Raw genomic sequence first — 144179 nt, forward strand, 5'->3', positions numbered from 1 at the left:
ACACATCTTTCCACCTAGATAAAACTAGATACAATTCATAATTAAACCACTTATTTTAAAAGTTTAAATTGAATTTTTTTTAAAAGAAAAGTTTGGTTAATGCCCATGGTGAGAAACCTTCCTTAAAGAGTCTAGAGATAAAAGAGCAGCAGTCCTGTGTTAGCTGTGTGTATGTGATTATGCGTTGTTAAATATAAAGCAGTGATTATGTGTTGTTGAATCTGGTGGATCATTGTGTTGTCAGGAAAACTGACACAGATCGTTTTCGGTCACTGGGATGTTGTGACGTGTTTGGCTCGATCTGAGTCCTACATTGGGGGAGACTGCTACATTGTCTCAGGATCTCGAGACGCCACACTGCTGCTTTGGTACTGGAGTGGACGCCACCACATCATTGGGGACAATCCTAACAACAGTCAGTACACACACAATCACATTCCAGATAACTTCATATTTAGCCACAGTGAGAGTGACACATTTCAGATTATTTTTATTATGTATTTTTGTTCTGTGTATATATATATATGTACCGTCATGAAAATGTTAAGGCACACAGGGTCAGTCTAAATGCCTTTTTGCATTTTTCCAAGTGAAAATACACTGGTCAGCCTTATTCTTGTTGAAGGAGCTGGTCACAATAATATGGCTGATCACTTTAGGTTGACACGTCCTCTACAGAGTACGCTCACTTGCCTTTGCTTTGCTTGTTTATTATATTCCCTAAGTCTGAATGTGTGCTTACCTCAGTGTTTTGTTGTAGGTGATTATCCAGCACCGCGAGCAGTGCTGACTGGTCATGACCATGAGGTGGTTTGTGTGTCTGTGTGTGCTGAGCTGGGACTGGTAATCAGCGGAGCCAAAGGTCAGTCAGGCACTAAGGAAAGAATTTTGTTCCATGTGTGAAAATAAGCTTTTAGTATATTTTCACACCATCCTTAGAAGTCAAACTGATCCATTAGTTTTCCTATATACAGCATTAACACTGATATAAAATGAGCAAGTTATTAATGTTTAATTAAGGTCCGAATTTACATGGTAGCACATTATGCTGACCTTCAACAAAATATTTTCAATCCATGTCTCTATAACATTCTCTCTTCAGTGATCATTGATATGAATTTTAGTTGTGAGCTACAATTTTATCTCCATCATGGTATTGCTAGATGTATTGTTCTATAATTTTTTTATTTGTTATATTTAATATAATTCTTAACTTATTTTCCTTTTCAATTGTTTTTTTTTGTGGGGTGCATATGGGGGCGGTGATTATTTAGAGCTCTATCTGTGCTGATGTATAAATTTGTTGAATACTGTAGAGGGGCCATGTTTGGTTCACACAATCACGGGGGACCTGCTAAGGGCTCTGGAGGGTCCGGAGAATTGTGTGAGGCCGAGGCTTATCTCTGTGTCCAGCGAGGGTCACTGTATCATCTATTATGAGAGGGGGTGCTTCTGCAATTTCAGCATCAATGGCAAACTGCTGGCTCAGATGGAGGTTAATGACTCCACTCGGGTAAGATCAAGCACTCAGAACACAAAGCAGAATCAATCAATAACACACAAACACAGACAAAGTGATGGCTGTAATAGTAAGTGGTAGATAAAAGCATTTCTGCATGCATGTTCCCCCCAGGCAATCCTTTTGAGCAGTGACGGACAGAACCTGGTGACTGGAGGAGATAACGGTGTGGTGGAGGTTTGGCAAGCTTGTGATTTTAAGCAACTCTACATCTACCCCGGATGTGACGCAGGCATTAGAGCCATGGACCTGTCTCACGACCAGAGGTTAGAAACATCAGTTCCTCAGACAATCGAAGCCCATACACATGATCAAGATGAAAGTTATTACATTATTAGAAGAAAAATGGTGTTCAGCAAAAAATACACTTCCTAGAATCATTATGTTGATGATGCCGTTTTCTAAAGGTAAACATTATAACATCAGTGAGCTGCCACAATATTAATAGCTACATATTTGTAAAATATCCATAACCCTAATCCTGTAACAATCGCTGTTTTTAACATTTGTCCAAATAACATATTTTTGGAATAGGAGTTTCATATAACGTATAAACACTAACATCTCTAGTCCATATACAAATCTGTAGCCATAAAAAGCTGTAAAAACAAGCTAATTTTGATGGGGGAAAAAAACATTAGGCTTTACTTCGCAGACATAAGCAGAACTAAATGTGTAAAAGTATCAGATTTAAATGTGGTTGAAAGTCTGCATTTATTAACATTTTTGGGAGTTATAATATATTCAGGCCACTCCTGATCACATCAAAGTCATGAGTTGTTTTCAAATGCCTGTATTTTAGTACCAATGTGAACTAACAAAGTAATGTAGATTAAAAAACAAGTGAACGAAGGACATTTGTTCAGGTTATTATAATGCATTCAGAACATCATTCTATAACCAGAAACTGTTCTGCCTACAATCTAAAAGAAATTACTTTATATACCAATTTGTGTTAGATTATAAAACTACCCCAATGTTGAACCCTTAGAGCTGATGGTGTTTGCATACAGTGATACATGTATCAAATGCTGGTCTTTTAATGAGTGCACAAACTTTAAAAATGTTCAGCTGGAAATAAAATGTTTAAAGCTACATTAAGCCCATCACTCTGACTGTCTTTGGTTATACTCATTAAAGAGACTTTCAAAAAATGTATTTATTTTAACTTGATGGTGTATATGTTCCTTTTTGTGGATTTTCAGTTTAATACATCATTTGAACACAGCAGCTGTCCTTCACATCATGTGAAATTTCATGATGAATGACCCAATAGAAATGCTCCATTACATGGAATCAAATTTTTAGAATTTGACATTCAGCCCAATGCAAAATCATTATTCACCCACAGATTATGCTAGATCCATGAAACTTATTTGTATCACAGCATATAAATCCTATAATCTAGAAAGTTTGTGGTAACAAATAATACCACAAAAAATGTTGTAAAATGGCATCAAATGTAAAAATTATGTAAAAATTACAGGACATACACACACACCCACATATCTATATAAACAGTATATTTTACTGATGTTCTGTTCCCTCTGAACCTGCAGAACTCTAATCACTGGAATGGCATCTGGGAGCATTGTGGCATTCAACATCGATTTCAACCGCTGGCACTATGAGCACCAGAACAGATACTGAGATGACACAGATTGAAAAAGGGTGAGGAATGAGGCCTAGCCAAGAGCCTGCTGATCACAGTTCAGCTGGGAGAATTCCTACTGATTTGTACTCCACTAGTCCATCAAGAGGTTTGTGGAAATGCAGAGCTTGACAAAGTTCTGGAATGGAACGCAGCGTCAGACCATGAGAAAACATGAACATATGACTTGTCTCTGTTGTAACCTAGATCCTTAGGATTGTTCTCTTTATTTGCCCCCCTCCCACATATGATGATTGGTCGCCTGAAGTCCTTTTGTTTGCAAACTGTGAACACAACATAAACATGACCACAAACCCATGAACACCAACACAGGCTGAAAAGAACGAGTCTAATACAGCAGTTACCCTCAACGACTCCTGTCAGATGAACAACTAAACATTGCAAATAAAAGAATGCTTTTCCTGTTTTAGTTTGGGAGGTTGGGTACCTGGGCTGAACGTAGGCTTTGTAAATATGAAGTTTGTTCTCGCTGCAGCCAGAGAGGTCCTTAGTATGGAGGGGAAAGCTTGCATCCCCGTATTTCGCCCATATGAAAGGTCCCATCATCTTAAATGAATTGACCTGGTGTGTAAAATAGCGTGTATTAAAAATGACATGACGATCCGTATGATGACAAAGAGGGTTATGTAAGATGAGTGCGGGCAGTACGCGTGGAGGTAACGTCCTATCAGAAAACGAGCTTCGTTTTCCTCTTTGTATATTAGGTAACCGTTTTGTCATATATGTACATAATGTGATGGCTAGGACAGTCAGGCATGTACGAGGGACATAAAAGGAGTAAAGAATAAACAAAAAAATTAAGAAAATGTAACCCTCTCACTCACACATTTGCTGATTATTTATGATTGAAAAAAAAATAATGTTAAAGTTTTTTGTAATGGCACTTTGCACCAATAACATGCCGTAATTTATTAGTGTAATGATTTTATTTTTTGGATCAACAGCCACATTTAGGCCCATTTTCCTCTCCATTGTATGAGTTGTGCATCGATGTTTGTTGTATTTGATCAATATTAAATTCATATGTGATGATTTTGTTGTACAACCACAACCACAGTAAGCAATATCATAACTTTGTAGCCAGGAGAGGGATATGAACCATTTAGCTTTTTGAGGAGGGGAAGTCTGGTTTATACGAGTATTAAGATATTTAGATTACATGATACACGTGAATATGAACAGTTTCTTCTTAGTTCTCCTCCTCCATCCTCCTCGAATACAAAAAAAGAAATAAAAATATTTTTGGATCTGCAATATGATACTACAATCTAAGGTATCCTTGTTTTATTGCAAAGATATAAATGACACGAGTCACAGTTACAAGAAAAAAATGACATGAAATATAAATTATGCAAAGAATTTGTTGATTTTTTTTTTTTTTGGCTGGTCATAGGCCATGGACATGCGTATGACTGAGACAGGTGCATAGTTCACATCTGTCTGATTAGGTGAGTGGTTAGTACTGTATATTTGATTTAATTTGTACATTTGCAAAATATTTTTGTTCTTTCATTTTGTGTGGTGGATTTAATCATTGCATATGTTTAATTTATTACTTTGTGTATTGTTTGTAGAGAGGAGAGGTACAGTTATTGGTGGTAAAGTCAAAGAAGGATTTTATTTAGCATAAAAATCTTAACTGATGAACTTTGGCCCCTCATCTGCTGTTTCATTTGCTGCAACTTGAATAAGCCAGAAAACTCACAGGAGGTGTCTCTTCAAATGTTTAAATATTAATTCATGCCAATATATAAAGATCAATAACTGTAAAATAAAAATGTTTTCCTTTTTGTCGTATTTACAATAAAACCTACCAAAACATCCTTTCCAGGTGTCTGATCCTTATTATTGTAGTGTATATTGGTTTTTTTAATCATACACCGTGATACCTATGTGAATATATATTTGAAATATATATTTATATATTGTGTTTATAGCGTTGACCTTATTCAAACTCTTAATTACTGATATTTGACTAATGATAGCAATTAAAGTTTATAATTGGCTTAAACAATTAAAACGTTACTAATTAGTTTGAGAATGAATAATAGTCAAGCGAAGTGAGTTCTTCAGGATTTTCAGGAATTTTAATGAACAAACTTTACACACTAATTTCAAATAATGAAAGTTTTATTAATAAGAGGAAAGATATTTAATTAGCATAGCATAACCTTGTAATCTCATGGCATCAATGCAGGGGAAACCGATTTGACTTTAAAGATAAGCTAGGCACTGTGATTTGTGAATAAAATGTTGCTAATTGATGTTCTATTACATATAAATTATAAAGGGACTTAATCGGGCATCAGCTCCTGGAAAATGTGAGAATTGAGCTAGCTTACTCGTTTGCCGTTTCACCGAGCCGTCGCGTCCTGCTGTTTTAACCTCTGTGTTCTGGGGTTGTTTCTCGTCGTTCCCACGTCGTGAAAAACAGGCCTGCTTGTGAAGGAGATTCCCTCCCGGTTGAGTTAGAAGCTCTCGGCCTCAGGCGGGGCGGCGTCGATCGAGAGTTCCCCTTTTCGGAGAATTGCAGGCGTGGCTGGCTTCTCACCGGAGTGGAGTGGCTCCTTCAGAGTGTTAGCTCGTCTCGTTGCTCAATTTTCCAGAAGTAATGCCCTCAGAAGTTGGCTTATAACGCTAATATATCCGCTATCAGCTAATCAAAAGGGGTGATATCTTATTCTGGCCATGAATAAGTTTCACATACTTTGATCACTCGTGAGATCACTTCGATGGGCGATAAACAAAAACACAATTAAAAGAAAAGAAGATATTCAAATCACTCGACGTATTCGTAAATTTCTTTCACACTACCTAACTCAAGACGTCTCCTGGGAGCTTAGTGAGGTTTCTTCAAAAGTCTTCGTTCGTCGGCGTAAAGAGGAGAAAGCGTCTCGCTTGGAGAGGTTTGGAGCTTGAAGAAATGGAACAAAGAGAACGCGTGCAGGCGTTCAGAGCGGAAGCGAAGTTAAGAGTCAGAGAGACAAAGAGTTGAGATGAGTTGAGCTTCCGATCTTCTGAGCTGAACCGCTGCACTTCGAACTTCTTTCTGAATTTCTTGAACTGTGTTGTTCTCTTCCTATCTGTGTGCCGAGCTGAACTTCTTTTCAAAGCCACCGCGGTCACGCCCTAATGGGAGGTGTCTTTTCTTTGATTGGGTGGCGAGTCCGAGGCTCACGTGATCGACTTCATGAGACAGGAAAGGGGGAGTTTGAATCAGAGATTCACACAGAAGGAATAGAAATTTCGCGTATTGAAATTTCTTATACATGTTGGTAATATACAATAATGAGCGCCCTGGATTATTAATATCAAACATTTACATAAGATTTCATCTTGGGTACGTTGTGTTTACGTCCCATTCACAATATCGTTTTTAGAAGTATTAATTCTAGTATTAATTCGTTTTTCTAATCAGAGACAGAAACTTCCTTTCATGATAAAAACAGTAATACACATCATTTCATTAGAAGGTGGACGTTCATCGTAGGACACAGAGAGTGACATTCATACATATTGCATAAACATACTTATTAAAATTTCATTAAGTCCATTATGCATTTAGACGGCCTTAGGCGAGACGTGATTTCGCAAACGTCCACCTGGGGTCGCTGTTGGTCCATGCCGTTGGTTCGGTGTGGATGAGTCAACGGGGGTTCAAACCGAGGTCACCCCTTCTAACTATCTGCTGATTCCCGTGGGAGATAACGAGAGACATTGAGATGCCACTTCGTCCTAAAACGGGATTATAACTCCCCCCTTTGTTTGAGGTTCCTGTTTCTTAGAAGCATCGTAAAATTTGTTATCTCTAAATTTCCGAAGAGAGGAAGGGGGCCGGGGGCCAGGTGTCGCTGGAAAGTGTCTCGCTCCGTCTTTGATGTATCTTATGTGCGTGCGTGTGTGTGGGGGGCTGCAGGGTCTTTGCACCCCCGCGGTTTGTGGAATGTTAATTCTGTCGCAGACACACACACACAATCCTGTGGATTGTTGGATTCGGGACCAGACGAAGGTCCTGGTCAGAATGAAAAAGTTTTAATTCAAAACTTTTCATTTCTTCATTTGACTTTTCATCTCGTTATCCGGTCCATACTCCACTACATTATGAAGTTTAGTTGGACAAATTTAAACAATGTTGGTTTAATTATTCAGTTTTAAACCACACAAACACTTGTATGCCACCATAAAGGATATAACTACATGTCTCACCATAAGTGTCACTGATATACATTTAAACCCCATTCACACCTACTGCACAACAAATACCATGCCAGTACTATGTAAGGGCAGAACATTGTAATACTCTACTGTACTGGAATACACCTTGTATATTCATATGTTCATATATGTAATAAATAAACCACATCTATAATAAAATGGCACAAATTTGACTAAATGTTGCTAGCTAAGGGATTAACTACATTTACTTCTCATAAGTTTGTGAACGTCTTTTCTTCTGATGTTTCTTTTTAAAGGATGGCATTGTTGTTTGAAGCCACATTTTTATTCATTTATTTAATTTTTGAATTGCTTCTTATAAGTCATGAAATCAAAGTGAGCGACACTTCCTATTAATGCGCCCTCACACTGCATATCATGTTCTCAAGTGAACAGAACTCCCCGAGTATGTGTCTGCAGCCCAATTAATGGACGTAGTAAGTAGGCGGGGTTACTGTATATCATTTCTTGCATCAGCCAATCATATAACAGCCTTGGGCTTAGTGAGTAACAGGCAGCCCTCAGTGGAGGGGGGTGTCAAGTATTGGATCGTTCTCAGCGCTGCAGTGACTCTGACATGGTTTTGTTGTGTATAAGTTGTGCTGGTACGAGTGGATCAGACACACCAGTGCTGTTGGAGTTTTTAAAGTCCTGAGTCTCACTACTGGACTGAGAAAAGTCCCCCAACCAAAAATATCCAGCCAACAGTGTCTTGTTTCCGATAATGAAGGACTAGTGCACGACCACTACAAACTTTGCAGAGAGGAATGAGGTGAGCTACCGTCTCTGACTTTACATCTACAAGGTAGGAGGTTCCAACACATTGGATATTATTCAAATATTTCTTGAAAATCTTATAAATATTGTGTGCGGAAACTCATTTCTGATCCTTCATCTAAAAAAAAAAAAATCATTGCGGCGTCCAGCAGCGCGCCCCTCCCTTCATTTAAGAGGACTGTCGCAAGCCAATTTGGACTGCACTTGCGCAGAACGCCATGCTAGTGTACACTTTGCTGATAGCTCCGATAGGCTCCTGATAGGCCCTGTTTGGTTGAACACGTCCCACATAGTTATTCGAATTGTATTGTTTACACAGAAGACTACGCAACACGGATATCATCAGTAAATAAACACGCGTTGCAGGTGTTCCAGCGGTTTAAAACTGTAAAGTACAGCGAGGAAAGGCTAACTCATGTTTATGTGTGACCACATAAGGTACTCATTCTTGAAGATAAAGCTCTTATTTGTTTTGGAAAACAGTCTCTGCACGGACCCTTGTCGCTACCCGATTTGAACGGCGCATACGCTGAACTTCACGCATAGCCGCAAAGACGACGTCGTATTCGGAAACGGTTGGGAAACACCTTTATTAGTTCTGTGAATGGAGAGTCACTCTCGAATGACCCTCTCGTAGCGTTGCCACTAACATCGTGCTACAGGAAATATATACAGGTAGTAGTAACATCAGCTGCGTACAGACAACAGTCGTTTTCTCCTCAAACACACTGTTCCACCTTTAAAGACGTGGACCGTCTGAATTTAAAGGAAACATAAACTGCCCAGATAGCAAGAAGTGAGCAGTAATGGCAAAGATCGTGGCCCACTAGCGGCTGCCGTCAGCGGTTCACTGGCGTTTTGCTCGTCGTTTTCTGGACGATCCACTAGTATTTAATCAGAGTTTCAGGAAAAAAGGACGCTTTTACAAACGATCCATCGGACCACTCAGATTACTGTCCCGTGTACAGGATATAACAAATTTGTAATCTCCTCAAACAGATTTTAAATTCAGAGACTTTTATTCTGGAAAACAATCTAATACAAATATTACCAACAACTATGAGAGATATAATAATGAGTATGCCTGATATAAAATGATTATGCTAAAAATGTTGACACTCCTGGATAAAAATTATTTATTAATCTTATTTCTAAAGGATAACAAAAGAACCTAATGAAGGAAAAAAAACGTAAATTGGACTATGAATGGCATTTTGTCTAAAATTCTGTTTAATCGCTAGTGGTTCGCCCAGAAAACTCTGTGCAAAACACTAGTGGACCTTCAACTTTGCCCTCAGTGGCCCAATAGTGGTCCACCATCTCCTTGGTATCAGGGAACCACCAGGGATACCATAGCAAACACCAGCAGTCACCTGGAAAACTCTCCCAACCGCCTAGAAATATATTAGAAATAAATAGAAATAGAAATAAATTACATATAATGACATGTGCCTGTAAAGGGAACATCGTTCTAAGCTCAGCATAGAGTGGTGTGTTTGAGCGGAAAAAAATGACATGTGGATAATAGTTCATTGAAAAAAAAATAATAACTAGAGCCGCTAGTGGCTATCTGCAGGCTCAAGCACTAACTGGCTTAATATGGCAGTCAAGACAACTCCTGTAGTATGAATTGACATTTGTGGCTATGGCAAAATTGTTAGACATTGAGCCAAGTAGGTATGTGCAGTGTCAGATTATTTGTAATAGGTGATTGTGTTTGTGACGTGTGTTCTACAGTCTCTGAGGTGTGTTGGTTTCTGTATGATGTCAGAGGGCCTTTGTGTGATGTATGAAATGTGTGAGCAGTTTTAAAATCGGACTTAGAGTGTGGCACCAGGTGTCTTCAATTTTACATTTACATTTATGCATTTGGCAGACGCTTTTATCCAAAGCGACTTACAAAAGAGGATCTAACATTCAAACTACAGCACAATTTATACAAAATACCTTACATTGAGTGCAATATGCCAGGAAGTAATAAGTGCATTAAAGAAAGACTTTCAGTGCAAAAGATACTCTCGGAAGAGTTGGGTTTTCAATGATTTCTTGAATGCGGAGAGGGTTTCTGTTGCTCTGATAGTGCTTGGAAGCTCGTTCCACCAGTGTGGTACCAGAGATGAGAATAGCCTCGACTGACCTGTACGGGGGGGTTGGCCGTGTTAGTTGGCGCTCCTTTGAGGAACGGAGAGGGCATTCTTTTTGAATCTTTTCACAATATTCTAATTTTCTGAGATACTGAATTTGGGGATTTCATTAGTTGTCAGTTATAATCATGAAATCGATAGAAACAAAACACCTGAAATATGTCTGTGTGTAATGAATGAGAATAATATACAAGTTTCACTTTTTGAATGGAATTACTGAAATAAATCAACTGTTTCATGATTATTCCAATTTTATGACCAGCCCCTGTATATATTATCTGGATGTCCCTTACTCTGCTTGAGTTTTAGCACAAATAGTTTTATACAGATGCACCCATGTAGACTGTTTGACATGTTGCAGTTAAAATTCAGCAACATTGGTCTTAAAAGTAGAAGTACCAACAATAGAAAGCACCAATAGTTGACCAAGTTTCATTTCTTTACAGCTTATTATTTTAGTCTGTGTACTTCATTTTATGGAGTACAATAAAATGTAATGCAGTGGAGTAAGTCTGTGCAGTGTCAGATTGTTTGTGATGCATGTCTGACAGTCTGTGAGGTGCATCAGTTTCTGTGTGATGTCTGTACTGTCAGAGGGTCTGTGTGTAATATTAGTAATGTGTAAGCTGTGCTCTTAAAATTGGACAGGATACTATAGAGTAGTTATATATAATTATAAAATATTTAAATGCAGGTGGGCATTTTCAGAGTGCAGCTCTTGCCTTTTAAAATGTCAGACATTTAAAGGGACACTGTACTCTGTGAGAAACAAGTGTAAACATCAGAAACTCAGTACATCAGAATAAAACAAACAATAACAAAGGGTATTTCCAGATTGGTGAGGGTAAATGGCCACTTGAAGAAGTATAGGAGACTTTATCATTTTTAATTATGATAAATATTCATATTCATATGATATGATGATTGACCTGTGCAGGTGAAAAGGATCTTAACCTCCATATAGCTCAACAAAATATTTAGTTTTGTAGTTCTATCTGGTGTTGAAAGAATTTACTACTGTCGCATAGTGTTGCTAAGCAGTTACAGTCTTTCATGTTAGAAATGCACATACAGAACTATTTAAGGGAGTACTACTCTATGGATATTTTCCTAACATGGACATATGTGGTATCAGCCGAATCCTAAAGACCTGAATAATTATCAATAAAATGTTGAACTTTCATCACTATGTGGCTTAACATAAAAACAGAGATCCAGCATGAATTCTACAAGTCACAAAAGTCTCAAACAACTGGCGATTGAGAAAATACAACATTTGCTATTACAAAGTTGTGAGGCCCTCTGCAGAGTATACAGAGAAGTAAACTGCATGTCGATACGCTTAATTTTTGCTTAATATACACTTAATATATCAATTTTTATATATAGCGCCCCTTAGTGGACATCATTAAGAACTTTTTTATGCACTTTGGAAGTGCCACCAAGGACATACCATTCAAATCCCATGATAACTGGACCTTGTTAAGGTTGTCAAACAGCTGCTGATATTTTATAGGCCGATGACGAATCGAATTGTCCTTAATTTTCCACTTATAGCCTTGCCCAGAGTAGCAGCATGCCAAACGGCGGTCTGATCTGCCTTGCGGACGCTGAGATATAATGAATATAAAATGAATATTGACTCCTCCTTTGACATGCTACCTCAGAATCATATCTGGAAGTAGAATATGAAATATGAAAATGTTTTAAATTGGTAAGTAAAACATACAATAAGCCGAAGAGGTTCATTTCCATATGGTGGCCATATTGAATCGAAATTTCAACCTTTTTTTTTTGATAATTATTAACCATCAGACTCCTGCGAACATTTTGCCAATGCTCACCAAGCTCAAGAGAATTGGACAAAAATCCCTGGACTAGTTTGCAAATGTAGGTTTTGCAAATTAGCGCAAAATTAAAGTGGGTGGAACAAAATTTTGACTAATTCGTTTTTGGTTTGTCAGGACACAAGGAATCAGGAAAAAAAAAATTGTCTCTACGCCTCATAGTTTAGGACCTAAACGTGTTTCGCTTTGCTATAGCGCCACCATTAGGCCAATCAGTGTCATTTTTATTGTCCTCCAAGATGCACACAAACTACATCTACCCTCCAAGTGGGGAGTCTGTATGACCTACGGTCAATGACTTTTACAGGAGAAAAATAATAATAAAAACTGTAACAAAAACAATAGATAATAAATAAGATGCATACGGTTTTAGATTATTGTACGAGTCCATGAGCCGTAACACGTTCCACGCGCTTGAGTTCAAACACTTTTGTGATCTTTAATTGCAGAGGTGGAGAGTAACGAATTACATGAACCCCTGCCCATATTTAAGGAACCACGTCAACAAGTGCAAGAAAGGCGACATCTTTATAATACAGCGTGAGAAAAGCAGTAATAAAAACCCAACATCAAACATGCGCATTTTGAGCATGTACAAGTATGTTAAATAATATTTATACAGTTGCATTGGTAGTTAAAAATAAATGTTCCTATTTTTGGTAAGAGGTTCAAACTACCACAAATACATCAGTGTTTGTTGGTTGGTATTGAACTGTTACCTCTATTGGCCTTTGTGTAACAACTCGACTTAATTTTATTTATCTCCCAAACTTTAGTATTGTGTGGGTGTGTATTAACATACTTCACTGAACCTAGTGCACATTTCTCTATTCTCTGTATTTAAAAGCACCTGCTGCCTGCTGCTATGACAATTTCCCTCAAGGGATTATTTATATGAATAGACGTAATTCATCTATTTAATAATCATGTTCATATCTTCAGGCCATTCCATGAGCAGTTTATTTAATTTGTAAAATTATTCAATTAATTAAAACCAACTGATTTGAAATTTATATCCCCTTAGATCCACCCCCCCCCCCAACACACACACTGTTAAAAAAGTAACTTTTACTCTAAGTAAATTTCAAATGCACTACTTTTTACTTAAGTACATTTTTATACCAGTAATTTTACTTGTACTTGAGTAAAATTTCATCAAAGTGATAGTTATTTGAGTAGAATATTATAGCAAAATATTTTAGAACCTCTGATTAATTGTATCCTGTGAAACTACATGCCCTCTTCTGAATAAACGGGCTCTTGCGCCGATTCAGGGTTTAAATACTAATCACAATCTGGTCCTGATGTGGCAGAGGACTGAGTATTTATTTCTGAAATCTGTACCATGACTTCAGCAATACACTGCATTCCTCAATTACACTGTGGTTGTGTCTGCCCCATTATATGTGCAGCAAATTATTTCTCATTATTATTTCTCAGAATTATTCAGAGATTATTCACGGAATTATTCTGACGTTATTTTCAGACTTTATTCTTGATATCTTTTTTTTTTCTTTTCAATGCCATGGCCCTAAAACTCAGTTGTAAATATACTCATTTACAGACTGGGGCATTATAAATTCATTAGAACTGTTTCGAGCACATAGGCAGACAGGAGAGCTAGTGAGGAAGCATCTTCCGAATTTTATAAAACTTTTCCTTTAAGTAATTATTGGCTCCACTCATTAAGTTGCCATGTATTCCCTGCATCTCAGCCACATAATTAAATAGAAGTAAATGAACGTTCCTGATAAACTACTTCAGTAAAGTTCAGATTGCAGCTCAAACAATTTTTAAATACTGATTAAATTCTCGAACGTCAGTAGCTATCATCAGAGGATCTTAAGTTTGAGTACTGTTCTTCTCTTTTTACGTCCAATATTGTGGTTTTAAAACAAAATGTCAAATTTGGTACAGATGTTGTCATTGACAAAACATAATGAAATTAAGCAAATAAATAACAATGGCTAAAATATAACTGAATGAAATGTACATTATTAATTCACAGCTATATTTGAGTGGAAGTGAAAGTACTTGAATAACTTCAATTTGAATAAGCCACAGAATATTTACTGACACAGTACTAGTCTTGTTTCATTGAGTTGGTTGACCATATATTCATAAGTTTCACTATTTTTGTTTAAGTTAAATGAATGTGACCATCAGTCCACAAAGTCCAGTTTTTGTGTCTCTAAAAATATATTAATTTAGTGTGACATATAAAACAACACACTTCCATTATTTTACAAGACTTTATTTGCTTCAGTGTGACACTCTGCCATACTCAGGCACACAAAATTGATTTCCATAACGCCAGGTAATATTTATTAATCATGGCGGATATTAGTGATGTAATTTGTGTAAATACAAGTGAAACTGGTCTAGCAATGTGTGTGGAAGTACACAAAACTTGGTTTGGTTCTGTTTTGGTATATGTTAAATGAGCAGAAGCAGTTGGGGTGAGTCCTTAAAGCTGTGTCACTCAGTTCAGGAGCAAATGCAGGCTATATATTTGCAGATAAAAATGTCCAATTTATATCTTCTCTGATCAGAGCCGAGATGGTTGCTCCTTTTGTGTCACTGTATATAGTACATAGCACTCATACAATCATCTTCCATTTTCCAACGTCCCAGAGGATTTAATCAATCAAACAAACAAAAAAAAAAATAGTTTGTGGTACTGTTCTAAATACATGTAAATACTGGAGTAAACGGTAATGTGATGGTTGTATTGCATTTTGAACAATTCTCTGTCTCACTGTGAGAGTACACATAGCATAGATGGATGTACTAAATCTGACCATAGGGCACCACCCAACATTTACCTGCAAATTTACGGTTACTGGTTTTATGGAACTAAAATCATAATGACCAGTAAAATCAGCCAATTTTAGGTAAATCTACTGGAGGATTGAGCATATATAATAGTGCTTTATTGCCATCAGTAACTGTAATTTCTTAACTGTAACAGTAATTTCTTAAACTCAAATAATAAGCAAAAGGTTTTTAAAAAGAATGCAGTGCTTTGTCTTTACTACATCTTATAGCATTTTATTCAAGTTTAAGCTTGGGATCCATTTTACACATTAATAAATAAACCATTACACCTTAATATTGGCTGATTTTATAGGTTACGTGATATATTGTTCTGGCATTTTTTTTTTATTGTCCCTGCTACAATTCTTTGAGGTTTCATCTCAATCCTGAATTTCAGTCTGAAACATTCTAATGTACAGTGAAATCTCTGTGCGTTGCATTATCATATGAATCTCTCAGAAACAACCCATGACACACTGTAATCTGCTGATATCTCAGAAAGCAGTTTTTCCCAGGAAAATGAAGAAATCTTTCCAACAATATCATTGCCTTTGTGCTTATGTTAAATACACTTACGTACAGCTAATCTCTGATGTATGCAATTGCTGTTCTCTAAGTTAAAGAAATATATTGTCAATATCAAAATAATTAAAATCATATTATTTACACTGATTACAAAAAAAAGAAAGAAAAAAAACGGTCCCCAATTTTGCGTGAGTTTGCTCTGTGCGCCAAATAGCACCTTCAGCTGCAGTTGAGTAGGAAGGAGAGCAAAGTGCTGAGAGGGGATTTTACCACATACAATGAGGGAACATTATTGCAAGGGGGATCACAGAGGTTTTCACGCTGCTGACACAAGAGGCTCTCGGTTGTGAGGACTACACGTTCAGATCCTATCCTCGGCACAAAAGGTAGAAGTGGGATGCAGTTGCTTCAAGCAAGCACTAATTGATAATGACTAGCTAATCAATAATCAACTAACTGCCAATTAGCTGCTCCATCCGCAAAACTGGACCCAGAGACAGATGAAAACAAAGTGGAGTAGCTATAGGAATGGTTCCATCAACTGAAACACTTAGTTTGAACATAAATAATACAAAATATTTATAAATAAATAGGAAAACTATTACAATGTAGTGAAATAATTCAAAGGATTCCCCCAGTCCTGACAAACATATGTTCATGTTTTGCAGGTGGGAGACGACACCCACAGCTTTGCCCTTCAATTACAGAACAGCTTCAGTCCTGTCCTTCCACTCTGCTGCATTCTGAATCCTCATAAACCCTTCTTTTTCTCCATCCGGGTCCCTTTCCCTCCAGCTCTAGAATGTGGGAGTTGGGGGAGGGGACAGTCTGAGCGGAGCGGGCAGAAAAGTCTTCAGACTCAGGCGTGGAGGTAGCTGGGGCTGGGGAGAGTGCGGGGCAGCAGCCTGGGCCAAGTAAGGAACAGTTGAAGATCAGAGCAGAGGCTGGGGGCCAGGAGCAGGGCAGGGAGGCTACAGGATGGCTGGGTAATCAGTGGTGCCATGCTCACATTCTGGTGGCGTCTTCATCAGAAAATCTGCCTCGCCTTATTAAAAGTGGTGGTCTGAAGAAAAGAAAGAGAGCACAGTATAAGACTTAATTTGAACGTGGTGAGATGTAACCATCTTATGAATTTATCAAAAATAATTGAAATATGTCAGTTATTTAAGCTAAATACAAAATGTTTGGTTTCTTTGGTATCAGCCTCAGTTCAAAACAGAAAAAGAACTTATGTGGCATATGTTTAGCTGTATGTATGTAAGTCATACCCCAACTATTAGTTTCACATACAAAACAAAAGTGGCTAATTTTTGTCACCAAACATCTCTTCACTGAAAGCACATTTGAAATAAACAGAACTGCCTCTTTAAATACCAGTTTAGCATACATACGACATTTCTGATGATGGACATTCAAAAAAATCAGTTAAGCTTTACTTTAGGCCACATTCAGCAGACAGAAAAAGGGAAGGAAATTTAGGCTTTGAAATTGGCACTAACTTCGCAGCACAAATACACAGCAACATCATGAAGTGTCATGATGTCTTTACAGACTTTGAAAAATGGAATGGAATAGAAAATTTAACAAATCAGCTACATTCATGCAACTAAAAAAAACATAACAACTGTGATTCAAATAATGACCTAACAGACGAGTTTTTACCTTATCCAGTACATGCCAGGATGCTGGTAAAAGTCCAATGACCCTGATCTCTGGATGCAGAAGTCTTGGTCGAGCTGAATGGAGAGAAACCCGTGTAACTCAATGGAAAGTCAACAAATGTTTGTCAACAGTTTAGGGGTTGGGTTTTATATCTCTGCCTTAATTTAGTTACGGTATATATTACTGTATGTATAATAGAGGAAAACCTACGTTAAAAACCCCCATCTAATCAGCTACTCAAAAGAATTTTAGTATTATTATTATTATTTTACACTCTGGTCAAGTATAATGTTGCCTTGAACACGCATGAAATGCTGTCAGACAAAAATGCTGCATCTCCAAAACAGAGGCAAAACAGAATGAAAATCATTTGTTAAATTAGAAAAGAAATAAATGAAAAAAGATTATATTTCAAGCAATTTCTAACTTTTAATTTCAGTCTGCTCAGCCTTCTGCAAAGTGTAAATAACAGCTGGTATTTTCAAACTATCAATACAAGATGTTGTTTGGCAGCAAAATTATTTTGCTGTTGTCCGGTTCTAATCCAACTAATCACCATTTGAGTCCAACTTTATTCAGACAGGTCTGACACAAAGTAGGGTTCACTGCACTAATGCAGCTAAATCTGTAAATCCATATGTCAGCTGGTACATCAGCCTGCTCTTTAACACTAAAGTTCACCAATCTAGAGTCTAAGTTAGGCATTTATCAAAGGCTGTATATCTTTCTATAGGATGCTAATTTTTTGTAACCCATGTTAGACAAACTGATCTGGCAGCAGATCACAGCTTACCGTGATGACATCCAGTCCAGGCGTGGTGCAGCTGGGCTTGGGGCCAGTGTTAAAGTGCTTCTTGATCTTTCCTGCCACGGACAGCTGGTGCTCATTCTCTGATAGGCCATCATTCTGCAGGCAGAGACAACGCAGCACGGAACACTTCAAAATCAGGTTCCATATTTAGAAAATGTTCTTCTGAAAATTTTATTTTTTGTCCTACTATTGCTCAGTTCTACATTATGTAATTAAAATATTCTAAAGAGTTTACTAGTTGACTAGTATAATTAATTTATGGTCCAACAAATCTGCAGGGCAGTTGGTTATGTAATCATTTTTTCTGTCCTCAAATTTTCCTGTCCTACAGAAATTTCAATTCAAGTCTATTCTTGAAGAGAATATATCCACGTGAATACTCACAGTGACCCAGGGGTGTTCCAGCACCTGCAGAGCTGTGTATCTCTGGTCCACTTCCACCTGCAGCATTGATGTGATCAGCTCCTGCAAGGGCACAAAAATAACAGAAAAAAAATTAGTGTTGACCCAAATGACTTGGAAACTGTTTGCTTGATGCTTCATTTGCACCTCCATTATCTTATAACCACTGTCCTCAAACAAAAATGCAAAATAGCAATATATGGCCCAATTGTTTTTCACCTCATCCATTTTTTTCTGAAATGAAGGGATTTAATAGGTAGTTTGTTCCCATTTGCTTTCGTAACAGTTGCAATTACTCTGATTTTAGACTAGATGTTGGAACAAGTCCATGTGTATCTAACATAAGCATAATTACTTGACATTGTTCTGCAGCACAAATGCCACCTTAACTTATCATTGTATCTCCAAGGAATGGAGTTCCACTGCACCACTGCCACTTATACAGTGCAGTTTAAGGTAGCTGAATTCACTATTTTAAGGAGCCTCTACATATATTTGTACAGATATTGTTTAATACCTGACTAACTAGATAATGCAGGTTTCAGACATGATCTAAAAATGTTTTATGTCAGTATTTGAGGTTTTGTTTTAATATATTGCCTATAAATAAGTGTATGAAAGCAAACGAGTGAACGACTTATTTCTTTATGACACATTTTCACTCACTTTGGCTGAATCTGACACGTTGTCCCAATAGGGTAGAGGGAATTCTAACTGGCCGAGCAGAATCTGGTCAAACAGGGCCTCTTGGTCCTCCGTGCTACTGTTAGAAATAATAAGTTACAATAAGAAAAGAAAAAACAAAGAAACAGTACAAAAATAATCAAATGAGCTAGGGTTCATAAAAGTAGTTCCTTCAGTAACCACATGGGGGCGCTGCTGGCCCAGTTCTCTTATATAAATAATGTATATAGCACTTCCTACACTGGCTAGCAGACTTCACATCATAATCCCAGTGTTTGCATAAGACGTGAAATAGTGTGGCCCCCCAAATCTACTGACACACTTCCTAATATGATCTAAAGATACCAGGAATACCTACTGTTCTGTTGCATAATGAATATTAAGTTTTAATTATATGCATAAATGAATGTGGATCTTTTCATATGAGCAGTACTTTGACTCCTGCTGCAAATCATTTCTGGGGTCCACAAGGCTGGCACCACCAGTGCAAATCTTTGTTTTGTATTTTTTTCTGATTTAATGAATTTCTTAGTATTTAGTATGTCCTTTCTATCAACCTGGAAATAAATCAGAGGGGCTAAGTAAAAGCTTCTGATGAGTGGATGGGGATAAAAAAAATAATTAAACAATGATATTTTCATACAAATACCGTAATATGATTTTACTGGGCTTCCAAAATTACAAAATTCTAAACCATTTGGTCATTTCCAGGTTTAATGGGAAATAAATAAGTGGGAATGTCAGTCATTTGTACCCACTATGTTAAATGGCTTGACTCAGTTTGGAAAAATGACATTGTGTATAAAATTTTGAAAAAAATTTGAACATTGCCTATAAACATACCCTCGGAATGGTGGGAAGCCACAGAGTAGGATGTATGTGATGACTCCAGCTGCCCAGATATCAACCTTAAGGCCATAACTAGAACAAGATAAAGAGTGAGGATTAGCCTTCATTACAATATGCGGTTCTTTCAGTAACTGAACACATAAAATATAAAAAACATGTTAAGTTTTGACTGAGGTTCCAATTTGAATGAGTTCTCACCCAGTCTCTGCAATGATTTCAGGTGCTACATATGTGGGTGTTCCACAGACAGTGTACAGTGGCCCATCCACCACTGTCGCCAAGCCAAAGTCTCCCAACTTTAGAGACTTGCTTCCATCCTGGTGCTCATATACCTTAGAGGATGAAGGACAAATCTGTAGTTTAGTGCACAGATCTTATGAGAACAAAAAAGACTATAGACTTACTTGCATAATATGTGCAATACAAGGCCTTCAGCACTCCATACCACTTTCCTAACGCTAAAACAGAACGATCTCCTACTGACACACACTTCCCACTCCTACTCTGGACAGCCTCCTCTATTCTGCTTCGTTACATAATATCTGAGGTAATGGATGGCATTTTTAAAGAGCCTCGTATCGAGTGTCGGAAGGTAGCTTTTGAAAAAGCATGCTTCGAGCGACACAAGTGATTATCTTCAGCTCACACAAGGGAAGAATGAGAGTGGGGAAAGCCTGCCTCTACAGAGTTCCACTGGCTCACTGCCATGCAGCAGTGCACTGAGGCACTGATATAGTTTGACTGGCAGAAAAAGGGAAGAGAAGCAGAAAAATATGGATGTGTGAAAACCCGTATGCCACGACTCCTCCAATATGCGGGACCAGTCAAAAGTTTGGATCTTTTGTTGCCATACAAACAAAAACTGAAGGACAGCTGCTGTGCTCAAATGATGTAGCAAATTAAAACTTGACAAAAATGGAGATGCATGTTTTTCATTGTACAGTGATGAGGAAAAATATATATTTATTTATTTTTCAAATGTTCCAATATACCTGATTTAAAGACCATTTTTATATACTTTGATATATTTAGATTTTATATACATATAATATTGAAATTTGAAATATTATTCTCACAGTGGAAGGGGCCTGGAGTATACAAAAGATCTAGATATAATACAAACTTTAGAAACAATTATACAATCATTTCAACATAATTCTAGGCTTAGGTAATAAAAGCCTGCTAAATATCTTGTCAGTCATGTTACTCATTAGAGCATAATGTGGTGGCGTAGAGGCGTTTTTGTGAATAATGTTCCATCATGAGCACACTTAAGTAATGGCTTCTCTCTTAATCATCTTGGGAGGCAGACTGGTGCTGAGGAGAGGGTACACACAGTTCACACACTGATGCTGTGTTACAGTGACGTGTGGCTGGAGAGATTTAGCCTCTGAGCTCGGTACAGTATGGCAACTGTCAGTGGATGAGTCATGTCTCACTTCCTCCTCTGAGAAAAGTGATATCACACATCCAAACAGGGCCAGAGAGAGGCAGGCTGGTAACAAGTGAGTCAAAGAGTCAGCTCACTCACTTACACTCTCTCTCTATCTCTTTCACTCTCTCTCTTTCCCTCTCCCTCCCTCCATCACTGTCTGTCTGTCTCCCTTTCCTTTCACTCAGCACCAGCCCACAAGCTCAGCAGGGAGGCACCTATGTGGAGACATGGCTGCTACTGAGCTATGAGGTGGTTTTCATGCTGTTATGAAATCACATAATGGATCATGCAATAGTATGTAGTTCATATCCTGATTAAGTACTGTAATCCTTTAATGGAATCAACACTGCCCACAAATGTGCGTGTATATAATTGTATTAAAATAATGATATATACACACACACACACATTTGCATAGACAAGCCAAAGGATGGAAGAGTGAGCTTAACCTATCATCCATAAAGGTCCAAAGAATGAATAAATGATGAAATGAAGGAACAAGTTTTGAGGAGAAATGAAGGTTCTTACCAAAAGATTCTCTGGCTTAATGTCTCTGTGGACGATGTTAAGGCTGTGTAGATATTTAATGGCATTGGCCAGGTTGTAGAGCATTCCACTGGCATCCCTCTCTGTGTATCTTGTTGCAGAGGTAATAGCATCAAAGAGATCGCCCCCCTGTGGACATAAGAGGCACACAAATGTAATATACGTAAACCTGTCCATGAACAGCTTATAGAGAACTGTAAACACATGTGCAAGAAAGTCATTAGTTTGTACTTCACATCAGCTTTCTAGAAATTGTGCTGATGATAAATCATGTGAGCAGAATATATACAGTGGCCTGGTTTGCCTGTTGTGTGGAAGGGTTCAAAATCCCCTCACTGAGGCAGCTAACTAGAGCAGCTGCTTAATATAGAGCTCAGCTGGTCCGAGTTAGCTACTGTATACATTCATCCAAGGAGCTCCAAGCTCACAGCTAAACTCTCCGGCAGCTATTAATGTTACAGGACATTATTTGGCATGAATTCAATCTGGCTTTCATTTTCTATCAGTGGTTCAATTACAAGAGCATGCTAACATAAGCCTTGCCAGGGGTATAATGAGAAAATAGCTGTGTTGCACACCTTGACTAGCTCCATGACCAGGTAGAGCTCACTGTATGTGTCCATCTCTTCAATCAGCAAGACAATGTTAGGGTGCTTCACTCTCCGCAGGATGGCCACCTCGTTCTGGATCATTTGCTCCTGGATGCGAATGCACAGAGAAGATAAGTTTTCTATCAATGCCTGATTTTGAAGAAGCCTTGAGATGCAATATAAATAATCCAAACTTTTTTATCGCAGAAACCTTATCTGTAAATAAATAATTAGCCTGCAAAAATCCCCAGTGTTCTACCCACCTTCCCTCTGCACTTGCCCTTGTTGATAATCTTGAGGGCATACGCTCGACCAGTGGAACGTTCCACACACTCATGCACTACTGCAAAGTTGCCATCACCGATCATGCGGCCCACCCTGTAGCGGTCTGAAATGGAGGCTGGAACTGAAGGTGCTGCACTCTCTTCCACCTGTTCAGCTTTATCAAAGAGAGAAAAATAACACTTATTTTTAAGTACCCTTCATGGCAGACGAAAGATGAGATTACAATATCAACAGCATCACATTGTGAAAAGAAATAATACTAAATAAAAGCAGTAATTTTCAGAAAGGACTCAAAAGGACTCTTTTGAAAGAACGTGAAGAATATTTGCAGGGTCAAAGCTTATTTTTTATTTTTATTTATTTATTTTTTATGACTTCAGCATAACCTAAAGGGTTTTTATCCTGCATAATATGCAAGCGGCTCATTCTTTGTGTAAGTAGAATACTGTTTACTGTAATCAGTCAGGTGTGGATGCAGGGTCATCCTGCTTCTTACCTTCACTAACAGGAACTTCACCTTCTTCCAGGCTGCACACCTTGGTGGAGGCCAGTGAGGCAGAAGAGCCATTCTGTTCTGAGCCCTGAGACAAACAGATCAGCCAAGTATTTACTCACAAATCACTTTGCTCACTGGTGACAGACATGGATACATGACGGGAGCGATGAAATGACGATTATGTCATGAACATCATTTTGGCATTTTAATCTCTGCGATTTACTGGCTCTCTTCTGAGGTTGGGGTGTCCTTAGTCAACCTATTGGCACTTATCTAATAAATGCCAGCTGGTCACCCTCACACCCACAGCACATCAGCTATTCTCCCCTTTAAATCCTAGATACATCACTAAGGCTAAGGCAAAACCCCTTGGCCTGCTCAGGGCTGGTTGCCATGACAGCAGTTAAGGGAGCGACGGAGAGTGTGAGAGAGGAAGGGCCAACTGAGTCGCAAACGGGCTTTTTCCTCTGTTTCGTCTGCTCGAGGCAGTGGGACCCTTTCAGGTCATCCTGAGAGTAATTAGAACTCGATGTTCTGCGCTGGATTCATCTGACCACTGAAAGAACCAAAGGGCTGGAATTAGACAGTACTCATGGATGGAAGTGACCTGGTTGAGACCTAAACGTACAAGTACACATGTAGAGAATGCTCAACTGAACATGTGAAACCGACACTGAGGCTAATGGCAAGGAAGAACTGCAAATCAAGACTGTTTTCAACTAAACCTTCTTCGTCTGCTATGTTTGTATATGCTCATTTGGGTGTGGCTTCACAATCATAGCTTGAGAATGGGGGGAAAAAAACAAGGAGTGAAATTACTGGATATATGTGGGTATGTGTGCAAATCCATGTCAGTCGCTCTTAATATTGCATTCACTTCCATTTCATTCACATCCAGAGCCGTAGTGATGGCAACAACTCTGTTGCTATGGAAACTGCTGTCCTCTCTATGTGTGCGGCGGAGCTAGTAATATTTTTCCTGTGTGAGACAAGGTGCAGCATAAGGCAAGACCATACAAAGCAATTTCCTGTTTCCTGCTCAAATGTGAAACAACCTCTCCGGTGTCCAAATACGATGATTTCCTGTGTGACCACAGTCCAATTGTAAGCCGGATCTAGGCATTATGAAAGAAGCCAGTGAAGTTATTCCAGAGTCATACTTCTGTTTGCTTACAGCAGGGTCAACAATACGGTTCTTATTGAACCTGTAATAATAAATCTGCAGCATTTCAAGCAGTGCTAAACAATACAGTTCATCAGAGAAAAAGGGAGTTCCCATATTAATTAGTTGGAGACAAGCTGTGCTTCTGCTGCTCCAGTACTCTCTCTCAAAATAACTTTAAGGATACAACAGTCGAAGGGGCAAAAGCTCTTAAGAATTTATTTATTATAAACAGGGGGAATCATGTCCCCCCCCCCCCATCTATAATCCAACTACTGCTTAGAGTCTACCTCACCAAAGTAAAATCCAGACTTGGCTTTTGCTTAGGACTTGACATTGTTGAAGTCAGTGCCTGATCCACTGATTAATTTCCAAATGATTGCCTGAACAAATAAGGCATCTGGCATCTCAAAATCTCTTTGAAACACTAATCTGTCTCTACATGATCCTTGTGTTAAGACCTAATAGTCTGCTTATAACGGTACTGTGGCACAAATCTGTTTTTGGTTAAGACAAAGACGAGCTAGCTACAATAACATTCTAATAAGTGGTTTCCCTTGGCACTCAGGGAGAAGAACGTGGAGAGCAGCACAAGCAGCATGAGCCCAACAGTGACCCAGATTAGTGTTCTGTAAGTAGAAAGAAAAAAAAAAAACTGGTCCAACTAAAAACAACCAAAGCACATATACAATGTGAATAAAGTGGAACAAAATAAATATACATACATTATATTTAATATATCCAACATGTCTAAATAAATACATTACACTTATTTTCACTAAAAAAAAAAGATTAAAAATATCAAATGACAGAATCTATTCAGGACTAAGAGAACTGAGATCCTGTTTTAGGTGTATGAATGCAAGATGTGGTAAAAGAGGACACAATGAAGATGTCTGCACTAACGTACAGACAAGAAGTGACTAGCATAAAACTTATAACAAAAAAGAAACAAAGTTAGATCAAATTCTAAAAGTCAAACACGAATAAAGGCGAGAGAAGGAGGAGAAAAAGAAGCCAATGCAGACTGCGATGAAAGTAAGGAGACATTTTAACTTGCATACATTCCATGCAGTGTGTTGTTGCTAATGGTAACTGACTCCCAAATCCATAAATACATACATGCAAATCTATTTACATATGACAGATGATACAGAATGATGACAAATATTCACATGTATTAAAAAAACTCACATACAAATGTTTGAAATGAAAATTGACAAATTTGAATTGTAAAATTCACATACTAAGAAACGAATGACAAGCAAACAGAACACATTCACAGACAGATGAACACAAATGTGAAAATGAGAAGAGCATGCAACTCAACAGACAGCATGATTTACAAAAGTGGCTATGGTTTGATTGATGGGATGATGTAAAGACCCCCTGAAGTCATCTTGCCATTCTATAGTTGGCATCATGCTTATATTAGGAACTTAAGGTGTGAGCTTGTATTTCAGCCATTGTTTTTTAATGCTGCTATAAGAAGTGCCATTTCGGAGAATGTCACAAACAGCTACTACACGTTAGACAAGTTTATATCCAATCACAACGTCAAATAGCACTCTCCCGTCTCTGTGGCATTCCCCATCTACCCCTACAGAAACTCCCATTCCAGGGCATGAATCAAACAACATCAGGTAGCATCATTTCTGTCAAGCTGTTTATGACAAGGCATCACTGCAAACTGAAACAGTACCTGACATTACAAACAGATCATGCACAATGAAGGTCTAACAAAATGTATCGCTCATATTAATGCACAAACATAGCTGCCCCATATTCCAAGTGAATAGAGCAGAGGGGTTTAGAGAGAAAGATATGAGGGAAGGTGCCCTAAGGATACAGAAGCTATAGAAACATACAGAAAAAGCATATAACCGTCTTAAGCTGTTGTTCTTGTGTAATCCTGAAAAGTATGTCATGCTATGTACATTGATGGAAGCAATGCCCAGCTTGGCTATATCTGCACTGGCGCTATAAGAGTGATCTCCCATGCATAAAAGATAATGGTGTGTTTAAAACATTCAGTGCTCAAGCTAAATTGAATGTTGGTTCAGAAAGCAGAAATAACACAACAGGCAAATTCACTAAACTAAACATTGGATATGCACAGAAAGGCAGTATATCTGCATTAATTATCTGTAAAGGAGAGGAAAATGTAAATAAATCCTATTAGATGCGGTGTGGAGAGTGATGAACACATTTTACAACAATCTCACAAATTAAACTAATTAAGGACTCTCTAAACAGCTATTAGAGGGGAAAAGAGACTATAAATCTCAGAGACTACAGCAATGTGTTCCTAATGCCAACCTTAGCAAGCTTAAGTCACTGTCTGACTCTAAATGAAGACAAAGAAGAAACCAGGAACATTCAGTGCCAGAGCCCCACTCTAAAATCACATTTATGTAAGAGTGCTTTCCGCCTTCCTTTTCCCCATTCACAGAAAAAAGGCAGATTTTTTTTTTGTTCAGAGCGTGACCCACTTATGTGGCAGATGGTTGTGAAGACATCATGATTCCTCCTTGCACAGAACTGATCATCAGTCTGCCCCAAATTCTCCTCCGGAGAGAGGCAGCAAGTGGTAAGAAGAGCAAAGCAATCCTCCCAGATCAAAGCAAAGCAAGATCATTCTGCTTCGAGCACTCTTTCAGCGATCACAGAAATGGCGGTGAAATGTGGGGAGAATATGAAACACTTCAGTGACAAACTGAAGGGGGGTAAACTCTGCAGTGTTTATATCATTGAGGGAACCCACTGATTGGCTAAGTTTGGCTCTTTTAGGATAATCTGATTTCTGGCTCATTTATACAGCAACAATAAAAGCACAACTTTTACATCCAAGATATTGTCACCGTCTCTTCCTTAACTTTCAATGGAAGTTCATTTAAGAGTATTTTCTTATTATTTAAGTAATTTTTGAGCATTTCTATTGGTTAATTCATCCTTAAAATTCCACACGATGTAAAGGACTGCTGTGGTGTTTAAATTATGTAGTTGATTAAAAATTGACAAAACAAAACAAAAAAACATAAGAGAGAGATACTTAATTTTCTTTGGACAGGGATGATATTCACCAAAATATTATAGCTATTTATAAAATATCTAAAATTAAGGTGCTAAAAAACCGAGTATCTTTTGATCTGTAAACGTTTACATATATCTTTCTTCAAGGGCAGTTCTTCTATTGAATCTTTCAAAAGAGAATATACCATTATCAAAGAACTGAAGGGGCATTTTGGACATTGTGTTGGACCAGCACCGCCCACACTTTTGTCTTATCATAAGCTTGCTGCAGCATGTGAAACTCATTCCAGGTCAGAGATGCCATCTATTCTGCCTGGAGCAGGCAGTCTCCAGTTAATCTATCCTAGTTCAATACCAGCACGCGACTCAACTGGCAAGCTTCATACCACCACCACACTCCACTACATAGCCAAGGCTGAACTGCCTGAGAGTAAAATTTGCTCTAGCCAGGCATGAGTTCCCAGTGGGAAATCTACACACAGTGATTACAGACTTTCAGCACTGCGGTTGTGGTAATGGAAGTAGAACAGAGAGGGAAATAATGGGAAAGGGAAAGAGCGAAAGAGAGAGAGAGAGTCAGTCAGTAAGGGGCAATCGGCTCACACCAATTAAAGAGTTGGTGAGAAGTCTTGTTTGTCCATAGACAAACCCTCCCGTTTTGCGCTCTGTTAGGAACAGCACGATAAGGAACAATTTGATGTGGTCACACACATCATTAGCCCTGCTCCCATAAATATATAAACACTCATAGCTTCTAAAACTAGAAAAGTGGCTAGCAGTATAACTCCTGCTGAGTTGCATGCTTGTTCATCAGCCTGTTTTAAAGCTTTAACACTAACAACACCATCATCATTAGAAAAATACTAAAGGCAGAGGTCATTCTCCATGGACAGATCTGTTGGGTTTTTGGCTCTGATGGCCAAACGAGCGAGAGAGAGCATGTGACAGCGTCCAAGACAGTGGCACCAATCCCACATGCTAGGGATTGTGGAACTGTTGTGGGTCTTCCTCATTGCTAGCTCCTCTCAGAATGAATGTGTGAGGGCTGGGGGAGGTTTATGCTGTGTTTTCAGTGCTTGCCTTGTCCTTTTCCTGGAGAATACAGAAGGAGTGTGTTACTGACGTATGGAATGAGGAAGCGGTCTCCAAAACAAGCACTGGAGAGATGAACATAAATAGGGGGTCTAGAACATCTAGCATAGAGCATGTATTGTGTGTTTTTTAGTACTGAAGATCTCTGGAAATGTAAATCACATTATAATTAACAATAATTTTTTTATGTGCATCGAGACATCATGCAACATTGCTCTTTTTGGGTGCTTGAAGATTTTAAATATTTATTTTGTCCTAGCAATGAAATGCAATACTATTGGTGCTTTTCCACTGCATGGGATCGGCTTGACTCAACTCACTTTTAGCTGGTCGCTTTTTCACGAGCACAAGCTACCCTGCAAAATGGAGCGGGTGACGTCATAAAAACACATGGGAACCTAACAGGATCAATGGACTTTAAAAATCACAACAAGGGGGTAAATTTTGGCGCTGTTTACTCATTGTGTGCTCTCCTGTTGTTTCTAGTTTTGTTTTTTGGATTGAACACGGCTCCGTGCCCCAGTTCTCACAGACCAGTTTGTCTTTCGCAGAAGATTTTTGTCAGCCACCAACCCAAGGAGGGTTTGAACCTCTTCAAAACACCTCAGCGTAATAAATATTACAACCTGCCGTTGAGAGTCGGTTAAAAACTAACATGTAAGCTGGTGTAACCTCAGAGATCATTCTAGCAGCTAGTGTGTGTTGGAGCTCTGCATTTTGTGGTGATTGACAGCACTCTGCAGGATTTACATGTCACGATTTAGGTTCGGTTGGAACCATAAGGGAGCAGGGGCTTTATAAAAATGTATAAATAAAATAAATTAAAAAAAAGCTAGTGAAAAAGCAAAAGAATCAAACTGAGCTGAGTCAAGTCGTGTAGGTTCCATGCAGTGGAAAAGCGCCATATGACATTCCTGTTTAACAGCTGAAGTCACTTTAAATATCTGTATTATGTAAAAGAGTACATTTTTCAAATAAATGTAAAAAACAAAACAAAAAATCTTAAAAATAAATATATCTTATAAGTATGTGCTTATATTTACAACTGTTAGACACTGCTGGTATTCTGGAAATATTAAAGTCTTTCACAATATTGGTAGCAGCTCTAGCTGCAAGAAGCTGCGGATTCTCAGCTTGATATGAGAACAAGGCCTAGGTGCACCTTCTTAGGCTGCTGACTGAGGTTAAGAACAAAAAGAAGCTGTGCAAACATGACAAAGGCTAACCTCAAGAGACAGACTAATCTTTATATATTCCCAGATGTCTGCTGATTCTGCACCATACTTGCGCAAGATTTTTTAGAAGTTTTATTTTTGTTATTTGTGCCTAATTTTTATTTTTTTTTTAACTGAAACATGACAGAAATATCCTTGACTCGGTTCAGTTATACAGTCCACTAGACATTCAATGCTGAACCTACCATGTTTTGCACTGCACATAGGGTGCACTACCTGTCCAAGTATATCAACAGAATTTCTACAGGGGTCTTACCTTGCGCTTCATAAGGCTCCCTGGACTGGGAGGAGAGGGGCTGGGTGACTTCATTGAGTGGGGCGTTGACAGCTGGCTGGCTGGAGTCCCATTGACTAGAAGAAAATGAGGAAAAACAGGTGGTTTACAACATAGCTCATGAAAGAAAATTAAAGGATGAACCTAAAGAAAAAACATTCAACATCCACTGTAATTTCATTAACAACATGCTATCTGTGCATGCAGTTATGTTTTCCACATCCATTGCAGTTTGCACTTCATAGCCTAGGACTAAGCCAATTGTCAGTGAAGATGGCTTCATATGTGCGAGGTGTAGGAAGAGTAGGAGGACAAGGAGGCGTCGCCCACACAGCTACAGTTTCTTCCCACACACACGCACAAATCCTAATCCAAATCTGTGCCTGCCATTCCCTATTGACATAAACAGGTCCTGGACTACACAGCAGTCTAAGAAAACACTCCCCCACTCTTCATACCACACACAGCCTACATGTTTGTTGAAGTAATACTCCACTCAAAAGCACCTCCAAATTTCAGCCTTCTATACAAAAAAAAAAAAAAAAAAAACACACTCAAGGCTCCTCTTGCCTAATACCTCATTCCTCCAATGCAATGTCTTAGGAGAGCTTGTTTGAGAAGGAAAATATAAATAATTGTAATGTAAAGAGAGACAACAAAGAAGTGTATCCGCCAAATTACCTTTACATTATTAAACTCATGATCAATAATACCAAACATGTTTGAAAACATCAAATTATGAATAGTTTCTAAACTGATCAAGGAGCTCAATAGTAATGTAGTGTGAACAAAAGGCAGAAAACTAAAGACAACAAAGGTGCTGTTTAAAGTGGCAGCAAACTGAACAGGAAATGTGTCGAGAAGACAACACTGAAATTTGACGTGAAAGACGAGTCAAACCTTAACCAGAAATCTAGCTACATAAGATCTCATTCATTTCTTCGCAGCCAAGAGTCAGTCACAGCCAGCAATTGGTTTCAAACGTCAATGATCTCAAATAAACACCGCAGACAATAATTCAGCGCTGAAAACTGTAGAGCTCGGAGTGAACTTAACGCTGAGAGAAAGTGTCCTTGTAATGGCTCATAAATGTTTCTCCGCCGAGGGGTCCTACCTTCGTATTGTAGCATGCTGAGGACACAGTGCTTATTCCGAGAGCGCTCAGAGAACTGGAGGCGAACTGACGCTCCAGCGACCGGAGAAGTGAATGAAAAGGACGGAGACGAGCGGAGAGGCGCGCGCGCGCGCCCGTGGGCGGCCGATAGGCTGACGGATCGCTGACGTAGCCAGTGACGCGCAACAGCGTGGTAGGAGGTGAGCGCGCCGGAGAAAAATAAACGTAGCAGGTAGTGACGGTATCGATTCAGTGCCTCGAACCGACTCTTTAGAACACTGAAACGACAAATTCAACGATTCATAAGCATTTAAGACCCCCTCCAGTGAACATCAAGTTTTTTTTTTTACTTTGTTAACAAGTGTGTTGTTGTTTATATGCTAGAAGGCGTATATTGGTGAAATAGGTAGTCAACGCCATGACCGAGTATAAGCTTTGAAACTGTGCCATAAAGACAGTTTGAAAACGGGCAGAATTAGAAAAACAGCGTTTCTTACATCATAAACGTAAGAAAAAAAATCCCCTCAACTTGCAGGGTTGGGGTAAGCTGGTCTAACAGCAGAGGGCTGAGTGTGGCAAGCCGTTTTAACATTAAATTGTGTGACTGGATTTACACTACATTCATTCATTATCTGTAACCGCTTCTCCAGTTCAGGGTCGCGGGGGTCCAGAGCCTACCTGGAATCATTGGGCGCAAGGCGGGAATACACCCCGGAGAGGGCAACACACACACACATTCACTCACACCTACGGACACTTTTGAGTCGCCAATCCACCTACCAACGTGTGTTTTTGGACTGTGGGAGGAAACTGGAGCACCCGGAGGAGAGAGAACGGGGAGAACACACCAAACTCCTCACAGACAGTCACCCGGAGCGGGAATCGAACCCACAACCTCCAGGCCCCTGGAGCTGCGTGACTGCGACACTACCTGCTGCGTGACACTACATTTTGACTAGGTGAAATAACAATTTGAGATACATTTAATTACCTTTTGACTAGTGTAAATGACGACATATTTACCACTGTTAAATGGAAGCTCCAATTCAAGATATCTGAAATTAATTATTGACTATTTTAAACTTACATTTCAGATATCTACAATTAAATTATGACTGGTCAAAAATAAATTCAAGATATCTTGCCTTTTGTTCTGACTAGTCATAATTCCCTCCTTATTAAAGATATCTTAAATATATTTTAAGATATCTATAACTAAATTGTAGATATCTGATATTAAATTCTAGATGTATTGAATGAAAGTAACGACTAGTCAAAAATAAGTTAAATATATCCAAAATTGTATTTTTGAGTAGTCTAAATTCCTTTTAAGATATCTTCAAATAAATTACAGATATCTTGAACTTATTCGCCTTTTGTATATCTGATATCTTAAATGATAATTCTGACTAGTTGCCAGGTCTGCATACTCAGTAAAGTCACTTGTGGGTTGCTTTTTTGAGCGTATTTCTAAAATATAGTTGCCTTTTTTTTGGGTTTGCTCAAAGATAACCACTTTTGGGTATTTTTGACTTAAGTTTAATTCTTTCAGTCTGTTTCCCTAAGTTGCATTTTTTCTGTATGTCCCCCAGTAAATGAATTAAACTTATGAAAATTTCACATTGATAGCGCATTGGCTGGTGTTATTATGATTAATTTTGATGTGTGTGGGGCAATGGCTTAGATTTGCTCTTGATATTGGTGGGGCCTATGAATGTACCCCCAGCCCCCCTCCCCATTTCTTTTTTTTGTTTTGTTTGTTTGTTTGTTTGTTTTTCCCTTTTCTCCGTGATAAAATGACAGATAATTGTAAGAGAAGTCACAATTGGCAGTTTGTTGTGCAGATAATTTCTAAACTATGTTATTCATAGCTACAGGTGCCTGCTGTTATTATGATGGACTCATTTCATTAGCGAACTTGACTTTAAGTGACTTACACACTTCTTTGAAGCTCCTTATGTCCACCTTTTTTGCCTCCATCCTCACTCGCTTTTGACACGTCACCTCCGTCCATGCTAATTCTACACCCTTTGTGTGGGGAAGGGTAGTAATAGTAATTACTAATATTTTTAAGCTACTTTACAGAAAAATAAGCCCAAATCAGTTAAAACAGTGGTTCTCAAACTGTGGTACATGAAGCAGAAAAAGGTGGTACGCCAAATTGTCTCTAAAAATGTACTACTTAATTAAGGAATTTATTCATAATTGAAAATCTAAAGTTTTCTTGTGCAGCAGACAGTGGACTACTGCATGCAATTACTTACTTTAAAATTCAATCAAATTCAAATTTGAGATATCTTAATAAAAAATCCGGATTCATGACTCATCAGAAGACGAATTTGTTGACATCATTAGAGATCTCTAAAAAGACATTTTGACTAATCAAAATATAATTGTTCATTCATTCATTCATTCATTCATTCATTCATTCATTATCTGTATCCTATTCAGGGTCACGGTGGGTCTGGAGCCTACCTGGAATCATTGGTGCAGGGTGTGAACACACTCTGCAGGGGGAACCAGTCCTTCACAGGGCGAAAATATAATTGTAAATATCTTAAATTATTGTTCTTACTTGCCAGCTTGTAAATGCAGACAAACTGTCATTCTGACTAGTATAAATGTAATTGTTACTAGACAAAACTCTGTTGTAGTTATCCAGTATTTAATTAAAGATAGTCAGAGGACAGCTATTTAATGTTAAAATGGCTTTCCATAGCTGAGTGCAGATGGGGAGTGAAGATCCATTCATACAGAATTTAAAGGGTAGAGCAATGTCTAAGCCACTTCTAAAGCGTTAGGGGATATTTATATAAGAAATAACTCCTCAAACTATAATTTTTGATAAACACATGCTTTTAGTGGTCTAATCAATGACTGCAGAGTGATTTTAAAGCCCACATTCACTCATTTTCATAACAATTTTCTAATCATTAGGCCTAATCCATAGCCTATGTTTTGTGATACATTTGTTATGAAAGGGGAAAATAAATTGGTTTTTAATGATTTATTTCTGCTGTTTTCTTCTGTTGGATTGTGCTGTGAGTGGACAGGGGCTTTAAACTCCCACATATACCATGGAATTTTATTGTGCATTTAGAACACATTAAAGCAAACAAAACTGAACTCTGGAAAATGGGAAATTATCTAGGCACTAGACGTCAAAACAGTTTCAACAAAATAAGTAAACCCTTAAGATGAGCTAAAGTTAAAATGAACAATGGCAACATGTCATATACAAGTACACAAGGTCTTCAGTGTGTTTTACACATGTATTTAATACTTACACATATGGTTTTAATTGTCAGCATCTAACAAATGCTAATCTATATATACCTATGAAGCCTAGTGTTTTAGTCACGACAAAAAGAACAGTCTAGTAAAGGTAGAGATCAGTTTAACAATAATTCCAAATATGAAAATAAAAAGAAGAATGTGAAAATCATTTTAAAGTTTATTGTACATTTATTATATAGGAGAGACACTAAGAAATAATATAGCAGTTTATAACTTATTTAGAAAAATATTAAATAATGCACAATGTAATCATATTAAATTGTATAAATGTCTCCAAATATTATTAAAATGTGGAATAAACATTGAGCTAAATGCTTCTGATATTCTGCTTATAGTTCAAGGTTTGTTTATAAAAGTGAAGAATACAATTCAATATTTCATGGTTACAAATTACAAAACCCAGCAAACAAGTGGAAATGTGTATTACTGTTAATGTTAAACTATTCAAAATGTGTTCATTAATTGTACACTAAACAAAAACAGCAATTACTTAGCTGTTGGCCAATCAGAGTTCGAATTTTATTTAAACTTTAGAGAAAGACCAGTTCTATTCCGCTTCACCCAGACTGGAGTAGTACATATCTAATAAGGCCTTTGAATAAATACAATATCCAATATCCACTGTAGCCTTGAAATGGACTAAGCAGGAAAGATGATGAGATGAAATGTGATGAGACAATACCATACACCAGACGACCATAAATCAGTCATGAATTCCTCAGCAATTATTCTTTGTCACGGCAAGTTTGTTTTGAGGTCTATTATTGAAGAATTTGCCACTGTGATTGGCTGAGAGGCATATCAATCATAATTTTGTAAGTTGTCAGTTGTGGAAGATTCAATTCTCCAATTTTAGATTTAAATTCTGAAATGTACAACTGTCTGTGAGGAGTTTGGGTGCTCCAGTTTCCTCCCACAGTCCAAAAACACACGTTGATAGGTGGATTGGCGACTCAAAAGTGTCCGTAGGTGTGAGTGAATGTGTGAGTGTGTGTGTGTTGCCCTGTGAAGGACTGGCGCTCCCTCCAGGGTGTATCCACTCCATGACCCTGAACTGGACAAGCGGTTACAGATAATGGATGGATGGAAATGTACAACCCAGAAAGAAACTGTGTGATTCAGTTAGATTTATGAGTTGGTTCAACAGATTTACTGAAAATGATTCATTCATGAGACATATTTTACTGATAGAAATAGATTGCACATGAGGAGGGAAGAATAAATTAAATGGCTATGATTCAAAAGTTGCACCAGTGATAAAACTGGATAATAAGGGAGAGAGGCATAATTTAAACTGAATTAAGAACAAAATTACTGTCAACACAGAAAAAATAAAAGCACAAAGTAGAAGTGTACATGAGGCAAAATATAAAAGGTTCCATGCTTGCATGTAATCAACAAATTAATCTCACATGGTGCCCTTCTGCCCATATAATGCACCTTACTAGACATGAAACTAGCTTCTACACCAAATATTGCTCTACAATTTCCATAATCATACTAATTTTATTTCTAAATGGCTTTTTATTAGATGTACAATGGACTATTGAGATGTAGCAGAAAAGAAACCAAGTGCAATTAAGCCATATGTTGCTTGTGAGTCACTTAGACACCAATGCATAACAACAAATGACAGAGAACACAGTGTTCCATGGTGCACTAGCACCACTGCCTCATGTGGTCAGAGCAGTGGGACCAACTTAGATTGATCTTTTTGTTTATTTTTTTTTTCTGCAATTGATTCTGCTTGTCAGATGTATTGAGCTTTGTCATGCTGAAAGCCATTGCAATCATCAATAATAGTGTGGAAGTATTGAACTTTAATATAGTTTTATGATGGCTTGCTGTTCATGGGTCAACAGAGCTAAAGTTTTACATGGGAAAGTATGTGTGTGTGCATGAGGGAACAGGAGACAAGGGGAGGGATGAAGCACACTCATGGACACCATCTGTGGAATCCCATTAATGTGATGTGAATGATGCATTCGCAGACAGACTTCACCATGTTATTTTGGATCACTGCTCTGGTAGTTCCTCAAAGCATCTTGTCATAAAAAAAGCCTATAACAGAGCTGAATATGGACACCCCCTGAAATGAGTTGCTGTGCCCCCCACACAACCTTAGCATGTTAGCCATCTGGAGCATGTTCCAGGGCAGCTCAAGCCATGTTTGGATACAAGACTATGTAACGCATGAAGTCTGGTGAGTAAATGTTAGAAACAGCACACTGCGCGATAGCCTGAGAAGGAAAGTTGTATCATTTGAGAAAGCAAATACAGAGACAGAAGCCAAAGATCAAGAGTATTTTAGGAATGCATAGCCTATGTATGCCTGCAAGGAGAACATTGATTGCTCTAAAGCTAAGAAAATACTCGTATTATTATAATTATTATAATATTTATCAAGCAAAAATATATTTAGACAAGAGAGAAAAAGTGAATGGTTCGATGGAAATATGTTGTGTAACCAGCCATACTGAGGTTGGAGTGTCTTGTGATAGATCTCATTCTCCCTTCCTCTCTCTCTTTCACCCTCTCTTCACTAGGTGCTGTTTACTGGACTGTCTATGGCTGTCCACCTATACTTCCGCCAATGAGAAAATGGCTGAAGGACAGAAACCCATACCGAAACAGTCCATCATGTTCCCTGCACACATGTTTCAACTGTGTCCTCACTTAACTCTACAGCTGGACAAATGGTTGCAGCAATCATAATCATCTGACTAAAGGTTTATTCACAGAAATGAAAGTTATAATGCAATGAAACTTTCACCTCTTGTCCAGTTTGTTTTTAAACACCCTAAGAATGGAAAATCCTTGGAGTATTGACTTTCTAATATTTCTATCAAGCCCTGCAAAAAAAAAAAAAAAAAAAAAAAAAACACACACACACACACACAGGTTCCTTCATTACATATAGGCAGATATTTACAACACAATACAAAAAATGTGTTGGCTTAAAAAACCTACTATTACAGTATGCCAGTTTTGGATGTGATATAAAAAAATCTATAAAATGTATTTCTACTATTTATGTGTGTATAAGGCCCCATTATTATATTTATGCCATAAAAAATAACTTTATGGTAAAGCCATGAATCAGGTCTATACTGAATTCTAGGGGAAACTAGTATCCTATGCATGTCAAATGGTATCTCACTAAGGGCAGCATTAATATGTATGCACTATACATGAAGGAAATATATAGAGGACATCTTGCTGTACTAAGCTGAGCTAATGCATAACGAATCCTGCAGAGAGAGTGAAAGATAGAGAGAGAGAGATAGAGAGAGCGATAGAGAGAGAAAGAGTTTCTGAGCCAGCTGCTCTGTGTCATGGTGGATATCACATTTAATGAAATTTCTATTTGGGAAGCATCTGTGTGACATGCACGACAGATTTTTGGAGGCGAGTGCATGGAAGAGGGGACACAGTGTTACCAGCTACAGTCTTGTATAAGCAATAATGCAGCACTGGCTTAGGAAACACCACTGCAAACAGACATGAAAACATTGTATCTAGTTTTAATTTAGTGTTGTGTAATTTTTATACAGTCTGATTTTGATATCTTGCGAGCATAACCAAAAGCACAAAGACGACTGGAAGTAAAATGATGGATCATTTGGTTTGGTTTAAAGCTGGCTGATGCCCTGTTTCCACTCAGATGTTTTAAAAGCTCTAAATAAATTCATATTGACTAACATTTTCACATCCTGCGGGTTAGGTTATGCTACAGAACAACACCCAGCCAAGAGTGGAGAGAAGTATCTAGGTCAGATGATGTACAAAACAAAGATGCAGGAAATGTAAGACATCAAAATGATTACAAGTGAACTCAAGCAGCAGTCTATAAAATAAGCTCTGTGGATATGTAAATGTAGCATGAAATGTATGCAGGATAGCCATGCATATACTGCTTGAAGGCCTGTGGTAGCCATTTGTCCGGATAGCTATGTAATAAACTGTGAGTTAGTAGGAGTGGATTATAATGAGTGAAGCAACTGAATCAGCCATGTGGCAGAGGCACTCTGTAATGACTTTCAGTGGGAGCTGGGGTGCGGGCCGTTCCGAGCAGAATAGGTTCTCTAATTAAATCCTTACTAAAGCAGTCTGGGTCAGGAAAAAGTTCGTTTGGCCATGTTGTAATTAGACTTTTGCACCAAGCTCTGCTGTTCAGTTTAATGAGAAATTGGACAGTGGTTCAAAGGGAGGAGGCCAGAGGATGTACTTCAGGAGGGTGGATTTCTGTCTCTTAGCAGTGGCATCACAGCCTACTGAGGTGCAATAACACCTGCTCCATCGGAAATCATCTCAGATGTCTTTACCGGCACCAAAGGTATCAATCATTTTCCTGTAACAACTTTGTAATGTCCAGTTTTCATAACCAAAAAGAGCCACAGAACAGACAATATCATGTACAACTCTGAATTTTTGTAAACACAGTTAAATTTGAAGATTTTTCAAGCTCCTTTATTTTTCTTGTCAACTACTGATCCATTTGTTGATGATATTTGAGTAAGTAAAAACTTTTCACCACTTCTACATCTTTAGTGGTCTACCGTCATCAAAACCTTTATACCCTCCATCTTTTCAGTCTGTTACTGAACTTAACTGATGCTGCAAAAACCATCTTGAAACCATGAGCTTTGGCAACCACAACAACATCAGCAGAATCATTAAGCGTTGTTTAATCATCATGTATTATGCATGATTTTGGGACTGAATATGGCCACGCATGATCAGTAAAGTTTTTTTTTGTTGTTGTTCCCTGTTGCTCTTCTGTCAGCCACCAAACCAAGGACCATTTGAACCTATTCAAAAGACCAAGGTGTAATTTTACAAGCTGCTTTTTTGAGATCAAAAGAGATGTGGTCTCTATTGTAGCTTATTGTAGTTTGTGTTGTATGTCTGCATTGCTTCATAATAGGCAAGTCTCTCTAGCCATTCAGCACTCCGCAAGGTTTACATATCACAGTTTAGTCCCTACTCAGCTCGCTTTGGACTATGAGTGAGCAGGCAATAAAAGAGTACCCAGGTATCAAGTTTACCTAATGGAAAAGCAAAAAAGCAGAGTAGGGTCAACTTGAATAGAGTAGGTACCATGCAATAGAAAAGCACCATAATTTTGCAATCTTGAATCCATAATCAATCATCCTCCTAAAATATATCTTCTTATAGTCCTGCTTTTTAAATTATAAATTCAGCATACAGGCTGAAATTAAAAAAATTAAATATGCTGATAGGATAAAGCAGGTTAATGTAGAAGTTGTGGGGTTGATTTTATTTTAAATGTAGTTAATGTATGTTTCCTTTTATTACAGAGAACCTTTCGCTTTTCTCCCCCTTATTTCTACTGAAATCCCCTTTGACTTATAACTGGATAACCTCACACACCTCACCTTAATTTATATATGACTTTGTGCAAAGGTACTAGTGACTGTTATCCAGCCAGCTATGCAAAACAATGTAGAAACTGTTATACCTGTGTAGAGTAACATTTCTTTTTTTTCTCTTAATTTGCTCTCTCCAAAACTTTTTTTTTTATCATCAGTAGTAGTGTTGGTGTGCACTGTCAGGCTGTGCTGAGCTGAACTGCACAGTGCAAAAACACTTCACTTGACTTTGTGCTCACAGATATGAGGTTCATGCAGCCAGACAGTGCGCATCCCCCACACCCACGCTAAAACTGTGTACCATGTTAATATTTTGAGATGATATGACGATATGAAAAATGTGGATACTGCCCATCCCTAGCCTGCAGTATATAATGAACAGCTTTTGTGGACTTTAAACTGTGAGAGAATTTATTTCATTTTCAAAACACTGACGTTATAGAAAAGCAGACAGCTCTTCCGACTTTGTTTAGACAGGAAGAGGAGAATTAGTCCTTAATCCAGTTTACCATTGGATCATCTAGCAACATAAGTAACAGGAGGGATTGCAAAGGTTTCACTCAGACAAAGAGACCACTCATGTCTGTCTGCAAACAAATGTGGCATTTATATAGATAATCAGATAAGGGGTGGGTTTTTATTTATTTTATTTTTTTTGTTTGTTTTTGTTTTTGTGTGTGGGCTGCTGGTTGCTCACCTTCATACATCAATCTGCTAAACTTAGCCTGGCTGCAGAAACATCACTGATGGGGTCGGTTATATAAACAGCCTCTTACAGTGTGGAGAGGTGCTGTTCTCTCTTTATCTCTCTCTCTCTCTCTCTCTCTCTCTCTCTCTTGCACACGCACACGCACACACTTCCTATCTAGCTCTCCTTCTCTTGAAAGCCTCATTGAAAAGATAAACCTAATATAAACCTCTGCGCAAATTAAATATTATATGTCCGACTGAGCAACTCTATTTTGGATCCAACTCATTTTAATCAGCCAATCTATCTGTGTCTCCATGCTTATGGCTTAATGACATTGTCCTAAATGAAAAGCCTCTTGCTGTCAACAACTGTCTACTCATGCTGGTATGCTTGAATGACAAGTCTTATTTAGGTCAGAACCTAAAAATCTTCAAAATAGTGTTCAACACATTCCATGACAGGGGTGAGAGAGAGAGAGAGAGAGAGAGAGAGAGAGAGAGAGAGAGAGAGAGAATCTCCATGTTGGAGCTCCTCCATATCGTCCCACATGTGATAGACTGAGGAAAACACAGAATTGCCAGGAGGGAAGACAGCAAGACATGAAGGTGTGAGCTGAGGAGGGTACAAGTCTCAGTAAATATGTCAAGGAATAAAAACAGATTTTAATATGCTGTTGATAACATATCAAGCTAGGACCCATAACTATCAACTATAATAGTGATTAAGTAAATATAAAGACTATTTTGATAATCAAGCAAAGGTTTTTATACTAAATGTTTATACTAAATTTATACTAAAGGTTTGTATAATAAATTAAGTGGACAGAAAGCAATGATGCAAAACAAAAGTCCTTTAAAAGATTCTAAAATCCATAACAATAACAACAATTATAACAACTGTAATATGTCAAGAAGCTGTTAAATGTTTAAAGAAACCTCACATAATGCAAAAGCTCTATACGTGCCTTAGGCTTTTTCTTATATCTTTATGTAACAGTTCTTTGCACACAGATGTCTTATTTGCATTAACGGTTCTTTAAATGTTTATATATGTGAAGAAATTTCCTTCTTTGGTAGAAGTGCCTAGTTCTAGACCTGGAAATTTAATTATACTTTAGCTGTAATATTCAGATGCACCTGAAAGTTTTTATGTCTTTCTATACTTGTATACTTATTACCTCAGGATCAACCGTGAAAATGACAGCAAGATTATAGAACTCCAGGACCAGATCTGGGTACCTCTGTTCTATGACAAAGAATTTTTTTTAATATTTATTTAATGAACTGTGATAGCTGTAAATCAAACTTATGAAAAGTCACCTATGTCAAATCTTGGAAGCTGAAAAACCTTGGTATCAAACAGGTCACTTTTTCAAAAGTACATATCAAATTAGTTATTCTGCGCCACCACACAATGCACTTAACATCAGGGAAATAGTCAATTTTCTGGCATAAACCTAAAGGACACATTCCTTCTCTCCTCCTTAGTGTGCTCAACATTAGCATTCTGCACAGTGTTAACTGTGCTTTGGGCAGAGCAAGGATGCCATTCATTCATGCAGGCTGTCTGGAGGAACAAAGCGTCCAATGAGACCCAGAGAGCTTCCAAGCCTGCCTGCCAAACAGGAAGCTGCGCCCATATAAGGACAGCGCTATTGTCTCCGAGGCATCAGCTTCCTTAGCCTGCGTCGCCATGGCAACGGCACCGAACTTCAACTGCCCGACTACAAACCTCTTCCCGCATAGCTTCAGCTGGCACAATTTACACCAATCATATCACAGTCGTCTCAGACAGCAGAAAGGAAAAAGAAGGGGAAAAAAAATCACCTGCCTCACTCCATGGGAGTGAAGATGAGACAAAATGGTTGCCTTTAATATCTATAAACAGGTATCAATACAAAATAACAACAACATCAACAATAACCATAATACAGGGCATTAATCAGGAACATTATAGTTTTTTTTTTTGGTAAACAGACCTGTACTTCTGGAAGCTATGCAGTACTGTTAGATACCAATTTATCCAAAACATTTGATATCTGTTGAGGGCTTACACACCAACATTAAATACAAACACACACGCACACAATATAAAGATAAACAAGGTCAATATTGCCAGACACTTCAATGCAGAAGTTATCAGGATCTGCAAGATTGAGTCACTGCCCCCACCCCTTTACTCTTTCTCTCAGTCTGAGTCACTATCCTCCCCCATAATATTTTCTCAATCTTCCCCATGCTTTTTCTGGTCTTTCTACCTCTTTCTTTACCCCCCCCCCCGCGCCCCCCCCCCCGGTGCTCTCTTCCTTCTTTTCTGCCTCCATCATCAGATGCCCCTCGTGAATAACAGACTCATAACCTGATGCAATCTCACTCAGACATGACCTGCACATGGCCCCGCAGCTGATGTATAATCTTATATACAGTGTTATCAGGCACATTCATTAGCTTTATACAGTTATTAATTAAAGTCATTAAGGTTATTATTATTAAAAAAACACACACACACACACAACAAGGATGTGAAGCACTGATTCCAGATGTCAGGTCACAGTAATATTGCTTTCACTGTAAAAATATTAAAAATGCGATGCTTTCTTTTAGCTGTGATGATTTGCCTTTAAAGGAACCCTAGGTAAGTTCTGGTATTTTTGTTCCTGGCTCCCCCTAAAGTTGCAAGGTGTAAGTCACTTTCACAGCACTGTCCTTAAATCATGGGGGCGGCAGGAGTGAGAGGGTGGTTTCCTACCCTTCTCCAAAAGCTACATAGTGCAGTTGCTGCAGTGCTAAGCCTGGAATCGAAACAGAGTCTCTATTCTCCCTAATACAGGTAAGTGAAGCATCACAATGATTTTGAAGCTGGAATTTTAAGGTAAAATAATACAGCAAACAATAATGTAGCTTTAACCAGTGACATGCTGATAATATTAATCTGTTTGTTGCTTGGATAATCTAATAACTGGACAATTAAGTCCTCAACTGTCTATGATTTGCGCTGAAAAAAAAAGACTTTTTCAATTTTATGATTATAGACATATGCTTCTTTCAGATTTTGTTCATCAGACGTACTCCTTCAGTGGGAACTGAAACATATTTTAGGCGTGGTGCAGCTCCTGTGCAGCACATGCTAGAAAAACATTTCCCGCACCTTTCTCACATGTGCTGACTACACCGTTAGCAGGATAAAGTCGGGGTAATATCTGTGACGAATGTTGCAGGTGGTCGCATTCATACATGTAGCTCCTCCAGAACATTTATGGATTACCAGGGGCGTAGCTCCAAATTCTGGGCCCTATCCCCAAGCAGTGCCCATGTGCCCCCGCCCCGGGGAAAAACCCCATTAATCTACAGGTTATTCTATATTTTACTGAAAATCCTTTGCTGCAGGGTGAAGGGCAAGAGCTTATAAGGGTTGTGGTTAGGGTTAGTCATCTGGAAGACTAAATTATCTTACATAAACAAATGTTATTCCAGATGGAAAAATTGTGAGTGCTGGGATTGGTTGTACCTGCAGATATTTTTCGAATAGAACATACTTTGTTGGTGACAAATATATTGTAAACAAGCATTTTTATACTGAATATATTGAGATTTTTTTTTGTAAATTGATGTGACATTGTAGCACAGTATCTGATCTGCCCCAGTAGATTAATGTTGAAAAAGTGTCAGACAAAGCTATTTCAATTACATTTTAGACTACACAGTCATATCATAATATTATGACCACAATATGTTTGTCCATTCTCTCAGCTTCACTGACCATACATCAGCACTTTGTTCTACAGTTACAGACTGCAGTCCATATGTTGCTCTGCATACATTTTTTGCCCCCTTTCATCCTGTTCTTCAATGGGCAGGTCCCTACCTGTTTTTGCTGCACAACATAATCAATCATTATTACAGAGTGTTGCTTTAATTTAATCTATGGTTTATTTATTATTTGTGGTATTTTTCTTGAAACAATATGATTAACAAAGTGAAACATACAACCCCGGGCTCTACACAGGTCACTGAATAACAGTGAAATGTTTCTGAATAATATTTTTAATTTCCTCCTTAAGCCATATCAATCCTCCACACAGAAACTACTTTCAGAAACTACTTTCACAATGTTAAGGCTTTTACTGAAATTAATTTTGTGGTAAATGCACCAATTATATAATAATAATAATAATCTCTCTCCGTGTCCATGTGGGTTTCCACCGGGTGCTCTGGTTTCCTCCCAAAGTCCAAAAACACACATTGGTAGGTGTATTGGCGACTCAAAAGTGTCTGTAGGTGTGAGTGTGTGAGTGAATGTGTGTGAGTGTGTGAGTGAATGTGTGGTATCGTGGTCATAATATTATGATATGACTGTGTAGTCTAAAATGTAATTCAAATAGCTTTGTCTGACACTGTTTCAACATCAATCTACTGGGGCAGATCAGGTACTGTGCTACAATGTGACATTCTACACAATTTTTTATGCTCCACTGACCACACAGGAGCACAAGAGTTCTACAGTTACAGAATGCAGTCTAACTCTTGCTCTGCATACATTGTTTGCCCCCTTTTATATTGTACTTCAGGACCAAAACAGAGAAGGTATTATTTGGCTGGTGGATCGTTCCCAGCTCTGAAGACACTGATGTTTTGGGGGTCTGTTAGTATATGTTGTGCTTGTCCAAGCAGATAAGACACAGCAGTGTTGCTGTATATAAGAATTCCGCTCTGTAGTGGTTGTGGGGGTCCTGACCATTGAAGAATAGATGTACTACAGTCTGTAATTGTAGAGCATCAAATGTTCCTGTATGGTCAATGAGGCTAGGAGGATGGACAGTGAGTGTAGAAATAAGGTGGAGGTCATAATGTTATGGCTGATTGGTTTATATTGGGAAGTAAAGCATAGCGACAAAGGAAATAAAGCAAGTGACACGAAAACAATGTAATAAAGGTTCTACTTTTCATTTAATGTTAAGGAATGCCATGTATGTAGAATTTATAGTTTTTAAACTAGAGGGGCTACCTTTTCATTTGTTTCCTCTAAGAAAAATATTAAAGTAAAAAAATATTACTACAGTCAAGTTATTCACATCATTAAAGCGTAAAATAAGGAGGAAATAGGGTGAGGGCTGATTGGTCCTTATCATTTGCAAACTTAATTAGCTAAAGAAATACATTAGGTGCCATAATTTAAAGAATATCCATTCTCCATGCTGCATGTGGTCACAGATTTTTAGAGTGATATCATAATGCAATTTTACAACCATTATCTTAATGAACCGTACCATCGTTAAGCCTCAGCCTGCATGAGGAAAGCATTTAACTCTGCTTCAGTTGATGAGAAGATGCACACATTAGTTGGCCTTTTGTTTATATTGATACTGAAAGGTAGAATAACCTTGCTCATGGTCCAATGACTGGCAGAATAAAATAAAGGGGGATCCAAATGTATTAATTTCAGTTTGGCATGGCAGTTCAGATCTGTTCCACAGCTCCTGTGACCAAAACTTTTAAATGCAGCATGAATATTGTTCTCTAATACAGTACCAGTCAAATGTTTGGACACACCCACTCAGGGAAAATTTCCTTTGTTTTGGGCCTTTATCCATATATTGTGAATGTATATTACCAGTCATAATTTTTGAAAAAAAAAATTATTATTAATAGCTCTATTGTAAATGGATATGGAAGACATTAAAACTATTAAGGAACATGTAGTACACAAAAAAACAGAATATGTTTTATACTTAGATTCCAGGGTGTGTTCCTGCCTTATGCCCAGTGATTCCGGGTAGGCTCCAGACCCACCACGACCCTGAACTTGATAAGCGGTTATAGACAACGAATTAATGAATGAATGAACAGCTTTGCACAATCAGCTTCATGACGTTGTCACCTGGAATGGCTTTCAGTGAACAGCTGTGGCCTCGTCAAGAGTTAAGGAACACTTAAGTAGTAAGTAAAACTGCTCGCCTTCTTAACGTGTTTGAGACAATAACTTGGGTTGTGCAAAGGTAGGTACTGTATATGCTCAATGAAAGCTTTTTTTTTTTTTGGAAGGCAAGACTTATATTTCAGATTGTAATTTTAAAGAAGGCTATTGGTTTGGCTAGTGTGTGTGTGTGTGTGTGTGTGTGTTTGTAAAAGAGAAACAGAGCGAAAATGAGCTAATGACACCACACCTCCTGCAGTGCTAAGAACTCTCTGATGGCATTTTCATGACTGGAATACATAAATATCTTCCAACTAGCTTCGACAAAAACAGCATCCTTTCCTTCCCAGATTCTGAAAACAGTATGCGGGTAGCATTTTGCATATATATGTGATATATGCCCTAATAATTTTCTACGAGTATTTAGCTATTTTTTCATGACCCCATTGTTAACACACATATATAATTTGTATAACCTCTAGAGTATAGCACTGCCAGTATAATACGATGCTCATGAGCAGCCACAAATAAGACTAAGACCACCATGCCCAATCCCTAGCATCAGGTTGTAAAGCAGTAAAATTGGATTCTACGGAGTCATATAGATCCATCCAAAACCTAGTGTTTAGTTGGAGTGCTGTTTGTAGTCCAGAACTAATGCTCGCCATGCCCAATTCAAAGCATCAACTAGAGGGGTATAAACCAACCAAACAATGGGTTATGGAGCAGGGAAACTGTTCTCCGGAGCGATGGAGTGACTTTCCTTTCTTTTCGATGACCTGTGTTTAGTTTTTCAAAGAAAGACATCTCCAAATTTCAGTCTTAGTTGTAGGTTGAACTTTCTGCTTTTCCCAATCGAAGTAATCCAAACCACATTAAGTTATGTAGTGTTTCACTGAGGTCTGCGCTCGGGAGTGCATTCAGTACATCCACAGTTTCTTCATTTGATTTGCAAAATTGTTTTATATTATTTTTGTCCTTTTCTCAGAAATAGTTTCTTAATAAATCCTTTCAGATCACAGTGGACAAACTAAAAATAATGTCAAATTTGAAGCAGGAGTTGATCTTGATTTTCTCCAGTATTTCAAAAATTATGGTTTATCTGAATGTAACAGTTTTGGTGGTCTACCAGATTTTTCCAAATTTTTTAGGTGTCCAAAAATTTAATATGCATTATATTATATTATATTATATTAAATTATTTTAACTCTTGTTTTACCTGTTCTGATGATTATCTCCTCTGAAACATCTCTTAAAAATACATAGTGGCAGATTTATATAAGATTTAATAGTGGGGAAGTTGTCTCTGACTTTGGCACAATTCAATCCATACATTTGAAAGAGGATCTCCTGATTTCCATGATTTAGGTTAATATTTCTTATTAAATTGTTTGGTTATGCAATTCCTTCATTTGATTAAATTTCCAGGGACTTCAGATTGGATGAAAGAGCAATTCAGTTGATAGATGTGATGTAATTACTACACATAGGCCATGGCAAACACACACACACACACACATATATATAAAAAAAAAATCTCATATTTACCTGATCCAGAGGGAGACTTGCTGCGCCTGGCCAGTGTCACACTCCTGGGAGATCCTCTGCTTAAAATATTTTTCCCATAGGATGACGATTTCATCAGCCTGCATTCTGTTACACAATTACAACAAGAACACAATAAAAAATAATCAACCAAACATAAAATTTTTTTGTTTGAATTTCTAGTAGATTTCAAGTTTAAATCTGTAGCCTTTAATACCTTACGCCAAGAATTATTGGTTTGCTACAGGGCCCTGCAATTATTGACAATCTATAAATATAAGCAAGTGAAAAAATATTTTTTATCAGTTATATTTTCCATATGAATGTGTGTAAATATGTATTGTTGGGATCATACAATGTGGCGGTGTATTAGGTTAAGTCTAACATAATAACTCATGACTAGAGCATTGAATTAGGAATCTATAGAGATGATCTTTATTCATTCATTCATTATCTGTAACTGCTTATCCAGTTCAGGGTCACAGTGAGAAGATCTTTAATATAATGTAATATACTGCACTGTTTATGTTAATGAGGTATTTTTGTCATGGCACATGTACAGCCTTTATTTTTTCTAAATAAATCCCTCACTTAAAATTGTTGGAGATTTACTTGATCCCTGAAGAGTCTGATCAAAAATACTTGCATCTCTGCCAAAGAGGAGAATCATTTGTAAATAACACTCCTAATCCTGCAGGAACTGAAAGTGAAGGATGAGTTTATTTGTAGTACATTAGATGCACAAAACTGTATATTTAGAAGTTGTTCATAATGTATTCATATACATTTTATACTTTTGTCTTCTTGGTTTGTTTATACCATCTGATTTATTTTTCCAATTTAGATTTTTTGCAGCAATCACATTGGGGAAGTAATGAATTCAGATGAGAACGCATTAAGTTTCTGACACCGTGTAAGACAGCAAATGTCACAGTCAATTAGGAGAGAAAGCTTGAAGGGCATGGAGTTACTCAACATCTCTCAGTAACTGCAAACACAAGCTTAACCCTTTTACTGTCCTAGTGTGAGGCAGCTACCATGTCTCAGAGTAGAGACCTAGTGTTTGACATATGTGCAGGATATACAGCACACACTTATTCCTGAAGAGTTTTACACTTTTCTTCCTTCATATACTAGAGTCACTAATATCAAGCACTTGATGAAGCTAAATGACTAAAACATTAACTTAGTTATTAAATATGGAAATGCACTAATTAAAAGAATTAGAAAATAATTAGAATACCCCTTCATTAGTATAGGCTGGAAAATCCTCCAAAAAAAGTGTATGCACTTAAAGGAATAATGGTGTTTAATGTAAAAAACTATAATTAATACTATTATTTATAATTAAAATAAGGGTGAAATTGTGAAGCTGCATCTCTCAGAGAGTGTCTATCTGATCTGTGTGTCAAATTTGGTAAATATCACATGTAAATATTTTATTGAAAAAAATATTATATTGAAAAATATTTTATTGGAAAAAAAGGCTCTTACTAAAACCTATTATCAAAGCACATGCTGAATCCAAGGCTAAGACCTTAGACACTGATAGCTTTGTATTTTTTTTTATTAACTTTGCCATAGTAAATAACAGGATAGCTGCCTTACTGAGACCTGAAGCCTGTGATTGTTGATACTAGGGTATTCCTTGGCTTGAAAATAATGTAAGCATTGTGGATAAATTAAGATAATCAAGTGATTTGGAAATAATTACCAAGGGGTATAGTATATTTCAGAAGAAAAAAGTGAAGCCAGGTGTTGACACCTAAAGGGTTTTAAAAAACTTAATTTTCTAAGATGGGCAGTCATGCATGGATGCAGGATGACTCAGAATTAATGCAGGTTTGGAAAGTCTCAATTCTTCCTATAAAGCACGAAGCCTTTTCACTTTATTAAACTGAAATCTGTCAGAAGTCTTTATTCAATTTTACCTAACTATCACTTCTGGTAATAACTCATTTTAATAAGTTGTGGATAAAGACCCTATACTACAGAGAACAATATTTAGCAGCAGAATACTTACAATATATGGAAAATTATATAAATTTATGACACCAACTTCTACATTCCAATCCAAACAATCAGATATGAGAGCTACAATATGATTTATATGAATCTGGGTAGGATCTGGATATAAATGAACATATTAATTATATACTGTAGATATATATGATATTCTGTCATAATTTAGTTTTTGTAGACTTTCATATTCATACTTATGTGAAAGTAATAATTTATACAAGTAAGTGTAAATAACATCTGTGGACTTCTGTTATTGTCACAGCAATATATATGCTTGGGGGAAACTGTGTTTAATTTAGGTCAACAAAAGACTTTTAGCCCAGATTTACAGTACTGTGTAAAAGTCACAGACCATCCATTCATTTAATTTCTCTGAATCCATATACAATATATTTATTAACTAAATGACAAAATATAATATCAAATCTACAGGTATTTAATTTGTCCAATGCTTAATTATTTGCACTCAACTACCACTTTAGCTTAAAACCAACCACTTATATCTGTTTTCCACACAAGAACTGTTCCCAGATGTGCCATATTTCACTTCAAAAGAAACTAGCATTCATACAAGCAACTACTAAATCACATCTGCTGTGTTGCAAATTTGACATGTGTTTCTAAAGTGTACTGTCAATTGTAATGTCAAAGTAAAATTTTTTTTATTTATAAAAAAAGTGGCTAAAACGTCTTGTCCATCCTTCCACTGTGAGGTAACAAATGATCTCCAGGGGGCAGAAAGGTTGTAAAAGAAACATTTTTCCCTAGAATGCCAAAACCAAAACAAACTTTTACTGAGAATACAAACTGATTTAAAAAAAAAAAAAAAAAAAAAAAAAAAAAGCATACCAGTGATTGTACTTCTTAATGAAGTTACACAGGTTCGGTGTGAAAATGAAAATTATGATTTTGTTCTATTGTCAGGAACGAGGGGCGGACTGACGGAGCGGGCGCACACGCTAAAGCACAGAAACTTGAAATTTACAAATAATAACAAAACAAAGAGACTTTAACAAAAAGACAAGAAACGGGGAGCCAGCAGGCTAAACGAGAAACGAGGAGCTAATCAGGGCAAACGGGACAGACAGACTAAAGAACGAAACGACAGAGGAAATGAAACGACAACGTGGAAACCAATAACGGAGAAACTTACAGAGACAGACAGACTTGATAACACGACTGACATGACAAATTACAAAGAACAAATGACCAACAAACAGGAAGTGCAGGAAGGGGACTTAAATACGAAACACAGACGAGACGCACCTGAGACAGATAACAAGGGGGCAGGGTAACAAATGACACAGACGAGGAGGCGGAACAAAGGCGGGACTAGAACATAAACAAACATAGCCATGTGCTAAATGGCCGGGGGAAAACGAGACGAGGGTGTGACAGATGACAAGAAGACCATCACAGAGCAGGTAGGATTTGGCTGGTGGATTATTCTCAGACGCTGACGTGGTGGTGGTGGTGGTTAGTGTGTGTTGTGCTAGGATGAGTGGATCAGACACAGCAGTGCTGCTTGAGCTTTTAAAGCACTCAATGTCACTGCTGGACTGAGAATAGTCCACCAACCTAAAATATCCAGCCAACAGCATCCTGTGGGTGGCATCCTGTGTTCACTGGAAGGACTAGAGGAAGAACAACACAAACTATGTAGCAACACATGAGATACTGTCTCTGACTTTACATCTACAAGGTGGTCCAAAGAGGTAGGTGTGTCTAACAAAGTGGATGGTGAGTGGAAACGGTGTTTAAAAACTCCAACAGCTGTGTCTGATCCACTTGTACCAGCACATGTACCATGTGTTTGTTCAGTCATTGATTCATCTTATGTAAAAAATTCATCCTGATAGGGTCCAATGGAAGTACTGGACACAAGACCCCTTGGACAGGGCATCAGAGCAATTTTGCACAGGTAATTCAACTACATTTGTTTTGGGCTGTGTAAGTAAATCGCAACAGCTTGAGGAAACACACACAGACAGACGGCGAACAGACCAACTTCTCTCAAACAAATTAAAAGGGTGAAATCTGATCTATACTCAGTGCTTTCCTTAAAATAAAGTCATTTTGCTTATATTGCACAGGTGAAACTGCTGTATACTGACAGTGCTTGGACAGATGCACAGTATGTCCATATAGCCACAAACCCAGCTGCCACTACACCACTGGCAGGGTGGTGCTTTGCTTCATTAAGGTAAATAATTTCAGAACTCCAGACTGTTCATCGAACAAAAAATACAATATAATCATGCTGTGAGCAGTTGCTGTTTGGCTAGTAATAAATAAGTTTCCTACAAGGAGATGATAGTCTTTGCAGGCTGCCTTTTTGGCTCCATCACTCTTGCCATCGGCATGCTTCATATGTTGCTCGCCTTTCTGAACATTAGAGCTCATCAGACGTGCATGTGGCCCTATGCTAATGCCTTTTTAATTAAGTTTCCCCTTATGATTGACTTTCTCCCTTTTTTCTTAACTCACCATGATAAAGCATCTAACAGGTATTAAAAGTGGCTGAAACAGCGTTGTGGCACGAGTCCGATTGGACGCCTGGATGAAACGCATGAGCAAACACAATACTCTCTCTTTATTTGATTAAGCGTGCAGGGCAAAGCATATTTTCAGCTGAAGAGGGCTGTGGAGGACTGGAGTTGAAGGCTAGTGGAGGACTTGAGGTAAAGAAAAGGTGAGGATGCGACAATGCACATTCATCCGATTCATGCACAGCTCTTCTAAAGCCTCTCCAACAATGACCCTGCTAGTACACTATCTGCTAGAGTGGAGAGACACTACAGAGACAGAGGAGCAAATCAACATTGAAGCTGTTAAGCTCAGAAAAAATGAGAAGCAATCCTGAAAAGACCTTTTGGGATGAAAAAAAGAGAGATATGGGAGAGGGCATAGCTAAAAGATTGGAAAAATTAATGAAAGTGGGAAAGACACAGGCACAAATCCATTCCTTCTTCTGAAAGTAACAAAACTGTGTGCTAAGTCAAATGGATTTTTAGTGTTAGGCTTATTGTTTGGATAGTTGGTTGGGTGTTTATGTTTTCTTTCTGTTTATTTTTATCTGTGAAAATCTTCTATTAGCCAAAAATCAGCCCAAAAAGTTTGATCTAAATCCAAATATTAATATTATAACAATATTATAACATTCATGAATTATCTAAGACAACTTTAGGTTAACATTGTAGTGAAGTAAATCAAATATGGTCAGTTTGACTTCAGGTTTACTTTAAGTTAAAATACCTACCTATAATTATAGTCTTTTGAGAAAAATTACAGATTTTTATTTTTCCCAAATGACAAAGAAATAATTTGAAACTGAAAAAAAAAACAGCCCATTTTGGTTACAGGATTATCTGCTTTCAAATCAAATCAAATCACATCAAATCAGGATTATTGTCACACGAGTTTAAATACACAAAAAACACAAAATATAAGAATAAAAATACATTATGTACACAGCATGACTTCACTGATCTGGAATGACTTTCAAGGTTGCCTTTTGCTCACTTTCTCACAGCTTCATTTGTTTTCAGTTAGGATACTGATACAAAGTCTGGTAGGTGGATTTTAGAAGGCATGGTACTAATTGGCTGCTGAGGTAAGGAGCGACAGCTCAAATGTCTTGTTCAGCTGATAAATTAACCTGATTTCTATCATAATTCATGATCAGATATTTTGATTTAGAAAATTATATCTGTATGAATTTATGCATTCATTTCATTAATGTAACTAACCTAAAATCTCTAAATTATACATCAGTGCTAATTACAGCTTAGGGCAGCACGGTGGCAGGGTTTGAGTCCTGAGACTGTGAGGATTTTGGTGTGTTTTCCTCATTCTTGTGTGGGTTTCCTCTGACAGTCCACAAACACGTTGGTAGGCTGTTCAAAATTGTCCAAAGTTGTGTATGTGTGACGATGCCCTTTGATGGACTGGTGCCCCATCGAGGTTGTGTTTATGCCTTGCCCCTAGCAATTACGGGTAGGCTCCGCACCCAACACAAACCTGAACCAGATATAGTGGTAACATGTAACTTGAAAAAAAATTATAAACGTGTTATGCATCCCATCGTATAAAGGTAATATTCTAAAATCAAAACAACAGTTCATGAATTAAAATAGGAGTCAGGCTGCTGCTGCTGTTAATGCTGTTTACTCTTACTGAAAGCAGTGTTCCTCTGTTGGCTGAACAAGCAGGGTATTTGTACAGTCAATACAAACCTCAGCAGACTATAAAGGCCAAACCATTCAAAATCTGCCTACTATATATTTGCGGCATGTCAAATTTGTGGAAGTAAACTAGGGAGGCAGAAAAATTAGAGAGAAAAATTGTAGCAGAGATTGAAAACAGTGTAACCTGTTACATGGTAATCTGTTAATGGTACGATGGTAAAATGGATAGTAGACCTGATAGTGGATAGTTGGACCTGAGCTTTGTTTCTCATTGGTTTGAAACTCAGAATGGAAAGCATCTTTTTGGGGCATTTTGAGAGAACAACACAAAAATGTACTTATCAAAAGGCCTCTAACTCCATACATACTTCCATAAACTGGGACAGCTGCTCGTCAGTATGTTCTCATCAGTGCACCAGGGAGAAAAAAACACACACACATACTCGGCTTGTGTGGGGTTCACTGAGGGACATGTGCCAGGACCACATGCATCCACTCATTTCCTGACCCATCAAAAAAGAACAGAGGCAAGCAGACTGGCAGCAGAATATTTTGAGCTGTTGCTGAGAGAAAGAAGCCTTAGCTTTGTGTCACACAGTAAATGTGGGTTGAGATGAAGGCTGCGTTAATGGACCTACACATGAACACAACACACTACTTGGAGTTGGCAACTAATTGGGCCAAGGGTTTCATTCTCTTGCTGAATGAGATGATGTGGGTGCAAAGGGCAGGAATGAGCCAAGGGAGCAAGAAAAAAAGGGGACAATGATATCAGACATGGGTAGAGGGAGGTTTTAACCCACACACGACCTATGCTGATAAGTCCTCAGTGTGCTTAAAAAGAAAGGAGGGGCTTCATTTGTCAGAAAGGGAACAGGGGAAAAAGGCTCAGGTGTGTTTAATTAACAGAGAATTTATTAACTTGGTATAAAAGTGACCACAAAAACATGCAGATGTCTCTCACCACTCTCATCCAGCAGGAAGTCATCCTGATAGCGGAACTTCTCTGGTCCACATGCTATGAAGATGTCTTCGTCACCAAAGAAATCTTGAAGGGAGGTGACCTATGTCAGGAAAAAGAATATGGTTGACATCTTATTCAAAGAGCAGTCTACACTGTTTTAACATCCAGACTAATATAAGGGTCTAAAGTCAGTGGCTCCCTAGAGGTGCAGAAACGCTTAAATCACGTTCTCTACTCGAGTCCTACCTCCCCATAACACTCTCCAGTGTGATTAGCTGTGCCTTTCCCTGCTGTCACGTGAGACTCTCTGGCTATGTTTGGTTGTTAGCAGCGCCAAAACTGGAAGGAAAATTTTCTAGTCATAAGAGAGGTTTACTGTGCAATTATCAGGTGCAAAAGTGAGTGAGGATGGCAGCAAAAAAGAAAAAGGTGGACATACAAGACTCTTTGAAAGATAGCTACTTAAGTCACTTAAAGTCAAGTTCGCTAATGCAATGAGTCCATGTTAATGGTAATGCTAGGCATTGGCACACGGCATATAGCAGGCTAAAACTGTCTGCAGCTATGAATAACATGGTTTGGAAATTAACTACACAACAAACTGCCAACTTTTTTGTCAGTCAAAAAACTGTGGGGGTGGCTAAGGGGGTTGCTGCTCTTAGTCCCATCATGTAGTTAAAAGATTAAAATCTAATAAATTAGTGAAATAAATTGTCCACATGTCCTAAAGTTTTAAACCAATTTTACTCATAACACCTACATTGCCACAGTGACATGCAAACAAAGGGAAATAATGACAATACTCCTATTAGTTTATACACCAGTCAACAATAATATTATGACATCATCCTTGTTTCTACACTCACTGTCCATTCTCTGCTCAATTGTTTAAACAGGAGTGCTCTGTAATTCTACAATTACAAACTGTAGTCCATCTGTTGCTATGCCTACTTTGTTTGCCTCTAGTCATACTGTTCTTCATTGGTCAGGAGTGCTACAGGACCACCATAGAGCAGGTATGATTTGGTTGGTTGATCATTCTGAGTGTTGCGGTGACACTGACATATTGGTAGTGTGCTTTGTGCTGGTACACGTGGATCAGACACAGCAGTGCTGCTAGAGTTTTCTTAACAATTCTCTTAAGAAGTTTGGAACAAAGTGATGAGCCACAACCCATCTTTAATTGCAAGGACTGAGACTTTCTTGGATGCCTCTTTAACACTTTTTATATTCACCTATTTATAGTGGAATGTTTGAAAACAGTGTAACTTGAATTACCTAACAACATCATATAATCTTGTTTTTAATGCATTTTACAAAACATTTCATTAAATGGGTTGGTAAATAATGCTGAACGTGGATATGACAATAGCTAATCAGAACACAACTCAATAAATACTGATAGCTGGGGCCAGCATTGTGTACATATGTAATTGTCTGCAGCTTTAGCTATTTTTGCTATTACAGTGAGCTACATGACATTAGTAGCTTTAGCAGTAGAAACCCTGCCTAAAAAGAAACAGAACATCTGTAGATGAGACAGTCTGAAGCATGTAGCCTACTGTGAAAGCAGATAACAAAGCTTTGAGTGTGCTGAGTGTGCACTTGTTCCTTTATATTTTCACTGTTTCCATTACGTTTCATGCAACTCTCCTGAACTGCACTTCATATTTGCAGCTGGTATAAAAGGCTATTCTGATAGCCTTTTGACATGGAAGTGGTGCTGTATGAAAATGGATTGGTTCCCACCTTTGATGTAAAACATTGTTTCTCATAGCTGTGAACTCATGGAATAACAAACCACATGCCTGCACACTGAAAGCTACATTTTCATTAAAAAATAAAAATTAAAACAACCCTACTGGAAAAAGGTATATAATGTTTTGCATTATTTAACATTTACTTAACCAGGCAAGTTATTATGGCAGAGTCTGTTGAAAACACACAGAAGCATAGGAACTATATAAAATGTCAAAAAAGGCAATTTTTTACCACTGTGTGGCATCCCCCCTTCTTCTTACAACACTCAACAGATGTCTGGGGACAGAGGAGACCAGTTTCTCAAGTTTAGAAATAGGAATGCTCTCCCATTCATATCTAATACAGGCCTCTAACTGTTCAATCGTCTTGGGCCTTCTTTGTCGCACCTTCCTCTTTATGATGCACCAAATGTTCTCTATAGGTAAAAGATCTGGACTGCAGTCTGGCCATTTCAGTACACGGATCCTTCTCCTACTTAGCCATGATGTTGTGATTGATGCAGAATGTGGTCTGGCATTATCTTGTTGAAAAATTCAGGGTCTTCCTGAAAGAGATTACGTCTAGGTGGGAGCATATGTTGTTCTAGAACCTGAACATAGTTCTCTGCATTAATGGTGCCTTTCCAGACATGCAAGCTGCCCATGCCACAAGCACTCATGCAACCCCATACCATCAGTGATGCAGGCTTCTGAACGGAGCGTTGATAACAACTTGGGTTATCCTTGTCCTCTCTGGTCCAGATGACATGGCGTCCCAGTGTTCCATAAAGAACTTCAAATCGTGACTCATCTGACCACAGAACAGTCTTCCATTTTGCCACACTCCATTTTAAAAGACCCCTGGCCCAGTGCAAACGTCAGAGCTTGTGGAGCTTGCTTAGAAATGGCTTCCTCTTTGCACTGTAGAGTTTCAGTTGGCAACGGCGGATTGCACGGTGGATTGTGTTCACTGACAATGCTTTCTGGAAGTATTCCTGAGCCCATTCTGTTATTTCCTTGACAGTAGCATTCCTGTTTGAGGTGCAGTGACATTTAAGGGCCCGGAGATCACAAGCATCCAGTAGAGATTTACGGCCTTGACCCTTACGCACAGCAATTGTTCCAGATTCTCTTAATCTTTTGATGCGGTATGCACAGTTGATGATGATAACTTAAAAGTCTTTGCTATTTTACGCTGGGCAACACCATTCTGGTATTGCTGCACTATCTTTCTGCGCAACAATGGTGAAATTGGTGATCCTCTTACCATCTTGGCTTCAGAGAGACACTGAGACTCTGAGAAGCTCTTTTTATATCTAATCATGTTGTCAATTGACCTCATTAGTGTTAATTGGTCTTCCAGCTGTTTGTTATATGCTCAATTTCCTTTTTCCAGCCACTTATTGCTACTTGTCCCAACTTTTTTGGGATTTGTTGACACTGTGAAATTTTGAATCAACATATTTTTAAAATGTTACATTTACTCAGATTAAACTTTTGATCTGTCATCTATGTTCTATTACGAATAAAATATTGACATTTGCCATCTCCACATCATTGCATTCAGTTTTTATTCACAATTTGTTTAGTGTCCCAAATTTTTTGGAATCCGGTTTGTATATATATATATATCAGTGGTGGATGCTGGTCTTTCAAGGAGGGGAAGCTCAATTTTGGCCTACATCTTAAAATGTGTAGAATAAATTCTACCCTCCGTTCCTTTTCAAGAAAATAATCTGTGACCCTGTCGTACCAACAAGGCGTCTTTTCCAGGGACTTGACTAGTGTCCTCTCAATGGCTAGCAGAGCTAGGCTGCTTAAACGGCCTTGGCCCATGTGAAGTGTGTCCGCCTGTGAGTGCTTTGTGATGGTGGAAGGGCTCAGCAGCACAGGCTGGTCAGAAACTGCGATAGAAGTCAGAAAGAGTGATAGAAGTCAGTCTCCAATAACACAAGCAGCCACAAAAAAACCCATCAGAAATAGAAGCTTGATTTGTCACTAGTCGTTTTTAACAAAGAAAATGCCACTAAGAGGATCAAGAAAGTCTCCAGTTCAACGCTGCTTCGCTCATTTCGCTGTCATTCAAAAAGGGATTCAGCCTCAGACAGATCATCCAATCATCATGCAGAAGCTGAGCGTCCGAGCCAGCCGAGGCCAGCCCACTGCCCCATAGACGTCACAGAGACGTTGAGCGTCCGATGGGCGGGACAAAGCCCAGCATTTATCCAATGGCTCATCTCGTTCCGCTGCTTCGCTATTGAACTCTGTGGACGCTCAGCGTCCGCACTGTTTAAATCACTGTGAAGCTGCGGGAATGATTGAGAGGAAAGCCACGTCTTTACCAGTGATAAGAGGCTGATTCTGAACAAAAGTTGAGCGCATTGTAGTGCATATTTATTCAATGACATGTACACACAACAGTATATATTTGATAACTTATTTTTTTACATTTTAGGGGAAGCTGAGCTTCCCTTGCAGTCTTAGAGCAATTTCCTCATATAAAATCAGTGGCAAAGAGCATAACATTATTGTAGTGTGACCTGTTACATCCTCACTTATTTTTCTGAATACATCAAATCCTCAGTTGCTTAAGAACACTGAAAATATGTTTCATAAATATGAATAACTATGTATACCAGTGGGAAAAACTCAGTATATTGTCTTCACAGTCACTGACATTTGCTGAAATGTAGCACAGCTGATCTGCTGAGGCATTATGTCCATTTTAAGGTTAGAAAATATTCTGATACAATGTTGGGAATGTCTACCTTATTGTTCACCTGAATCAGGTAAACAGTCTATAGTGATACTTTTGGTGTTCTGAATTAAATATTTTGTGTTTTAATGTATTTATTTTGTTTTTTATTTGTTTGTTTGTTTTTTTATTAGGTACCACACACAAAAGACATTAAACTCCAAAGGGAAAATATGCTTTGCATAAGTTAGTTAATAAGCAAGTATCCATCAGCAGCCCCTGGGCTGGTACAAATTCATCTATGTATCCATCCATCCATCCAATCCAAATTTGTACAAGAAAACTCAATTACCATCTTTATGTGTCCATGTCTTCATATATGAAATCTATATGGATGTACTTTAATGGGTTTTCATGTTTTTTGTTGATTGCCATCTCGCTTCACTCCCCTTTAAACAAATGCTCTGGGCAACACACATGCCCACTGCCTCTGGGAAAGACAGGGAATGTGCAAGAGGCAGAGAGAGAGGACCTTTAGCCAAGTAGCACACCCCCTAAACCAGCCTTTTTATGGTTGTGGTATAAGAGCAAAATATTACTGAAATAGGCAGGTACATGTACAAAGAAAGGGAGCGGAGAAGTTTTCATTCAAAATCTGACAAGGCTATAAGTAAGTGGCTAGAGGTGCCACAGTGTTTAAGTAGTGTGGCATGATATGAGAGAGGGGTACTGGAGCTACCAAATGTGCAAAGATGATTCACAAGATAAATTTGGCAGGATGCAGTGGTTAAAGCAGCAGTGCCAGTCACAAACAGGAAGGAAGTGGAATCCATGAGTGGCAGTGCAGGTAGCCAGGAGCTCATTAGAGTTAAGGGATTTGATTGGACAAATGAAATGCGGAAGATAGGGCCTTGGGTCAGGTGATTCGTGGAAAGCTTTTAGTAAGGCCATATCACCAGAGAGAAGGCAAATGATGACTATATTTATTTGTGAACAGGAAGAGGGGGCATGGTGTGCAACAGCAGAATCGCAGGCAAAACAAGGTCAGTGGCTTCGCTGGGAGATTCTAGAGAAGCAGAAGATCACTTAGCAAAAATTGTAGTGATGGAGGCAAGTTGTATAAAGTTTTTACTTGGAACAACTTATAACATTCTTCCAACTCCACAAAATCTTGGACAGTGGGTAGGTGAAGACACTAGTTGTTGATTATGTACAGGGGTTGGCCCGCTGAAGCATATTCTATCAGCTTGTAAGGTTAGTTTGTCACAGGGGAGGCATACATGGAGACATAATCAGGTGCTAAGGGTTTTAGCATGTTTGTTGAACAGCAAACACTTATAGGTAAATGGACTGATGAGTAGTTGTAGTAATAAAGTGATTAGGTTTGCGCTTGAGGGGGAATGTATTCGAGAGCATGCTATAAATATTGGTAGATGGGGTCAAGCATGAGATTGAAAATTGCTGGTGGACGTATGTAAAAAAAACTGCAGGTCCAAAAGTATATTGCATTAACTACACTGAGGGCAGAAATGGTGTTTTACTCTGAAAGTAAATGGATAGTTTAATTCATAGAGTTAACATCCATTTGAAGATGCAGTAGACAAAGCATTCGAAAAGAAGAAGCTGAAGTATGAGGTGAGGGAACGCGGGTGGTAGGCACATGTAAGATCGGTGGAGATAGGTGTTAAGGGATTTGTAGCCAAGTCTGTCTCATCCCTGCTTGTGCAGTTCGGCATCAGGGGCCAAAAACTAAGGGCAGCTGTGAAGGAGTTAACAGAAACACCTGAAAGTTCTAGTCAGTGGTTGTAGATAAAGAGAACACAGACTAGTTGGGGAAATGCATAGTAGAGGTGCTGTTGTGGTGGTTATTGGTGTAGCATGTAAAGATCACATGGAACTGGTGGCACTTAGCATGCATTAAAGGTGCCAGTGGGGCTAGGTACAGCCTTAGTCACCAGGGAGGCCAATGTGGATTTACGGTTGTTAATGCTTAAGGGTAAGGTAGGACTGTAAAGCTAGCTTGGAGGGGGGTGGGTCTGTAATGCCAGACTTCACTTTTGAGCCTTCTGAAGGTATTGTGGGCTTAAATTAGCAAAACACTGACGAGGGGAGGTGCTGATCTGATGACTCATGTGAAGAGCTAGTGACGCAGTGGGTGGTTTGGGTACTCATGTAATGGGCTCAATGAGTAACTGTAGATGTTGATGGTAGCTGGTTGCTGATCAGATCATAAATGGCCACATAGGAACAAAGTGGGCTTGGAACAATGTAGGATTGGAACAATAGAAATTGAGTGGCTGCCGGTAGGAAGTGTGTGGGGTGGGCCCCACAAAGCTCTAATGGATTGGCATAGGATATTTTACATCTTATCTTGTGTATGTTTATAATAAGCTGACTGAACCTCTATAAGCAGACACTACAAAGAAACATTCAGTCTAGAACCGCTTATCCAGTTCAGGGTCACAGTGGGTCCGGAGCCAACCCAGAATCATTGGGCGAAAGACAGCAACACACCCTGGAGGGGTCACACATACACATTCATTCACTGAAACGGAAACTGGAGCACCCAGAGGAAACCATGCGGATACGGGAAGAACACACCAAACTCCTCACAGACAGTCACTGGAAAGGGACTTGAACACACAACCTCCAGGTCCCGTTGTGTGACTGTGACACTACCTGATGCACCACCGTGCTGCCCGTACAAAGAAACATTGTACCCATAAAGCCACCATGCTGATGTAAAGTAGGTAAATATGCAGTCAGTTTCTGATCGCAGGATCACAGTGGACCAGATAGTTTTAGACTTATACTAAGATTGGACAATAATTAATCAATCAATATGGACAAAGCCAAGAAGGTTGTGCTTTTCTGGTGATTTTGTGTTTTTGTTTGTTCTTGGCCGTTTTTCGTTTCTGCTTTCACATTGTTCAAATTGATATCAGAAATAAATCATGATAAAAATTGACCATATCATCAAACCCTAATTGATAGTTTTATTAGACTTTTACAGAGCAGTAACTTTGATGCTGAAGTGGGGTGAGGTGCTGAGACAAAAAATTGTAGCTAGAGATTTTCACCCATATCAGTGAGTATGGTCTACAATCAAAATCAGGGGATTTTGTCCACTAGAAACTGGCCAATAACACCGTGGTTACTGCCTTAATTTGTAAGACCTGTTAAGATGTGTGTCTGCAGTGCAAAATTGGTAAATAACTCCAGTTTTCTTTTGGCTTAATAGAATGTGACTCACATTGAAAATCTAGTATTGGCTGGAATTGAACAGATTGAACAGGTGACAGATTGCTGGTAAAAACTGGACACACTGAAGGAGGCACACGTCAAGAAAGTTCAAAGTTCCTGATGTAAATGCACTATAAACCCAAATGTTTTATATATATATATATATATATATATATATATATTCCTTTGGTTAAAGTGGGACTTATGAACCAACACAATGTAAATATCTACAAACCGGATTCCAAAAAAGTTGGAACACTAAACAAATTGTGAATAAAAACTGGATGCAATGGTGTGGAGATGACGAATGTCAATATTTTATTCGTAATAGAACATCGATGACTAATGTTTAATCTGAGTAAATGTAACATTTTAAAGGAAAAATATGTTGATTCAAAATTTCACAGTATCAACAAATCCCAAAAAAGTTGGGACAAGTAACAATAAGTGGCTGGAAAAAGGAAATTGAGCATATAGCTGGAAGACCAATTAACACTAATTAGGTCAATTGACAACATGATTGGATATAAAAAGAGCTTCTCGGAGTCTCAGTGTCTCTCTGAAGCCAAGATGGTAAGAGGATCACCAATTTCACCACTGTTGCGCAGAAAGATAGTGCAGCAATACCAGAATGGTGTTACCCAGCGTAAAATAGCAAAGACTTTTAAGTTATCATCATCAACCATGCATAACATCATCAAAAGAGTCAGAGAATCTGGAACAATTGCTGTGTGTAAGGGTCAAGGCCATAAAACTCTACTGGATGCTCGTGATCTCCGGGCCCGTAAACGTCACTGCACCTCAAACAGGAATGCCACTGTCAAGGAAATAACAGAATGGGCTCAAGAATACTTCCAGAAAGCATTGTCAGTGAACACAATCCACCGTGCAATCCGCCGTTGCCAACTGAAACTCTACAGTGCAAAGAGGAAGCCATTTCTAAGCAAGCTCCACAAGCTCTGACGTTTGCACTGGGCCAGGGGTCTTTTAAAATGGAGTGTGGCAAAATGGAAGACTGTTCTGTGGTCAGATGAGTCACGATTTGAAGTTCTTTATGGAACACTGGGACGCCATGTCATCTGGACCAGAGAGGACAAGGATAACCCAAGTTGTTATCAACGCTCCGTTCAGAAGCCTGCATCACTGATGGTATGGGGTTGCATGAGTGCTTGTGGCATGGGCAGCTTGCATGTCTGGAAAGGCACCATTAATGCAGAGAACTATGTTCAGGTTCTAGAACAACATATGCTCCCACCTAGACGTAATCTCTTTCAGGAAGACCCTGAATTTTTCAACAAGATAATGCCAGACCACATTCTGCATCAATCACAACATCATGGCTAAGTAGGAGAAGGATCCGTGTACTGAAATGGCCAGACTGCAGTCCAGATCTTTTACCTATAGAGAACATTTGGTGCATCATAAAGAGGAAGGTGCGACAAAGAAGGCCCAAGACGATTGAACAGTTAGAGGCCTGTATTAGATATGAATGGGAGAGCATTCCTATTTCTAAACTTGAGAAACTGGTCTCCTCTGTCCCCAGACATCTGTTGAGTGTTGTAAGAAGAAGGGGGGATGCCACACAGTGGTAAAAAATGGCCTTGTCCCAACTTTTTTGTTGATGCCATGTTGGATTTGTTGACGCCATGAAATTTTGAAACAACATATTTTTCCCTTAAAATGATACATTCTCTCAGTTTAAACTTTGATCTGTGATTTGTGTTCTATTCTGAATAAAATATTAGATGTTGGCACCTCCACATCATTTCATTCAGTTTTTATTCACAATTTGTTTAGTGTCCCACTTTTTTTGGAATCAGGTTTGTACAATAAATACAGAATATGGTACAATCATGATTCCTAACTAAAAGTACTATGTATGTACCCTTGGGGGTACAACCACAGGTACAGAAAATGTTACCACCACAGTGACTATTTTTGTACCAGGAACTGGAATATTGCTATGAGGATTTAATGGCTCTAAGCCGCAAGAGCATTTGTGAGGTCAAATACGGATGCTGGATAGTTATTCCATAACTTATTTGACACTTGGCACTAGGGCATCATGACATTAGGCTCATATGCAGTTGCTCCTGATCTTCCCATATTACTGGTCAATATTTTCTACGGAGATTATAAAAGCCCTGTGTCCACATTTAAATATCAGTGCCAGAGATGGGGGCACATTCAAGAAATCAATTATTACAAGAGGCTTCTACAAATTTTCCCACCTGCTCAAGAGACTGCTGAATGTGTCCTATTAACCATGAATCACAATATGATTTCCTTGTGGGTCTAATTGGGTTAATTATCCTTTGCAAGCTAAAAGTTTTTTTTTCTTTACAGGAACTGCACTTCTCTACACACACTCAATGAATACCTATAATTACACAGAATTAAGAGAAAAAATCTGGCAATTCTTAATTTTTTAGATTTTTTCAATTTAATTTTTTTTAGAACAGCACAAGTGCTGCAAAATCCTATTAATACTACTTTGAGAAGATACCAAAAATCATACACAGCGTCATCCAAACAGGAAGGATAATGACAAAACTTCTCATGATCTATATTCATAGATCATAATGTGAAAACACACATTATGAAAACAACTGCCTCTTTTTTCATTACTGTTAAAGGAACCAGAGTGAACCATACCATGAACCAAAATACCAAAGCAAATTGTGCTACAGTTAGGTCTTTCCAATACATGTGTGATAAATCTACACTATTGCTTACACTGGTGTTTAGTTACATTAACAGAGCTACACTCTGGTTCTGGAAGCCTTAGGCTACCATGCTCAATGCCAAGCATCAAACAGAAAAGTATTAAGCACATTAGAACTGGGTTGTAGAGAAGTAAACTTAATTCTCTGAAGGGAGCTTCATCCAATGCATTGAGGATGAATTGAAATGGTGTGTATGTGTGTGTGTGTGGTCCAGAACTAATCATTCAACTTTATTACTTGATCTCATAATATTCTATTGGCTCAAGTACAATTGTCTTCATAGACATGTTCCAGCCTTCCAAAAGAAGAGTGGCCGTATATGCAGCCAAATAGAACAAATTATATATCAAAAACACCACCAACAATTTTAGAGACACTACCATTCTCACAACAAAACAAACTCCCCCCCACGTTTGTGTTCATTCAGAAGCTCTGCATCTTTTAAGGTGGAACAGTATGTTTGCATAAGAAGCCGACTGTAGCTTTTTAGTGGTTGAAGTTTAACTTCTCTGTAAGTTGTAATTCACTGTTTGAATGACCACAGAAGCTAATTTGTAACTTGAGTTGTTTAGTTTTTGTACCACTTTCAGTGTGTGTCTACTTTCATGCAATCGTAGCAATCTCCTGAAACAGTTTACAGTTTAAGTTTTTCCTTAAAGGTAACATTCATGAATTTAATCAAAAACACTTCTTATAAAATTCTGATTAATTGTGTTCGCGTAGCCCCAGTGTTTGTAAATGGGTTTTAAAAACAAATTAAAAACCAAAGTGTCTTATTCCAGTACACTAAGTTTTCTCTCTACTCCTGTTAGTAAAAAACTTCTGGAAGTTTGTAAAGACCTCCAAACATTAAAAAAGCATGAACCAAGATGAGGCTATTGCTCTATTCCTGCTCCATAATTGGGTAATATTTATTTATTTTGCTCTAGATGGAACGGACTCAGGAGACCACTAACTGCATGAAAATAATCACAGATTGAACAAACAACAGTAATTCTTTCCACTCAATCATGCCATTTTACCTTAAAAGATGCGGAGAACTGAATGTAAACAAACCAAAGAGAACAGTGCTTCCCCACAATCGTAGATGTTGCCTTTATGTTATGCATATGTACCAGCAAAATAAGTCAGTATTACCCACATATGGATTAGGAATAAGGCAACATCCTCAATCCTTTTCAACATCCTTTTCAACATTCAGAGGCCTCCCCACCATGGCAAGCACCTGCCATTTCCCAGCTATGGCTGAGAGGGAGAGAACCCCTGAACCACTTCATGCCAAGGCAATTAATTGCTTTCCCATTTACAGGGCCAGGCTTACAAATACCAGCCCTTTTTCCAAACAGGCCATATAACTAGCTAATGTTGAGGAAATATTTTCTGTAAATAAAAAGTGCTTTGAATTCTGAATCTTGAAAATTGTCTTTAATACCCTTTCTTTCTGAAGAAATGTTACTACCTTGTTTCCACAAACTTCTGGTCATGTAATGAAAATGAATGAGGCTTAGATCAGCAGAATGAAACTGAAACAAATAATTTGAAAGACTGCAAGGAAGGGTGACAATTTCAAAGAAATATGGTGGAAGTATAACAGCAGTAGTTTTCATTATCTACGGTCAATTTTACACAGGATGGAAATTTTTTTATAGAGCAAAGTTAAAACAGAGCAGTTGATTTGAAATGACTCATTAAGTGTTGGCCTTAAGGTATGTTCTAAACAGAGAGCTTAATGATCAAAAAGACATTATAGAGAAGGGAAACGTCACCCTCACTGCATGGAGCCTAGAATAAACACAATGAGGCAGACATCTCAACTGCAACAGACCACCAAAAGGCTCCAGAAAATGCAGTCCTGCTCTAATGTCTTTTTAAGGTGATTCACAGCATAACATCTCTCTTCATTACCGCTGATCGCCTTTGACACAGGACAGTTTAATCAAGTGAGGAAGCTTTGCTCTCTCTCTCTCTCTCTCTCTCTCTCTCTCTCTCTCCCTCTCTCCCTCTCTCCCTCTCTCCCTCTCTCCCTCTCTCTCTCTCTCTCTCTCTCTCTCCCTCTTTCTCTCACTTTCTCCCTCTTTCTCTCACTCTCTCATTTTCTCTCTGTCTCTTTCCAGTCTCATGGTTGCCTTCAGGGACACCACTATGTGAACTCCATTTTACAGCTCACTAATTACAAACAATGAAACAAGCAGTAAACAAGTTCTGCATGGCAAACGATCCCCCATTCGGAGCAAGATCGGATCGGGATTGCATAATCGGTTAAGTCCCACAAGGGAGACGGGACAGGCGGTGTCGGGGAACGAGGAAATTATTCCTCTTTCATAATCTATTGAGCCCCTCCCTTCACCTCAAATGAGTTTACCATGAGGGCTCTAACAGCAATGTATTTACCTTTTTGCCACAGTATAGTTCCAGCAGTTGCTATGTTTCAGGTTGGCTGGCCAAGCCAACCTGATAAGACCAGGCCTATACTAGCCAAGGGAAAAAAACGAGTGGGTGTGAGGGTACTGGAAAGTTGCATCGAGGCCTGGATACAGGCAGCCTTGCAATAATTGAGAGGATTTTCTTCACAAAGCCCATGGAATTTCAAATAAAGCAAAATTGTGTTAAAAATGGTTTTTCTTTGTTATTGTACAATTTTTAAAAATGCCAGCTTCGTTTTAAGTTCCATAGAAACCTTAGAGTACCATAGAGAACAGAACCTTAATACATAATCCAAAATGATGTACTTAACAAATTTTGACAACAATTTTTTTCCTTTCTACAACAGATACAAGTACAGGGTTTTTTTTTGTGTTCTCCCCGTCTGCATGAATTTCCTCTTTGTGCTCGGGTTCCTTCAACTCATGTTGATGGGTCGATAGGCTATGAGGAGTTGGCCAGAAATGTGTGTGTGAGTGACTTGTTGAGTGCATGATGCCCTGTAATGAACTGGCACTTTGTATAGGCAGTATTCCTTCATTCCTTCACAAAATCTATAATACTTTCCTTTTAACAGGAGTCCTTTTAAAGGAATTCTATTTTCTAATAGTTTTCTGTTAAAATGCAATGACATATTCCCTTTCTTTACCCCACATTTATCACTGAATAAAAATCATTTCCTCACACAGATAGTTACCTGTTAATACCACATTCCACTCAGAAATAGGTCAGTGTGGAAGAGAAACGTGTTATGATTTTCAATTCACATTTACTAAAGCTGCCAGGTCTAATGCTGCTGAAGAATCACTGGGAAAATATTCAGTGGATGGCTCCCCTCAAAGGAATGCTCCAGGATTTTTAATGTAGTTCACTATTGTTTACCATGGACAGTCATTTCAATAATTCCTGAACTGAAAAAAGAAAATTTACTGACTCAAAACAAAAAGCATTTCCATAATCTTGTCAGAAATACATTTGCAATTTTTTTCTCATATTCATTCATTCATTTGTTCACTCATTCCCTGTAAAAGCTTCATCCTGTTCAGGGATGTGGTAGGTCCAAAGTCTGATCAGAAGTACTGGGCACAAGACAGAAACACACCATGGATGAGGCACCAGTTCATTACAGGGCATCACACACTGATCCAATCACTCGCCCACTCACACATATGGACATTTTGGATAGTGAATCCATCTGCAAACATGTGTTTTTGGATTGTGGGAGGAAACCAAAGCACCCAGAGGAAACTCAGTCAGACTAAATACTAGGGACCAGGTACATTTTCATCATCCTACGAGTAGATGTCTTCGTTATACTCTCTGTCAGGTTTTAAAGAACAATAAGAAAAAAGGACCTTTGATTAATCCTTAAAAAGAGACATGGGATAAGATCAGACATTCATTGCATGAGGCACCATCACATCTAGTAAAAGCTTGAACACACTAGTTGCATCCCCATTGTGTACTACACAGTATATAATATGTACTACGTAGTTAGAAATGTGAGTTTGCCAGGCCAGTATAAAAATAATAACATAGTACATAATTTCTTACTAAAAGGGCATGATGAACTGTTGCTATGACTACATACATCATACCAAGCTGCAGCTGCAACGCTGTCCAACATTTTTTTCAAAGGCTGAAACTCAAAGATTTCCTGCCACACTGCACAGTGCAAGTCATAAAATAATGATATCAGCACTAAAATCATGTATTTTATGTCTGATAATAAAATAATTTATATTTGATATAAGCTTCATTTTCCTCTGTCTAACATTAATGCACTGTCTGTTGGTGAAATATTAGTTTATTAATGTATAAAGTAACCCATGTAGGATGTAGGGCACTATTTGGGACAGAACCACAATTTTCCAGACATAAGAAACCCCTCCCTTGCTCTTTCCCTTGGACTATGGGACAGCAGTGTTCAGTCATCATTGCCATACACATAAATTGACAGTTTGTAAGTATGAACTTTGGGTTTTGTTTAGTAAACTCAACTTCAACACTGGCAACTATAACACATACTCGAATACATTTACATTTATGCCTTTGGCAGACGCTTTTATCCAAAGCGACTTACAAAAGAGGATCTAACATTCGAACTACAGCACAAATTATACAAAGTACCTTACATTAAGTGCAATATGCCAGGAAGTAATAAGTGCATTAAAGAAAGACATTCAGTGCAAAAGATACTCTCGGAAGAGCTGGGTTTTCAATGATTTCTTGAATGCAGAGAGGGTTTCTGTTGCTCTGATAGTGCTTGGAAGCTCGTTCCACCAGCGTGGTACCAGAGATGAGAATAGCCTCAACTGACCTGTACAGGGGGTTGGTCGTGTTAGTAGGCGCTCCTTTGAGGAACGGAGAGAATACTAGTTACAATATCTTAAAAGAACACTAGGTAAGAGTTGGGATTCTGGCTCCTGGGCTCTGCCTAAAGTTAGATAATTTACTTTTACAAGACTGTCTTCTAATCAAGTGAAAAGTTACATAGAGCAGTTTCTGCAGTGCTGAGCCCTTAACAATAACAAACAAGGCTTTTTTCCTCATGATTACAGGTCAGTGAAACATCACAATTATTCAGAAGCTGAATTTTTAAAGTAATAATATTACCTAGTGTTTTTAAGTGCAAAATTGGGGCTCAGCTATTGTCTGCTAGACAAAAATTAACCTGTTATTGCTCCATTTTGTGAGAAATGTTGCTGGTTGATGTGTTACGCATAGACAGTGGTTCTACCACATTCTATCAATTACTGATGAACAAATTGAGTCATCACTACTGATCACGTGTTTGGTTGCTCCCAAATCAAGTTATTAACCTTGCCATCATGTCCATGTGATATGTTTTATATGCTAGAAGATATTATAAAGTGAGAAACAAATGATCAAGAGCATGGTTAAGTATTTCTGCTTTGAATCTTCTTTGTACCAGACAGAGGAGTGGACTGTTTGCATATTCATAGATCATCACATACTGATGAAGGTGAAGGTGTAGTGTTACATCTAAGCGACTTTTAAGACAATTTATTTCATTTCTACATATCATCCCTGTCCAATGAATAATCATATGTCTTCAAAATAGCAACTTTACAGGAGAAGGAAAATCATTCATAAAATGTAAATGGAAGTCAATTTAAAATGATTTTATTCCAAGTAAATTTTGAGTATTTCTATTGATCCATTCATCATGGATTTTTCAAACAACATGATCGAGAACTGCCATGTTCAAATGTTTACCAAGATGTGATGAACTAAAAACGGACAGAATTGAAGAGTCATGTTTTACATTGGACATTGGAAATAAAGTATATTTTTTAAATTAATATTATTGTTTTTAAGGGTTAAATCGATGGCTATTTAAGGTCATGCTCTAGAACAGCTGAAAATCCCATTGAATTTCTGAATTACATGTACATGATATATGACCATGTGCTTGCAGACAAATATGGCAGAGTGAAAGCAGTTTGAACACATGCTGAAATATTCCTTTATAGATCCATCGGCTGAAAGATTCAGAAAGAAGGTGTTTATGGGGTATCACTCTAAATTACTCTTTTTGGCACATTTTAACAGTGTATCTAGGACAGCAGAATGTTCATTTAAAAGAAAGGGGGAAGAGGAAGAAGCAGAGAAAGAACAGGAGGGAAAGTGACTGTAAAACGAAGGTCAGTCATGTCTGAAGAGTCTTAGAGGGGATGAGCTTTCTGAAGTGCCTCATAGTACAGCAGCTCAAAAAACATCAAAAGGACGTAAACCTGCTGCTAGAGGAAAAGAGCTGAGTCTCAGAGTGCAGCTCAGTGAGACTACTGGAGAGAAAGGGAAAAAGAGACAGGTATACATGAAGACAGGAAAAGAGAACAGGGAAGGGGAGATATTTGGAAAAGTGGGGAGGGGACAGTGTTTAGGCCTGTCGGAGATGGCTCACATTCCCACAGACACACACAAGTGAAAAGGAGCTTTGATGCTGTGAATTAATGTGAAACTAGTTCTGTTATGCAACACACATTTTCAGAAGTTTTCTGTCACTAAGAGTGGAGCACTGAGAGAAAGGAAGAGCTGGCACACTCAGCTGGGGAGCTATCAAAACAAAAATCAATGTAGTATGAGATGATTTTAAGATGGCAGTTTATTCGTTTATTACTGATTAGGCCACTCTGGAGTTGGTACTTATGTCATTTGAGCCCAGATTAAAAAAAAACCCTCAGCAGTTTGAAAGTGAGAAATGAATGGACTGTAGCCAAAGATAATGTATTGGAAAATGAAGCTGCTGGGAAAATGAATCAGGAGTTATGGTTATGATGTTAAATTACAACCTGAAATGAATAGTTGTAGGATTTATCATTTGTCTGTGTCTTTCACCCTTGTTCAGATAAATAGCTATACATTTAAAGTTGATGCAGATCTAAACAGTCAATCAAAAAATAAATAAACACACACACACACACACACGCACACTGTTTTGCTAATCAGGCACTTGTGGTTCTGCTGCTCATAGGATCGCTGAATGCAATGCAGTAACACTGCCACCTGGAGAACACAATATGAACTACAACAGGAATGTAAAATCCTCACTATAAACTCAAGTTTCGACTACTAAGTAAATGGCTGGTCTGTACGATAACAGTCATGCTGATATTGACATATATTCACTTATAAAATGACAAGTATCGAACCGAAGATTAGATGTAACCAATGTTTCACATAACACAACAAATAGTTTTGACAATGTATTTTTGCACTCTGGTAGAGCAGAATATTGGAATATTTGAATAACAAGTTATTTGGACGCCCTGTGAAGGACTGTCGCCTCCTCCAGGGTGTATTCCCGCCTTGTGCCCAATGATTCCAGTTAGGCTCTGGATCCTCACAACCCTGAACTGGATAAGCGGTTACAGATAATGAATGAATGAATAAATGAATGAAGATATTTGGACATTGCTGGGCTTGTGTATTAATTTGTGACCATATAGAAACATATATATTTATAAAGTATTTTATATAAGACGTAATAAAATATTTATATTGAGTCCAAAAACACACGTTGGTAGGTGGACTGGCGACTGAAAAGTGTCCATAGGTGTGAGTGTGTGAGTGAATGTGTGAGTGTGTGTCACCCTGTGAAGGATTGGTGCCCCCTCCAGGTTGCACCGCAACCCTGAACTTGATAAGCAATTTCAGACAATGAATGATTGAATGAATTAATTTTATAATGATCTCAATTCCTACATTTTATAAATGTATGGAATATATAAGGGCGGCACGGTGGCGCAGCAGGTAGTGTCGCAGTCACACAGCTCCAGGGGCCTGGAGGTTGTAGGTTCAATTCCTGCTCCGGGTGACTGTCTGTGAGGAGTTGGTGTGTTCTCCCTGTGTCCGCGTGGGTTTCCTCCGGGTGCTCCGGTTTCCTCCCACAGTCCAAAAACACACGTTGCAGGTGGATTGGCGACTCGAAAGTGTCCGTAGGTGTGAGTGTGTGAGTGAATGTGTGTGTGTCTGTGTTGCCCTGTGAAGGACTGGCGTCCCCTCCAGGGTGTATTCCCGCCTTGCGCCCAATGATTCCAGGTAGTCTATGGACCCCCGCGACCCTAAATTGGATAAGCGGTTACAGATAATGGATGGATGGATGGAATATATATAGAGCGGCACAGTGGCATGTAGTGTCGCAGTTTGTGGGTTCAAGTTCCGCTCTGGGTCATTGTCTGTGAGTACTTTGGTGTGTTCTCCCTGTGTCCGCATGGGTTTCCTCCGGGTTCTCTGGTTTCCTCCCACAGTCCAAAAGCTCACATTGGTAGGTGGATTGGTGACTCAAAAGTGTCTGTAGGTGTGAGTGAATGTGTAGCCCTGTGAAGGAATGGCGCACCCTTCAGGCTGCGATCTCGCCTTGCACCCAGTGATTCTGGGTAGGCTACGGACCCACAGCGACCCTGAACTGGATAAGCGGTTAGACAAAATGAATGAATGAATTAATATATATAGTTTTGCACATTAAAACTACTGGATACTGGATACATTTCCACAATTGTGTTCTTACATGATTCAAATTCAAAGATTTAAAAGTAAACAGAATCTATATCAATGTATGACTGGACTATTTCTTTTTTACAAAGCAGCGCAATACAGACAACCCTAACAATACTGCAGAGATCTGGAAATGAATACTGCTATAAACATTTGATTCAATTCAATTGAGAGAGAGAGAGAGAGAGAGAGAGAGAGAGAGAGAAATTAACAAGTTTTTGTCAGTGTTATTATAATCCACTAGGTGGCAGTGTTCATTTTTGTATTTGAACTGTAAAGCTCTTATTGAGTCTAGATTTTATGTATATATCTTGGTATGGAGACAGTAATCATGTAATGACGTGTCAGGGCTTATCTATATGACAGAAATTCTGGTATTAAAGCAAGATTAATATTTAAGCCATCAGTCCTAAAAACCTTCAGACCTCCTGCACATAAATCTTGGGAAATGTATTTCATCAGCTGGTAGTGTATGCAAGACTTGGCCCAGAATATAAGTCAAACTCTAAACAGCTAAAAGGGCTGATTTGTGCCTGCATTTATGAGGACAGTAATAGCTCACAGTTCTGTCACTGTAATAAGCCGCTTTATTGTTAGGTTTTGCTAAGTGTGTGTGTGTGTGTGTGTATGTGTGTGTGTGTGTGTGTGTGTGTGTGTGTGCGCGCGCGCATATGCATTTGTCTGCAAATGGGTAAGTGTACCATGATTTAGATTGAACACACACACAGACTGTTAAAGTTTTTTCAGGGACAAAAGTTTATGGATACCTGGTCCTGTTTCTTCAGAAATCATAGGTGTTAACATGCAGTTTTTCCCCCTTTGCTAGAGTAACAGAGATGGCTTTACCACCAGACGTTGAAATATGAAAATTTAATGTCAAAAGGACATTAGAGAGGTCAGTTAAAGATGTTAAATGATTATTGCTGGAGAAAAAAAAAAGAAAGAACCCTTCAATTTAATCACAAAGCTATAGGAAGAAACTCATTCCAGAGAATGCTCACAAGAAAAGACCTCATTCATGAATTTCTGCCTTGCTTTAAATGTTTGTTTGTATTCTACTGTATTATGTATTATTCCAAACAGGCAGTACGATGGTACTAATATTAGTGTCATTGTTAGATAGCGCCAGGGTCCTGGAGGTTGTGGGTTCACACCCTACCTTGGGTCACTGTCTTTGAGGAGTGTGGGTGCATTCTCCAGTGTCTGCATGGGTTTTGTCGGAAAAAGGAAGCACAAGCATCTGAACGTTCATAACATAATTACATCTGTTATTTTTCATTGAATGGGCAAATAATTCCTCTAGGTGGGCGATGAATTGTTAATGAATGCAGGAATTAATTATATATGATAGAGTTTAACAGACAGAAAAAACACCATATTACTGAGATAAACAATTTTTCTTAGCTGCCTAATATTTGGCACAGTACAGTGTGCATCTCCCTCCCACCCATATTCTCCCTCACATGCTCACACACCTCCTGCGGTGGCATGAGTAACGAGCGGTCCCAGCACAGTCAGCTAGCCCCAGCACAGAGGAAGAGGAGGTGGAGGGGGCTATACATGAAAGGGAAAAGAGACCCAGAGGGTTCTGAAGGAGGGATGAGGGCAGTTGAGAGGGCTTGTGTGTGTGTGTGTGTGTGTGTGTGTGTGTGTGTGTGTATGTGAGGGAGTGTGTGAGTGGGAAATGAATGCATTTGCGTGCATGTGTATATATTTTTTTTTAGATATTTTAATGCGATTAAAATGTTTATGTGAATGTTTTATCTATGTGCGTGCTTGTCAGCGTGCATGTGTACAGACTATAGCCGACAGTAACATTTCAGCATCAGTGACTGCAGAATGTCAGTGAGTCATTAATTATCTGCTCTCAGGCTGTTTTACATAAAGAAGAGCATTTTTGCATTTACATTTACTATACTCTTAAAAATTAAATGTTCCTAAATGCTTCTCTGTTTGGATGTACAATGTCTTTTTACTGCATGGACAGGACTGATCCCCTACCGTTTATATGTACAAAGATTATAATGCACTAATACACACTATGCTGTTACTGTATCTGGGACTGGATCACATTTCATTCTAAACTCTAGACTGAATGCTCATATCACTATAATGCTCATGTAAATGTCATGTCTATATGATTTATATACACAATCCAGTCATAATACTATAACAACGTCTTTGTTTCTGCACTCAATGAACATACAGGAGCACTGTGTACATCTACATTTACAGACTGTTAGCTCCCTGTGCCTGACCCACTGATCCTCGAATATTGGTGATGTTCATTTTTATGTAAACAAATTATAGCAGTGAAGTTCATAAATTCATTCATCATCTGCAACCGCTTATCCAGTTCAGGGTCGCGGTGAGTCCGGAGCCTACCCAGAATCATTGGGCGCAAGGCAGGAATACACCCTGGAGGGGGTGCCAGTCCTTCACAGGGCAACACACACACACACACACACACATACATTCACTCACACCTACGAACACTTTTTTTTTTTGAGTCGCCAATCCACCTACCAATGTGTGTTTTTGGACTGTGGGAGGAAACCGGAGCACCCGGAGGAAACCCACACGAACACAGGGAGAACACACCAAACTCCTCACAGACAGCCACCCGGAGCGGGACTTGAACTGTTATTCACCCATTATTTGAGGGAATTGTCTGAAATCGCTTATCAAGATATACTGCTCAGAGGCGATTGCTCTAAGACTGCAAGGGAAGCTCAGCTTCCCCTAAAATGTCAAAAAATAAGTGATCAAATATATTCTGTTGTGTGTACATGTCATTGAATAAATATGCCCTACAACGCGCTCAACTTTTGTTCAGAATCAGCTTCTTATCACTGGTAAAGACGCGGCTTTCCTCTCAATCATTCCCTTCACGGTGCTTTAAACAGTGCGGACGCTGAGCGTCCACGGCGTTCAATTGCGAAGCAGCGAAGTGCAGCAAAACGAGACGAGTGATTGGATAAATGCTGGGCTTTGTCCCGCCTATCGGACGCTCAGCGTCTCTGGGGGTCTATGGGGCAGTGGGCTGGCCCGGACGCTCAGCTTCTGCATGGTGATTGGATGATCTGTCTGAGGCTGAATTCTTTTTGATTGACAGCGAAATGAGCGAATCAGCGATCCTTTGGTGTAAAGATCCGTGGGAGCATTACATTTTCATTTTGTTCTGAGTTCAACCGGAGAATTTCTAAGTTCTCTTAGTGGCATTTTCTTTGTTTAAAACGACTAGCGACAAATCGAGCTTCTATTTCTGGTGGGTTTATTGTAGCTGCTTGTGTTTGGAGACATACTTCTATCACTCTTTCTGACTTCTATCGCAGTTTCTGTCCAGCGGGTGCTGCTGAGCCCCTCCACCGTCACAAAGCACTCACAGGCGGACACACTTCACATGGGCCAAGGCCGTTTAAGCAGCCTAGCTCTGCTGGACATTGAGAGGACACTAGTCAAGTCCCTGGATAATTTTTTTGAAAAGGAACGGAGGGTAGAATTTACGTAATAATAAACCAACACATTTTATGATGTAGGCCGAAATTGAGCTTCCCCTCCTTGAAAGACCAGCATCCGCCACTGATACTGCTATAATATTAGACATAAAAAACTCACTAATACTCATCAAAATATTCAAATAGAAGTGCTGTTCAGTGCTTCACCTCAGTGACACTGTGCATTCTTATTTTTAATCTATCATAATGGAGTCTTGTGTTCAAATTTCCCACTTCAGCCTGTATTACCAGTGACTCACACTGAGCTCCCTAAATGATATATCTGCCTCATGTTTAAGCCAATTCTATTATTGGTTGACTGTAAAACCCAGTGCTACTGCTCACCAAATCATTCTGAATTTATTCACCAATACTGATAAAAGAGCAGGTTGTCAATATCATTCAACTGATATTTCAGTCAAGCCTTACTTAATACATACTATAAATACTTAAAATACAGAGAAAAGTCAAAAGTCGCAGGGCACCCTTTTATCTGAATACCCCAGCAAGTAATGAGTGAGGGGGCCTATCTTTTAGGTTATGCCCGGACATGGCCGACATCTTGAAAGCAGCCATACTGGATAAGGGCAAGTTTTTCCAATAAGAATGTAGTCATGTAGCATATTAAATTAAAATAAAAAAGGGTGTCCTACGACTTTTCACTCACCCTGTACTTACAAACTCTAAATTGCTACCAATTAAATCTTTAGAATTCAATGTTAAATATAAAACAAGTGAGAAATAATTATTATTAAATATATCATATTTTGGTTATTACGAAACATAACTGTGGTTTCTTAGTTTTAATTGGTTGTCAAGCACTAGAAGTCAGAAAAGAGCTGCTATGCTGACACACAAAGATGCACATTTTAAATATTCTGACATATTTACTTCGGTTTTCTCCCACGGTCCATAAACACACATTGGTAGGTGGATTGGAAATTCAAAAGTGTCCATAGGTGTGAGTGTGTGAGTGAATGTGTGAAGGACTGGCGCCCCCTGCAAGGTGTGTACCTGCCTTGCGCCCAGTGATTCTGGGTAGGCTCTGGACCCACCGCGACCCTGAACTGTATAAGCGATTACAGACAATGAATGAATTAATAAATGAAATCCCTGCTCTGAAAAAGCACAAATGCATCCTATTTCACAGCAGGCAAAGTACCACAGCAGACCTCACTCCAAAACTAATCAAATACCTCTTTAAGAAGGAAAGCTGCTGTGCTGAAGACAATTTCTAAAATTACATTTCATGTGTTGTCCTGCTCTCAGCCACAGCTCTGCTTATTCAGCAAAATAGGGGAGGGGAAAAAAAACACTGAGACTTGCTATTTCTCTCAGATTAGAAAAAAAAAAAAAGTACTAGTGACTCAGAGATCCACTGATAGCAAACCTGATTCTAAAAAGTCTGTTTTGGCACCTAAAGACAAAAACTATCCAGAAAAGAAAAAACATCCATGATTTATTCATTCTCATGATGCTTTATTTTACTCACAAAAGCACAAAGAGTTATTTCCAATGTTTTCTCTGAACAAATTGACTGTATTTTGTAACTATAAACATTTTTAGAATCTGATGCCTGAAACACACTCTGCTTCTGTGTTGAACCATTGCTGTAGGCCGCGTGGCCTGATGCACACCTCTCCAGAACTGTAACTAGTCATGTCTACACAAGTTACAATGACTCTGATTGGTCTGCATTCTGACATGGTTCAAGTTGCTCAAGTCCAGAAATATTAACTCCTCTACAGTAAACTCCCTAAATAGTGCACTTTAAAGATTTGTAAAGATAATACCACTACATTATGTACTGCATATGATTGAATAAGAACCTGAATGGCTGAAATTCAGCCCTAGTGGTTTGGCAGAGCGAAGCAGGCACCAATGCACAAGTATAAAATTACACATAGGACACTTGTGCATAACTTCTTTACTCATTTAGTAACACTAGGTAAGATTGTTTTTTTTTCCCCTGGGGCTCCCCCTAGGGCAATTAACATCTAGAGCACTGTACTGAATTTGGTAGGGATGGGTTTCCTACCCTCCTCCAAAATGTACATAGTTCAGTTTCTACAGTGCTGAGCTGAGAGAAGCAATGACAGAGGCCCTATTCTCCCCGTTACAGATCATTGAAGCATCACAATGATTTTGAAGCCAGAATATTAAGTTAAAATTTTTACATAGTGTTCTGTCTGCTCTCTGTTTTCTCTACATAGTTGCAGAATATAGTTTGAGCTATTTCTGCAATTCTGAGACACCTGTTTCATAATCAGTCTACAGTTTTGTTTTTAAGACTTTATTGCCTGATACTTATTTTTTTCTTTGGACTTGTTTATCTCTCTGTACTGATTTTTGTGTATTGGAATATTTCTTCCGGTTTTGACCTCTCTTCACATAATATATATGTTTGAGCTATTATTAATAAATTACATTTACTTTGTTACTGTCCACCACTGGATGCATGTTACATCCCTTTTCCTTTTAAATATACTGTGTAACCATTTATGAACTGTGGATACTAACGGTTAATGTTTGCAAGTGGAATTTTTGCCCAATCTGGTCCAATACCTATTTCAGATTCTCCTCTTCATGATGCAGCACAGGAGACAAAACAGATCTGCAGGCAGGCCAAAAATCTCAGGACAAATCTCTCAAGTGTTACCAGAGTTTTTTTTGTTTTTATTGTTGATTCTAGAGCTACATTATAACACTAACAGGGTCTTTCAGCTAGTTGAGGACTAATTTCTGTCACTATTCTGTTCATCATAAGGATGATCTTACTTTGCTAAACTAAAACTGTAGGAGTTACAGTAAAATAGTAATTTTACAGGAGGATGAAAAAAATTCTTAATTTTCAGTGGAAGTCAATGTAAAAAGATTTTAATCCAAGTAATTTTGGAGCATTTCTATTGGCCCATTCATCAGGACATTTTCACACAGTGTGAAGGACTGCTCAAATGATGTGTTCAAATGATGCAGTAAATTAAAAATCCAGAAAATTAAGATACATGTTTTTCATTTTTTGTAATACAAGATATTTTTTTCAATATTTTTAAAAAATATTAAACATTTAAAAATATATGAAAAAAAAATGTTTTTGGTACCTAAAACACAAAAGAGTGGACAACAGATACAGAAGTATTAATTATACCTACTTGTGAATATTGATTAAAGATTAAGTGTGCATTACCTTTTTACTTAATCAAAATTATTTATATTTATTAGCTTATGGGAATGCTTAAACACCACCATCAATTTGTTAAATGTCTCATTTGCATAATGTATCCTTCAGGGATATAAATATTGCAGATGTAGACCTCTGAATTATGACAGTGAATACTCTTGAGTCCACTCAGTTCAAAGCCTTTGTTGGAGTAGCTTTGGTGATTCAAAACTAACATCCAACATCAACATTCATCAATCTTCATTAATGTTCTTATTACTTGATGCAATCAAACTTTCAAAAAGATTTCCAATAGTGAGTCTTACGCCTTCCCAGAAGAGTACAAGCTTTTACTAAATCAAAGCGGAGGAAATTACATTTTATTACACTTGGCATTAAAAGTTGGATGAGTGGGTGTCCACAAACTATTGGCCAGCTAGATCTGCTAGAATCAATAAGGGCTGTTATTTTTGTAGCCTGCTCTTCACAGCAGATGGATAATTCAGATGGATCTGTCAGCAACATGCCAAAATAATAATAATAATAATAATAATAATAATAATAATAATAATAATCAGACAGAAGGACATTTAGAACTGCCAGTACATGGAGAACATCAAGTTCAAAGAGCAGGCAAGGCTTGCACATATGTCAACAGGAACACATTACTGACAGTTTGACTGGCAAACGCTAAAAAAAGAATAGGCAGTGCCAGTAAACATGCACACAGCCCACAGCCATGCTGAAACATGATGATCAACAGGCAGACAGAAAACAATTCCTACAAGTCATAACAATCCCTGGAAATCTCAGTTAAAAAGGTACACTAGTGTTTTCACAAACTTATCTTCATCTGAAGTTGTAGCTTACAGTCAGTTACCATAGACAATTATGCTGACATATTCTTCTGTACTATTTGGATAAAAAGTCTACTTCCATTGTCAATAAACTCACTTAGAATAGAAACTCAATAGAAGATAGCTAACAGTTCAATTTGTGACCATTAACATAGAGAAAGGATATTTTGAAATTTCCAGACAATCAAAAATCACTCACTTTAGTATTTTGTTGACTCTCATGGAAAAGTCTTGTTCTAAAAAATGGAGCTGTCCATGTTTCTGAAACTCAATTCAGGTTCTGTCTTATCAATCAGGCAGAACCACCAAAGTGCCATGGAACTGTTGAGACTTAAAGGGTCTATATTTTATTGAATATATGGAGGTTGAAAAGAAATTCATATTTATATATTTGATTCGTTTTTCTGCAGCACGTTTAGCGCTGGTTAGCTTTGATGCTATGCTAGTTTAGTGCTATATTCTAGCAAAGGAATTAGTCAAGCTGACAGTAAACATTTTGTAATCTCGCAGAACTCACCTGACAGAAAGGAAAAAATGGCTTGCAGTAAATTTGGATGATCTCTGCTGCTTTCAAGCAGACATCTGAAGTTCATATTTATGGCTCCGTTGCTCCAAAGCAGTTGTTGATAACTAAAATACCTCAGTTTACAAACAAACCATTCAGTTGATCTCACTGATGGGTTTGGAGGGGGCTAATGGCCATTATCTTTGAAAGTGGGGAAGGGATTTCTCACCTGTGTTTCACACCTATATCATGAATAATCAATGTGTGAGCTACAGGTATAGATATATAGGCATAGAAATATAGAAGAAAAACTAATTAACATATCAGAAAGCTGTAAACACCAGTGTGTAGCCAACACACAGAGTTTTAAAGAAAACTTAATAAATGTTCACAATGTGTTTTTTTTTACTATTAATTAGCACCTTTGATAATAGGTTTTGGGGAAGTCCATATTTAGAGTTAATTTCAAAAACATACATACTTCTCTCACATTACTGTTGCTGTGTTTGTGCTGAATACTAGCATGTGTGGCATTTTAGGAATAAACTTTATTAGGTATGTGAAATTTGTTAAAATATCAAGGCATGCCAGACCACCTGGAAAGGCCTCAGACTCCAGGGGGTTAATACAGTAAACCACTAGCTGCTGAGTAGCACATATTTTTTGGATGGTGAATCTCACCACATAATATGTCCCATGTGTTTTGTATTTGTATTTAGAATTTTTTAACTATGCCTCATGATTTGGAATACTAAACTACACAATCTTACCATGTCATGTGGTAATGCCTGGCCTGTAGCCAAAGTGTTTGGAAACTGAGACAATGACCTTCGATCCAGGAGTAGTCACTTTGGCTTATGTTCCACATCTTAAATTACAACTGGGAATTCAGATGAGGCAGGTCATTCTGAGCTGCTGGGGGCTGGAAGATGATCTCAGTGTGATGCAGAGGGGTCAGCTACTCACATACAGCTCCATTCCCCTAGCTAACACACTCATCCACCATCCCACAACCATGTGGAGCCACCAGCAGGCCTCTGTGTGTGTGTGTGTTTATATATGTGTGTTTATGGATGTGTATGTATGTGTTTGAGCAGGAGTGAAAGTAGAAAATCACGGCATATGAAGGGAGACAGCATGAGAATCACAGACGTAGGTGGATGCCTCATCATAAAGGCTGGCTTTTGTAAGCAAATGGAAGACATCAGCCAAAAAGACCAGTCAGACTGCATTACTACCCACCTTCATGCTCCCACACATTGAATCCACTAAATGCCCATTTTAGTGGAGACTAGCTGAAACCTACTTTGTACTAACAGAGCTTGCCATGCTACACTGCCTTTTTAATCTAAAGCAATGCTGGATTAGCAAAGAAATGATTCCTCAATTTAGAAACAAGGTAAATCAGTCTCATGCATATAAAGCATATTAAGCTTTAACAAAGTAATTGGCAAAGTAATGTGCATATTTTCACCATTAAAGCATGTATCTGGGCTTCCGGTTATGGCAGCGTAAGAGATAACGAAGAGAATAGCTCCACAGAACAATCCTGTTTGATTATCCTTAATTGTTTTAGATACAAATAAAATGTAACCATAGTTTCCCTCAAGTATGCCAGGCTCCAAAAAAAAGGTAGAGAACAAGAAAGAAATAGCCATTGAGGAAACAAAGTTAGCATCAACAGCTGCTATAGATTCTTCACCCTTGTGGTTCCAGGTTAAGATGGAAAGAGGTTACAGGAAGCTCCAAGATATACTTGATGGTCACCTGAACAAAATAAAATGATGATGGAGAAATTTGTCAGCGACTGCTATGAGATTAGCCAATAACTGAGTGAATCTCAAAAGTGCCAGTGTGATTTTGAAAACATGTTGGATTTATGTCAAGATAATATGGACATTAAAACACGTTTGGAGAGAGAAATGAACATGCTGAGAGACAAAATCAAATACCGGCAGAACACGAGAAGCCATGGGTCATTGTTATCTGTTTGCTGCGCTACAGGGATACAGTAAGAATTATCAATGCCACATGGGAGGAGCAAGAGCTCGCCTATAGCAACTCAAGCATCATGATTTTTTTGTGATATGTCAATGGTTCTCTACAAAAAGAGGCCAGAGGTTTCTCTCTTCAGAAGCTCATGTACTGTCTGAGGGAGATGAGTAATACAGTTTAATAGGTATGTTGTTTGAAGTGTTGGGAGAGGGAGGTTTGGGATGCCCAGTTCACGTTGGCAATGTAAAAAACTGATGTGTTATGAAAAACTTATATTGTTAAGTGTTCGATTATTTTTTCCCAATTTAAATGACAAATGTGGATAAATACACATATTTTTCCTGGAATGTAAATGGCCTTAATGAGATTCTAAAGAGGAAGAAAGTATTACTGTTTTGGAGAAGCATATAGTTATAGCTCTACACCAGGAGACTCAGCTAAGTGATATTGTTCATCTAAAGTTTGCACAACAATGGCAAGGACAAACATATTTCCCCTCTTTTAATAATCAAACAAGAGGATTGGTAATTTTGATCAATGGAGGGGTACCATTTAAGCTAGAACATGTTGAAAAGAACAAAACAGAAAGAGATATTATTCTGAAGGGGCACATCTTGTCAGAAACCTGGTTATAGTTCATGTTTATGATCCTAATCAGAATGACATCCGTATTTTTCAACATTTATTCTTTACATTATCGTTCCATGAGAAGAATTAATATTAGGATGTGATTTTAACCTTGTTTTGGACCCAGTAGATAGGGAAACTGATTTAGAGGATGACCTAACACATGCTGCTAAAGCCCTTAGACTTGAGATGGCAGACTTACATTTAATAGATATATGGAGGGCTCTTCATAAGTCTCAAAATAAATTCTCATTTTACTCCCACGTTCATAAAAGCTTCTTTAGAACAGATTTTACCAAGAACTATCTATCTATCTGATCATTCTCCTCTGTGACTGGTCATTAGGTTATCAGAAAAGATGCAGGGGTTTAAAATCTGGTATATTAATGATCACTTACTTAATGATTCTGATTTCGTACCCTTTCTTAATGTGAATGAATACCCACCCTGCATTACCTGCAGAGCTCTGGGAGTCATTGAAAGCATTTCTAAGAGGCCAAATTATCTCATTCTCTTCCAGAAGGAAAAAGGTTTATCAAAATTATATCAAACAAGTAGAAGAAAATTCAAAGATATGTGAGCTTATATATCAATTAACTAAAGTGGACTCTGATTTACAAAAATTAGAAAACATGAAACTAGAATATGATACGTTCATCACTATGGAAGCCAAAAATGCTCTACTTAGAACTAAGCAATGTTATTATGAGCATGGGGATAAAATAGAGAAATTATTAACATGGCAAATTTGGAAGGAGGACTCTGTTGGAATAATTACTACAGTTCAGACTACCAGTAACAAAATGATCAACAATCCTAAACTCATCAATTTGGAATTTGTGCAGTTTTATAAATCAATATACCAAACTCAAGGTTAATCACAATTAAAATGTGTGATTTTTTGGATATACTGACCATTCCATTATTACCAGATTACTCCTGGAGGCTGATATCTCTAAGGATGAACTACAACATGCTGTAGCTAAGCTATCTTAAATCACCAGGTCTTGATGGCTTCTCTATGGATTTAAGCCCAGTTTATGCTTCTGTGTTGAACCTATGCTGTAGGCAGCATGGCCTGATGCACACCTCTCCAGAAACATAACTCATCACATCTACGCAGACCAAAACCACTGTGATTGTTCTGCAGTCAGACGAACATGGTTCAAGATGCTCAACTCAAGAAGTCCAGAAATATTAACTCCTCTACATTACACTCCCTAAATAGTGCAATTAAAAATGTGTAAAACTAATACCACTACACCACTACATTGTGTACTACATAGGGTTGAAAAAGATGTTTGAAATTCAGCCCCAGTGGTTGGTGGTGTAACTGCAGCATGACACAGACACTAACGCACAAGTATAAACTTCCATAATGGCATAGGACATTTAGTTAAAAATATATATATATATATATTATACTTTATTTATTATTAAAATAAATAAATAAAGAAAACACTTAGAGTAATCATCGTATTTTTACTCATTTACAAAAATTAGGTAAGATTTTTTTTTTTTTTTTTCTGCTCCTGGAGCTGCCCCTAGTGCAAATAACTTATAGCACTGCAATGAAATTGGTAGGGAAGGGAAAGGAAAGGGGTGGTTTCCTAGAATCCTCAAAAGGTACATAGTGCAGTTTCTGCAGTGCTGAGCCGAAAGTAGCAACGACAGAGGCTCTGTTCTCCCTATTGCAGGTCAGTGGAGCATCACAACGATTTTGAAGTTGTTTTGTTTTTAAGACTTTATTGCCTGATACTCATTTTTTTCTTTGGACTTGTTTATCTCTCTGTACTGATTTTTGTGTACTGGAATATTTCTTCCGGTTTTGACCTCTCTTTGTGTATCGTGTTTACTAAATCTCCAACTGACTCTCGGTGAGTGATTTGTGACTGATTACTCAAATACAGCCAAATACTAAACGGTACAAATCATTTTATTAATTCATGACTGTTCTAAGAATTGAAAGTGATTACTTACAGTGTCAAGTTCGCTCAACACTTGATAAAAACAAAGCCTGCCTTTGGTATTGTTGGTTTTAGGTGGAGAAATATTTTCACAAATTTTAGGGCGGCAACAGTGTTCGTTACAGTTTTGTTCACAAATAAACCAAATGGAAGGGCAGATTTTCATAAGATAGTGGAGTAATAAGATATTTGTCTTTTTGAAATGTAGGTAAGTTAACATAAAAAGAAAAAGTAAAAAATGTACTTAAGTACAGTACAAATTACATTTACTTCATTACGATCCACCACTGCTTGCTGATAATGTTCGCAGACTTCTGAACATTATATATTTTGCCAAACTAGTTCAGTTTCCGGTCGTAGCAGTATCCTAGTATCCATAGTCAGTGGAAATGCACAGAACAGTTCCAAATTTAGTTCACAAACTGGAATATGAATTATGGCTGAACTAACATAGCATCAACTTCAAGTTCTCTCTGTGAAATATGACTGAACTAACAGCTCCTAACATTAGGAGTCAGTCAGTCAGTAAGTGAAAATGCCTCTTCTATGCCGGCACGGTGGCGTAGCAGGTAGTGTCACAGTCACACAGCTCCAGGGACCTGGAGGTTGGGGGTTCAATTCCCGCTTCAGTTGACTGTCTGTGAGGTTTCCTTCCATAGTCGAAAAACACACGTTGTTAGGTGGATTGGCGACTCAAAAGTATCCGTAGGTGCGACTATGTGTGTTGCCCTGTGAAGGACTGGCGCCCCCTTCAGGGTGTATTCCCGCCTTGCACCCGATGATACCAGGTAGGTTCTGGAATCCACCGTGACCCTGAACTGGATAAGTGGTTACAGATAATGAATGAATGAATGCAGCTCAGGCAAGGGCTATATGGGTATCGTAATCACAATCAGACTACGCATGGTGACAAATAGAGGAATTCCATAGTGGAGATATTGCTTTAGCAGCAACACTATTTATCCCCTTGAAACAATTATAAAAATCAATTAATAAACCATTTATTAGATGCCGTTGTAAATTTTGGGCCAATATTAGGAAGAAAATCATGTGTGAGCAAATTTTATATAGCTCAACACCATTATATGCTAACATTTTCTTATCAGCAGTTCTCAAGGATGGGATGGCATGCCATTCGTAAAATAAGGGTATTTTAGTGATCTATATGAAAAGGGTGTGTCAAAAATACCTCATTACTACCAAATATTTTTTAAATACCTGCAAGTGCAACATTATATTAGTACACTGCAAGGGGGTAAATCATTGCCTCACTTTCCTCTTCCTATAGATGAAATGATAAAACATAAGCAGGATTCTAGTGGCTTAATTTTTTATGCTTACAGAAAACTATCTGAACTACTTAGAGACATCATGTCTAATGTGAAATTAAAATAGGAGAATGACTTGGAATCCTCAATTGAGGATAATGTTTGGGAGAAAATCAGTGAAGATATACAAACCTTCTCCTTTAATAGTAGACATAAGCTAATTCAATTTAATATCATTCATCAGAAATATTTCACTCTTGACAGGCTATATCTTATGAATAACTACTACTCAAAATATTTTCCCAGGTGTAAAGTTGGGGTAGGAACTCTAATGCGTATGCTATGGTCTTGCCCTGACCTGGAGGGATACAGGAGGGAGGTCTTGAATGTTATCTTGGAGGTCACCAAAGTGAACATATCCAATTTACCAAGACTTACCTTGTTAGGGGATGAATCTGTGGTACCAGAACAAAGAGGGGTGAACTTTAGATTTATTAAGATGACACTCTTGGCTGCAAAAAACTGCATAACTATTAGGAGGAAATCATCTGAACCTCCTAGCTTTCCTATGTGAATAAAAGAGGTCTCCTCTTACATCCCTTCTGAGAAAATACTGCTTCATTTGAGAAAAAACAATGCTGTTTGAGAACTTCTGGGGAGAATTTCTAGGATACTTAGGATCCAGGACAAAACAGATATTCTTAAGTAATTGACCTTTGTATGGAATTAATTTTTTTCCTATTTCTTTTAATTGATTTAGTTATTTTCTGTATTCTGGGCTTTTTCAGGATGGTGGGGTGGGGGGGGGGGGGCATTCATATGTACCTTGATTGTAATGGGACAAAGATTAATAAAAATATTGATTTAAAAATAAAATCTTCAGAACATGTAACTATAGAGGAGGAGGCAAATACATACACAAATTTCAAGTAAACATAAAAATATTTTTTCAAGTGATTCTGGATGCTTTCTATAGATTCATCTACTGTGAAAATATCACACAGAATACAGAGCAGAAATGCCTGCAATGAATGAAGTTTAAGGTCAGGATTGTTATTTTGACTGCTCAGAAACTTCTGCTTAAAAACACTAGTGATGGGCCAATCCACATTTTCTTATATGGATACATATACATATATATATATATATACACTCGTGAAAAAAATACTTAGGACACCCCATGAAAACCTCTTTGTCAACATTTTTATACATATGGACATATGTTAACAGCACTGAGTAACATAACAGCACTGAGGGATGTAGCTTATATAACTAAATAAACAAAACTGAAGTAATTACTTATAAACACAAGTTGTAAAATTTAATGAACAAAACTGTACATTTCTTGTGTGGAAAAAGTCAGTACACACCTACATTTATTACTGTGTAAAATGTCTATATTTAGAATACACCACATCAGTTGCAAATGATTAGACCATCATTAAAGAGGACATTGGAGGAGGCTGTCTTATTTAAACCTCAGACAGAGATTTAAAGAGATATTTGAGGCCTACAGAAAGAATGTTATAGATGTATATGAATCTGGGAATGGATGTAAAAAGATCTCAAAACAATTGTAAATTATTTTCCGGACAGTAGAATGGCTGATTTCTATGTGGAGAACCTTTAAACCAGCTACCAACATGGCCAGGTTAGGCCATCCTAACAAGTTCAGTCCAAGAGCAGACCGCAAGATGCATAAATCGTTAAATGTCATCACGGAACCTACAAAAGGCTCTTGCCACAGATGATGTCAAGGTACATGCATCTACCATCAGGAAACGACTGCACAAGGAGGAAATCCTTGCTGTCAAAAAGACAACAGAGCAAGACTAAAGTTTGCCAGAAAGAATATAGACAAAGACCAGGACCTCTGGAACACTGTGCTTTGGACAGATGCATCCAAAGCTGATTTTTCTGGACAAAGTAATAGAAGACGACCAGCACAGCATTTGAGCACAAGAACCCATTACCAACCGTGAAGCAGGGAGGTGTAAATATCATGGTTTGGGGCTGCTTTGCTGCAGCAGGGGCCTGGCAAGCTCTACTATAAACACTTCAATGTATCAGAGGGTGCTTGAGGAAAATTTGAGACTATCCTTCCAAAAACTGAAGCTGAAGTGGACGTGGACCATGCAGCAAGACCATTAGCCAAAACATTCCAGTTGATTCACATGGAATGGCTCAAAAGTAAGAAATGGAAAGTTCTGGAACGGCCAAATCAGAGCCCGGATCTTAATTGTACTGAGATTCCGTGGGGTGATCTGTGCATTCAAGAAACCCCTCAAATATCACACAGCTGAAAGAATTATGCATGAAGGAATGGGATAAACCACTTCTAATTGAGGTTATTTCAGCCAAAGGGGGAAATACCAGCTATTAGGGCATAGGATGTCCTAACTTTTTCCTCACAAGAAATGTACATTTTTGGTAATTACATTTTACAACTTATGTTTATAAATAATTTCTTCAGTTTTATTTGTTTAGTTACATAAGCTCCATCTCTCAGTACTGCCCAAATAAAGCTAAAATTTTCACATGTTTAAATATTTTCCAAAAGGCAAAGATATCATGGAGTGTCACTTTTTCATATCTATCTATCTATCTATCTATCTATCTATATTTGATATTGAGTATTATTTTATTATATATTATTTTATTATTGATATTGATATTGTGTTTAAGACGAACAACATGAGGCTGAAATAGACCACACAACACTTATTAAAACAATAAAGCAACAGAATAAAATAGAACAGATCAGAGATTACAAGCTACAGCATATAGATTCTGGAGTGGAGGGAGGATAAGGAGGTGGTTTTTAAGGGGATTTAATATATAACATTATATCATATTATATTATATAATGCTGGAGTAATACTGCTCACAAGTTTCAGTCTTTTCCTGCTCCAAGATGCTGCATTCAGCCCATCAGTTGATGATTATGGAGCTGTCCATGGTACTGGATCTCCATTTCCACAGCCACAACTCAAACACAGTCAATCCATGCTTACAGAAAGGCTTGAAATAACACAAAGTAAACTGGAAGATCGCAAGTGGTCATTTTCAACTATATACATGTCTACAGTTCACAGTGAAACAACAACATTCCCCCAGGACCAAGGTGCTACATAAATAATGTGCAACAATGCAATACAAGGAAAAACAATGCAAGACAATAAAATTATAAATAAACAATAAATATTAGGCAATGGAGACAGTGTGGTTGACCAGACACAGTACAGACTGGGGGTAATGTAAGTAAAATAAAGTGCTGTAACGATTGACGGACAGGTAAACAGAGGTAAAGACTGTTCACTGGTGTAATCATAGATGGACGATTTCTTTAAGTAATAAAGAAACAATACTTGACACATGAAGAAAGGAGAAGTAAGGGGCAGTGGTGTAAGTATCAGTCCTATCAGTGAGAGATGGTCAGTTCATTCAATGGTGATCCCTCAGTAATCTGATGCCGAAAGTACAAAGAGATCACATTTGGCCTCTCTCTTTCTAACAGGTGGAACTGGAACTTATTAACTGAGGATAAATTTGGGTAAAAAATAAAGTTTAAAAAGGCTTAAAAAAAATCAGATGAAAACTGGTACGATTCTACAAAATAATAGTGAGTAATGTTAAAATCTGCCTACCCATATGTTCACAAATTAAAGTCAGATGTCAGATTAGATTTCTTGGCATAAATTATGACTGTAGTAGTTTTGAGTTTTGAGTTTATTTGAATAAATGAAAAGTACATGTGTATTAAAAAGTTCACACCACAATTACCAAACACACTACACAAACAAAATAGTATATAATAGAGCTGAACTATTTGGGGAAAATTTAGTTAAGATATTTTTAAATGACATTTTATTTCCGATTTTGTTCAAAGTCAAGCTTCTGTTGAATATTTACTGTAAAACATATTAAAGATGTTATGAAGATTTACCAAAAGTGATAACATCAAAACATAAATCAATGCTCTATATTCTAATGTAGAAATGCTGGCAATGATATCAACCATACATGTGTTACATATATTATCATTGGCATAGAACATTTATCACAAATACGTGACTATGTAAAATAAAATAAATGAAAATATGGTAACACATCAGGCAATGTGCAAAACATCTGCACATTTTAATACAGTTAAATTTAGAGGCCCCGTCTGATTGGTAAGCATGTCTGGAGCAAGAAGCGTGCTGCATGAACGCACTAAATACTGTATAACAAATTAACCAATTAACTAATATATACACCTCCATAGAATTGACTTCCAATGATGGAGGCTCACAATGAAAGCCAACTAGCTCAACAGGATGCCCCAGGACCCCTACTCATAAGTCTGTAGACCATGTAGCTACAAAAGTAAACACAAAGATACCAACATGATATCATGCAAGTTAAGTCTCAGGTATTTAAGGGAAGATTTGTTACAAGATTGGATCAGATTCCTTATATTTTACCCTTCAATATCCTATCCAACATTGGGGAATGACTGTCTGGTATCAGATTGCAGCACTGATGTAAATCGATAGAAAAGACAGAAAAATATATCAAACACACAAGCCCTCTCATGCACTGGCGAGTCTTGTAACACTCAGAAGCACACACTCTCACCGCCTCTTTGCACCAAAGGGCATAAAGGCTGCCACTGTGTCATATAATGAGGAGAAAATATTGTTAAAATCAGTTAGCCATATTAGCATTTTCATCAATGGAAAATTGTTAGCACGTCAAACTCAAATGTATTTCTCTATTTTTTTTACTGACTCTGATTGAGTTATTCATAAACAGATCAGTAATCATCTTATTTAATTTGTGTTTTGTTTTAGTGTGTAAGAGACTACAGACAAGCCAAATACTCTTTTGTCTCACTTTCCCCCACTGTTTACAGGATTTATAATCTGATCCTGCTGTCCCTGTGCTCTGAGTTTGCCATCAAATTAGCATCTAATTCTAAGTATGGGTGCATTTTATCTGTGATATGTGTGCGGCTCCAATTTGGGACACGACCCAAGCTCCTCTATTGATTGACACAAAAAACAGAGCTCTGTTTACAAACACGAAGTGATAAATGGGTCAGAGATTCATAGTTACATTTATTTTAACACCTAAATGGTGGCTACTCTACACTGTGACGTCAGCTGCAATCAATGCATATGCAAATTAGCTGTTAATCAGTCACTGAATGTTACTGTAAGCTCCCACTTGTGATATCATTTTACAGTTCCCACCTCCAAATTTGGATTCTACTAATCAAGCTGATAATCCAAACAGATAATTGATGCCCAACATTGAAACTTTTATGCTCGGCGTTGCTATAAATGCAGTCCAGCTTTCAGGATTAAGAGAGTGAGAATTAAAACATAGACCAGAGTCTGAAAGGAACACTGAAGGACACAATGTGGCACTCCTTCAGACAATACCATCATGAGCTCCTAATGTAGGCCTGCTAAATGCCAAGCAGATGAAGAGAGTCATTACGTAACATCTCAATTACATAAGGCATCCCGTGTGCCAGCCTAGGGAGAAGCTTACGTTTCTTTTTTATCATCACAGCAGTATTGCTGCAGTGTAGAAGAAAACCAGGCCCATGAAGAGGGAAAAAAGTAAAAAAGTAATCAGCTCGAGTCCCTCTCTCTCTCTTGTTCACACTCTTTCTACATCCCTCTGTTTTACTCTGCCTTTCTCTCCACTCATAAATGAATGGATGGAAGGAAAGAGTGAGAGTTTGTAAGGGGAGGGGTATGTAAGAGAGATTAGTGTAATGATCAATAGAGAGGTGTAAATAAATGATGAGGCAATTCATTAGATGGATTACTTGAAGAACTTCTTATTATGCAACACCCAGGAATAATGATGAAAATAGTCCTTAACCTACATACAGAGCTTGTCACACAAGATCTCAGAGCAGCCTGCATTGTTTGTTTTCCTTTACAGCGTATTTAATCAGTATGCTTATTTATCCATTCTCATTGTGTTTTCTTTACTCATTTAACCTTATCTTTGTGTCTCAGGCAAGAATGACAGATGCAGGACAATATCAGAACAACTCAGTTTATGCAGTGTTTTCAGACTTAAGCCAATCACAAAAAACCCAGAGAGTGGGTTGCTTTTTTGAAGTTTACAGCTGCCTCACATTGTCTGATGTTTACTGATTACAGTGTTTTAGACACAGATGCTGGTGAAAAACTGTACAGGAAGATTTATGTTTGTTATGTTTTTATGTCTATCTGTGGGTCTGCCTCTCTCTGCAGTCTCATTCACTCTCTCTGTCTCTCTTATATCTTTTTCTCCATCTCTACGTAGAGAGAGTGAGAGCAAGTGAGAGAGAGAGGAAAATAAAGTAAGATACATTTGCGCTTGCAGGCACTAGTTCTCCACCTGCCAGCAATGACTCAGCAAAGCAATAGCAGCAGATCATTCAGAGACTGCAATCACATAGCCTCCTGAAGTCAAGAGAAGCACTACTTTTACTGAATAAACTGCACACAGACCAGCTCAACATTCAACAACACAAAAGAAATTGCAGTTAAAACACCCACATTTTTTTTCTCAAATCAATAAGTATGATACTGCCACATTTTAACAGGTGTCATATTTTGAGGAATTTAGACCAGCTTTTGCTTGTGTCAGAGCTTCAAACTTTGATTTAAGCCTTTTATTATTCTGTATGGAAAGAGAGAGAGGGAGGTGGGGGTGATACTGCTGACCAAAATGAGCTGAGAAGAGTGGGTCCATATGTTAGTGCCGACATGTCCGACTGTTCGCCCAGCAGGGGAAGAGGGTAGGCCGCCCCCCTGAGCACTGATTAAATGAGGGACAAATGGTGATCTAAACAAAGATTGGCGGATGGGGGAGATGGACTCAGCGGGCTGCTGCATGCCTAATTGAGGGGAGGATGTGCGTGTGTGTAAGCAATGGGGCAGTAAATTAGTTTGCGTCCAGATAGGACATGATTCAATGCCAGTGGACATATGACTGACCGCTGATTTAAGCACTACATTGTCCCTGTCTGTGATGAAGGGAGATGACACAGGCCGTCACTCAATATCTCCGCTGTGTCTGTTCATGGTTGGGCTTGCATGCTCATGTTTTGTAGTGTGCAATAAGAAAGGATGTCAGAAGTATTTATATTTAGAAATGAGGAATATGCAATTCCTGAAGCATGCTCAGGTATATATTAACCTCAGCAGTAGACCCTTTTTTACAGTTCAGTGCCAAAACTATTAGCAAACAGACTTTACTTTAAGTTAAGGTAAATAAGATCTCAAATTGTGAATTTGCTGAAATTCATTTTAATAGGATGAAAGATCACTGAAGAGGCAATTATCTGATGCCTAAAGTGAGAGAGCACAAAAGGCCTTGCTTTCCTTAAATGGATAGGATGCCCCTCCCTCTTCCCCATCAATCAATGCCATGGTAACCAATGAGGGTGCCTTTTAGCTGACATAACAGATATCAGCATTTAGTGTTCTCATGCAGCCTTTTGGTAGTGGCAGTAAATATATACCGTCACTGACTAAAGAAAAAACATCTTAATGTTCAATGTACGTTGATGTAAATCATTTATTTCCAAGTAATCCTGAAATATTTCTACTGGTCTGTCCATAATATTATTTTTACACAATGTGAAGGACAGCTGCTGTGTTCAAATGAGTCAGTAAACTAAAAATCAACAAAAATAGAGATACATAATTTGCAAAAAGACATTATTTGAAAAACAGGGTGTTCTCCTTATGCCTGACGATCTCATGTGCTGTCTTTAGAATTAGCTCATCTGAAACATTTGCTTCCACCACTAAAACTCGTAATTTCAGTGCTGAGTTACTAAACAATTTCTTAATACCTGTAAAGCCCTGTCCAAGTTAAATATTTCATCATTTTTACATTAAAAACAATTTCGACAACACTTAGAAAACAAGAAAAAATGTGGTTGATGTGGCTTTAACACTTGATATATGACAATCAAAGCTTAGATATCATGTATTGTACAAACCAAAAGTGAAACACTTTAAAACACTAGGCAATTTTTTGTATTTTTGCTCCACCTACATTTGCAAAGTATAATTAATTTTTACTGCACTGTATTGAAATCAATGGACAGGGGGTGGGAGGGGGTGTCCCCCTACAAACGTTACATAGTGCTAAGTCTGAATTACCAAAAACAGAGGCTCTTTTCTTATTATTACATGTCAGTGGGGCATCAAAATTATTTTGAGTACCCAGTGTTCCTTTAACTTCACCATGAAAAGTTGACATAAAAAATGCAGATTTGTAATTGCAGTGTGTTTTTACCTCATGTAACCAATTATTTCAAAAGGAGCTGTATTTACCTCTTAATTTCTCTATATGGATAACTATATTAAACTGATTGTAAATAAATAAATAAATACATAAATGAAAGTAAATGCATTTTTGATAGTCTTTTTCCAACACTGTTTAATGTTGCACTCCTTTTTCTTGTGTTCAAATGTGCATTCCATATACTTCATAACTGGCATGGTTTGTGCATTCTGAAAATGTTTTCCAGTATTGTGATTTTTACCTTAAACTCCCTCTATGAGTTGCAAGTTGCAGCAGTGTGGCTTATGTGTTTCCTGGAGGTAAATAGAGGCTTAGCGGATAAGAATAGACAAGCCATGGTCGTGGCCTAAGCCACTTACCCAGTTTCTACCTCACCCCAGACTGACACGACTCCACACAGCCTCACGCACACACACACAGTGCCGGCACTAGTGACATCACCAAGGCTCTGCCCGTTCCTAAGCAACTGGATCACATCGTCATAGAAACTGTTTGGTGTAGGAGAGTGTGTGATCTGTTTCAGTAGAGGCAGAGATCAGAATGGAACATCAATGTCAAGCTAAAATTAGAATTAGCCCTTCAGGTCTACTGCCAAACAGAAGCCACACACTGACTCTGAGAGAGAGAGAGAGAGAGAGAGAGAGAGAGAGAGAGAAGGCAAGAAAGCCAGGAGTGCTTCAGGGCTTGTGGCTTAACAGTTCCAGTAGAATGGTTTAATGGGGTTTAACATGGCTCAAACAATCTGACACGTTTTCAATGTTCATGTTGGCTGCATACTCTTTCTGTCCCCATCTGGCCCAGGACAGGCTGTCTCGCTCTGTCTGCTCTGATGGCTGTGCACCACCAACCAAACTGTCTGAGTACAGAACAGCCTAGATTTTCTTTCAAGCTCCAGAAAGTTCCAGAAATCTCGGAGGAATCCTTCTCAGTCGAACACACATCTGACAGCAACTGCCTCAGACACATCAGATGCATGTTAAAAAGAGCAGACAGACAACAGCAGTACAGATTTTAACCCTATAAAATATGTTGTTTGCAGCGAGGGTTCCAGTATATCACAACAAACTGGGAAGGTTGGATAGGGTTGATAGCCAGGGCTATGTGTCAGCCAGACAAGTTCGCCTCCAACAAACTCCAAGCTCCTTAAAGTAATGGTTTGCACTTTGTGCACAGGGTATCACCATGTTAAAACAGGAAAGGGTCTTCAAAATGCCTTGGAAGCATACATCTTTTGTTAGGGTTTTGACTGATTTAAAAAATTAATAACACTGTCTCTTCTTAAGATTAAAGCTTTTAATACTGGACATTTAAATGTAAAATAAAAGAATCAATGTAGGATCAACACAATGGAATTATATTTAAAACTAGTACAGTATGATAATTAAATAATATAATCACAAAAATGAGGTTAAAATGCTAGTGCTTCCTTGTATTTTTAGGAGAGAGATTAATTTGTAATGTGATATGGAAGAAAACTGGCTAGACTAAATTGTTCTGTTTTACTTTATTATAATATCCCAGTGTTGCTTTGGTGATTTTGAATTAGAATCTCTGAGCAAAAGTTTTAAGTTCCTTCAGAATGGGAGACAGAAGCTTTAACAGAGTAAATTAACTCTACAGCACAGATCGTGGCTCAAGCACAGAGGGATTAAGTGAGGTAGGACATGATACAGGAGCTGTGTTTGTGTGTGTGGTTGTGTGTGTGTGTGTAAGCGAGCACATGAATAAGAGAGGAGGAAGGGTAAAAGAGAGAGAGTTAATTATGATATGTAATACATACTTCAGCTTAAATAAAATATAATCTACCTTCTGAACTCCACAGTAGCGACACTGTTCACACTGCTTGACAAAACTGCTAAAATGTCACTAGACTTTAACACGAGTTGGGGTTGTGAACAAATTTAGTAAAATGATTAATTAGCATAAAAATGTGAAGTGAAGAACATCTGTTGAAAGGTTAAATTAAATCTCAACTGTTTCAGATTCATCACAAAGTATTTCTTTTTAGCACAGCTCAGCTCTTTATGAATGTCATGATACTATCACATTTATCCTATTGTATCGCTCCCTTGTCACAAACCTCACAATCAGCTTTATGACCTATCATATCTTTATATAATCAGACAATTAAAATCCTGGACAAAAAACCAATGAGGTGGCATCATTGCCGCATCTTGAAGAAACATATGCTGAGTTTTGAAAGCTTTATAAGCTACTCTAATTTAAAGCAAATTTTTAAAATTTGTTGGGACACGTTCCTCTTTTGCTTAATGAGCATTTTACAAGACAAATGTGCATTTGTAGAGGTAATACACAGGCTTCAGTGAACGGTAATTGTTGTATTGCATTGTGTAAAACCTTGGAACAGTTTACCCATTGAGTTGAAAATGCAGTCCAATGTTACTGTTTACAGTCAAAGTATTAAATTATGGTTAAAAGAAAAACAATATAGCTCTTATATATAATTTGTTTCCCTTTGTTAATCTTCCTCTCCTTTTCTTCCCCTTCCTTCCCCTTTCTCCAACTCTTTAAACAAATATAGCCAAACAAAAAACATAAAAGCCTCCTATGGATAGGTGTTGTAAATTAACATTTTGCTAACAGTGCATCCTGCTTTTATGCATAATTGTATGTTACAGTTCTAATGTTGCTGTACTGTCCATGTCAAATAAATAAACAAATGAAATTAATAAATTCCTGTGTTAAATTCGAAGGCAATTATTTTTGTGGCATTGTGAACTCCAAGCAATCTGAAACCTGGTAAATACAAGTTACAAGACACATTTATGTAGTCATGTAGCACACATTCCTTCAACCCACATGGAGGTGTGAATTCTGACACATCTTACAGTATATTGCCATCTGAAGCATCATCAGTTCAACCCTTTCTTGGGAGGTCTCCAGAGATTTGGCTCAAATCAGGACTTGATCTACTGTGTCTGACCTCATTATACAGGTTAAACAGCATGCTGCCCCAAGACACTGAGATCTATTGCAGGACCCAATAACCCACTTCCTCCAATTCATAAGCACTTTGACTGGGACAATCTTAATCTCTCACCCAAAAAACACATGAAGTGGACTTTATGAATATGACCTGAACTGGGTTGGAAATGGGAAATTCAGGGTCATCTAGATGATGATGATGGCTGCTCAATTTCAAAGACATTTATAGCATTCCATCTGCTTCTTATAACCATATTGTGGCTGATTTGCCTTAGACAGCAGCCTAAAACTGCATCCAAAAATACAGGTCTACTGATCATTGCGAACGTCTGGGCCTGGCTCACTTTCCACACATTCTTCCTCAGTTTGTCATATAAAACACTTTAATAAGGATTTTCTCTATGACTTTCCTGAGCAAAGGTCACATTCAAAGCTGGACTGGAAGTGCTGTGCTAAAGCTGTGTTTACTTTTTTTTTTTTTGGTCAAAATGTAGTCTTTATGAGACAGCAATACAGAAACATCATAATAGAAGCGTGGGAGAATAGAAAGGAAACACATTTATTCAGGTCTTCTCATTCTGCACTATATGGGGTAGAATCTTCATAAACTCTACCTCATACATCTTTATGTAGATATAAATTATATATAATCTTTAATAGCTCTCTCTCTCTCTCTCTCTCTCTCTCTCTCTCTCTCTCTCTCTCTCTCTCTCTCTCTCTCTCTCTCTCTCTCTCTCTCTCTCTCTCTCTCTCTCTCTCTCTCTCTCTCTCTCTCTCTCTCTCTCTCTCTCTCTCTCTCTCTCTCTCTCTCTCTCTCTCTCTCTCTCTCATTATTGCATCATCAGAGGGATTTCTAAGCATGGCCAATCTGGTTTCATTATGTGGCGCCTTTGGGACCAATTGATCCCCGTACTAAAAATAGCAGAACCCATAATGCTCTTAGCACATAGGCAAGTTGAACAGATATGTATTGTTTAATCTCTGATTTCAGCTCAACAATAAATATGTTAAAGACTAAAGTAAAGAAACTACCACACAACAGTTTTACACTGGTTAACTGCTTGCTTAAACTGAGTGCTGATCACTTTGGATTACGCAACTGCAATAACCAAGGTGTAGAACAGAAAATGTAGTAAAATAATCTCATATTATTGTGGATATTAAATTCATATTGGACATTAATGCAGTGTAAGAGAGATGACCTATTTTTGTTTTACCAAACAGGTATATCACTACTATAAAATGAATACCCTTATACTACCTTGTAAAATGTCTGTGTGCTTAATATATAGTCCAATAATAACAGTCCACAATAACTTCTTCACAAGTTTTTTTTTTTTTTTTTTAAGTACGATAAAGCTGTTGTTTTGCAGTAGAAATATCACTGAGCTGAGACCAGGTATTCAGTCGGTATCAGTAGAACTGACTGTTGGATATTAGATTGGGTATTGGAGAATACAGTCACATTGTGTAATGCCATATTATTATTATGGCCACATTAACGTACGTATGCATTTCTTGCTGTGGGTTAGCAGGATGCTGAATTAGGTTGAGCATGATTGTCTTATTATAGATATCCATTATATGTGAAATCTTTCAAATAAAATCAACATTTTTTGTAATTTTATCCAAATTCTTCCCCAGTTTAGTCCTTGCCATTTCCATCTATTAGAGAGGGTCTGCCCAGTCGCACAATGCAACCTAGGAAGGTGAAAATATATGTCTCCTCTGAAACAAAGCAAGCCAGACACTTTTGCATAGTTTCCAACACAGCATCATTGGATATTTCATCACCCTTAGAGGAAGTTCTGTTATGTTAGCTATCAAATGTCTGTGGTGGAACTTGCAATTTACTATCTTACCATACAACACAACAATGACAGGGCCAACACTTTAGTTAGATAGATAGTTGTGTCATAAAAATGCTAATTTTAATGTTTATTTGTTTTTAAAGAAAAAAAATAGACTCTCTATATAGTGAAAGTAATGAAAACTTGTGATTGCTCCAAATTTAGGCCAGAAATGCAAGTTTTCTTAAGACAGCATGGTATATTCAAGATGTGCAAGGTTAAATAAAGGACAAGGCTGAGCAGTGTTATGAAATAAATGCTTTTCCATTCTCTCACTGAAAAGCTTCAAAATAACTTCACAAAGAGATGTTCTGCTCACTGTCTAATTAGGGTTTGATGAATTTCAGCCAGATGGCATCGTCTCATTTCCACATTTTACCTGTCTGAAGACATAAGCTTTGAGGGAGTGAGAGAGAGAGAGAGAGAGAGAGAGAGAGAGAGAGAGACTCAGAGAGACAAGGAGATGGAGAAGGCAACAGTGAAATTGTGAGGGCGAGAGGATTAAAGACAAAGAGAGAGAGAGAGAGAGAGAGAGAGAGAGAGAGAGAGAGAGAGAGAGAGAGAGAGAGAGAGAAGAAAACACTTTATGTGTGAAAGATGAGAGAGATGAGATGAGAAAAATCTAGAAGAGGATGGAGTAGACAATGAGCATAACTGAGTCATTGTATGTGTTGGCAGATGTATCATGGGTAGGGAAAGGAAGAGAAAAACAGAGGTAGAGAGAGAGAGAGTGAGGGAGAGAGCGAGGGAGAGGTAGAGAGGTGGGTGGATTTTAAAAGGAGGGTGAAAGTGGAGCTATTTCTGTGTGCTGAGAGTGAGCAGCGGACAGATGTGGAGTCTGCGTGGGCACAGACACAAGCTCTCATTCATAAAGCACTCTCCCATCAGAGAGAAGTACAGGTCACAGCATGGCTTTTTCTGCACTGCTTGACCCACATGGATCACACCTTAATATAGACACTTCTGAAGAGTGGGTTTACTGTAAAAGAAGCTCCAGCATTCATTGAAGTAAAATAAATGCTGTGGGTCAATATTTTAACAGAATGATATGTTTAAAATAAATCTGCCTTTATCTAACTATGATACATTCAATTACTTAATATAATCACTTCAGTCCATTCCAATAAAATAAGATAGATTCAGAGCATAAAAGTTACATTGTACATAAAGGCAGAAATGCTCATATTCCTTGTTCTGGGGTGGAATATTTGTGATAGGCCAAGGTTCAAACCGGTCAAAAAACATGCACATAAATGTTTTACAAAAATAAGTGAAATACACTAAATTACATTACTACATTTACAACTTTAAAAGAAAATTGATGAAAACTGCACATGTGTAAAATCTTATCCATGTGTTATTTCTGATCAAATATACATTCCCTAGCCATGTTTAAAACAAGTGTGAATCCTATTTCTTAATTTTACTACTGCCCCTGGTTTTTGAATGTTATCTTGCTCATTGGAACTGAGTTACAAATTGTAGTGGTTAAAGTCTTCCCCTAAGAAATAGGACAACCTTTCAAGCGCCTGATTCGCCATCAGAACACAAAAAAAGAGGAGCTCTACAACTGTGCTCTTCTGCCAGTCTGTAGTGATATCAGAAAAGTGCTGCTTGACCTCAACATGGTTAAATGAGTACATTAAAAATCGTTTGGCAATCCTATATTATCACCCACCCAAGCTGCAGCAGCTACAGATGTTACAAATTACTGCAGCAACATGTAATGTGGAACTGGAAATCTTCTAGCATTACCAAGTATTGACATATTGCTAGTAATATTTTATGCCTGTTATGAAGTAAATGGACATGTTGCATAGGAAAAACCTTAAACTAAGGAAATAGAACAACTATCGTAGTTTTTAAATGATAAAATACTGACATTTGTGGCTGTCTTTTTGTTTTGCTTACGCAGCATCTTTTCCCATCATTTGAAGTGTGCCTCTTAAAAATCTCCATTACCTACCCCACTTTCCCAACAAGCATTGAGACACCCTATCTCTAGGCAAAATTTTACATTTTTTTATTTACACCTATGCCTATCAAGACTTCAGAATGGAGATAGGCAAAGTAGCAGTTGTGTGATGCTGAGCTTGAACCGTTGATTATTTTCTCTGGCTTTTAGGTCCACTGATTAATGTCTACAGCTGATTACTGAGGAGCAATCACTGATCAAACATCCACTGATTAAATTATATGCAACACTGACTTTTGATTACTCCCATCAAGCCAACTCAGATGAGCATCACAAACAACAGCAGTAAAAGGCAGAAAGCTTGTTTTTTTTTAATATATATTTCAACCATGTGATATCGCAGTGAAGTTCTGTGATCACATCAGAGAGCATTACAATTTGTCAAAAGCCAGATAAACTAAGAAAAACTACTGTACCTGTTTTCCCTCCACTGTGTAAATCCTCTTGACTACACCAGAGTCAAGTTTGATGGCATCTGTGATGTCAGTGAGGACCTGCTCGAATGAGTGTGCCGTCTTCTTGTTCAGCAGGATTCGCACGGCTTTGCGTGGCTTCACCCCACTGCGTACGATGGTGACCAGCTTGGGCCTGATGAAGTCTTTGTTCTCTTTGGCTTCATTGGGCCCTGTTTTGGAGCTGGACAGTGATGGAGGACATCTGGACATCCCAGAGGCCTTCACATTCACAGACCAGTTGGGGTTGATATTCTTGGTGTAGTCTAGCTTTTTGAAAGCCTCAATGGACCCACACACATAACACTCTCCTGGAACAGAAAACATGGCCAACAGAACAGGGCTGTCACTATCAATTAAGATTGTGAGATATTTGTTTGCTAATTCTAAATAAGAAGCCTATATCCTTTTATATTCTCAAGTCCACTTTCATTGTTTCCATTGTATTATGCACCCAGAATAATCCAATTTAATTTTATATTTTTACCATCTCTCTTCAGAATTAAAAAACCTGCTTTTGGTCCTATGCTTTCAGGCCTGTTACTGATTTCTTTACATGACCACTGACCATCTGCCTGTCGTGTATAGTGCCCCAGAGTGCAAAAATTATAGTGCAAATCAAAGGAATTAAAATTAATTTAATTAAATGTAATTTTATTTTGTTGATTTTGGAAAAGATTATTACCATTTATTTGCTGAATTATACATATGAAATAAATGGAGAACATTTAATTCTTTATGAATATATTTTTCAAAAGTTACATTTAACAAACAAATACAATGCCTTTGACAGCCTTAGAATGTCCTCAATAAAGCTTTAAACTATTGCAGCAGTTACATCACACATGCTTTCCAAAGAGTTATGTCAAAAAAGCCAGTCAATACTCTGACAGGACCAACTGACTGATGTCTCTGTTAAAATGTGTTTATTTGCCCCAAGCATTGCATTGCTCTTCCTGACTATGGTGGGCCTGTCAAAAAGGTATTTAAAAACCTGTCAACAAAGTGAAGTGCATTTAGACATATAGGAAATTACATTAAGCTGTAATGTACTTGATTATGGATGTGTTTGTACTAACTGTGTAAATAAGATGGCTCTGTCTTTGAATAATGAAGGGCAGAAGTCCAGCTAAGGAACTATGGCCTTGTTACACTTGGCATTAACATCTGATCATTGTGATCAAATCATTATCCAGTCAAGACACATTTCAAATGACATTTTCAAATGAGCTTCTGCATCCCAATTCTGAGCAGAAATCATTATCCCCTGCAATATACAAATTAAACCATGTGCTCCAAGGCTGATTAACTTCCATAGTCTCAATAACACTGATAGGGTTGGTACAAACCGAAGACCAGTGCAAAGCTACATGATATCAGGTTTAATACAAAGATCTGATTACTGTATGTGATGAACTAATCAGGAGCTAGATCTGAAACTTAAAAATTTGTATTTTAAATTATTCTTATCATTTATTGACAACATCCAGATACAGGAGGTTTTGTAAAATAAGAGTAAACAGGGCCTATGATGTGCTAGAGGTCTTCTTATTAGTCAAAAAAAAAAAACAGGAATAGCAAGAACACATCTACAGACTGACAGCAAAAAGTCTTCATTATGACAGTTTTAAGTCACTTCAGTTCTCACCTTCCACCAGATGTTCAATGCTAGTGATCTTCTTGGAGCCATCGATGGTGTAGATAGTACGGACTCCCTGGGGCAGGTTCACATTATCAGCCAGTGTACGTGTGAGGTCAGCCAGTAAGGCATCAAATGATCTGAACCTATCTGCAGACACAGCATACACAATGCCATGAAAGTAGCGGTCACCATTGCGGTAAAAGCGCACCTTCTTGGCCCTCTTCTCTGAGCTCAGGGTCCTGAGAGTCCGAGTCCTGTACAGGCTGCAGTGGGCACTGTGGGTGGGACTGGGTAGACCATTGGCCCGAGAACCGCCACGGCTCTTCCGCTCAGCTTTGTTCCTTTCATCAAAATGTTCCTCCATTTTTTCCACAGGTAAGAGAGCAGAGTTCTGAAATACAAGGTAGACATCGAGATACCGCTTCAACTGAACGATCATACCAGCCTGACATGAAATAATTTGTAAGCTATATTAAGACAATGTAAATAAGACAGTGCATAACGTAAGAAGAACTTTTTTGACAAAGCAGGGTGGTGAAGGAAGGGGGGAACTTAGTGGTCAATGTAAACAAAAATAAGAAGTTTTTTTAAAAGAGTAAATGTACCCAACAAAATGGATTGAATTTATATATATATATATATATATATATATATATATATATATATATATATATATATTTCATTGCTGTCCTAAGAAATACATATGGTGTCATTGTACATTTTTAGCTTATAACATCATTTGAACACAGCTGCTATCCTTCACATTGTGTGAAAATGTCATAATGAATGGACCAATGCAATGCTTCAAACTTATTTAGCATATATTTTTTCATATTGACTTCTCCTATAAATTTGCTATTTGGGGATATAGCCTATATGTATATAGCCACTGAGCTCAGGATATTTACATAATATCCTCAAATATACAAAAATCAACCCCAACCGATCCCAAACTTCCCCAAACTGTTCAGTGAGTGGAGTGAATGAAGCTCAGGGTCTTGACTCCCGATTTCCCTAAGGCCCTGAAATGTGAAATGGTCAAAAAAACGCTTTCCCCTTAGATACATCATTTCAACTACAACCTCTTTTTGGAAGGCTCTACTGTCAGTGCAGCATCACTGGACAGCCCAGTGTGTCGGAGGAGTGCACGAAAGCTCAGGTCTGTCAGATCAGCTGATAGACACCCATGATACCTGGCACTTTGCTGTGTGTTGAGGAGAGGGAAGAGAGCCATCATACCCACTCAGATGACTTCCTGTCTTAGATGGCTGATGCATGACAGGGATCGAAGCAGCAATAGCCTGATTAAATGATTATTAACTAACACAATTTTTCATTTCAGGCTGACATTTAAGATGACTTATATCACTTAAGCAATACACTACTTAGGTTACATTTGTAAATGATGCTTCAACAGCATTTGAAGTGTCTTAATTAGCACACAGACACATGCTATATTTGCTTAAGCTACTTGAGCTATATCCATGAAAACTGCTTAAGGTACCGTTGTAAATAAAACATTTGAAAATGCTGCTTTTTGGTAGATGCTGCTTAGACTGAATTTGTACTTATTGTGTACATATAAAGACATAAATGAACATAAAAGTTACACTTGTCAACAATTTTTATCATAAATATACAAAGACAGACATTTGTAAAAACTGGTAGGACTTTATAACTGCGTAGGTTCCAGCTTTCGGCTTTAGCGTCGTGTTAATGGAAAGAGTTTCAGACTCATTTTAGTCGCCTCATAAAAGGTATACAACAGTATTTTATATTTTTATTACAGAATAGGCAAGAGTCAGTATCCGTAGCTTAAATAACTGTATACTCGCACATATATTATACTGTTATAAAAATGAAAACATTCGTGTATGAATGTAATGACGTTGGCTGATTTTGGAGAGTACGCCACTCCAGCTATGTTTCCAAAACATTGCAATGATTAAAATAAACCATTGACTTGTCCAGCTGTCTAGTTCCATTTTATTGCACTGCAGTTACTTCAGAATAAAAACGGGTTTATTTACTTACTTAAACACAGACAGGAGACTTAGAAAATATTAAAGGGCTTCTTCTGAGCTGCCAAATCGCAGGTCGTGATCCTGGCTGGTATGAATCGTGTGTTCTCTTCTTTGTTGTTCTCTTTCTCTCTCTCTCCTGCGTTGCAGCTGAGAGAGTGAGGAGCCTGAGCTGCTGCTGCATCGTGTCCTCATTTGCATTGGCCCCGCCCCTTGTTTAAAACACGCAGCACACCCACCCCCGCGCCGCGTCCACCAGGTTTTTCCCGCCTGTATGCAGACAAGCACCACCCACTTCGCAACGATTGGCTAATAGTTCAGATGGTGAATAGGTTTAATGACCAATTCAGTAATGTACCGTCCAGAGCCGTGTAAAGAGAGAGTTGCGTCAACCCAGTTGACTCCAATGAACCATTTTTTACAGCAATGGCGGATCATGGAACCTCTCAATAGTTTCCGGAAATCAGACACCAGCAGCGCCGTAGAGTTACAGCAGGTGCTAGTGTGAAGCACATTTAAAGTTTAAGAAGTTTAAAGAATGATATTTCACATTATCCGCACATTATATACAATTAACAGGTGTGTTAATGCATGCAAGCGTATTCCCCACTAAATGAGTAGATTTGGGGAACATTAGCAGTTACATAAGTTATGATTTGAGTAAAGTTTAAGCATGGAAATGACCTTCTCATAATGTCATTTTATGATTTATTTTGTTGGAAAATTAGAGAAAATATATTTTAGAATTATGTTTGTTTGGGGAAGTATTTTTAAATGTAACTGGGTGAATGATTGTAGAGTTGTGAGTGGAGAAGATGACCTGCGGATTTTTTTTTTTCAATAGAATCTAAGCTAAAATTACACAACAGTAAGAAACATTGTTTTGTGATTATGTAGAAAATGATGTAATGGATATCTGAGACTCTTAAACAGTAAAGAAAGAACACCTTCATCCTGCACCCCATTCCTTTATAATAAAGCAAATAATATTCCCAATGGTGTGTTCTTGTGAAATGTGTAGGTTTTGTAATTTTTAGTAATGTAACGGAGATTCACTCTACTGAATTGAAAATGGCATTATATATATATGTGTGTGTGTGTGTGTGTAATATCTTCTACCTTAAGGTTTCATATGCTCTGCATTCAGAGGGGCTGTCCTAATAAACACTGCCATGGGTGGTCTTGGTCTTGATGGATATGTCAGTGTTGGTCTTATCAGTGAGATCATCTCAAAGAAACCACAACTGGCAGGGTCCCTGGGTGTAGTCCTACCCTGCCCAGTTTGTCTCTGTGTAGGCAGGTTTTCTTTGAAAATTCCCCATCACTAAACTCAATGCCAGCCAGTGTGGACATCTGTTAGCTAACATAACATGTGTTCAGTTATTGCTCTTGTTTGAGTATATTAGGATATACAATTATATTGCAAGCCAGTCTGAAATGAAAGAGGCATGTGCTAATTTTTGCCCTCCCAGTTTGCATCATGTGATATCATGTTGATTTAGGTGTACTTTAAGGGTAGTTTAATAGAAAATATCTGAAAATTGGCTTAAACATTTCCAAAAACTGCTGCTCTGTTTTGCATGAAAATTCCAAAAGATCAACAATTTCAGAATACTTCTTCTTCTGTAGCTATCAATATTGCCATGTTTAAATTAGATCATATTTTATCCTTATGTTTGATCACCCACATCAGAAGGAGTTATTTTGTGCAGCTATGACTTGATTGGCTGTTAGGATAATTACATGGTTTAGCAGATTGGGAAGTGTTTCTGCTGAAGCACTGAGCATATATTTTTGTGGTATTAGTGAAAAAGATTAACTGAAAAAAACAACTCAGGTGAATATCTGAACACAGAGAACGAAGCTGGAGACTTTAAGTACTCAAAATTAAAATTCATTTGAAGGCAAGAATAATTTATTAAACTTGATTTATTTAAAGGTTCAGATTTTAGGCTGAGGACAGCATGATTAAAGACTGTCAACCTCCATCTGTCCAGATATGGAAGTTAAGATCCTGTAGGGCTTCAAGATCCAAAAAAAAAAAAATAATAATAATACAATACAGTATCATCCAGAGCACAGTAATGTAGATTACAAACAGAAAACAACAGAGGCATAAATGTATCAGTCTAAGTGATGTTAACAGAATTAATATGAGGAGATAAACATGTTTGTCCCATTGCTGATGTGAACACTCTGTGATGGGATCTGCACAGTTCACACTTTTACACATTTTACTGTGTATCTCAATTTTTTGCCCATTGTTTGCCCTGGGATTTGAGCTTAGTTTTGCACTACAGTGTATTTATTGTGTGGTTCTGTAAAGACAAGCCCTATGTGTGTTTCATTGGTGGAGGGATGTTGTTTCATTCTTCTGTGTGCTTGTTTATGATGACAATAAGCTTCTTGTTGATCTTGGTTCTCAACATATAATGATCTCCATGTTTTTTGTTGTTGTTTGTTTTCTGGTTTTGTTTGGCAGCTGCCTCTTGTATCAGCGTTTTAAACTTGGCAGTCGACTCTGTGTGATGTCTGCTCTGGCTGGACCTTTCCTTCCCTCTGAGTCACACAGAACACTCCTCTGAGCTCTGTCAGAATGCATGTGCAAGGGGTTATAGTTTAACTAACATGAAGGTAAAAACAAAACAGAAACCAAAACAACTACTACAGCTCACAACAGAGAAAGACAACACTGAACACAAGAAGAAAAGAACACTGAAAATGTATACACAAACAAGACTTATAAGGGACAGATGAACACATTAAAAAGCAAGGAAGCAAAGTATACACAGGTAACACAGAGAACAGCAGGGACAAGTGAGAAACAGAAAACACAAAAAACAGGCAGAAGTGTGGAGACATAGGCCAGAACACACACCATGGAATGAAGCATTTGACAATGGAAAGTAAGACAGATACAACAGAATAGAATAAAAATACAGGACATGACAGAACCCCTTCTCAAAGAGCACATCTCCTGAGGTGCTCAAATAAGACCACTCAAGGAGAACGGCAAAAGGGAAGGTCAGACAGGTTAGGACACAAGGATCATAACAGAGGGCAAAATCATAGTCAGTACAAAAGTCACAACAAACATAAATAAATAAATAAATAAATGGACCTGAAAAGGACAAGATACAGAAACAGGACATTATACCCAAGGAACACACAACATAAACCTATATCCATACTGGAGTGACCAGACACCTTAGGTATTTAATGTTAGTTTCACCTTAGGCCAGCAAAAATCTGGTGATTATTATTATTATTCGGGTGGGGGGCTCTTATGTATACTTTGGTGGCTATTACCACACAGGAGGGTACTGGCTGGCAAAACACAACAGACAGTGAGCTTAATATCCCCTTAGATTCTACAGATTCACTCAGGATTCTTTACAGATTCACCAGTTCCTTTATCCATGCTCCAGAGCACTCATTGCAAAGCCCAAGATCTGTTTTATGTCATGAATAAGATTCAAGAATCTATCTGAGTTAACACTGGAACAATGTCCAAGTACTAGTTCTAAGCAGGGGGCCAAGAGGTGGCCTGAGACTAAGAAGAACATGTTCCAGTTCTAGTTGGCTCTAACCACAGTCCAGAATCCAGCTGTGAGCCCAGTCCAGAGTCCACTTCCAGGCCTAGTCCAGAATACCAGAGTGTCATCTAGTGCTCAGGAGAGCACCTCAATTTTACCACCTGCCATTGCTGACTTTAATGCAGTTCAGCCTGCCTTTGTGACAGTGTCCCATGCTTCTGTCCAGCCTGTGCCAGTGGCCTGTGCCTCGGTCCAGTCTGTGCCAGTACCCCACGCATCTGCCCAACATGTGCCAGCATTCCATGCTTCTTTTCAGCCTTGTGTTTCAGTAGTTTTGTCCACTTCTTTTCCTGACTTAGTGATATCACCAGCTTCTGTTCCAGACTCATGGTTCAGTCCACTTCAGCCCCTGCTGTCCAGGATGTGACAGTGACGTCCCCTGATGCCCAGGACAGGGCAGCAAGTCCTCACTCTGTGTGGCTGCCTAGCCCTTCCACAGTGCGTTCACCCACTTCAAGCCAGGTTGCATTGCAATTTCGTTGCTACTCACCAATGTGGCCTTTCATACTATCCCTTGCTTTTTTCCATGGACAGTTGCATGGATGACCAAACACGTTTGAATTCTGTTAAGCAAAAATATTATTTGTGTGCATTTACCACACCTACAAATAGATAATTAAAGGTTAGGAGTACTCTGAAGAAGCTAGGGAGAAGTTCTGGGCGAATTTGTTGCTGGCACGGAAGCTAGACGCCCCTGCTGATTAGCTGGAGAAAGCAGTCATGGATGAGTGGGAGGTGACAAAGCGGTGGAAGGATGAGAGGTTTTCATCACAAGAAACGAAAGGAGGACTTATAGGTTGTAATATGTAGGAATAATAGCTTCAGGCATGGTCCTTCCCTCAAACTCCTTTTAGGTTCATGTTTTCAGTTAAAAAAAAAGTGTAAATCTTTTGAGGAAAACACACAAACATTCATTTACATCCAGATTACAGGTTTGCAGTATTACCTCTTCCATGGTCTCTGTGTGATTTTATGAGGCTGAGTCTGGTACTGTTTTCTGGTTAAATCAAAGGCAGAAGAAACCTATAAATAAAAAATTAACAACTTGATTTCATTCACAAATATGTGCAACAATCTGAAGTAAATGTACAAATACCATTTGTCATGTTAATAATTGCTGTTATTTTACTTAATAAATATTTAGACAATGTAGACTGCACCATAAGTACCATAAGCTACACACCCAAAGGTATTTCAAGTTGTTTTTGTCCCTTTATACTATAACCCAACAGAACTGTTAAAGTACTCATAGACCTGACAATCAAAAACACCACAAAACTCACCTTTGCAATCTCTGAAAGATAAGCTCGTCTCTCATCATAGGCCTTCTGGTATGCCTAATGCAAATGGAAAATAAGAAAAGCCAATCTCAAGTCTATGCCAAGCATCTTTCATGTTACACTGGGCGAGCTTGAGCTATTACATTTAATTCTCCATTTTCCTTCAGTTAAAGATGTCCCTGGCAGGATCAATGTGAGATAATTGCCTTCAAGTCTTAAGGGAAACCAAGCAGTCCCAGTCACCTAATTCAATCCACTGCTTCAATAAAAATAATATGGCTCAGTAAGGAATGTGCTACACACATTACTAGTAAGATAATAACCTCCTCCACAAATGTTATGGCGCCTACTTAAAATTCACAGAGCAGGACAGATAGAACAGGACTTCTGTAAGGAAATATCTATAGCAGACCTTCCATTTATCGATCACGCAATTAAATGTCACACATGTTTCCACATTACAGTCATATCCACAACTATGATGGCCTGGTGGAAACGGCTTACTATCCCCCATTGCATCCTAACACCATGTAAATACACTCCAATTTGGCATATCCCCAATTTTCTACTCAACAACACACCATTAAACTTTACTGCATGGAAACAAAAAGGAATCACAAATCTATATCATGTTTTCAAGGACAACGCCTTTCATCTGATGATTTGGTCCAGACATTCAATATCAGGAAAGATCCATTTTTACAATACCTTCAACTCAAGTCTGATTATTACTAATATTTTTTCCTTTTTTTGTGGTGATCTTGAATTGATCATTAATGTTATTATTAATTATTGATCATATATGTCTGATCTTGTAAGAAAATAAAGTTGTCCTCCTAAGTGGGGGAGTGGTTGTGGGCCAAAAAAATTAATTCACAGAGCAGGAATTTTAGTTATTTTACTAATTTTAACCAAGACCCAACCAATCACACAATACTATCAAGCTGAGATTGTGAAGGCACATGTTTCATCTGAGACAAGTGAAACCAACTACTGCTTCTTTACAAACTGCTAATACAGAGCCCCTTAAAGAGTTTGGTAAATACTGATTTATAATGCAAACAGATTAATTCTGTTATGTTATGTAACAGACACCCATGTTAACTGACGATGGGGTAGATTGTTAGAGAAATAGGGTCATATTACCCACCCAAATGGACCAAAGCCAATTTTATTGAGTGTTTTATTTTGGTTTGGTCAGGTGTTAGTGTAAGAATTTTAGGATTAGAATAGTTTTTAAGGATTTGCTTCAATATAAATGGCCTTAGCCACAAATAAAATAAGCATAAAAATTTAAGAAAAAAAATAGATGAGACCTTTCCCTCCTGTTCGATCCTTAGGCGACATTCCAGCATTTGGTTTTGGAAGCTAGACTTCTCTGTGCTTAAAAGTTTGAGTCTCTGTCTTAAGGCATCCTGAGGAAATCAGATAAACAGACAATAACTGACATGAGTAAGTATTAAAGTTTTGGGGAAAACTATTTCTGTGTTGTGGTTTTGAATTCATATTTAATAAATGATTTGATTTTTGACTACTGAGGTAATTGATGTTCAATGCTATTATCCTTAATAATATCAAGATGCAGCTTGTCAATAATATGCATATTAAATAGTCTAGAAGTGATGTTATAAGTGATTAAAAGTGATGTTCATGATTTTAATTAATTTGTTTTAATAAAACTCTGAGGATGTTTCCTCGCCATTTGCTAGCTCTCCAGTCTGTTTGCGTGTTTGAAACTGATCTAATGTGTCTAATGCGATCAAATGTGTTTCTGTGGTAATTTACTCAGACACACCATTCAAATTTAAAATATGCGGAGCTTGTGAAAATAAACAATCCAGAAAGAACAGAGTTCCCCACAATCATAGACGTCCCTTTTAACAAAGTAGGAACAGATGGCAAACAACCGTAGAATATTTTAGAAAGGTTGGGTCACCATCATGTAGAACAATTTCAATGTGCCTCTAGAATTGTACTAGTGGATCAGGCACAGCAGGCCTGCTAGTGATTTCAGTGTTGCTGCTGGACTGAGAATAGTTTACCAACCAGAGATTTTCAGTCAACAGTGTCCTGTGGGTGGCGTCCTGTGTCCACTAATAAAGGATTAGAAGAAGCCTAACACAAACTGTGGAGCAACAGATGAGATAGTATTTCTGACTTTACATCTACAAGGTTTACCAGTGAGAAAGGTGTTTATCAGGCACCTGGACAGTGAAGGGACAAAGTCAGTGTCACTGGAGTGCTGAGAATGATACACCACCCAAATCATACCTGCTCTGTGGTGGTCCTGTGGGGCTCCTGACCATGGAAGAGCAGAGTGAAATGGGGATAAGAAAGTATACAGAGAAACAGGTGGACTACAGTCTGAATATCTGATTATTTCTGAATATAAAATATGAAACAGATGATTACATATGGAAATTTTCTGTTTACAAAAACATTTTTAAAACTGTTGACATAAATGATTGCTCTTTTAGGACCCACTATTAATGACTTCCTTAAAAATGAATTAATGACTTAATCACAGTGGGCCTTCTCATCACTATGCTTGATGAATTACAGGAGATTGCAGCAACATGGCTTCTACCATCACTGATTACAGTGAAACTGTGCTCAGCAATCTGTGACGCTTATCCTGCTTTTTTCTCATGCCAAGTGGCTTGAGTATCCCCCGACATGTTCACACTTTAAACCAATCTATTTACCATTATGTCCTCTTGGGTGCTCAGCCCTTCATTAGGCATTAAGCTGCACACTCCCCTCCCCCTCTTCCTCCCCTCATCAACTGATTGCTTCTCACTGATTAAACATTTTTTCAACACGATGATTTTAATCTTCTCTAGGCAAGCACAGCTTTTAGCAATTTTAAAGGGAAAGTCCTGAGTAAAACAATGGCCAAATAATGCATGCCACACAGCCTGCACTGTGCAGATGGAACATATGACAAGAGAAAATACTTTGAGAAAATAGAGTATGGATTAATAATTACATTCTTAGCAATAAAAACCTTTTTAGGCCTGGACTAAAAATAATCATTGTTTGGATTTAAACACGAAAATACTTAATAAGGACACTATGTTAGATTTGTTTTTGTTTTTCTAGAGATGCAGAGTGTAATTCTTTTATACAGCACTGCTTAATTATGCCTGTGAAAAAATACCTGCTAGTGAGGCTGCTTGGAAAAAAACTAGGGCGCATATGAAATGGACTCTGGAGCAGTAGAAAATGCCGTGTTGTCAGATTATTCTAGATTTGTCTTATTCCAGAGCAACAGGCATGGTAAGAAGAGTAAGAAGGGAAGTGCATGAAGCAATGCACTTACCATGTCTAGTGCCCACTGTATAAGCTCCTGGAGGCAATTTTATGATTTGTGGTGGCTTCAGTTGGTGAGGTCTAAGCATATACACTGCTCAAAAAAAATAATGGGAACACTAAAATAACACATCCTAGATCTCAATGAATGAAATATTCCAGTTGAAAATCTTTATTCATTACATAGTGGAATGTGTTGAGAACAAAATAACATAAAAATGATCAATGTAAATCAAATTTATTATCCCATAGATGTCTGGATTTGAAATCATACTCAAAATAAAAGTAGAAAATTGAAATAAAGGCTGATCCAACTTTCCTCAAGACAAGTTAAATTCCTCAAGACAAGTTAAAATGAGGGCGGCACAGTGGTGCAGCAGGTAGTGTCGCAGTCACACAGCTCCAGGGAAGTGAGGAGTTTGGTGTGTGCTCTCCGTGTCCGCGTGGGTTTCCTCCCATGGTCCAAAAACATGTTGGTAGGTGGATTGGCAAATCAAAAGTGTCCGTAGGTGTGAGTGTGTAAGTGAATGTGTGAGTGAATGTGTGAGTGTGTGTATTGCCCTGTGAAGGACTGGCGCCCCCTCCAGGGTGTATTCCCGCCTTGCGCCCAATATGTGTGGTGCAATGTGGCATTGATGGATGGAACAAGACATGATATCCGAGATGTGCTCGATTGGATTCTGGTCAGGGGAACGGGCAGGCCATCATGCAGGAACAGCTGACACACTTCAGACACTTGAGGCCTAGCATTGTCATGCATCAGAAGGAACCCAGGGCCCACTGCACCAGTATATGATCACACAATGGGTCTGAGGATCTCACCCCGGAACCTAATGGCAGTCAGGGTACCTCTGGCTAGCACATTGAGGGCTGCACAGCCCTCCAAAGAAATGCCTCCCCACACCATTACTGACCCACTGTCATGCAGGAGTATGTTGCAGACAGCTGTCATGCCTGTCACATGCACTCAGCATGAACCTTCTCTCATCAATCTGCCAGTCTTGGTGTTCTCTGGCAATTGCTAAACACCCTACACAGTGTTGGGCTGTAAGCACAAGCCCCACTTGTGGACTTCGGACCCTCATACCATCTGTTTTTGACAGTTTGCTCTGAAAAATGAATATTAGTGGCCTGCTGGGGGTCATTGTGCAGGACCCTGGCACTGCTCCTCTTGTTCCTTGCACAAAGGAGAAGTTAGTGGTCCTGCTGCTGGGTTGTTGCCCTCCACGTCTCCTGGTGTACTTACTTGTCCCTGGTATCTCCTCCATGCTCTGGACACTGTGCTGACAGACACAGCAAACCTCCTTGCCACAACTCACATTGATGTACCATCCTGGATGAGCTGCGCTACCTGAGCAACGTCTTTGGGTTGTAGACACTGCCTCATGCTACCTCTAGGGGTGAAAGCACTGACAAAATGCAAAAGTGACCAAAACATCAACCAGAAAGGATGAGAACAGAGAAATGTTCTATGGTCACCACCTGCAGAACCACTCCTTTATAGGGGTTGTTTTGCTAATTGACTCTCATTTCTACTTGTTGTCTGTTCCATTTGTACTACAGCAGGTGAAATTGATTCACAACTGGACAGGTTGATTTCACAGAAGTGTGATTGACTTGGAGTTACATTGTTGCTTAAGTGTTCCCTTTATTTTTTGAGCAGTGTGTATAATATATATATATATATATATATATATATATATATATATATATATATATATATATATATATATATATATATATATATATATATATATATGTGTGTTATAAGGTGTTCCTTATGGAATTCTTGTGGAATTAAAGGGCCTGTTACATATACTTGTATTTTAGATCTTCCATTTATGATCTGTATGTTTTTTTTCTTTGTACTAATAACCTAAAATATACATTTTAATAATGATAATTGAACAGACAATTTCTTTTACTGTTTCCATGTGGTCCCCAAAAATGTATTCTCTTCATCACAATTACATGTGTGTAATCTGTGTTGCCCTGTGAAGGACTGGCGCCCCGTCCAGGGTGTATTTCCGCCTTGTGCCCAATGATTCCAGGTAGGCTCTGGACTCACCGTGACCCTGAACTGGATAAGCGGTTACAGATAATGAATGAATGAATAAATGAATGAATGAATAAATGTGTGTGTGTGTGTGTGTGTGTAAGTGCATGCGTGTGTGCCATAATCAAAGCTCAGGGTGGGCAAACAAAGTATTTGTGGGTATTTAATTATGTTTTTAATTATGTATTTATTTATTTCTTTTGGACAGGGGATGTTTACAGTTTTGTATAAAAAAGTACAGATATTGTAACAATTTGCAGCCCTTTTTTGGTGCCATATTGAATCAGGCTTAAGGGCTCTTTAGATGACTACATTTAATAAGTTTTCCATAATAAAGAAGACCAATGCAACGACTATTTCTGCACACTTTTTAACTTTTTTTTTGTCATGTTTCTATTTATCATCAATATTATTAGTTACTTTTTAAATTTGCAGTAATGAGCCTTGTAGTAAAATGCCTATATGACCAGCAAGATGTATTCCAATTTAGTAGTTTTTATATGTAACTGTGCAGTTTTCCTCACTCACCACTGTCATTTCATCATATGAACGAATAGCAGCCAGTCGATCTGAAAAGGAATAAAAAAAAAAATCAACCTTTAGACAAACTTTCTAAGCTAACCATTAATAACTTAATAACTAATAGCTCCTGTTGCTCTGAATTGGAGGCAATTCATCTGATACTATTTGGTACTAATATAGTATTTTATTTCTTCAATTTCCCTTCATCAAGCCTTTCATAAAAACGAGATAATACAAAATACATCTATGCTGTACTCACATCTATAAAGTATTTGATATAGCATGGAAACCTTGCTCAATTTTCTAAACATACTGTTTACTCATCAGATTGTGCAGTTCATATAACATTTAAACTGTCACAAAAACAAGCACACAATTTTTTCTGAATGAGATTCAACACATGGAAGCCAATTAGATCAGAGAGCATTGACAAACTGTATATCAGTTTTAAAGACTCTCAGCCTCCTTCAGTAATAATTCATCTTTAGATCTTTTTAATGTGTCTGTGTTGTGTTTTAAAAACATAATCAGAAATATCAATAGTCAGCAGCACTTCTGCTTTGAAATTGCAGTGTTAAAAAGAGAGTCTTAAATGGGCAGACAACCAAAGTTTATTACATCATAAACCTAGGGAACCAATCCAAGGAAGCAAGTCAACTTGCAGGGTGGCACATTTGATCTGCAGGCAAGTAAACAAGGAGAGGAAACAGAGGCAGGTATTATGTTTATATTTCCACTTACACTGAATAAATGCAAATTTGTAGGGTTATACCTAACCCAGTAAACATTTAGCCGTTGATTCAACGTTGAAATAACGTAATGACTGCCGTCTAATCAACGTTCTCTTAAGGTTGAAAATGAAAGTTGAAAAGACGTCCAAACACAGACATTGAAAAGACGACTATTAGACGTATTTTGGACGTCCATTGACGTTTAAAATATGTCCTTGACGGACAGACTACTTTTAGACATATTTTGAACGTCCAGGGACGTTCCTTGTTTACTGGGAACCCACTTCTAGGAATAATTTCTAAATATGTAATTGTGATGAAGAGAATACATTTTTGGGGACCACATGGAAACAGTAAAAGAAAATTGTCTGTTCAATTATCATTGCTAAAATGTATATTTTAGGTTATTAGTACAAAGAAAAAAAACATACAGATCATAAATGGAAGATCTAAAATACATGTATATGTAACAGGCCCTTTAATTCCACAAGAATTCCATAAGGAACACCTTATAACACACAGAAATCTGTACCCATGGGATTTCCACGAAGACTTTCCAATCTCTCCTGCATGACTCCGATCTGCCTCTCCAGCTGCCCGTTCATCTCCTGCTGGGTCTCATATCTGGTTCTCCATTCATTCCCTGAGGAGCGCAGAAGCAAGGCAGGCAGCTCACCCTTTCCGCTACTATAAAATAATCTCCGCTACTATACAAATACTACAGCTGATCCTAGACCAGTAACACATGAGAAACTCTTTACTATTTCAGTTCAGGTCAAGAAGACCCAGAGGGGATCATCCTAAATCATTCATCATCCATATCTTTTATTTTCATCTGCCCACCTTCTCCCTCCACACTGTGCAACCGTTGTTCCAAATATACCAGAGTGCGTCTCAGATCAGAAACTGCGTCTTCCATCATCTCTCTATAAAAGATGTCCGGGGAAAGGGAGGATCAGTGGAAGAGAGTGAAGAAAACTTTTATGACTGGAATGGTCTCGAATGACCACAAACATTCAGTCAGTGCATATACATACTTACTTAACTTCTTTCTCCTGCTCGAGTTCCGCCTGCAGTCGTGCTAATCCATAGTTGTTTCTATCTTTATTTGCCATTGTCTGAAAGCTAATGTAAAAGACTTAAGTTTGAAACTAGCACTGTTACGCTGTAACCATTGGAAACACAAAGCTACCAGCGTCCTGTTTGTTTCCCACCCGTATTTATACAGACCACGCCTCCGTGCTACGATTGGCTGGTAGGTTTTACCTGCTATACATTTATATTTGTATTTTTTATAAATAGGTTACAGTGCAATTATTGCTGGTATAAATGTTCAGCTACACATGCACGTCCCCAGCTCTGGATAATAATTGATTTTTAACACAAACAATGGTGTGTATCCTGTAGTGCAGAAAAAAATTAAACTACAGTTGTAAATTTAAAAATTATTTTTTGTGGTTTCAACACATTGCATTGAAATGTACTTTGTGATCTTTTACTTTGTAAATGTGATCACACAACTGTACATACAATTGTACAATACATGTTTTAAACTTATATGAAATTGCAATGTTATGGGCAGAGCACATGGCTTTCATGCATTTCAACCATAATTGGCTTGACTTGGACTCGTGATGAGAGACTTGAGACTTGACCCTTAAAGACCTGAGACTTAGCTTGGACTTGCAGAAAATAACTTGTGAACATCTATGCTGCATTCTTTGTATAGGTGGAGCTCCATCAAATACATTTAGGACTGAAGAGGAACAAAACAAAGAGGACACTGACCCCTCTAATGCTATAGGCGTCTGTACTTCTATATTATTTCAGAAATGTTTTAATGTTACCTGTTCAGGACAAAATTAGCCAGCTCTGGATCTGTTTTGTAGTTTTGCTGCTTGTACACTGCCTCCACTTTTCAAATAAAGAGCCAATTTCTTCTCATTTTACTGTCTCTAGTCATGGAGATTTTTAGAAGGGCAGTGGGGCTTTTGGGGTCTGGTAAAATAAAACATTAACTCCGTTCACTTGGTCATTTCATGGCTGCAACACACTGTAGGTAAGAGCTCGGAAGGCGGGATCATAGGAGCTCCGCACCAGACTGTGCACTTCTCAAGGAGAATATTCTGCTTTAGCAATGCTGTGAGAGGCAGCAGGGTTTTTAGCTTTGACTGTTTCCTTAATCTATGATCACACACCCTGGACATTTTAAGACTAAGTGCAGTAAATATCCTACATATTGCTCCTTTAAATAGGTTTCTTTTTTGTTCCAGGGCTCCCCATACAGATGCAGAGTGTAATTTGCTTTTACAACACTGCCCTGAAATACATAGTGTAGTTTCTGCATTTTATATATATAAAACAATGCGCATATATATATATATATATATATATATATATATATGTGTAGGTATGTATATATATATATATGGGCCGGGAGGCTGTGGGTTCGATTCCCGCTTCGGGACTGTCTGTGAGGAGTTGATGTGTTCTCCCCGTGACCGCGTGGGTTTCCTCCGGGTACTCCGGTTTCCTCCCGCAGTCCAAAAACACACGTTGCAGGTGGATTGGCGACTCGAAAGTGTCCGTAGGTGTGAGTGAATGTGTGCGTGTCTGTGTTGCCCCGTGAAGGACTGGCGTCCCCTCCAGGGTGTATTCCCGCCTTGCGCCCGATGATTCCAGGTAGGCTCTGGACCCCCCGCGACCCTAAATTGGATAAGCGGTTACAGATGATGGATGCATGGATATATATACATACATATGACAGGGTGAGAGAAAAAGTATATAAAATATATTATAATCATACATTTTATTAATATAATAATGTATTATACAAATTTATTATTAAAATAAAATATATTAATTAAATCAAAATATTAAATAAACGAATCCCTAGAATCAAAGAGAGCTGTAACAGAGATAATAATATCACTCTTTTTGGTTCTGGGTACACTGAGAGCTTAATATAAAGAAAATGAACATTTCTATAATTCTTGTCCTAACAAATTAATACGATTAAAAAGCAAATACAGATGCAGTAGAAAACTATCTTCTTTCAGTACATGAAGATTATATAAGTGTAAACATCACATTTGATTAAAATGGATCCTCAAATATCATTAACATGATCTTTAATCTTATATAAAAATATGACATATACATATTTGTGTTAACTACCAATTTAAATTAAAGACCACTAGTACACATTTTTCTTTTTATAAAAAAAGAGAGAGTAATATTTCTAGTGCAGAAGTTCATATAGCTTGTAAAATGCTCTCCTTCATATCCAGTACTTTTCTGTAACGACTACCAATCCTACACAATCAAAAAAATAAAAAAATAAACAAACAGTGTGTTATAGGAAGAAAGCTTAATATTTTTGAATTTATTTTCTTTCAGCAGTCTTATCTTGCTCCATGGGCTCATCCACATTTTCGTCTTTTGAGACCTGTTTCCCTGCACACTTCAGTACAGCACTGAGGGCAATGTTGTCCATGTTGAAGGCCGTAACGCCCACATTGACCACAGAGTGGACAGCACTCTCTGTAGCCTGGCCAGCTTCATTCCCATACCTTAATTGCACACAACCGAGAGGAGGTGAGAGTGGCTACGACTTGGCATAGTTGGTGGGTGTTAGTGGAAGTCAGTGGTATTTTGGAATTTGTATGCCAAGATGCAAGATCACATATAAATTAGCGTGTTAATGGCATTAAATAAAGATTAGTGAGGATCCTTACAAGGAAAAGTCCCATGTGGCACCTAAAGAATTAGTCATTAAAGAGTTATTGTCACTCATTACACTGAAAGTGATTACCAGGAATAGTATGCATCTTGAAGAGCACAAAGGGAGCAAACACGTTGTATTTATTAATTTCATGTTTATTGCACATGAGTTACAGTGGAGGTGCCCCAATAAAACAGGCACTGGCAGAGCATACCTTTCAATGGCAAAACATACTGCACATAAAAGGCACTTGAGATCAGAGTTTTTTTTTTGTCACTGGGGCAGATTTACATATGTTGCACCATAACAAAATTTATTTTTGAGTTAAAAGGTGTAATTTAACTCTTTGAAAAAATTATTTTACCTGCATAATCAACTAAAGATAATCCCAATTATTGTTAAAAGCACATGTTAAAAACATGTTTTTTTTTCTGCAAACACTGCATCAAAAATGTTATTCACCTGAGAAATGGCATTTTATTTACATTCAAAATCCAAGATTAACCTTAAACAGATATTTTAAATTTAAAGAACTAAAATTCAGCTCATTCCACAAGCTGAAAATGAATGGGGAATTAAGGGGGCAAATTAAGGGGGCATCTATGATTGTGGGGAAACGCTGCCCTCAATGGTGTATTTACTTTCAGAAGCTGCATGTTTTTTAAAATTGGAAAAGTATGTCTGAGGGAAAAAAACAACAACTGTTGTTTGCACATGGCTGAAGTTGAAATTGTCTGTAAGTTTTTATTCTCAGTTTGAAATACCACAAAAACTCAAGACTAAACATCACCTCAAGATGTTAACTTTTGTAGCACTTTGCAGTAATGCATTTAGCTGTAGCTCATATTTGGATGTATTTCCACCTTAAGTAATCCAAAACATCTTTGTTCATGCTTTTCAATGTTTGTCCTCTCTGTTGTCTAAAAAAAACTGATTACAATCACGAATGTCACCTTTACTTTTTAAACTTCAGTCCTATTATGTTACAATAATGTTTTCTAAGTTATTACTTATATAGAGAAAATATGATTTATTTATCAATTTCTTTATTACTTCAACACAAGGACTCTGAATCAGAAGGCCATTTTTTCCTTCCCTGGCAGAAAAAAAGCTTGAATTAAAAATATTAAATGAGGAAAAACACATTATTGTATTATACTGTTTAAATGTTATTATGACATTGAGTCTGTGCGAGGAAGTTCTTAGAACAAAACCCACTAAACAGACCCTCATCTCAGCACATTTTTGGTAGATTGTAGTAGACTGTACGTAGTGCGAGCCTTAGTAAATCTGCCCCATAGACTGCTCAATATATGTGTTTCTTCACTAAGAGTTATTACCCTCCACCAGTTAAATGTTGCTAGTGGGGTCCAGGATGTTTTCTAGACCCCTAAATCTGAAAAATGAAGAGGACAAAACAAAAAAGAAAAGAAGGAAGAACAGATTAAACTGCTTCATGAGCAATGCAAGTGAGGCAAGAGTGAAGCACAATTTGAGGTTAAAACTTTGAAAGAATGAAAGGACAGGAAAAAAGATTTTAAGAAATTTCAAGAAAAAAAGTGCTAAAAATATTGGGTTTGAATATGTAAAGAAATGGGGGAAAAATTAAAAAATACTTACTTGTGTTTGACGGTCAACACCGTCTCTGAGCTTGCACTTTTACCAATTGTCTTTGCTGCTGTTTCCAAACCTGACCATATGGTCGATAAACCTGATGTGTAGAAATATCTGATTTGCATTCAATGCTAAATACACAACAGTCAGGTATTTGATACCAAAAGAAATGCATGAACAATGGGTGAACTTGATAGGAGATATGCAAACCTTTTAAGCTACTAACAGCCACTACTTTAGCTCCATCCATTCTGTTGGAGGCATCTTTATTTTTCTTTAAGGATTCAGGAATTAGTTTGCTGCCATGTTTTTTTACATGTGGTGCTAATTCCTTCCCAACACGGTCAACCACAGTGGATAGGCCGTCCACTATAACACAAAACCAAGTTATATTGAAAAATATATTCAAAAATCAATTATCAAAAGAGAGACACGAGAAGCTACAATATGACCATGTCATTTAAAATTGTTATAAAATAATGTCAAATGTGTCAGTGGGCGCTAATTTAAAGCACCAACCTACTCATGATTTAATTTACATTTGATATTAGCTGTCTAAAACATCAATACTTGGTTAAATGTGTCTGTTCAGATGCCTGCCTAAAAACAGGAGATTTTGCTTAAGTTGTTGACTTAGATTTGTGACTTAGTGAAGTGGGGAATACACAAGGGCCCAGGCCTGCTTTGGTGTTAAATTTTATATTTAGGAAGAGGTCCACCAGAGACTGCACTTTTCTGGGGTCCAGAAATATTCAGAATACACTTGGCTGGGCCACCTTTAGAGTTTTAGAAGAGATCAAAAAGAGAACACATGGGTACACAATATTATGTTGATTTGGTTTTACATTTTTGGCTAATTATCAACACATCTGTGAAAAGACCTGTTGTAATGAAGCAGGGGAAATATTGCTTGAAGTAGAGAAGACAAAACTATACAGGACATGCATCTTCTGAAATAGGGGAAACCTGTCAGCATATTATCATTACTCAGATTCCTTACCCAAAAACTGACTGACTTTTGCAGCGCCCCCTGTGGCCTGTTTGGCTACATGCAGTCCCCTGGTAACCCTTGGGCTGACCTCCGCTGGCGTCTCCTCTGGGGTAATGTGTTCCCTAAGTTTTGTTGCCCCTTTGTGGATAGCTTTGCCTGTGGCCTCGGCTCCCTGCACAAGTCCCCGACTAAGCCATGAAGCCCCTAAATATGAAAAGCAGAAGTGAGCATGTACACGAATCTATTTTAGCTCATTTCAGCAAACAAACCAAGTTTTAAAACAGATTTATGATAATATTTTATCTAACTATCCACCATCTAGCATTTTTCAGAAATGTGTCAGATGGGCTTTTGCAATATAGCTCCTTCTAGTTCAGTATGTGCATGTGAGTATCAGGTAAGCAAATGCTGCCCCCTGCTGACGAATGTTTATTTGAAACTAAGCACTCAGCATTTTTCTAAACAGAAATTCCATTTAACCATGGCACTATAAAACAGTTATGATGTAAACTGTGTGGTTCCATGATAACTTTCATAATTCATAGTTATGGTGATATACCAGATATCTGATGTGGTTAATGACTCTAAAAGCTCTCTAAAAGAAACCTGTTCTATAAAATGACTCCATTTTATAGCATTTTGATCACTGAAATTTGGAATGAATATAAAGTTTTAACCTAAAATCCACAGTACCAAAGAAAGTGTCAGTGTCACACAGCCCCAAGGGTCCTGGGGTTGTGGGTTCGAGCCCCGCTCTGGGTGACTGTCTGTGAGAGATCTGGTGTGTTCTCCGTGTCCATGTAGGTTTCCATCAGGTAATCGGGTTTCCTTCCTCAGTCCCAAAACACATATTGGGTGTGAGTGAGTGTTTGATGCCCTGTGCTCTGGACCCACCACGACCTTGAACTACAGAAGCGGTTTCAGAAAATGAATGAATGATTTGCCCTAAAATGTAGTTTTACTAAAAAAAAGGATCAGGTTGGTTAGAAAAAGAGAGCCAAAGAAAATTAACACATCCATGTTTATTTACACAGGCATGTTTATTTACTATGATTTTAGTTTCAGCAACTTAAATTATGCACATATTATAAAAAAAGTGGAATTTGCAATTCAATGCATGTGTCGGATGTATGACTGTTTCCTGAAAAATGGTCTGATGTGAAATATATTGCCAAGTATTGTGGAGCAATTTTTGGGGACCTTTAGAGCTGAACAGTTCCAAACCAGGTTTAGATAATATTCCTTCATTCATCCATCATCTGTAACCACTTATCCAGTTCAGGGTCGTGGTGGGTCCTGTGACTACATAAAAAAAGTCCTAAGCAGGAACACACCCTAGAGAGGGTGCCAGTCAATCTCAGGCTGACACACACTCACACATCCACTTACACCTATGGACACTTTTTGAGTAGACAATCCATATACTAACATGTTCTTGGAGCGTAGGAGGAAACCGGAGCACCTGGACGAAACCCACACAGACACGGGGAGAACACAACAAACTCCTCACACATAGTCTGTTGAGATAACATGTAAAATAAAACACAGGAGAAGTTGAGTTTTCCTGGTTCAGCTTTAAAATGGGAATATCAGTACATGTTCTACACAGAAACCTAAGGTGAATAATCCATGGACAACAGAGAGCAACTGCCTGTACTCTCAGAGCAAAATATTCTTTTATATTTAGGGACATTAAAAACATCATAATGCTAATCACTGGCCAAAATGATCCATCACAGACTCAAACAAGAAAATCAGAGATTGGATGGGAAGAAGAAAGGCGATGTCATTATAATTATTTATGGTGTGTTTGGTTCACATTGTTTCGCTTAATGAGGTTGTCTACTATAGTAAACAAGACAGGGGGAATGACACCTCCTAGGACAAGACGCGAATTGTGATATCGTTTTAGTCACTTTGACCTGTTTAGCTTAAAAATATTTAAGTCTAGACTTTCACACAGAAAGTCCATGCTCTTATCTAGAGATGGTTTTATATGGGAACCCACACCTGCCAGGATGCTTTGTGACATCTTCTCACTCCATTCAGGCAAGACCTTCTCCTTATTTTCTGGAGTTACATCCTGCGCTGTGTCTTTTGAAATGCTGATGGGAGCCTTCTCATTCAAGTTACTGGTGTCTTCCTCTATAGGGTCATGTACTTCATCATCCGCAGCCTTCAATGCAATTACAATTGGAAGTTCACCAAGCATGAATATTTATGGATGTTTTCTTTACACACTGACAAATTTCAAATTGCAATTGAATTTAAAATTCTTAAAATATCAGCTGCCTCTTTACAGTGAGACAAAGTAAACACTCAGACATTTTTTACATTTAATATAATTCTAATTATATCCACTTTATTTATTTACTTTTTTTTGTCAAAACCACTGCTTTAAGAATTCAAAGCTTTTCTCAACATGTTTATATTGGTTGACATCCCCCGTTGACCCTCCCTATGTCCAGCCAGCTTGAACAGTCTGATGCAAGAGTTGCTTATCAGCAGAACATAACTCACCCCACACCCACCCCCACCCCCAACCCCCCATGCAGCCAGGCACATAAAGGAAACAGCTTCACAATCACTATGTGCAACAATAGGGTAGGCAATTTAATAGTTAATACAGTCCTCAAAATTTCTCTAAACATTTCGGTCACTATCACGTCCCTGCTGTGTACTGGTCTGCATTACCTGCACTCTGAGTTGTGTGAGAACTGAAAGGTGCTCCTGGAAAAGAGCTCTGTCTGCAGCAGACAGCTCAGTGGACAACACCACTCCAACGTAGGACCCTGGGACTGTTGCCGTGGTATCAGGGAATGTGAAAACACCAGTGTTGCTGAGCAAGACTGGTGAGTCAGGGAACAGTGGGTAGTGCCAATCACACACCTGTAAACACAACAAAGTTATGACATGCTGCACATACTAAACATAATCTCTCATACATACCTCTCTGAAATAACAAAATAAGGAAATAAACTACTGGTGAAATGACTGAGCATGCGTTTCTCATAATATGTATGATATTCTGAGGACCCAAATAAAATGTTTCATATAAAAATAGTATATACAAATAATCCCTCATGTAATTTCCAATCAAAACAGCTATTCAGTTCAGAATCTAGAAGAAAGTTTTACACACTTCAAGCTGCTCCCAAATACATTGTGATATTGAAAATTAAAGGAAAGCTCGGTGAAACACAGGCACGCTGATCTCAAAAAGCAAATTTCTGTAGGGTAAGGCTTTCAGAAGGGCAGGCTTTGTCCCGGGGGATAAAATGGGACAAAGGGGTGCTGGTTGACCCTTTTTTACTGCCTGTGGTTGTGTGTATGTATGTGTTTGTGTGTGTCCCGGATCCAGCCTCTGTGCTGCAGTGGCTGTGGACAGCTGATCTTCAAAAGGGAAATTTGCCAGTCGAGTTGTGCTCTCTGCCAGAGACGTTCCGAGGAATTCAAGCTGACAGCAGCCAGCAAAGAGCAGCAAACAGCATCTGGAGTAGAGAGCAGGCCTAAAACCCTTAAACCAGCTCAACTTTAATCTCAATTCAAATCATTCCGTACCATAAGCAGTTAAGCACTGAAAATAAAATGCACTTGAAAGATTTGATTTAGTTGATCACAAGTACTTCCACACAATTATTGCCAAACCTTAATTTTAATGTAACATTATTCATGTGGAAATGATGTACATTCAGTAAATCATTCATTTGAGAGTGGGTCAATATGCCTGTCAGTTTAGCTTTGGCTCAAAAACAGTGAGAGTTAACTCTGTTTAATTCACAAACAAGATCAAGATCATTCAAAAAGATTTAGTGTTTAGAAGTTTGGAATTAATGTTGTAAAGTAAATAAAACTTTTCTTCTAAACTGGTATAAATAAAATATTCAGCTCCACAGATAAAATATAAAATGTTTCAACAGAGTTGTGTGATATATTCAAAACTAAAATAATAAAATCTAAAACTGAACCTCTAATCTTAAACCGACATGCTGTAAACAGAGAATTACAGCATGATTGATTATTTAATAAATGTTTAAATATCAATTGCTTTCTAGTCTATGATTTCTTCATTCTAGATAAATTATGATTCTGCCGAACAAGACAGGCATATAACCTAATCTAGAAAGCTTGAGACCAGACAAATTAATATGAAACTAAAGTATGGACAGCACTAAAGTGTTGCAGAAACTCTCTACGTGTAGCCAGCAATGTAGCCAGCTTGACTGTGCCATTTATGTATATAGGGGAAAGGTAATTTTAGGGACAATTTTCCAGACAGTAGTTTAACCATAGCTGTTCCTAAAGAAGAACTATAGTTCAATCTGGAAACAGGTTTTTGGACGGTAATACATTTTAACACACCACCACTGGGGTGTGTAACCAGTAGAACTGTGTGGACTGAATTGATGAAGCATGATCTAATATATCTGAGATGTACAGTGTACATGCAATTTTGGCTTTGGAATAAGTATGTACTGAAGCCAAACATACTGTATAAAATATAATGAGAACGCTGTACAATCAAGACTCTTAGCACATGAAATCCAACAGTATCTTGACCTTAGAAAAGTGAATAACATTTGGAAAATATACATAGAAATGTGTAATGTACTGCATGAACAAAATCACTGCTTAAATCTCAGTATCAAGTAATTAATTTTTCATTGATTCATTCATTGTCTGTAGCCCTTATCCAGTTCAGGGTCGCGGTAGGTCTGGAGCCTACCCGGAAACACTGGGTGCAAGGCAGGAACACATCCTGGAGGGGGCGCCAGCCCTTCACAGGGTGACACACATGCACACACATTCACAGACACTTTTTGAGTCGCCAATCCACCTACCAGTGCGTGTTTTTTGAAACCACACAGAGAACACGCAAAGCTCCTCACAGACGGGAGCCCGGAGCGAGATTGAACGCACAACCTCCAGGTCCCTGGAGCTGTGTGACTGCAACACTACCTGCTGCACCACTGTGCGCCAATTTTTAAGTAAGAAATATAACTACTAAATCTACTCTCACCTGTAAGTAAGCAGGAGGTTGCCTGATGTCGCTAATATCCTCACTGTCAGAACACTGACTGCTGTTCATGATGATGCGGAGGTACCCCGGGTATGATGGAGCACTGACCTGGCCATTAGCTGTAACAAAGAAAATCTGCACTCCATGGGGCAGGAATAAAATTTCTTCCTCTACATCATTCAAGCTCTGATTCCGGGGAACCTGCTTAGGTCTTGGCAGGGAAGGCCAACCTTTGCCATCACTGTGAGAAAGAGAGAGGTGGCCATCTGTAGGCTGGGGAGTGTAAGCTGGTGGCAGTTCACTAGGGACATCACAGGCTGCAGTTGGGGAGCTTGGCAAATAAGGAACACCTCCTGGCACAGTAGAGGAGAGCCTACTGTTAAGAGTGGGTCTTTTGACTGGTCTCTGTGGCTGTTGTAAAACCGGGAGGTTTGGGTAGAGTGTTGGAGCCCCTGAAGGCCCCTGGCCTATGGTGGTCTCTAGGACAGCTAAGCGGGTAGTGATACTGCTCAGGGTCTTGTTCATCTTTAGCTGCATCTGCCGGGCACAGTCCCACTCGGCTCCCTCGCACCACTTCCCGTGGGTGGCCACCTCCAAGCCCTGAAGGAGGTGGCGGCGGCCCAAGCGGTAGAGCACTACGGCTCTGCTTTTATTCCCTGCTTCATCCTCCAGCAGGGCTGCGTCGACGCATTCATATGCTTTCTTGTAGTGGTTTTTTATGAGCTGACACTCTGCAGGCCCAGGAGCTTCCATACCTGCCTTAAGATCTCAGCACTTTGAAGGAGTGTAACCTAAATCTTGTAGTTGGAAAATTATGTCATACATGAAGAACTGAACACAGATATTCCATAATATATTTTCATTTAAGGCTTAGAAATGCTTTGTTGTCTATTCAGAAACCACATCTTAGCCAGAACAAATAGGTTAGAGTCCAAAATACCCTTCAAATAAGGTGGTTCTATAAAGAATTCACACTGTACTATACAATGAACATTCACTGGATTAGGAACACCTACTTTGAGTGAAGATTTAATGTCCATTTTATCAGCTCAACTGACCATACAGGAGCACTTTGTAGTTCTTAAATTACAGACTGCAGTCCACCTGTTTCTATGATGACTGAAAAGCAGGGTTAAATGAGGATAAGAAAGTGTGCAGGGAAATAGGTTGACACCAAAATTGTAGAACTAGTGCTTCTGTATGGTCAGTGTAGCTAATAAAATGGACAATAAGTGTAGATACATAGTAGGTGTTATTAATCCAGTCATTGTTCCATGTAAAAGATCTGTAATTGACTTACAATTCTGAGCTTGTTAAACGTAGAACACATAGTTAATATTTTCTTGCATTATATTAACTTAGTCGCAGACTATAATTGAAATGATAGCAGCCATTAAGTTTTAAATATTAACACAATTTATAGTGAGTGAACATATTTCAATGTTAAACACCACCACCACATTTTTTGTCATGACTAAAATGGCTCCAGATCTATAAAATTGAGATTGGTATAGTGTTACATGTGGCATTGAAGAAAAACCTGAAGTCATAATTGTTCACAGTAGTGGTGATAGGAACCAGGAATCTCAAAACTCTAACATGAAATGGCTACAAATTCCCTACATGATACCCGAGACATTTCCAGCTAGCACACCTTACTGGGCTACCATGGGTTGATTATGAGCTGGTTAAGTTCAAGCTGGACATGTGCTAGTCATTTCTAGGCCTTTTGGCTCACATCAAGTGTACTACCTGTTCTTCTCTGTGTTGTGCAGCTGTGGTCTAATGGTAGACAGAGAATCAGGCTTGGGGCTGAAAGATTACTAGACCAATCCCCACAACCAGCAGAAATATCCATGCCATCTTTGAGCAAGGTACCTAACTCCCCAAATGCACCCTGGGTGCTGAAGGCAGTTTCCCACGGGCGCTAATCACTAGCGTATGTGTGCGCATGTGAGAGTTTTGATAGACATGGACTAATGCAGACATACAAACACAATTTATGATTATTAAAACTCTACGTACTGAGCCAAAATAAGCCCAGATTGGGTCGTCTTAATCTAGATAGATGTTGAGCTTTGAAATGTACTGAACCTAAGGGGCTCTGTTGGCTGGGTTGTTTTGATAGTTTCGAAAATAGATTCTGGTTTAAAACTGATTCCAGTATATTATCGAGGACACGCCTACAAAAGGGGCCCCTGGTTCATACCACTTCCACTGAAGAGTTGTGTTTCTGAATAAATTACCCATTTTACAGCAAAGCAGATTTGTTTACATCACTGAAATCTAAAAAGGGGTGCCAAACTGAATTTGCACTTTCAACGAGAGCGTAGCCTGTCGTGTATGTTGACATGAAACGTGTAAAACTGGTTATAAAAGTAAAAGCAAAGCCTGTGAGTGTGCTGAACCACGTAGTTATCTATGGAGACTGCGTACGTCATGTTAGCTTGTTCTACCTGAAAGACAAGTACAGCTTGTAAATAAGAGAGATGCGCTCTTAAATTCAATGTTTATGCCTTCGAACCACAAATAACCACTGTTTTACCACGAACAAACTTATTACCATATTTTCAACTACAGGCAAATCTGCGCTCGCTTCTGGTCATTTATATACGGGCGTAAATTAAGTTCAAGAGTTAAAATAAGAGCTGACTAACGAGAAAAGCAGCTTAGAACTTACTCATACGACGGGAGATTATTGTACAAAGCGAGAGAACTTACTCGATTAAATCGCCAGTTCGGGCCCGTTTCCTCAGCCACCCATCTGCGCGCTACTCACTGAAGAGTCAACTGGACTCAGTAGCACGAGCGGCGAAACATAAGACCAGCGCAGCCAGAGGGCGCTACACACTCAGGACAGAAATAAGCTTCGTCAGAACCCTAAAAATCCAATTTCTTCGGCCAAAAAACATTCGGGAGTTAACTACAGGTTCCGGTACTTTAGATGAAAACGCAATTTATTCACCACTCTCCACCCTTCCTTCCACTTCTGCCCCAAGTTGAGGAAATCAACTCAAGTTCGAGTAAGTGTGGCATCAGAGCCAGGCTTTAGAAGACCATTTCAAATCAGCTTTTTAACAAGTCTTGTGAGTGGTCATTTAAGATCACATTCAATCTTCATTGGAGGGGCCTACTGAAGGCTATGAACTTGCCATTTTCTGTACACTTAAATTTGAAAGACCAGAGGTGAACTCAACTTAAATTGATAATATAAAGGCAGCTTTGTTCTGCAGCATTTGACATGCTTACTACTGAACCTAAATGACCACGTGGGCCACCTAGAATAACAAACAAGCAGGTAGAGCAGCAACCCATATCCATTTATTTATATATTTATAAAAAAGAAAGAGAAAAAAAAAAAAAAAAAAAAAAAAAGTCTGTGAGGTCCATGATTCCTTGGTTTTGCAAGAATGAGATTGCAGAGCAGTGTGATTCAAGGTAGCAAACAGTAACATTTCCAAACCCAGTGAACACAGGAATCCAGCTTCCACTCATTTCATTGCTTAAAAGCTGAAGTCAAGTCATTTTTATTGACTTGATAACCTCAAAGTACTATGATAAAAATCACATTAAAAAAGCTAAAATCATAGGTTTTTAAAAAGTTCAGATTACATCCCGTATATACAGACATAAGCGCTGCAGTTCTCATTGCCAGTCACCACACCCACTGAATCAGTGAAGAGGAAGCACATCCACTGGTTTAAAAAGTGACACGCTGCAGTACCTGAAAAAAGAAAATCCATTTCACCATTAAGAAATTATGCCAACACTTCTGGGGATATGTAAGGTTCTGGCACCTGCAAATCAGCATAGCCATAATACCAAGGTCTAACAGTACAGCCATCAATAATGAACATTTGACTTACTTGGCATTCTTGTACTTCTCATAGATGGCCTGCTGGGGGCGACTCTCTGCACTGAGGTGAAGTTTATGGAGAGCAATTACACATGGCACAATCTCAGCCAAAGTGTAGCCAGTGAAATCATAGAGGGCATCAGGCTGTGGTTGGGGGAGGGAAAGATATATATAAAAAACTGCCCATACGTATATTTGCTTGCTTACTTTACCTTGAAGTTTGCTACTTAAGGAATATAATTTTACCTTAAAAGCTTACAGCTACATAAATTGATGCTTCACTGACCTGTAACACTAAGAGCCTGTAGCTACTCTGGGCTCAGCACTGCAGTTTGTAAATGAGGATGATAGGAAACCACCCCACAGATCTCAATAGAGTGCCATTTAAATGAGTTACACTGTGGGAGCTCCAAGAACAGGAAATCCAAATCTGACGGTTTATTATATTTTTCCATTGAAGCCACAAGTAGCAAGAGCATTTAAACTTTTGAGCCTACTCTAGTTCAAGGCCAAACTGGAAAAAAAGGCTACAAAAACTCACCCATAGGGCCCTGTTTAGGGTGTAGTTGGCCAAACAGTAAGCTGCAGCGGCAATCTTTGAAGGAAGATATTGCAGAAATGGGTCCACATCAAGCAGGCTCAGCTCTGAAAGATACTAGGAGAAAAAGTGAAACCATTGCATCGTGAACACCAACAAATAAAATAAATAAAAGTTAAATAAATAAAATTACCAAGGCAAGGTTTGCTGTTTTAGAACATGTACCCTCTACCAAGACATACTGCATCAAAAACTGTTGACTTGTAGGTGCAGTCATGTCAAAGGACAGCACTTTGAGGATAATGTGCTCCATTCGTAGCAGCTGATTCTTGGTGTAAGTGTCATCTGTGATGTAGACAAACTCATCCACCTCTGGTGGATATATCTCCTCATATTTCCTAGAGAAGAGACCATTTTAAAATGTGCTCCCTTGAAGAGATTTGCCATTCTTAAAAATGCTCACTTACGCAGCTACAAGTATTGCTGCAGTTCCCACAAGCTGGAGCTTCCCACGGAGCACAGACATGTAAGACAGGAAGCGATCCAGATAGTTCACTGCCAGCAAGACAGTCTCTGAGCACAGCTTGAACTCCTCAGAAACCTCAACCAGCCAGTCAACCAATATGACCCTCATACCATTGGTGATGTCTGGCTGCTTTCTCATATAACCAGGCTTTGGCCTGTATCTCAGCTGGGGAAAAATTGAATAAGTGTCTTAATAGGGTGTGAAATTGGTTATAAACAAGCATTCTGCACTCCTAGTAACCATATATATATATAATCATGTTATATTGGGCAGACATTAACAGCCAGGGTGTAACATTACTCAAAGCAGAGTAAAGGGGACATTTAAACATTTGGGGATCTAGATCTCCTACTCACCCAAAAAAAAAAAAAAAAAAAGTAATATATATACACACACTCCTTAGAGCAGGGCTTGAACATTAAAATAGGCTTTCTGCATTTAATGTAGCAGTGACTATGCACACCCTGACTTTGCTGCCTGTTGTAGAGATTTAGCTTGTAACCTTATCCTAAGCCCACAGCTGCCCTCTGCATTTAGCATTAAGTTTGTATCTTTTGTATTTGACCAAATAATGTCAGACATTTCATTAGTTCACAGGGAAATCTTAACTTATTGGAGACCCCCCTCCCAAACTAGATTTAGTTTGCTGTTCCACAGCACAACAATGTCATGCCATAAAAATAATGCAACCTATTGTCCATTCTTAGAGCATAGTGCTCATTTAAAAGTCTTAGTATTGGACACATACATCATATTAAAGCTTTAAGTCAGCATTCTCTTTAAAAAAAATTTAAGGCAAGATACAAACCTCACTTTCTCGAAGGTGTTTATGAATGTCCGATGCATATTCAGATACACACAAGATGTCCTCAGAAGCAGCAGTCTCCTCCTCCAGGGAGTGCATTGAAGAATCCAAACATGAACCTGTGTACACATACCTTTAGAGCCACTTCTACAGCTAACTCAACTACAGGCACTGCAACTCACCTGAACTGAAGTCATTCAGAGCACTATGTATCTGAAGCTCTGAAGGAAGAACAAGTGAAGCAGCTGATTGTTCTCCAGGAGGTTTGGGTGCTGGTGCCACAGCTGATTCCAGACCACCAAAAATAGAACTGGACTGGTAAGATGTGTTGATCCCATGGCCAGACACGTTGCTTAGTGCTGATCCACATTTAGCTGGAACACCCTTTTCCCAAAATTTGGGAATCAATATTTAGCCTTTTTGGGGGAGGGGAATAAACAAAATCAGTGAAAATGCTAACCTGGTTATAAGTCCTGTAATGGTGATCATTTTCAGTCAAAACCCCCAGCACAACCCTTTGCCCAGTCTTCATACGAGGCACATCCACCCTTCCCTGAGCAGAGATATTCTCTTGGCTGCTGCGGCTGGAATACGGAGCAAGGGCACTGGAGCTCATCCTCAAAATAATCAGCTTGTAGTTTAAAAGCCACTTGTCCAAGCTCAACCTGTAAAATAAGAGTGTGATCACAGGACTAATGGGGCTTTGAGCATAAACTAATATTAACTATGTAACCCATTTTGTGCCTTAAAGCCAAGTCTACAACTTCAGCTGCAGGTTCACACCCAGGTGTTCAATTTCAAAGTTAGGGTAACACTATAGTATTTTTATCTTAACACAACTGCTTCAAAATCGATGCTCCAAAGACCTGCAAGTGAGAATAGAGTCTTTACAACACTGGGCTCAGCATTAAAGAAACTGCACCATGTAATTGAGGAGAGTAGGGAACCACCTAATTGATTTCAGTACAGTGCTGTTAAAGTTTTAAATAAATAAATCCACACGAGGGCAAGCCCCAGGGGCAAAAATCTCAAGTCTTATCTAGTGTTCTTTTAAGTATGATTTTAACAGGTATATTGTTTGCAAAGCATCCCTCCTACACTGCAAATGAGCAATGAAGCTTGTTACATGCGTATTGATATAGGGAACTTAAAACATTGGTGGGGAGCGCAAAAAAAAAAAACAAAAAAAAAAAACACAACTTTCGTCAATTTTTTAGGGGTCCAATAAATTCCAACACAATTCTGCCTTAATACTAAAGCCTCTAAGTGCTCCATTTGAACCTTTACTCAAATGATTGAACAAAAGTTACTTTGCATGTGGGTCACTACAGCTATGGCAAAGATGTAAAATCTGCATCTTAATTCAGTATAGATATATGAATGAATCCATTTATTCCTCCACTTACTTTCAGCTCAAAAGCCCTGCCCCAAAGCTAAACAAGGCTAGTAGGGGAGATATATATATATATATATATATATCAACCACTGTGTGTGGTGTGTAAAAGCACATCTTCTGGGATGTCTTTTAAATAGTCCATTCCTAGACTATATTTTACCCAAAAAGCAATACTTGAGCATGGATTTAGACTCAATTCTACACTGCTGCTTCATATGACACAAAAACTGTTAGAGCTCAGAATTATTGGAATGACAACAACTTTAAGGTTCATTATTTCTGCTAGGCTATAGCATACCACTCACCGAAAATAAATAAATGATTAACAAACCTGTTAATATTTCAGCGCACACAGAAAACTTAGAGACGCAACGTAATAGCTACAAAAATCTTGCGTTCGGTGCCTTTAAATTTGCAGGTCGTCATTAATGTCTGTGTCTCAGCCAATGAGCGGGATAATGAACTAATCACAGACCCGGCCAGGTGTAGTTAATTGGGACGGAGCCTGCTCAAGCGAGAGACGGTCACGTGGCGACGTAACCATAGAAACAGGAGTTCGTCCAGAAAAAAATGTAAACAAATAAAACTCGCTTTTACTGGTCATCTATTGCAACTTAATCCATGTTCTAAAATGGTATTCAAGCTTTTTCATTTGGAGACCCCTATTTGAGATCTTAGCCCCCTCTCCCCGCCTTCCTCCTCAGCTAAAATATGCAATCTACACAAAAATCCATATTATTATGACCACCGCCTCATTGTTTCTACACTCACTGTTCATTCTATCAGATTCACTGACAATATACGGGAGCACTGTAGATAGACTTCTACATTTACAGACTGTAGTCTGTTTGCTGCTCTGAATAATATGTTAGCTCCTTTCACCCTATTCGTCCGACCCCACAGGAGTGGTGAATCATCCTCAGCGCTGCAGTGATAATGACGTGTTGCTGGTAGCATGTGTTGCATTGGTCTAAGTGGATCAGACAAAGCAGCGATGGAGTTTTTAAGTCCCTCAGTGTCACTGCTGGACTGAGAACAGTTCACCAACCAAAAACATCCAGACAACAGCGTCCCATAGACTGCGTGGGCCATTCCGCCGAAAGGGTGACTTTTGTGTCCCCGGGACATTAGTATAAATATGTGTAATAACTAACTGCATGGTTAATCTCAAGTTACCTAAATAATTTCTCAGATGTTTATTTTAAGAATGCTAATTTTGGTAAACTGCTAGAATGTGCCAAGTGTCCTCATGCTTTTACCATGGACATCATGGGTCTATATTTAAGGAATTTGCTAATTCTATGCTAAAAACAGGACTGAGCAACAGTAACAGGAGTGTCCTCGGTTTATTGATTTATTTTTTATTAGTGTGATTTTTAGGCCATGTATAACTGTTTACTTCGGTTCTATGTTTTACTGTTGAAATTACCATAAAAAATTACTTAAAGTGTTGTGTAATAATAATGCTTCAATGTAGAAGGTTAAGTCAAATATTAGCCGTACTCTGCCTGTAGAATACATTATAGTCAGACAAATACATTATTTTTTACCTCATATCCCTGCTTTTCAATACTTTGTCCATCTGTCAATAAGGTTTGTATTTTCTCAGTAAAAAATGGCTTAAGTTGAGCTGTGAACCACAAATTTACCACTGTCTTCACCAAAACAGGTGATAGTGTGATGAGGCAATATCAGGACTAGAATGTGTGTATGTGTGTGTGTGTGTGTGTGTGTGTGTGTGTTGCTCTATGAATGACTAGCGCCACCTCCAGGGTGTATTCCTGCCTTGCGCCCAATGATTAGGTCCCGGACCCACTGCGACTCTGAACTGGATAAGTGGTTACAATGAATGAATGGCTACAGGGAGGAAACATTAACACCTCTAAAAGACATTTTAGGAGAGCGTTGACAGCATGGGTGCCAGTCTCCACTAATGGTTCTTTTTAAAAACTACCCGGAATCAATGGGCACAAGGCAGAACACACCCTGGGAGGAAACTGGAGCGAAGAGTAGTCACCCGGAGCAAGAATGAAACCCACAACCTCCAGGTCCCTAGAGCTGTGACAGCAACACTACCTGCTGCACCACCATGCTCTTTGGAAGAATTGCAGCAAGCAAATGGCACCCATTCAGCAGAATGGCCTGTGCCCTGTGTCCATTAATGAAGTAGAGGACAACCAACACAAACTGTGCAGCAAAGGAGTTACTCCTCTGAGATGGTCCTGACCATTAAAGAAAAGGGTAAAAGGAAGCTAACAAGTATGCAGAGCAACAGGCAAACTACAGTCTGTAAGAGTAGAAATTACAAAGTGTTCCTGTATGGTCAGTAGAGCTGAGAGAATAGACAGCGAGTCTCTGAGGAGTTAGTTTTTTTTCTCTCAGGGTGCTACGGTTTCCTCCCACAGTCTAAAAACTCATGCTTGTAGGTAATTGCCTATTCAAAAGTATCCATATGTGTGAGAGTATAATGCCCTCGGATGGGCTCGTGCTCTGTCCAGGGTTTGTTTTATGATAATGGTACCTGACAGCAAGATAGCGGACCACAGGTAGTCCACTGAGGGCAGAGTTGGAGGTTTTTCCCAGTGTTTTCTGGGTGAACCATCATAGCACAATGTTAACATTTTCAGCATAATTATTTTATATTAGGCCTACTTATTATCGTATCCCTCATAGTTGTTGGTAATATTTGTATTAGTTTATTTTCCTGAATAAAAAGCTCAGTGAACTTAAGATCATTTTGAGGAGAATTAAGTAGTTACATGTTGTCCAGAGGACAGTAATCTGAGTGGTCCCCTTGTGGACCAGCAGTGGCCAACGGTCAGACGGGTACCGACATTTTAAGCCAGTGGACAGATTTATACTTGCTGTCTGTTAGGCTCCGGACCCACTGTGACCCTGAAAAGGATACAAGGGATACAGACAATGAATGAATGTGTGCTTTACTTTTAAAAATAATTTTCAAAATAACTAAATATTTTAGCATGCATGGAACCCATTCATGAACATCATTATAACTCCTTATATCTTTGTCAAAGGGAAATTAGGCAGATTGTTAAATAAATCCAGAAGACTGTAGAGACAATGACAGTATTTCAAATACCTAAGTGAGGAAAATACTGAAATAATATATAGAATACATTTTGAGATTTTCAACTGAGCAGGACTGGATTGATAAAAAAATGCGAAAAATGCATTACACCACCTTGAACTCCATTCGCAAAGCCCTACAAATATGGTTGCTTCAAATAAATCTAATAGAATTTCCTTATTTTCATGTAGAACATCAAACTTTAAATGTTGTTCAGTCACACTTGTATAGTCTGTACAATTGAAGACAAGAAAACACAGATAAAGTAGTTTTATTTTATTATTTTCAAGTCTTACTAATGTATATGCATGCATTCATTTACTTATTAACATAAAAGGATCTTCATAAATTTGTCTGAAGTATGGGCTGCAGAACCCAGGTGCATCAGTATAGAACGCAAAAGTTCCCATTTCCCAAGCCCAAAGTAGTCTGTAGACAACAAATAATAAACAGAAGCATACTCTTAATATCAGTTTATAAAAGACAGAACTGCCTTTAATTGCATAATTTTAACAATTTTCAGTTCTTGACACATTTGTGTTGACTTTTTTTGCAACCACTGGTCTGAGGAACAATCCTCAAAAACCATACACAATATGCATATATTTTTTTGCAGTTTTATGTCTCTCAGCAGTTCATGCAGCACTCCAGTCAATATGTGGTAAAAACTCTTGGTATTCTGCACTGTAGAGTTTCCAATCACTACACCTGTACAAATTTGAGAATCATTCATTAGAGTACAACTGTGTCTTAGTGTATTGAAATATCATAATACTTCTTATACTTATTGTTAAGCCACTGAAATTGTGCTCAGGCCTGGAATGATTGTCTTCCAACAATGTCCTATAAAAGGCGACATTTGTGACAGCATTAAAATAGCTTGGCCACCCACATCCAGGACTACATTTAATATGCCCTCCAGGACAATAAGGAGCATCTCTCAAAGACATCACAGAAGCATGTAGATATTGTTTTACATTTTTAGTGAAACATAACAGGTAGTTATAAAATAACCACATAACCTACATTCCAATTCAACATTTTTGAATTGTAGGCTACAGCACAGTAAGCAAAAGAAAACTGAAATGCCCAGTTCAGCTGTAAGAAAAGTCACACAACTACCTGGTGAATGTCAATGGTGTCCATTAACTCTCCTTACCTTTCTAATTCAACAAGCTGAATTCTTCTGAAAGAAATTAGTATAAACTAACAATGCTAATCAGATGTTAAAAATACCTATTTTTAAATCTGGTCAGCTACCTAATGACATGTGGGCTTATAAATTCAACTGCACCATCATACCTCACAGGATCACCAGTCATGCCCTCCTTACGCTCTTTGGCCTCTCCTGGCACATTTCAGTTCATCAATCTAAAAAGGAATACCGTTGCAACTGAAATTATACAACCCGTTTGCAAGTTAAGTTTATTGCCAAAATGTACAAACATTTAGATGTTTTCAATAAACCAATCAAACAAGAACAATTTAAATAGTTAAATACAATTACTATAACAAGTGATTTCTCCAAATTCAACACTAAACAGCACAATGAGTGCAATGTATAATGTGTCTGAGGAGTAAGCTACATGTACATGAAAACATTTAATTTGACTGATGTGTGTGGGCGGCACGGTGGCGCAGAAGGTAGTCCTGCAGTCTGAGTGGGTTTCCTCCAGGTGCTCCGGTTTCCAAAACACACATTTGTAGGTGTGAGTGTGTGAATGAATGTGTGAGTGTGTGTTGCCCTGTGAAGGACTGGCTCCCGCCTTGTGCCCAATGATTCCATTGGTAGGCTCTGGACCCACCGTGACCCTGAACTGGATAAGCGGTTACAGATAATGGATGGATGATATGTGTGTGTACCTTGTGATGATGGATGATATGTGTGTGTATTCTAATGCATTTCTAAGCCTTAATAGTGATATAACCTCAACATTGTACATAATATGTGGTTATCACACAACTAAAATCAAATGGCTATGTATAGTGTGTACAGAAACATACACAATATTCAAGTGATAACAACAACCTGAATGTAATCAACATGGACTATTGTGTTTCTGATGAAAGTATGTGAAAGACTAGATTATGTACACCACAAATGTTTGAATTACATAAATATCTTGTGCCAGTAGAACAGACAATTTTATGTTAATTTACAACTTACCAATAGCTTGAGAACACAGCAGTCATCAACCTTCATCCAGACTCAAATGTTCTGTCAGATAAGACATTTATAAATAATGGTTAATATACAATGACTGTGAGGAATGAAAAAAAAATCTTGATAGGGTTTGTACTCCTATATCTTGTGGTTATACTTTAATAAACTTCTAGTGGCCAGTATCCAGTCGTGTTGAGATTGAGCTGAAAAAGCTGTGTCCAGCTAATAATTCCAGGACCTGTGAATTACACAATTTGTGATGGAAATGTCTGTCAATATTTACTTTTGTTTCACAAATTTAAGATATCAACTTATAGAATTCTTTCAATAAATGTATACCTAGAAATGTATGACTAGCAGAAAAAAAGTATGATTTAAAATTAGTGTTCACAGAAACTTTCATTCTTCTGCTTACAGAATAGTTGTTATTGTTAAAAAATACTTAGATCCCACCTGCAAGATGAAAAATATAATTTAAAAATGAATACATTTCAATAAGAAAATATAACTCTGCAGCAAGCAAAAAACACACAAAACTATCTGTAACAACAGCCATCACTGCACACTGGTGAATTCCCAGACAGTCACGTTAAATCATTCATGAAAATGATAAAAAGATAAACATAATTGGATGTACAACCAGGTGTACAAACAGCATATGACTAGATGCAATCATATACAACGTGTGCCATACTACACCCTATAATGATATTTATCTACGATACTACTCATATGTTTACATATTATATGGCATTTGTGTATTAGCCAAAAACACAGATAATATTACAAAGAGTTTTGACTTACAAACTAATTATTTTTACTTACCGACATATGGGTAAGTTTTCCCCTTGAAATTTTTGTCTCATGGTGTGAATGTGAGCCATATTAGAATTTAGGAGGGTAGTGAACAGTTTTGGGACACTACCTCAAAATAGTTTTTCAATTATGATTTGGTTCATAAAGGGGAAAAAAGCTCTCTAAAAAAAACCTGGCCCTGTGTGAAAAAGAAATTTCCCAAAACCTTATAACTGGTTGTAACCACCGTTGAGAATTTTCTGGGAGAGAGAAGAATTCATGGTTCCATCAAGTCGTCCAGGTCCTGAAGCAGTAAAGTAGCCCCAGACCCTCACACTACCACCACCATGTTTGACTATAGGTGTTATGTTCTTGTCCTCAATGCCAGATGTAATGGGATGCACACCTTCCAAAAAGTTCCACATTTGTTTCATCAGTCCACAGAGTATTTTCCCAAAGATCTTGCTGATTATCAAGATGTTTTTTGGCAAATGTGAGACAGGCCTTTGTGTTCTTTTTGGTCAGCAGTGGTTTTAGCCTTGGAAATCTCAGATGGTTACCGTTTTTGCCCAGTCTCTGTCTTAATGATGAATCCTGAACACTGACCTTAATTGAGGCAAGTGAGGCCTGCAGTGCTTTAGATGTTGTTTTTGGTTCCTTTGTGACCTCCTGCATGAGTTGTTGATGAGCTCTTCGAGTAATTTTGGTAGGCTGGCTGCTGTAAAAGTTCACCATTGCTCTATGTTTTCTGCATTTGAAGATAATGGCTTTCACTCTGGTTCACTGCATTGAATCGCAGTAGAGCCATTTGTGGAATGGCTTTTCCAAACTGATAGATGTCAATGACTTTGTTTCCCATTTGTTGTTCAGCTCAGGGCATATAGTGTTGCTTTTTGAGACATTTTAGCCTACTTCATGTGATTGGACAAGCTCTATTTAAGTGATTTCTTGATTCTAGAAGTCTGGCAGTAATCAGGCCTTGGTGTGTTAATTCATTGAATTTTTCACATATGACCAAGTTGATTTGGATAGCCTTTTTCAGTTAATAAA

General features: G+C 38.2%; 5 protein-coding genes, 1 long non-coding RNA gene and 1 pseudogene across 17 annotated transcripts in view; 3 read left to right on the plus strand and 4 right to left on the minus strand.

Moving 5' to 3' along the window:
• nbeaa (neurobeachin a) overlaps positions 1-5005 on the plus strand; it is a 214335-nt gene extending 209330 nt beyond the window's left edge. For all 5 annotated transcript variants that reach the window (XM_066651728.1, XM_066651729.1, XM_066651732.1 and 2 more), the window contains 5 exons: positions 245-415; positions 761-862; positions 1317-1513; positions 1634-1785; positions 3079-5005. In XM_066651728.1, the coding sequence (XP_066507825.1) occupies positions 245-415; positions 761-862; positions 1317-1513; positions 1634-1785; positions 3079-3169 (713 nt within the window). In that variant the 3' untranslated portion in view covers positions 3170-5005. The remainder of the gene's footprint in view (positions 1-244; positions 416-760; positions 863-1316; positions 1514-1633; positions 1786-3078) is intronic.
• A 2927-nt stretch (positions 5006-7932) lies between these two features.
• LOC136674357 (uncharacterized) lies at positions 7933-18966 on the plus strand. Its single transcript, XR_010796042.1, has 4 exons — positions 7933-8178; positions 16185-16625; positions 17940-18127; positions 18321-18966. It is a non-coding gene; the product is annotated as an uncharacterized lncRNA (long non-coding RNA).
• On the minus strand, positions 16442-107264 carry dclk1a (doublecortin-like kinase 1a). Of its 5 annotated transcripts, none has more exons than XM_066650339.1 (17): positions 107129-107264; positions 105101-105485; positions 103417-103763; positions 55199-55298; positions 48029-48133; positions 30055-30149; positions 23277-23361; positions 22759-22934; positions 22484-22603; positions 21888-22034; positions 20123-20256; positions 19919-19996; positions 19058-19151; positions 18374-18454; positions 17972-18085; positions 17179-17252; positions 16442-16579 (listed from the first exon to the last, which is right to left on the minus strand). In XM_066650339.1, exons 2-17 carry the CDS (start codon positions 105456-105458, stop codon positions 16522-16524), a joined length of 2166 nt encoding a protein of 721 aa, XP_066506436.1. In that variant the 5' UTR covers positions 105459-105485; positions 107129-107264; the 3' UTR covers positions 16442-16521. The 5 variants fall into 5 exon arrangements, with proteins under 5 accessions (XP_066506436.1, XP_066506435.1, XP_066506437.1 ...); XM_066650338.1 differs by having other exon boundaries at positions 19058-19154; XM_066650340.1 differs by lacking the exon at positions 107129-107264 and having other exon boundaries at positions 19058-19154; positions 105303-105409.
• Positions 107265-109094: 1830 nt separating this feature from the next.
• Positions 109095-119784, minus strand: ccdc169 (coiled-coil domain containing 169). 3 transcript variants are annotated; one of them, XM_066651708.1, is made up of 9 exons: positions 119650-119784; positions 119456-119538; positions 119145-119255; positions 117888-117928; positions 114263-114289; positions 113308-113406; positions 111995-112048; positions 111658-111734; positions 109095-109703 (listed from the first exon to the last, which is right to left on the minus strand). In XM_066651708.1, exons 2-9 carry the CDS (start codon positions 119532-119534, stop codon positions 109610-109612), a joined length of 582 nt encoding a protein of 193 aa, XP_066507805.1. In that variant the 5' UTR covers positions 119535-119538; positions 119650-119784; the 3' UTR covers positions 109095-109609. The 3 variants fall into 3 exon arrangements, with proteins under 3 accessions (XP_066507805.1, XP_066507803.1, XP_066507804.1); XM_066651706.1 differs by having other exon boundaries at positions 119654-119778; XM_066651707.1 differs by lacking the exon at positions 114263-114289 and having other exon boundaries at positions 119654-119778.
• Positions 119785-121467: 1683 nt separating this feature from the next.
• sparta (spartin a) lies at positions 121468-132767 on the minus strand. The gene is made up of 8 exons (XM_066650888.1): positions 132683-132767; positions 129962-130758; positions 127636-127830; positions 126952-127117; positions 124951-125145; positions 124161-124319; positions 123957-124047; positions 121468-122184 (listed from the first exon to the last, which is right to left on the minus strand). The coding sequence occupies exons 2-8, from the start codon at positions 130712-130714 to the stop codon at positions 121998-122000; spliced, it is 1746 nt and encodes a 581-aa protein (XP_066506985.1). The 5' UTR covers positions 130715-130758; positions 132683-132767; the 3' UTR covers positions 121468-121997.
• LOC136675317 (U2 spliceosomal RNA) lies at positions 131675-131799 on the plus strand (annotated as a pseudogene).
• Positions 132768-133302: 535 nt separating the features above from the next.
• Positions 133303-137874, minus strand: ccna1 (cyclin A1). Of its 2 annotated transcripts, none has more exons than XM_066651132.1 (9): positions 137854-137874; positions 136147-136351; positions 135869-136070; positions 135690-135805; positions 134823-135046; positions 134549-134753; positions 134359-134472; positions 133828-133961; positions 133303-133685 (listed from the first exon to the last, which is right to left on the minus strand). In XM_066651132.1, exons 2-9 carry the CDS (start codon positions 136300-136302, stop codon positions 133634-133636), a joined length of 1203 nt encoding a protein of 400 aa, XP_066507229.1. In that variant the 5' UTR covers positions 136303-136351; positions 137854-137874; the 3' UTR covers positions 133303-133633. The 2 variants fall into 2 exon arrangements, with proteins under 2 accessions (XP_066507229.1, XP_066507228.1); XM_066651131.1 differs by lacking the exon at positions 137854-137874 and adding an exon at positions 137414-137571.
• Between the last annotated feature and the right edge of the window lie 6305 nt (positions 137875-144179).

Source organism: Hoplias malabaricus, chromosome 18, assembly GCF_029633855.1.
Source record: "Hoplias malabaricus isolate fHopMal1 chromosome 18, fHopMal1.hap1, whole genome shotgun sequence".
NCBI classification, from domain to species: Eukaryota; Metazoa; Chordata; class Actinopteri; order Characiformes; family Erythrinidae; genus Hoplias; species Hoplias malabaricus.

Coding starts and splice junctions, on each gene's coding strand:
- sparta (XM_066650888.1), bottom strand. CDS start 130,714: ATGGAAGCTCCTGGGCCTGCAGAGTGTCAGCTCATAAAAAACCACTAC. Junction 124,320..124,950: donor AAAAGTCAGTCAGTTTTTGG/GTAAGGAATCTG, acceptor TTTGTGTTATAG/TGGACGGCCTATCCACTGTG. Junction 124,048..124,160: donor GGCTGTTAGTAGCTTAAAAG/GTTTGCATATCT, acceptor TCTACACATCAG/GTTTATCGACCATATGGTCA.
- dclk1a (XM_066650338.1), bottom strand. CDS start 105,458: ATGGAGGAACATTTTGATGAAAGGAACAAAGCTGAGCGGAAGAGCCGT. Junction 48,134..55,198: donor CTTCCTGCTGGATGAGAGTG/GTGAGAGACATC, acceptor ATTGTGTAACAG/AATGCAGGCTGATGAAATCG. Junction 18,455..19,057: donor ACGTGTCAGATTCAGCCAAA/GTGAGTGAAAAT, acceptor GTGCCCTTGCAG/GAGCTGATCACATCAATGCT.
- ccdc169 (XM_066651706.1), bottom strand. CDS start 119,727: ATGGCAAATAAAGATAGAAACAACTATGGATTAGCACGACTGCAGGCG. Junction 113,407..114,262: donor ACAGGACCACCACAGAGCAG/GTATGATTTGGG, acceptor TGATTTCCTCAG/GATGCCTTAAGACAGAGACT. Junction 111,735..111,994: donor ATCTTTCAGAGATTGCAAAG/GTGAGTTTTGTG, acceptor TTTTATTTATAG/GTTTCTTCTGCCTTTGATTT.
- ccna1 (XM_066651132.1), bottom strand. CDS start 136,302: ATGAGCTCCAGTGCCCTTGCTCCGTATTCCAGCCGCAGCAGCCAAGAG. Junction 135,806..135,868: donor TCTGAATGACTTCAGTTCAG/GTGAGTTGCAGT, acceptor ATGTGTACACAG/GTTCATGTTTGGATTCTTCA. Junction 133,686..133,827: donor GAGAAGTACAAGAATGCCAA/GTAAGTCAAATG, acceptor TTCTTTTTTCAG/GTACTGCAGCGTGTCACTTT.